The 111,667-nt window shown below is 34.8% G+C and overlaps 11 protein-coding genes across 12 annotated transcripts; 4 read left to right on the top strand and 7 right to left on the bottom strand.

Moving 5' to 3' along the window:
• Positions 1 to 27,909: 27,909 nt before the first annotated feature.
• On the bottom strand, positions 27,910 to 83,654 carry LOC105232244 (uncharacterized). 2 transcript variants are annotated; one of them, XM_049456659.1, is made up of 8 exons: positions 82,872 to 83,654; positions 36,001 to 36,396; positions 34,154 to 34,326; positions 33,055 to 33,171; positions 30,606 to 31,286; positions 29,168 to 29,490; positions 28,892 to 29,110; positions 27,910 to 28,826 (listed from the first exon to the last, which is right to left on the bottom strand). In XM_049456659.1, exons 2-8 carry the CDS (start codon positions 36,117 to 36,119, stop codon positions 28,428 to 28,430), a joined length of 2,031 nt encoding a protein of 676 aa, XP_049312616.1. In that variant the 5' UTR covers positions 36,120 to 36,396; positions 82,872 to 83,654; the 3' UTR covers positions 27,910 to 28,427. The 2 variants fall into 2 exon arrangements, with proteins under 2 accessions (XP_049312616.1, XP_049312617.1); XM_049456660.1 differs by having other exon boundaries at positions 27,911 to 28,823.
• A 537-nt stretch (positions 83,655 to 84,191) lies between these two features.
• Positions 84,192 to 85,450, top strand: LOC105232201 (uncharacterized). The gene is made up of 2 exons (XM_011213829.4): positions 84,192 to 84,989; positions 85,062 to 85,450. The coding sequence occupies exons 1-2, from the start codon at positions 84,507 to 84,509 to the stop codon at positions 85,284 to 85,286; spliced, it is 708 nt and encodes a 235-aa protein (XP_011212131.1). The 5' UTR covers positions 84,192 to 84,506; the 3' UTR covers positions 85,287 to 85,450.
• Positions 85,451 to 85,452: 2 nt separating this feature from the next.
• LOC105232200 (pyruvate dehydrogenase E1 component subunit alpha, mitochondrial) lies at positions 85,453 to 87,409 on the bottom strand. The gene is made up of 6 exons (XM_011213828.4): positions 87,146 to 87,409; positions 86,895 to 87,084; positions 86,624 to 86,826; positions 86,390 to 86,561; positions 86,010 to 86,332; positions 85,453 to 85,947 (listed from the first exon to the last, which is right to left on the bottom strand). The coding sequence occupies exons 1-6, from the start codon at positions 87,299 to 87,301 to the stop codon at positions 85,600 to 85,602; spliced, it is 1,392 nt and encodes a 463-aa protein (XP_011212130.2). The 5' UTR covers positions 87,302 to 87,409; the 3' UTR covers positions 85,453 to 85,599.
• Positions 87,410 to 87,542: 133 nt separating this feature from the next.
• Positions 87,543 to 90,636, bottom strand: LOC105232199 (pyruvate dehydrogenase E1 component subunit alpha type II, mitochondrial). The gene is made up of 6 exons (XM_011213827.4): positions 90,453 to 90,636; positions 90,168 to 90,236; positions 89,138 to 89,327; positions 88,863 to 89,065; positions 88,285 to 88,779; positions 87,543 to 88,221 (listed from the first exon to the last, which is right to left on the bottom strand). Exons 1-6 carry the CDS (start codon positions 90,510 to 90,512, stop codon positions 88,039 to 88,041), a joined length of 1,200 nt encoding a protein of 399 aa, XP_011212129.1. The 5' UTR covers positions 90,513 to 90,636; the 3' UTR covers positions 87,543 to 88,038.
• Positions 90,637 to 90,934: 298 nt separating this feature from the next.
• LOC105232198 (DNA-directed RNA polymerase III subunit RPC1) lies at positions 90,935 to 100,115 on the top strand. Its single transcript, XM_049456656.1, has 13 exons — positions 90,935 to 91,101; positions 91,161 to 91,290; positions 91,348 to 91,991; positions 92,061 to 93,145; positions 93,215 to 93,360; positions 96,956 to 97,373; positions 97,445 to 97,602; positions 97,670 to 97,947; positions 98,024 to 98,291; positions 98,388 to 98,528; positions 98,597 to 98,715; positions 98,780 to 99,287; positions 99,801 to 100,115. The coding sequence occupies exons 1-13, from the start codon at positions 91,058 to 91,060 to the stop codon at positions 99,993 to 99,995; spliced, it is 4,134 nt and encodes a 1,377-aa protein (XP_049312613.1). The 5' UTR covers positions 90,935 to 91,057; the 3' UTR covers positions 99,996 to 100,115.
• Positions 94,346 to 96,093, bottom strand: LOC105232197 (brachyurin). The gene is made up of 2 exons (XM_011213825.4): positions 95,803 to 96,093; positions 94,346 to 95,141 (listed from the first exon to the last, which is right to left on the bottom strand). The coding sequence occupies exons 1-2, from the start codon at positions 95,899 to 95,901 to the stop codon at positions 94,404 to 94,406; spliced, it is 837 nt and encodes a 278-aa protein (XP_011212127.1). The 5' UTR covers positions 95,902 to 96,093; the 3' UTR covers positions 94,346 to 94,403.
• An 82-nt stretch (positions 100,116 to 100,197) lies between the features above and the next one.
• Positions 100,198 to 102,351, bottom strand: LOC105232196 (E3 ubiquitin-protein ligase RMND5A). Its single transcript, XM_029552747.2, has 4 exons — positions 102,231 to 102,351; positions 101,646 to 102,124; positions 100,810 to 101,591; positions 100,198 to 100,722 (listed from the first exon to the last, which is right to left on the bottom strand). The coding sequence occupies exons 2-4, from the start codon at positions 101,902 to 101,904 to the stop codon at positions 100,450 to 100,452; spliced, it is 1,314 nt and encodes a 437-aa protein (XP_029408607.1). The 5' UTR covers positions 101,905 to 102,124; positions 102,231 to 102,351; the 3' UTR covers positions 100,198 to 100,449.
• Positions 102,352 to 102,570: 219 nt separating this feature from the next.
• On the top strand, positions 102,571 to 103,958 carry LOC105232195 (transcription initiation factor TFIID subunit 8). The gene is made up of 5 exons (XM_011213823.4): positions 102,571 to 102,817; positions 102,877 to 103,163; positions 103,223 to 103,370; positions 103,441 to 103,569; positions 103,633 to 103,958. The coding sequence occupies exons 1-5, from the start codon at positions 102,676 to 102,678 to the stop codon at positions 103,890 to 103,892; spliced, it is 966 nt and encodes a 321-aa protein (XP_011212125.1). The 5' UTR covers positions 102,571 to 102,675; the 3' UTR covers positions 103,893 to 103,958.
• Positions 103,959 to 104,044: 86 nt separating this feature from the next.
• LOC105232193 (exopolyphosphatase PRUNE1) lies at positions 104,045 to 108,113 on the top strand. Its single transcript, XM_011213820.4, has 2 exons — positions 104,045 to 104,223; positions 104,278 to 108,113. The coding sequence occupies exons 1-2, from the start codon at positions 104,179 to 104,181 to the stop codon at positions 105,361 to 105,363; spliced, it is 1,131 nt and encodes a 376-aa protein (XP_011212122.2). The 5' UTR covers positions 104,045 to 104,178; the 3' UTR covers positions 105,364 to 108,113.
• LOC105232194 (60S ribosomal export protein NMD3) lies at positions 105,377 to 107,005 on the bottom strand. The gene has a single exon (XM_011213821.4). The coding sequence runs from the start codon at positions 107,003 to 107,005 to the stop codon at positions 105,452 to 105,454; it is 1,554 nt and encodes a 517-aa protein (XP_011212123.1). The 3' UTR covers positions 105,377 to 105,451.
• LOC105232192 (protein NipSnap) lies at positions 107,759 to 110,441 on the bottom strand. The gene is made up of 7 exons (XM_011213819.4): positions 110,163 to 110,441; positions 109,338 to 109,409; positions 109,062 to 109,241; positions 108,790 to 108,958; positions 108,603 to 108,727; positions 108,404 to 108,546; positions 107,759 to 108,339 (listed from the first exon to the last, which is right to left on the bottom strand). The coding sequence occupies exons 2-7, from the start codon at positions 109,385 to 109,387 to the stop codon at positions 108,191 to 108,193; spliced, it is 816 nt and encodes a 271-aa protein (XP_011212121.2). The 5' UTR covers positions 109,388 to 109,409; positions 110,163 to 110,441; the 3' UTR covers positions 107,759 to 108,190.
• Positions 110,442 to 111,667: the final 1,226 nt, after the last annotated feature.

Genomic DNA, 111,667 nt, shown 5'->3' with positions numbered 1-111,667 from the left:
GAGTCAGGAAACCAGAATAAATGGATCGTAAAAATTCAGCAAATATGTGTAGGACTTAGACTAGCTACTTTTGGGCAGAGTGTCCTATGTTAGGTTGTGACACATACCTGCAGAAAAGTCATAGAAATATTAACAAAGCAGATAGTAGCATTCAATTCCTATAAACAAAATCACTAAACCAGAATTTGTAGATACTACAGAGACGCTATAGAGTATTTGATGATAAAAGCTAATCTTATTGAATTTTTTTCGCAGCCAACTTCACAATTAATTCCATTATATATTATTCCATTATATATTATTATTTGAATAGCTGATGTAGTAAGGCTTATTTGCCATAATTAGTTTGTAAAATTTCCTTCCGGCAATTTTGGTATTGAGGATGCACAAAATCCTAGAGAGACTCTCGAATAACAACTCCAGTGATTGCTGAAGGAGTAAATTTGTGTAATGCGACGATACGTAAGCACATGAAGCGCCTAGGAATAATTTAGAAGCTTGACACATGAGCTCCTCATGTTCTTACAGAACGATCTTTGCTTCTTTACATTAACAACTGCGTTTTCTTATCAAACGTCAAAGAAGTGTTTCATTTTTGAGCGCATTGTTACTGGGATCATAAGCAGATTGTTGACAAGAATCATGGTCTAAAAAGGATGAACCGCTCAAACCACTTCGAAGGCCAATAGTTACCAAGAACAGTTGTCTGTTTAATGGGATTCTAAAAGGATCACTTACTTTGATTACGATAAGTTCTGTAGTGTGTTGTGCTCAGATGAAAAAATGGGTGATGCGCTCAAACCTAAGAGGCCAGAATTGATCAAAAGGAACAAAATAATCCGATACCTGTTTTTGTTGTTTTTGTAGCGGTAGAATTTTTCGAGGTTGACAGTCCTTGGTCGGTTAAAAAATCAGGGTCCGTTTTTCTTAGCTTCCTTATATTTGGTGGACCAGCAGAGCGTTCTGAGAACAAAGGGTAATTTCGTCTCAGTATAGCCTTACTCGACTGTTAAGCGCTATATTTAATCCAATACTCGTATGTCTTATTATCACAAAAAGTTGCGTCTATAATTATTATTGCAACGCTAAAGGAAGTTCTGCTCGAAAGGACTGAATACGCCTCGACCAGAGTTATTTTATAGCAATTGCGAAGTTTTAGATTTGCTGTATGTATCTGGTTAGCGTCAGATTGGTGGACTATTTCACAAGTCAACAAAAACTTCTTGTTTTCCCTCAATTTAAGGATATTGTCGAATTGTAAATACTCGGTTACTTCTCAGTCACAATTAAGATAGCTGTTCAACAGGCCTTTTGGTGGTGGTCCCTGCCCATTCCATTACATTTTAACTGGCGAATGAAATTTATTAAAGAACGGCACATCGTGAGACGTATTCATAAACAGAACGAAAAACTATTATGCATATATAAGTCTGACTTTATTCAAGTTGTGTAGTTACGCCTGCCATTGAAACTGTCTGTTGACAAAAATTCAAATGAAATCTATAACACCATTGCGAAGCTGAAAAATATTCATTTGAATATTAATATTACAAATCGCTACACACCACATAATATATACAAAAATATTATGAACCGTATGAGAATTACCAATCAATTACTAGTAGAGAACGAAATTTGATTGAATTAAATTTTTCGTCCATAAAATATTTGATATTAATTAATTTAATCAAAAAATCCATTTGTTAGTTTTGTTGTCTTTATTTTATTTTATTTAAAGCTCTTTCTACACTCCACCGTTAACAAGTGCCATGCCGCTGTGAGTGGCCGCAAATTAATTGACATCACTCATACGCAATGGCGTTCCGCCTCCATGTAATTGTTATCAAAACCAAGTTGAAATGGATTAAAAGCAAAAAGAAACGCACACAGACAGTTAAAAAAGTATTACCACAAAACAACCACAACAATTTCCGTTGAAACTCAATTAACTGTTTGTATGCGCGACCCAAGCAACAACAACAACAGTAGCAACAAAACATTGTCCGCTACTAACAAAATGGCCATCAGAAGAGCAAAAATAACAATAATAACAGAAAGCTGTTACTAACAAAGTGGTTATCAGCAGCGACATTGGCAACAACAAAAAACAAAAACAACAACTTTAGCGGCACTCACAGTCTGTTGTGGCGACCAAAGCTGCGCGCAAATTAATTATCCTTTTTTTAACAGTGTCGTTGACATTCTGCTGCTCTTATGCAAGCGAGTGTAAGAAGTCTGATGTTTTTAGCGTGGCGACCAAAGCATTTTCGAAGAGCGCTTATTAAATACAAATACAGATAAGGGCAAATGTATAAAAGTTTCATAAGTATTTTGCCTGTGTTTTTCGCGAACAAAAAGTTGCATGCAACGAAAGTATTGGAATTCAGAGGGTCAAGTAAATGCGTAGAAGAACAAGCATAAGTCGAGAGCTTACATGCGCCCAAGAAATGGTCAAGAGTCACTAACAGCATGAAAGTCGTTTCAAATGGAGATATATGAAGAAGGGATGCTTTGAAGAGTTAGGGTGATGAAGCTGGATAGTAACAGCAAAAGAAAACGAATTAATGAGTTGACGACGAGAGAAAAAAGAAAAACAAAAATAAGAGATATTTTTAAGCAAAAGTTTTCAAAAATCAAGATGCATGCCTAGATATTGGCTAACATATAAGTGGGCGAGAATACAAGATTTTGAAAAACAAATCAGTTGCAACGAAGGCTTTGAAAGCTTAATTTCAGTAGTTGAGAGCGTGACCGAACCCCGAAGCTTCCTCATATCAGAACCACATTCAGCCCATAATTCACAAGTTGGGAACGAAGTGTTTCAAGCTTACGGCTATATAGAAAAAATACATTTTATCACCATACTCGTACACGATAAATACTTTTAATGCGCTACTCTAAGAATATGCTGGAATTCTTATCTTGTTTTTATTTGCCCCATTTCCTTCTATGATCTTTTACTCTACCTTGCCTTTAAACTATCTCTCTTTCTTCTTAGATGTCTAGTTGTTGTTGTAGGGACAGAAATTTGTTTTTATCTTCTCCATTTCCTTCTGTGATTTTTTACTCTACATTTCCTTTTAACCCTCTCTCTTTCTTCTTAGATGTTTTGTGGCTTTAGTAGTGACAAAACAGTCCTGAAGTAGTTTGTTGGAATGCTGGAGATTTTACAGTTCTTGATTGCATATAAATCTGGGTCCATTCTGTTAATCTTAAATCCAGCTATCACGGGAACGGGTCTTCTTAGGCATCCTTCTCTCCGCGCTCTCACTTTTTGTATTTTTTGTCTCTGCCTCTCTCTTTTTAATCTCCTGTCTTTATTTGGATTTGTATTTTGCTCTCTGAATCTCTTTATAACTCTCTCACTCTCTTCGCGCTAAGTATTTTTCTCTCTGTTTATATTTTTTTTTCTCTCACTTTCTTTTTTTATATTTTTCTCTCTGATCTCTTTTTAACTCTCTCTCTCTCCCTTAAGTATTTTTCTCTCTGCTTATATTTTTTACACACTCTCTCTCTCTCTCTCTTTCTCTCTTTCTATCTGTATCTTTTTCTCCCCGTTTTTCTTATCAATTTTTTGTTCCTCTTATGAAATCCATAAATGAGAACGAGCTCACTATAAGAGCTTCTGATTTTTACGTTTTGAGACAAAAATACAGACGTAATACGTCAGTACGGATGTTAGCTTTCGCATCATTTTTCTGTTCTCTGCATGAGAGGTGCATACTGACCATGAACTCGATCTCGGCATCAGCTGACCGTTTGATTTTGTAAGTTTTATGTATAGAAGTCGGAAAAGTGCTTTCAGCTCGAATAAGAGAGGACTTTCAATGCTTTTCTTTTTCTAAATAAGGAGTCCTTGAGTTAAGTATACCATATTACGGTAGAAAAAATATTTTCGAACCGTTCTACAGATATTAACAAATATAGTTAAGCGTTACAGAAGATCGTCAGACAAAATTTTAAATGAAGAATAACGCCCTAGTAAGAGTAAATGAGTTGAGAGAGCTAAAAATTTGTGTTGTTGGCGCAAACAAACCGTTTATAGTATAAATGCTGTCAACTGTAAATAATTAACAGTTTCTAGAAAATTATTTTCACACTTTTTCATACCTTTTTTAATCTTAAATTTCATTTTTTTATTCCTAAAATAGCAACTACAACAAAATCATTTAAATTGGCTGCTAAATAAAAGTACAAAAATAATTAGTTTTTAATTCTTAAATAAATAAATTAATTAAAATCATACTATACAACTGAAGCTTTAATTTTTTTACCAATATCAAATCGCTTTTTTGGTTTCTTGTAAATCCCAAAATAATTAAAATTAACGCTGTTAGCTCATGCTGAATATTAACAATTTTCGCTTTAATAATTTAAATTATGCTCCAGAGAATTTTGTATTTTATTTAATTTTTTCCATGACATCATAAAGCAACATTTAATTATAACATTTTTTTTGCTTCCCTGGCATGCACAACTTTTGACATTTTTAATTGATCACTCATACGCACTGACAGCCAATCAGTTTTCATAAATATTCATTTAATTTGATTTCATATATTCAATAGCATAATTGCTGTTATTATTATTTTTTTTTTAGAATAAACGTTAATTGCTTTTGTATCACAATATATTTGGCTATTACACGTATTTATTTCCGAGGATTATATTATAATTAATGACTCCTGTTTTTGTGGCATGCTCTGTTGACACCTTTTGATTTTATAAGTATAAGCACTTTTTGTGTTTTTTGTCTCTGCCTCTCTTTTTAATTTCATGTCTTCATTTACCTCTTAGTATGACGAGCCTTAGTTCGACGGAACCTTTGATCAATCAGATCAGGCAGATGGATAAGTTAGGTCACAGGGCTGATCCTCGCATCAAAGGTTACGCAATACCCTACAGGCTGGGAACGCAGATGATTTGTGATACCTAATAGGATAAAATGGATAGAAAAAACGATGAATACTTTTGGTGCGCTTTTCTAAGAATATGCTGGAATTCTTATCTTGTTTTTATTTGCCCCATTTCTTCCTATGATCTTTTTCTCTACCTAGCCTTTAAACTATCTCTCTTTCTTCTTAGATGTCTAGTTGTTGTTGTAGGGACAGAACATTGTTTTATTTTCTCCATTTCCTGCTGTGATCTTTTTCTCCACCCTTCCTTTCAACTCTCTCTCTTTCTTCTTAGATGTCTTGTGGTTTTAGTAGTGACAAAATATTCCTGAAGTAATTTGGAGGAATGCTGGAGATTTTACAGTTCTTGACTGGTTATAAATCCAGGTTCATTCTGGTAATCTTAGATCCGACTATCGCGGGAACGTGTCTTCTGAGATATCCTTCTCTCCACCTGTCTTTTGAGCGCTCTCACTTTTTCTATTTTTGTCTCTGCCTCTCTTTTTAATTTCTTGTCTTTATTTGGATTTGTATTTTGCTCTCTGAATCTGAAATTTTTTTCCAATAGAAAACACATAGACTTTATGTATACTAAATCTAGAGACGTTTTACTTCGCGATTCCTAAACAAAATGCGAATAACTCTACCTAACTTTTTCAACGCATTAAATTATATAAGTGTCTGAAATATTAAGGTGGTTCCACCAAAGCTTTTTTACTATAAATAATACCTTAAGACTCGTAATTGAAAGTAGAGAGGGTAGTAGGTTTGTAGCCATAGCATCACTTCTGACTTACTCATCTAAAATATATAGGCTATTAGAGTCGATAGTCATAGAATGACATCTAAAACAGAAAAAAAAGTTTCGGCTATGAAGAGTTTCAAGGCTAGAATTATTTAAAGTCAAGTTTAAAATGAACTCTGATTTCTTCAAACTCGCGAAAGTCTTCGAAATCCAAGATATCTTTAGGAGATCAGCTCAAAGCTCATACTTCTACTGTTTGGCAAGAATGTTTGAAGTAAACTCAACAAGAGACATCAGGCTAGTTTTCTCACTGCTCTAACTGACAGCTAATGAAATAAAGTCACATATGACATTTATTGACCTAACCTCACGAGGAGGGTCTAATTCATATAATAAGGTAAGAGTTATAGTACCTAATTGCCCCAAGCAAAGAAGTCACATTTACGACGAACTCCGTCCAAACTTAATTTCTACAGCCAAAACTCCATGTATATTGATCGCTTTACGGAGAGGGTTCAGAACAACGCAGAAATACCTTACCTTAACGTTATACTCGTAATATATAAGTGGCGTGACGTCGACGACAAGTTGCGCCGAAAGCTAACTACCGTAGCCAAAGCCTGTAAAGCGGCTAATACCATTCAAAACTCATACTGCCGTCCATACTTTATCCTCTTGCCATGCCTTTAAGGAACATCACTGTCCTCGTTCTTGAAGCAATGTCTGCATGAGATCTCTCAATTTGCTCTTGTGGCCTTGCACACAGTAAAAGTAAAGTGGCTTGCTTCTGGCAACACTTTCCACTGCTGATTGTTTGCCAAGTCACTTTTGGCCGATATGCGATACGAGGTTACTGCCTTAATTACGAGATAGATAGCTATACGTATAGACATTCATTAGAAAAATGTTCATAAATCTACAATGTCTCGCGACTTTGAGTACGTCATGCCGAAATTGATGAATTATCGCTTTTAAAATGAGTACGACTTTTCGTCGTTTTTATTTATTTTTGTATATACTCCCTACGTTTGGCATGCTAATAAATTGGAAATCCCTTAATAAAGACCATCCGCAGACTGATGATTATCAGTCTCAGCTCATTTGACATAATGCAAAGCTACATAGATTGAAGCTAAAAGTGAAAGTAAGCTGTTGTCGTTCTCTCGCTTGTAGCCTCGCAACGAAAACTCTGCTTAAAGGCAATCGAAAGTATGTACTCTCAAATGATAATGATACTACCACAAGCTGCTGGCAATCACATTAGCCAGCCACCACCGCTCTGCCGTCCAAAGCTTCACTTGTCCGGCTAGGCTGCTGTACGCCTCCGCCGACAATTAATAATTTTTCAAGCGTGCAATCAAACAGATAAGTTGAAAAGTTACTCAAGATACGAGCGATACGAGCTGCCAAGCAATGAGGCGCATTAATCTTTTTGATGATGAATTCGTACGGACAAGTTGCTGGCCAGAACATACTTGGCAAATATTTGCAGAACAAAGTGCGCTTCACTACACAAAGGGGGCGAGAGGAATTGTGCCATTTAGGTGTATAATTTGAAAATGAGCAGCCGCACTCACAGCTAAGTTGACTCAAAGGTAGGAGTACTCTCCCGCTCTGCCATATACCTACAACCTCTGATCGCCCAGTCTGCACTTCATTTCCATAAGGCCAGCAAAGTTGAGATAATAAAAATTTGTCTGTAACTTTTACTAATGCACTTAATTTACAATAATCGGCGAAAATGACGAGGCAATCAAAAGTAGCTTTTGTTCAGCTCGAAAAGTGTGGGTAATTAATCAAAAAGTAAATATGAATTTGTTCGTTAGAGTATCTTTTTCGTTAAAAAGCAGAGCAATGATGCATTGGTGGTCGCCGCAGTAACAGCATTAAGGAAATTAAGTGCAGGATTAGCTGTAATATGTACATGTTAACCTGCGTTGGATAGTCAGCAAAGCTTCCGAAGTAAAACGTAAAGAAAATCATTGAAGCGCACGAAATTACTCTTACTTACTACTAATACAAATGTGATCTAAACGAGTTTCAGTAGTATCTCGTTAGGCACTTCTCCGCTGAAAAAATAAATTTATGACCGGTTTGGCGCTATGTACGTCCCTCAACTATCGTTCTTGCTTGGTATATTCTCAAAGACTGCGAAATGTGTTACTTTTCGGTTACGCATTCAAATTCGAAAAACGAGAGACCAAACAATAGTGACCTGTTAAAGATGTGCCCAGTTAACGATTTTTTAATGTGTTACCGTTGCCGAAAATAATATTTAAGACTGCGACCTCTGTTACCGAACAAACTTGTTAAGCATAGAAGGCTATCAACTCAATGGAAGAGAAGCTTTCAAAATCCAAGCTCAACAGCTTATTATTTTATTGTTCATATCATTATCATTCTGAAGTGGACTAACAGGTTCACATATCCGGATTAAATCCGCCTAATTCCTTTCATGCTAAATCCAAAATTATCTGTGTGCAGACTTTTTGATCCAATGTCTGTCAGACACGTCAAAACTCCGCACAAGCAATTTACAATATACTTCGTCTTTCGTTTGGTTTTAATGTGAAATTGTCAGCATTCGGTGGTTTGTTTGTATGCATTCTCTTAATTACGCTTATAACAGTTCCTTCCTGAAAACATGATTTTCTGTCGTTGTGTCTGTTTATCAACTGTGTCAAATCTGTGACTTTTAAACTGTTTCCACCTTAGCGCTTGCTCTAAACTACACGAATTTCTTTTGAATGTTTTTTGAACCCAAACTTTGTTTCTTCCGTCTCAACGTATGACTATTTTTAAAACTTATAAAAGGCCTTAAGGAAGCTTTTGTTCAGAGCCAGGTCGGGCACTGGTCAAGAGTTCGTTTCAACTGAACCTGTATAGCCAAAAATATAGCGAAGTTCATTGAATACCTTCCAAAGTTTTGACGAGACGGAGATGAAAACAATATTAGCCTGCCCGCCATTTCGGTAAGATGTCAATCTTGCCTACTGTGGTGCTATTGATACAGAATGCTAGTCTCACCAGCCCTTTATCACAACTGATCCATTCCGAGTTTCTAGTACACTATAAACAGAATCTTCCTGGCCTCGATTCTGAGGGGGTCTTGCCCAAGGTTTTCGTCGACGTCTGTGCACTTTAGGTGCTGGTCGCTGTGTGAGCCCACGTCACTTTGTAGCCTCCATCGCGGGGGTACATTCGCCTTGGGAATTGTGGACACTTATTTAAAGCCGACATCTGTTCACGGCTTCGCCAGTTCATCATCGAGCTCGTGAGGTATATTGAGCCAAGCCCTTCTCTTCTATAGCTCTTGGTCGAAGGCTGCGTATAGTTGCGGCTAACTTATTTAGCATAGGCCGTCCATTATCTGTCAACTGTGTAGTAGCCTGAACTCTGCCTTACCCATAGGATGGATGGATAGGATGGGATGGGATCAGGGCAGTGAAATATAGTATTCTTGTATTGATGTTTTTTTTTTTTTTTGTAAAGAAAGCAAGTGCTGCTAAATTTCCCAAGATCTCTGTGAACTAAAGTCGAAGGTCGTCGCAAAACTTCTGCAATTCAAAAAATTCGGATGTTACAGTAAACTACGAATCCAATTATATCTGACTCTGTACATGTTTCCCGCTTGAACTTACCAGAAATATCACCCAACTCGGACTGTTTATAAATCTGTTAGAAGAAAGGAACACACTATCAGGTCAAAAGACCGGATTTAAATAATTAGTTTAGGACTTCATGGTGCCAACATCCAACGGCAAACTGCTGCTGAATCGTAACAAAATCGGTTAATTTCTCAAGATGGCTGGATGGGAGGATACTCGAAATCCAAATGTGGTTCACTTACGACCAAATGAAAACGGTCGTGATTGAATCACGTCAAGCTTGCCCAAATGGTGGGTTGGGAGGAAAGGATCTAGTCTGAGCTGCTACCCAACGGGCAAACGCTTAGTTCGAATCTTGACTGTGAAAAATTGGACCGCCTAAAGACTAACGCCCAGAAGCTGCCAGCTGTAGTCAATAGTAGAGAAATTAGCTTCGATCGGACTATCACAATTTTTTCACTAAAGGAACAAAGATCTCATCGAGAGTGGCACTACGAAGATACAGAACTGTTCTGTGTGTATCAATTTTACGGCAGCTGAATATTTTATCTTCAATATTTTTGCACTTCCTCTGGCCTCGCATTAGTGAGGCGACGCTTTAAAGTACTCTATCAAAGCCAGCAATTCACCTTCATTTTTCCTTAACAAGAGAAAAGTTTACCAAAAAGGTACATAACCCTCATTAATTTTCATTTTTAATTACATACTTAAGGCCTTCGATGTATGTTATTTCTTTTGCGCATCCCCTCTTCTTGAATGCCGGCGCCTAAAGTGAATTAAATTTCCAATAATTTTCCACTCATTTCAGTATACAAAATTGTAATTTTTTCTCTTACGCTCCTTTACGCTCACCAAAAAAGCAAAGAAATTGCAACGGCAAAGCGTACAGGCAACAAAGGATATTGCGGCAAAAGAAGACACGAAAAATTTGCAACAAAAGCGGGGAAATGCAGCGCCGAAGAGGAAATCAATCGCAACGAATGCAGATTGCTTCGGGGACTTTGCCAAACGAGCAGAGGGAAATTGAATCAAACGCAAAGATGGGTTGGCGCTACGCAGCGCCGACAGCTGATACTCTGGCGTAGGCAAATACCGCAGCGCTACAGCTGCAGCGACCACAATAATGTGCAAGCGGGGAAAAATGCAAACGGCAGCTGTGTCCGTTGTGACAGCTTGATGGCGCTGGGACTTTGCGGTGATTAGCGGGAAACCCAGTCTCACTCTTTGCGCTGCTTCCTTTTAACCGATTGCTAAAATGCGGGCTTTGAAGGGAAAAATTCACGTTGATTGAATATAAAAATGCAGCGTTATTCTTTGATACCTGCGAATATGCTAGCGTCCCAATTTTATTAAGTTTATTATTCATTAACAATCAGCTGATGGATCATTTGAAAGCATTCATCCTCTAAATATCTTGTAATATATTTTGAGCTTGACTTTAAAGTTACATTAGTGATTAAAACTTCACTCTTCGCTCGATGTAAACTCATCGATCTTCCTACGACTACTTTTTTTATCACGCTAGGCCTTAAGTTAAAGCTTTAGCCATATCTTTGGCATCGGAACTGTGCTTTTTGTATAAACTGACTGTTCGATCTAAAATCTCTATAGGCTACAACGAACTTATGCAATTGTTCTAAGTGAGGAACTGATGTCCTCAGCATTTATCCAGTTTTACTTGACAAAAACATCTTTTACCAAGGATTCAGTAACCGTCAGTGCATAACTAGTCCCTTTAAAATGATCTTACAGATCCACCTTACCGGATTTATAGCCATCCAAGTTCTGTTACCTCAATTAAACAGTCGTCGCACTCGCAACTTGGCTCCCACGCCACTGTTGACAGTCATAACTTCGAAGTTCAGCATTAAGACCAACAACAACGTCAGCCTCGAATAAATCTTGCAAAGAGGTGCTACTTCAGACTGAGTAGGCAGTTGAAAAGTAAAGTCCTCTCTCGACGAACAAAGACCAAGTTCTACAAGTCACTCATCATCCCCGCCTGCTATATGGTGCAGAGGCATGGACGATGACAAGATCTGATGAGCCTGCGTACGAGTTCTAGAGAGAAAGGTTCTGCGGAAGACTTATGGTACGACGAGTACCCCAGTCGATGGATCGTTAAGCTGTACGAGATATACGACGACATGGTCATAGTTCAGCGAATTAAGAGACTGCAGCTGCGCTGGCTAGGTCAAGTTGTCTGAATGAATAAAAATACACCAGCTCTGAGAGTATTCGACGCAGTACCCGCCGGAGGAAGCAGAGGAAGAGGAAAACCTCTACTCCGTTGAAAAAAACAGGTGGAGAAGGACCTGCCTTCACTTGTAATCTCAGATACCCGCTTTAGCCGGAGGAAACAAAGGAAGAGTAAGACTTCTACTCCGTTGGAAAGAAAAGTGGCGAAGGACCTGCCTTCACTTGTAATCTCAGATACCCGCTTTATTAGTTGTTCCAATTTTACCCGTTTTTTTCAATCCCATGTCCTTTATAAAACTAGCGAAACCTTCTACCATCTTGTATAGAGCTCCAAATAATTCATTAACCACAAATTGTGGAAACTTCGCAGACCTGAGAGTACTTTAGAAAGTAAATAATTGATTTTTAAGAATCCGCACAGCTGTTGGCGGACTCCAATCCGAGTTCAACCTCTAATTGTTTAGTTATTAAGTTAGAACATACTTCTTATCTCTTGAACTTTATTGGTATAATGGATGGACCTGGAGGTCCACTAACAGAAGGTAGAAATTGTATGAATTTGTATAACCGAAAGAAGTACCCTTTTCTGCAGCCCAGTCCTATGCGTATGGTCCATCTTTGGGAATTTTCTTGAGTTTTAGGTAAAACTGAGATTGTTCTAGATCGTAAATCATGGCCTTGGGCATCGCAAAAGTTTCCATAATCTCAGCCAACTCTAACCACAGCTCATAGGAGGTGGAAGTAGCCTGTAAATTTCATACCCAAACGATCTATTACAATTTGGTCCTGCTTTTAGAGATTACGTTCATACCGATGCCCTGATATCTAAATTTTCATGAATCTCAGCTTGTTACCCATTTATCATTGCAATTATCAAGCGAACTGAGAAATATTCAATGTTCAGACTGTAGCTCCTACATCCATCGTCCCCTTGGAGACTTCTTAACTCTAGCATTCATTGGAAGGTTCTAGAAACATTACTGATTTATAGTTTTTTTATTTCGGAGAATTATGAAGGCATCGCAAAAAATTATTATCTCTTTTAAGTCTACACTGCAAACCCGTGCTTAAAGCATCCTTTGTAGCCGCGCGGCAGCCAGCAAACTCAGACGCCGCGACCACTTTTCGCTCTTAAAGTGGCAAAGAGGCAGCTTCGCTTCACTATTCATAAGCACCAATCACACTCACACTCACGCACACACACACACATACATCTGTCGGCAATCACCACATATGAGTTCTCTCAGCCTTTGTGCGCATTTACTCAAACCCTTACAAGCGCTGCAATTGCCGGGCTTTCGGACGCAGCTGGCATACGCACTTTTGCACTTACGATTTTTCGTGCAATTTTTTGTGTATTCCTTTTTTGCGCATTTTTTTGCCACACACTATTACGCTTCAACTAACTGCATTTTGCGCGCACAACCGCTGGCTGACCTTTGCGCGCCAACGCAGTGCGGCACTCGTGTAATATTTTATATTTAACATTTTTTCCGCATTTATAAAATTTCACTTTTTTCCATACTTTAAAATTTTTCTTTGACGTTTGATATTTTTGCACCACACACACACACACACGACGACCACGCTTATGCCACTTTGTCTGGCAGCGAAAAAAGCTTTTGGGCGCTTTATGCACTTTTACTGCTTTCCGCTCCATTTCTCATCCACACGTGCATACACACACACACACAAACGCTCAGTCAACCAATCAGTCAGTCACTCAGTCATGGTTGTCAGCTTTCGGAAAACTAATTGCTAGTTTAAATAGATTGTTGTGAAATTTTGCGGAACCAAAAGGAAAGAGGTCATTACGTTGTGCAAAAGAGGAGGGTGTAAAGAGAAAATGAACATTATCCTTTGGGGTATCAAACTTGTTAGACATACAAGCGAGTTAGCGCTAAATCACATACTAGCAAATAAAAAACAAATATGTTAAAAAAGTTCATAATTAAAAGTAAAGAATAATTTGCGATGATAAAATTTGGACAGGAAACACGATGAGTACTAAATTAATACCAACAAATTTCGTAGAAAATGAAAAAAAATGTGTACTTAAAAATACCAAGATTTAATAAAAATTAAAATTCTGATACTTGATTAAATGCTAAAAAATGTAGTACCTCAAATAGAAGCTATAAACAAAATGTTTACCGAAGCAGACCACTTTTAAAGAGTGATCCATTTCGAGGTTCCTTACTTTTTTAAAGAAAAAACTCAAAAAATTCAAATTTGATGGAGAATGTTTATGATGATTCCAAAGAACATTCTTTGGTATTTATTTTTTGAAGATTATCTATTTTAAATGATGACCGGGTCTATGTCTGAGATAGTCTATCCGTTGAGTCAAATTTTTGATGACTCGTTCGAGCATTTCTCCTTGTAACTGGCGAATGCCACGAGTAAGGTTCGGCCCCAAGGCCTGAATCGAAACGAGATTGCCCGCATTACAGACTTTACACATCTCCACAGAAAAAAGTCAAACGATATGATACCATACCATCTTGATAGCCAATTGGCCGGCCCAAAACGAAAAATTATGTGCTCACCGATGTGTTTTTTCAATAAATCAATTTTTTGATGCGATGTGTGGGAAATGGTGACATCTTGTTGAAACCAAATGTCGCCAAGATGGCCAGCTTCAATTTCAGGTATCAAATAGTCTTTCTCCCACTACGAATCCCACACCGAATTTACGCCACTGTAGTAAATGCCATAAGGACCTCCTCATCTTAGCCCTTATCCCGTTCATCGCACTTCTTGAACGGCGGTGATGTCAGCCTTTACTCTTGCGAGGACATCGAGCTCGACAGTGGCAGCTTTCCAATTAGGGGACTAGACATTCTAGGCGCATGCTCTCAAATCGAAATCCTTAAAACGTTTGCCTCATTCGAGGCTTGTTCTTTTCATTGGGGGTGTTTTTTGCGTAGCGGGTCCCAAACACAGCGCACCACCCTTGATAGGAATGTTTCGTCTTCTCACTTTAGTTCGCCTACAAACAAATGTTTTTTTTTGGCTACATAGAGGGTGGAGTCATATTTAAAAGAATCGTTTCTGGCTACTCCCAAGTGCATGGGGCTCAGAAAATTTTCTTCACTAGCACTTCTACACATGACTCCATCCTCCTTCAGTTTAAACATACTGAAAAAAAAAGACGTGAATAATTAATAAAAAAAGCTTTACTAATTTTTAGTACTCATATTATAGTGCTAACTTTTAAAGGCTTATCATGTGCACATAAAATGATTTAGTACCAGTTTACTGAAAAATTGTTGATCGATTTTATGTAATTATTTTATTTAGTTTTGTAAAAAGAATTAGCTTTTTTAGTACTGCTTGAACATAATTTTTAGTACCAATTTAGTACAACTTTTTAGTACTAATTTAGTACAGCTTTTAGTTTTTAAAAAAAATTAGCTATTTTTAGTATTACTTGGGTGTATTTTTTAGTACCAATTTAGTACTACTTTTTAGTACTAATTTAGTACAACTTTTTGGTACTAATTCAGTACAAATTTTTAGCCCCCTGTGTATTTTTTAATTTTTGTTTGTGCTAAAACAAACTTCTGCGGGTTTTTAGTAAACAGTTTAGTACCATTTTAGTTAAAATTTTTTTTTTATGTTTTTGATTGCTTTAATAATTCTTTTTTTTTTGTTCAGAAATGACACTGATTTGTTAGCACTAACGTGGTACAACTTTTTAGTACACGTTTTATCTGTTATACACTATATATGCGGCTACATTTTTCATTTTTTAGTGAAAATGTAAATTTTTGTTATAAAGAATATTATGTCAACATGCTCTACCAAGCATTAAAAGCCACTTACCAGCATTTTAAACCGTCGAATAGATACATACATATACATATGTAATATTAAAGTATTAAAAAACGAATACCAAAATATTATTTTAAGCGATTATGTAAGTGTAACAGAAAAACCTAAAAGCATTTAAGCGCAAAAAACTAAGTTAATCTGACTTTTGTTAGCAGAAAAAAATTATTTAAAAAACCTATAAAAATATAGCAGTGTAATACTTTCGAGCAGCACTCATACGCCCTGTTGAACAATGTAAATGCACCAAAAAAGTATGCAAAACGTTTGATGCGCTAAGTTTACGCAATCTAGAATATACATTAAAATACTGAAAGTGGTTGCAATGAGAAAATACGTTTATTTTTTCTCTTAAAAAATACTGCTAATCTGTTGCTTTGTGCGCGTGCACTATTAGTTTTGCGATTTTTTGGACTGATATTGCTTTTTAGTCCAAAAAAAAAATTGTAAAACTAATAGCGAACGCACTGAAAGCAAACACTGACATGCGCGTGAGCTAAGATAACGAAAATTAAATTTTTTTAGAAGCAGAGAATTTAGATCCAAGTTGTGCCGCGTGGCAATGTGATTTTTGGGGTAAAACGCTATTAATCTTTTTGCCATCATATGAGAGGCATATTGACTTTTCATCACCAAAGTTTTCTTCTAAGTCATTAAATCACTTATTTTCTAATGGCAGAAGTCAAGTTCATTCCTCATAATGTTTGAAAAACACCAAAGTTGTGAACTCTGCCACTTTTGAAGCTCTTTGTAAGTTTCTATAGCGTTGGAATCACTTCCATGAGAGGCCTAAACCAACATTGAAATTGAACCGAATTTTGCAATTTTCACTGTGAATGCAAAATATTATGCTACCAGAATATTTAGTATACATTTTGCTGTTCCAATCTATGTTTTTCCTAAAAACCATATACATACATCATACGCCAAGGCGGCCAGGCGAAAAAGCCTAAAATTCACAGCGCTTGCATATTAAGTTCAGGCTTTACCTGCGCGTACAATTACATTGCAACTCGAAATCTGTGCAAAATCTGTCGAAAGTGCGCACTTTATAACCGCGCGGTGCCGTATATCACTCATACGCCTAGTGACCCGAATTTGGCGTGTGCGCGCAAACACATAAAAACAAAAAAACATCTAAATTACTAAATATACAGTTTGTGTGTGCTTTTCACTTTCACATTAAATGCAATGCGTTGCACATAAAGCAAACAGACAGCAGCAACACACCCACAGTGGTAACTAAATATTACGCATACGCCATGGCACACAGCACACAGCAAATGTGACTGCATAAGCGAGCAACATGTTCTTACAGCACAATTTAAATGCCAACCCGCGCTTTAAATTATTTATATGCGGTTCCATGCTAGAACAACAACAACAACAACTATACAATAACAGCAGTTGCAGCAGCATTTGCAATTGTTGCCAGATTTTTGCGGTGCAGCTGCCGCGGAAAAACTTCAGCAGTTATGCATGCGCGCACCACTTTGCGCTTCCGGTCGAACAACAGGCGCGTATAAACACATATATATGTATATTTATATGTATATGAATATATGTACATATATGTATGTATATATAAATATACGTATATTGTATATATATATGCCCCTCGTATGCATATGTGCATGTCATAGCACTTTCAGCAAATAATAATTCAAGCAAACAACCAACCACACAGACACAAGACATGGCTGTAGACTGCGCGGCTAGACAAGGCGTGCGGGCGGGCGTGCGACGTCCAACAAATATAACCTACGCATTCATATGTGTAAAGCACAGCATAGTTTTGCGTGTGTTTGTTTGTGTGCGCGGGCGTTGCTAGACCGTTTGCCAGCGCACGTGTCATTTATAAGCGTTGGCACGCGCAAATGCCAAACAATAGTGGCTGGCGCTACACTTTAGTTGCACATAATTTTCATTTTTTGTTGTTGTAATTTTTTCATATACATATGTATACATTTATGTGCATTGTATCATTGCCCCCTTTTTTTAGTTTTTTTCCTCCACACTACTTGCTGCTGCGACAACGCAGCCAAACTAGCTGGCAGCATAGCAATTGCAAACAACGTTAATTATTCGTACGTGTTATTGCGCTGGCCGTGCGTGCGCGTGTGTGCGTGGTAGTGGCAACAGACTGAGTGGCTGCTGAGTTGAGTTTTCAGCGTGTATGGTGCGGCTGGACCCAGCAAATAAATCATGTTATGTTCCCATTACTTTTTTGGACTAAATAAAAATTTAAATTATTTTCATGAAATTTTTTTTAGCGCTTGTTGGTGCACTAGATGTCTCTAGGAAGGAAAGAAATGTTGAATTCGGTTGCACCGAAACTATAATGTCTTTCACATATGCCAAAAAATCCATATAAAAACTTAATTTATTTTTTTTTACAGGTAAGTTTGTATGATAGCTATATGCTATAGTATTTCGATCTCAACAATTTATTTGTAGATTGTACCATTACTTTGTACAATAATTCATGCCAAATTTCGTGAAGATATCATATCAGATAACAAAGTTTTCTATACAAACATTTGATTCCGGTCGTTCAGTTCGTATGGCAGCTATATGTTATAGTTGTCCGATCTAAACTATATTTTTTACATTATTGCTTTATACAAGAATGTTTTCCAAATTTCGTCAAGATATCTCTTGAAATAAAAAAGTTTTCCATACAGGACATGATTTTGAACGTTCAGTTTCTATGGCGACTATATGATATAGTGGTCCGATGTTCGGCAAAATTTTGTTGTATCTGTGGTAATGTATAAAAATAACTATTTTTGTTTTTCTGTAATTTATTTTTCTCTATAACTGTTTTTTGTATTTTACTGCATTTCATCTTCGACGGAACCGCTTTTGTTGCTCTCTCGGCTTATCAGTCTGAAAGTGAACATTTTTTGTATGGTATATGCCCAATATAGAAAAAATGGTTGATAAATGATATTTTACTTTTAAAAATAATTTTACTTTCAAAAATAATTTTACTTTTTCTCTGTGGAGATAGCTTGTTCTTTCTTTACCTTCTTAGTTAGGCCGCTAGGTGGCGCAGAGTCTGCGGAATGTGGAAAACGTTGCATATAGAGCCAAAATAAATTTTTATTTACAGCTTTAGCCAACGAATTTCAATATAAAAAATAATCGTCGGTTGGCGCTAGTAGAACTATCGATCGATCTTTTTTTTCATATGGCACTTTACGGGAAAAAAACTACTAATTTTTTTCTTAACATTTTTTTTCCTCATATAAAAATATGAAATGAATTATTTTATTATAATTATTTTATTGTTACAAACATTCACTACTAACAAAGAAATTCTGAAATTTTTGGAAAAAAATATTTTAAACTCGGCCATTGCGAAGCCATTTCCGGTAACCTCTCGGAAAAAAGATGCACTCGCGTTAGCGGTACAACTCCTTACAGTATCATGTAAACTGAAAAAAAAACAAGTTTTAGCTAAAACCTTAACTTAGAACTTGGACGAAGGAAAAAATCTGAAAATTTGGCTTTTGGAAGACTTTTTACAAAAATAATGAAAATTTCAGTGAAAATTTCGCGACTTTTTTTGCAAATAGTTGTAATGGAAAAAGATTCATGAAGATCGGATCTAGTTCTCAAGAAATCTTACAACCGACTTCAAAAACACAGTTTCGAGAAAAACGCGTTGAAAGAAGGCGCACTTAGTCCAGCTCGCCTCGAGCCTCCGAAACTATTACTCATTTTAAGCAATTCTTATTACTTAATTATTCCGCTAGATGCCGCAAAACTCACAGTTTTCTAAGAGAAAGGTATTTTTAGCAGAATCTTATCAATTGCTGTAAGAATAAGACTCATTCTACTTGGAAATTCCAGTTTAGAGGGAGGATGAAGCTGATATCATCTATACTGTAAATATAGAATGAAGTAGTCCAGCTGTTGTAAAGAATCCAAGTAAGACAGACTACAACTTTTCAAATCCAATAACCAAGCAAGTCTATTGTTATTATTATCACAGTAAGCCTTGTCCTGCTTGGCGAATCATTGCATCAAAGCTTCTAAAATTCATTAAGATCTTGAAGGGATCAGGTCCTCTCGTATCTCTTCAATCAATTTAGAAACCATCGAGCTGATATTTCATGCTATTCATTCAATAGAAAAAGGAGAAGAGCTGAAAGCAACCTACCTCACTTGCAAAATGGTCATCGATGGCATGAAGTCGGCCCTTGGCATCTTCCACTGGGTGCTCGCCACTATAAACCTTTTCGCAATTATGCATATGCAAGAGTTTAAGTGGCACATGTTTTGTTTTTGTCTGTATTGACAGTAAATTATGTTCAACACCAAAACAAACAGGACATGCAAACGTCCGCTAGACTGCACAGACGGATAGACAACAGCAAAACAGCGCTGACAAACAGTGGAGACGCGCATAAAGCAGACGCAAATAGCAGGAGAATATGTGCTTGCGGGGCGACGCTGAATCAGCTATACCTAGTCTTCGACTGCTGCCGCAGCAGCGTTGCATTTGCACAGCATTCAGTCAACCAATGCATCCATATAACGTTCATACTTTCATTGATTTACACTTACTGCCTGGCGTTGCGCTGCAGCACCGGCATAAATAAGGATTTTCATTTTCATTCTCGTTGCAATATTGATGATTTACTATTTATGCATGGCTAGCCAGTCGAACGATTGCATACGTGACTGCAAACAAGCAAAATAATGTGCGAGATATGCTTATGTATCGAACATACTTGTGAGCGCGCTGCGTATCTGTGCGCATTACATTATACAAAGGATAACAAGGATAACATAAATTCACGCATTAATAGTGTATGCTAATGCCTGGCGAGGTGGAGAAATTATATTTATGTTGGTGCTGTTGTTGTAACTGTTGAATTGAAGTGAAATTGTAATTTGTTCACGGATCACTCATACGCCATGGTGCGCTTGCAAGCTGTGTAGGCCTAATAAATAGAGAAGGCCTAAAATAACGCTTACATAAATAGTACCTTATTTTTTAAGTAGAAAATATGCTTTTGTGGTTATTATATAATTTTTCATATATTTTTATATCATAATTATACCCTGAACAGGGTATATTAAGTTTGTCACGATATTTGTAACACCCAGAAGGAAGCGTCGGAGGCTCTATAAAGTATATATATAAATGATCAGTATGTTGAGCTGAGTCGATTTAGCCATGTCCATCTGTCTATCCGTCCGTCTGTCTCTCGGTCTGTCTGTCTGTATATATACGAACTAGTCCCTCAGTTTTTAAGATATCCTTTTGAAATTTTGCAAACGTCATTTTCTCTTCAAGAAGCTACTCATTTGTCAGAACAGCCGATATTGGACCACTATAACATATAGCTGCCATACAAACTGAGCGATCGGAGTCAAGGGCTTGTATGGAAAACTTTCGCATTTGGCGTGCTATCTTCACGAAATTTGGTATAGATTATTTTCTAAGGCAACAATGTAATTTCCGAAGAAATTGTTCAGATCGGATTACTATAGCATATAGCTGCCATACAAACTGAACACATAGTTACTAACAGAAATGCACCTGTGAAGGGTATTTAGCTTCGTTGCAACCGAAGTTAACGTTTTTTCTTGTTTCTTCCTTTATTTTACATTTTTATTGGAATTTTCTAAAGTCTTCTACTGTAATGTTACTCATACGCCGTGTTTATTATCGCGTGTTGCGGTTTATTGCAGTAGTTTGCAAAACCTTTTTTTGAACTTTGAAGCACCTCAGGCTGGTATAATTCCAATAAAACAAAAAAATTCATAAAATTAGCTTGAAATGGATTAGAGTTTATTAGAGGTTTAAGAACAGTTTCTCAGTTATTTAGTATTTATTTCACTTCACTACATACATAAGTCTTACAAACGCTTTAAAAATGCTTCATTGAATTAAATAACTAAAAAAATCACTGTTTCTTGAATATAAATCGTATTAAATTTTAAAGAAATTTAAAAATAATTTTGGTTTGCCATTTTCGGTAGTAAATTCTCTGCTACCTGCCACTAACTGCAAGGCATATCCGTATTTTTCAACATAGTATATCCGTTATGCCCGTATATACTTGTACACATTTATATACATATGTACAACTATATTTCGGTGGTGCAATATTTCTCATTTTTTCTTGCACTTTCAATTTTGCCAATGCTCTGCAACCTTGTGGCTACATTGGCCAACTCAGTTCAATTGAGTTCGATAGTATTAGTTTTGCGTCAAAGCGTAGTGATGACTGGCAAGTGATAACAGTGGGTATGTAATTATGTTAGTATTCGTGTATGTATGTGAGCAGGTTACATGGCTGGGTCGAGGCCAAATATGAGTTTTGTGTGCCAACGAGCGATTTATGAGCTAATGGTGCAAAAAAAACAAATAGAGTTAAATTCCAGCAAGTTAAGTGAAAGCACAAAACTAAACTAAAAGCAAAAAAATTAAAAAAAAAAATCGACAAAAAGTGAAAAACTATTAAATATTTTAAACTGAAAAACATTGAAATAAAATCTTTCTACAGCCATCAGCACTTCATACTCACTGCGCCGTACTGTGCTCTTTCAAATATAAATCTCACTTCACTACTTTTTCACATTTTTTCAAGGAATTATATCATGCTAGAAAATCTTAGTGGTCAGCTGCATATTTTTTTTGTTAATTTCTCAACTCTGCTATCAGCGAAAAATTGTAAATTCTTCTCCTATTTCCTTTCGACCGGCATCATGCAAATCTTCTATGTTTTGTTAGAATGATTTTTTAGGAAAACATCCAATAGCTTTGAGCTCTGTTGGATATACCAACTGAGCAGATATTGATTTTGTGTAGTGCGAATATTTAGATAGCAGTGAGCAAGCAAAAACGTGTGAAAAATCGGGTGGAGATGGTGTGGGAAAATATGATTATATGGGAAATAAAGTGAAATGAAGCTTTTAAACTAAAAATTTTATTTTTTAATTTTTTTAATGAAATTGACCGTTATTTATTTTATAACAATTTCTTCTTAAGCTCCGATATAAAGTTTTATTTTTTTTTATAAAATTTATTAAAAAAAAAAATCATTATAATTAAATTTTCCTTTTATTTCCAGCCTAAACCGCTTTGTGAAATAATAACACCACAGTGCCAAAAAATAATAAAAAAATAAAGGTATGTAGCCACCTATAGCAAGTATTTAAATAAAAAAATTAATGATATTCAGTAGCATTGCCAGCCAATTAAAGAATTATGATAATGATGTCAAACTAAAGTGATACAAAAATTTAAATATTTTCATAAGGGTTGCCACTTGTTAATATTTTTTTAATCAACTACATTGATAACGAATGGAATGGTTACAATGAAAAAATTGTTCTATGAAAATATTAAAGTAAAGAGGTTGACAAAAATTTATAGTTGAATGTCCTTCGGAAGTGTTGCCATATGCCTGAAATTTTTAATGCTATAAAAATGCTAAATTATCTTACAATATAAATATCAGTTTAAATTAGTTTGACAAAGCTTGCAATGGCATATTAGTTTGCAGAGAGTTGCCACGTGTTTACAATTTACTGCGTAATATTTAAATCAACTGCATTGATAACGAACGAAATTGTTGCAATGAAAAATATTTCTATGAAAACTTTACTTACAAAATTTTATAGTTGAAAGCACTTTTAGGAAGTGTTGCCATATGCCTAAAAATTTTAATGCTATAAAAATGTTAAATTATCTTACAATATAAATATCAGTTAAAATCGAATTATAAAAGCTTGCAATGGCATATTAGTTTAAAGAGAGTTGCCACTTGTTTACAAATTTTTACTCAATTAAGTTGATGACAAAAATGAAATATTGCTACGGGTATCAAATTAAATAGTCACAAAATGACCAACACTTGAAAGCTGAACATAAAATGTAAAGGGTTGCCATATAATTTTTATAATAAGTTATAAATAAAAAGTATTGCAGTATGACCACTAAACTAAGAAGATTTAAAAAGGTTTATAGTTGAAAACTTTTTTAGAAGGTTTTGGCTGAAAATTTTTTGAGAAGGTGTTGCCATTTTTTGAAAATTTTATTTTACTTTTTTGTTATGTACATATGTATATATTTTTTTAACAGTTTTTTTTTTGCTTTTTTGCTGTAATCTTATTTTTTTAATTTCATATTTTTTTTATTTTTTTTTTTTAATTATTTCTTTTTAATTTTTTTTTATTTTTTTCTTATGCACTTTCTTTTCTAACAGTTACCATTTAGCCCTAGAAATGGTTTATTAGTTTCTTTTCTAAATTCTATTATTTTTTACTTCAGTTCTAATATTTCTAATATTCTCTATTGCATTTTCTTCAGAAAATTAAAATTTCTAGACTTTAAAATGTTCACGTTTCTTGTTGGCATTGAAATCAAAATTTTTCGCAATGCTTAAATCATTTCCCCAAATGCCCGAACACGTCTGCAACTACTTAAAAATTATTACCCATTCTGCAGCACTAAAAATCGTCGCAAACTATTTGGCATTGACTTCGACTTTTCGACTTTACTGCTGTCTCGCATAAACAGGAATATATGGTACTTGCTCTATATTTCTTTAGCATTTGCACATTTATCAAATAACTGTACTCGTCTTTATTTCTTTTGCATTACATACATACATACATATGTACGTACGAATATATATTTTTCCATTTACTTTTTATGCGCATTTAAAATTTTTACGCTGCATAAATTCTAATTGGTTGCCCTTAACGATCCGCTTTACAGCCCGGCAGCACTTACCGCCGCCTGTTTGCCCCTCACCTTCGGCACTATTAATAAGCAAATGAAAAAATCGTAGTGAGAGCACCGCACTCTCGCTCTCCTGCCACGTCGCAGCATATCTAGAAGTCATAAAAAACTAAAAGCTGTGCAAAATTTTATTGCATTACACTTAAAAAATATGTTTCGCCAAGCTTAATTGCATACGTCAGTTTGATGGGGGGGCGCCCTGCGGCGAAGTGGTTTTAAGGTTATGTAAAAATGTAATAGAGACCGTGAAAAAATAGCATGAAAAATAAGTGGAAGGAGCGAATGGGCAAAGCAAGCAAATCACGGTTGTAAAGATAATGAGAAGACTAAATAATAATTGTATGGCATTTATGGCCATAAAATATGGTGAATAAAAAAGTGGATTTATTTTTAATGACTACAAATTTGCAGAATACGCAAATTGTGCAAAATTCATAGCAAGAGTTGGTTTGGATATCAAAAATGTAGTAGTTTGAATCGCAAGACAAGAGTAAAGTATTCTCTAATATATAACTTAAGTATTTTAGTATAAAATTTTAGAATTTAGTACCTTGAAAAGCTTTGCAGCAGTTAAACTGAAACTGAAAGCTCTGAAAGGAGTTTGCTTGAGATTCAGTATAGGTTACAAAAGTTATAATTTTGGCTAGCAATTTATTCATTGAATCACAGTAAAACTCACCAAACGTGAGAAACTCTTTGAAAGCTCGATGAAAGCTTGCTTAGACTACAGCTATATTCGTACGAATTTCGATACGAATTGACTAAGAAGTTGTGCATAAAATCACAGAAAAACTCACCAAATGTGAGAAAGTGGAAGAGTGTTCCCTCCATACCTCCAGTACGCTCAGAACATCAGCCACTATATCACCACTTTGGGTCTTTCAGGAGTTTTCTCCGGTCTTGAAACCTTCTGCTAGTCGCCGCAACTTTTCGTAGAATTTTCGAGCATTGCCCTGTCGGCCAGTTTCTCAAGCTTTTCATGCTCTCGCATTTCGGCCCCTTTCTATTTTTGTCTGCAAATGCGTCTCGCTTTTCTCTTCAACTCACGGTATCTATCCCATCCTGCACGTGTAGTGATCGATTGAAACATTGTATGGTAGACTGACTGGTATCTCTCGACTGCGACACGACAGTTCTCATCGTACCAGTTATTCTTTCGACCTTTACGAAAACCAATGGTTTCGCTTACAGCTGATGTAGGAGTTTGCTACCAAATTTTATTTTCGCTGCTTATTATTTGAGTTTATTTCGACTCAAATTGAGATAACATTTTCCACACCCAACTGCATAAGGAACTAGGGACAGCATAATAGTTAATGGAATTGTGTAACAGTATTTTCTCGCTCATTTGATATATTTTTTTTCTTGCCTGACATTCAGGTTCATTGTCCGCTTTACCACCTTCGTCTTAAGCATGTCGACTGTCAACCTCGTCAGCTACACGTGGCTTTCGTTTAATGAAGCATTTCATTTTTACAGTTTTCGAGCATTTGAGGAAATCTGCTTGTTGTGGCGGCAATGGCACGTAACACAGACCACATTTACGATACGCCAGCTGTTTGTTGTTTTTGCTTATTTTGCATTACTGAAACTGTTTTATTGACCTAAATTTATTTGTAGGTCGCATAGATTGAAGATATATTTTTTCACATATTAAGTTATATGATAGTTTTAAAAGTACACGGTAGGCCAAAATATATATTTTTTGATGATATAGTAAATAGCCCCAAAAGTTTAAAACCAAGACACATAGAAATTCCCTTTCAAGTCGACAATCAGATCCTAAAGCATGCTTAATAGCTCTCATATTTTCTTAAGATCTGGTGAATGAGTAAGTTCGGAAAAAGCTTTGAACCCATCCAAAGCTATCATGATGGTTAACTGTATAGTAAACAGCCTTTATAAGGAACTCTACAATCTACAGTGTCATAACCTTGAATTATTTACAAAAATTTTCGACTTTAAAAAGTTCGAAACTTCCCTCACGTTTTCTTAAACCTCTAAAGTATAAATGTAAAGATATACATTATGTATAGCGTTCCTTATCCCACTGAATGACTGACATTGAGGCAGCCCCAAAAGTACTATAGTTCGAACCTTTCTGTCAGTAATAAAGTGTTTGATAAATGTAAGGTTCTCAGCTACATTACAAAGCCTTTCATCTTACACTCGATGTCATGTTTAAAAATCACCTCTTAATTCGATGAAACTTTCTTCCCAGCGAGTATTCTTTTGAGATCTGTAAACTGAAAGTAAACGCTCGGAGTCAGATCTGGAGAATACGGTAGATGCGGAAACAATTCGAAGCTTTGAAGATTTGAGAGCAGGAAATAACAGGAAGTAATCGCTGGGGGCCAGATTTGGAAAATACGGCGGAAATAGAAACATTTCGAAGCCCAATTCATGGATTTTGCCATCGCTTTCACGGCCATGCTGCCATTTTTAGTTGATAGTTCTTTCTTTTTCAAGGTGGTAGTCAAAAAAAATTCCACTCGCATGCCAACCGACTATTGCGTTTTTCAATGCTTTGTAGCTGGTTCATCGTACGCAGTCTGCTTGGATGACTCGATTAGACTTCGGAGTAAAACGAATCCATTGCAACATATCGATGCAAAAACTCGTGTTTAATACGCTTGAATATCTCTAAAAACTTCTCCGAATTACCAACTCGTCGTTCTTTTTAGTCAAAAGTGAGCTCGTACAGCAACCACTTTGCATAGAGCTTTCTCGTACCTAAATATGCGTGAATGACATGATGTACGAGTATATATTTAGTTGATATCTTTAAAGTCTCTGCTATCTTGAACAACTTCCTTTTACTGTCATCCAAAATTATTCTGTGGACTTTTTTGAGGTTTTCTTGGGTAACCTCTTTTGGCGTCCAATGCGTTCACCGGCTTCGGTGCTCATTTCATTACGTCTATACTAAGTATACCAATCCTTGAAGCTTGACGCCTTTTGAAGGTTGGGACTAACTGATAATCCTAAGGACTTAATTCTAAAGGGTAATCCATTTCGTGGTTCCCTACTTTTTTAAAGAAAAAGCACATAAATTTCAATTTTAATGGGAAATGTTTCTTATCATTCGAAAGAACATTCCTTGGCTTTTATTTTTTGAAGATTATCTTTTTCAAACGTTGAAATGTCCAACCGTTGAGTCCAATTTCCGTTGACTCCAAGGCCTGAATCGAACCGCGATTGTCCGCATAGACTTAGGATTTTACATATCCCCACAGGAAAAAGTCTAACAGTGTGATATCACATGATCTTAGTGAAAAATCGACCGGCCCAAAACGTAAAATTATCTGCTCACCGAAGTGTTCTCTCAATAAATCCATTGATTGATGCGATGTGTGGGAAGTGGCGCCGTTATGTTGAAACCAAATGTCGCCTAGATCACGAGCTCCAATTTCAGGTATCACATAGTCGGTTATCGCCCCACAAGGTACACCAAACCATTGCTTTTTCTGCATGAAATGGCAGCTCTTGAATCTTTTCAGGTTGCTCTTTGTTCCAAAAGCGGCAAATTTGCCTGTTTACATACTCATTGAGCTAGAATTGGGTTTCATAGCTGAACAAAATTTCGCTCGAAAACGTCGGATCTTCTTGAAACTTTTCAAGAGAACATAAAATGAAGAGATGTCGCTTGAGACGGTCGAACAGCGTCACTTTCAATTTTTGTAAACATTTTTCGTACAAATTTCAATAGTTCAATTCTGGATAGGGTTCTGGAAATGAAAATAATAACAATATACTCGTTTTTCTCTCCCCTTTCCTCAACGCTCTCTCGAATTCAGTAACAAGTTCCATTTAATTATATTTAGATAATTATCTTTATGTTACTGTTATTTATTACAAATAGTTAATTTCTTAATTAAAATACGTTTATAATGATAAAAATGTATAATTTTTACAATTATATTATGCTTGAAAATAATTAAAATTATAATTATGTATTTGACTCATTCGCTTATAAATGTAATTAATTACAAGTAATCGCTTAACTTAAATACAATACTTAATTAGCGCGAAATATAACTGCACAAAGATTATATATTTGCGTAACTGTAAATCTGTGTCCATATGTATGTGTGTGTATGTATAGCGTCACTTATGCACTTAACAAACTTAATTAAATGGCGCGCGTCAAACAATTTGCTTAATTAACTCGTTTAATTAATAAATATGCCACTAACTAATTTAAATTACATTAAAATTAACAAATTCAATTTGCGCAAACGTAGCACACATCAACAACAACAATAATTAACACACAATTTCAACTAAATAGAATACAGTAGGCATTCGTACGACACGAAGCAACACGAGGTCATGCACATTTGAGGCTCTCCGCTCTCTTTCTTCTCTCTTTTGCATCACTTGACGACTATCGACGCGGCTGTCGGTCGATAGCGACGACTGCCATTCACCGAATGCGTGCCATGCGTGCTCGTGTAAAGGCTCGTGCTGGCAGTCGCGTGACGTGCATGTGCACGATACTTATAGCCCGTTATGAGTTCGCGTACCGTTTTGCGATATTTATCCGAGAGTACGCAATACAAGAAAAAATTCGCAGCCGCATTGATGTCAGCGAGAAAATTGAAAATATTACCAATAATCGCTTGCAGATTGTTATCGATATCGACATTCTCCGAAACGATTAAGTAAATCGCCCACGGCAGTTGACAAATGATGAAGAGCAACACGACCGCGATCAGCGTAACGGTGATGCGGTTCTCCTGCGAAACGGATGACGCGTGTGATTTGCGCTGCTGCTGGCGTTTTGAGAGTACAGGATATTAAAGACCTTAGCTTGAATTTCAATATAACTGTTACTTACCCCTTTGCCGCTCATGCGTGAGCGTCGTATACTATTCGCATTCGTCATTTCGCCGCGTAAATTCTTCGAACGTCGCACCAACATTATGAGGAAGCAATTGAAGGTGCCCAACAGGCATAACGGTATTAAAACGAACACGAACAAGGTGAAAAAGTACCAGAGGCGTGTATAGAGCGCATTCTCGCCCAAGCTCGATTGACTGTGCTGATAGTAGATGACCTAAATTTCAACAGAAATTTAATCTCAAATTATATTGACACAATTTTTGGCACTTACTTCTTCGCAATAATCCGTTATGTTAAAGAAAACCGTTTCGGCATCTTGTGTTCCATGTGTCGACTGCACGTTAGCGGCCCAACCACCAGCGCCGGTTAATTTTTCAAATCCCGGCCCTTGCTCTGCTATTCTATCTACATCTTTCATAGTCTGTTCACCTTCGTCTGCGTTTTCTGTAGTCGGCGTTGCTGCACGCACTAAGAATTCTGTATCCAATAGCAGATCGGCGCGACTATCCAGTAAGTAGTAGCTTGACATAATTCGGGGAATGTGTGTTTCAACCGCCGCTGAAAGTGCTCTCTTCACAACCGAACCTCGGGAGACTAAGCGGAAAATGTAACTAAATTAATAGAAGTGTCTTAAACGAAACTGGATTAGATCAGCTGGAACTGAGTTTTCGGAAACGCAGAACTTCCAAAACCTAAGTGTATTCGTACATATGTCGAAATAATTTTAGTGGGCAAATAGTTCAATGTTTGATTAGCATGGCTGGCGATATCTTAGAATCGGAAGTCGATTTCTCGAAGGCTAGAAATCTTTAACTAAACGCCCAGCTATCCATCGTAGCTTCTAAAATATTTAGGAAATCAAAACCTTTTGGACCAGTTAGTGAGAAAGATGCCTTAGACCCCGAAAAACTGTATAATGGATCGACAAAACATCTAACTGAAATCGGGCTGAATACCATATATTCTCTAACTTGTGTTTACCTCAAGCCGAACTACCGAAATTGATTCCGGATTTTAAGATTGAGATTTCTAGTAGAGCAAATATATACCGTGTATATTACTCGAAAGAAGGAACTATAAGCCTTTACCGAAAATGCAAGTTAATTGAGCCCCATGTTGAAATGGCGTAAACCGAAGTATTCGGTACACCGAATTTCAGTTTTTTCACTTTCTGGACGGCTTTAATTCCTTGGCTATTTAGAAATCACAAAGAAATGGGTAAAGTTAGTAAGTCTCAGCCCAGCTTTGCAGAGAAGGATCTTATAAATTTACAGAGTAACAGACGTATTTGTTAGCTTTATGAAAAACAGGGAATCTTTTTGGCAGTTTGTAGACTCAAGTTTAAGAACGTGTTTCACTGGTTTAAAAGAACTGCTGTTTCTACATAAAGCCAACTCGCACATTCAGTCCTCCACACAAGCTACAACATGCGGTTCTAAAGTTGAAACCCCTTAATATAGCTTTAATTTATAGTACAACTACTTCACTCTGTACCCTTTAGTATCTTGGGTGTTCCACATGTCCCTACTCTCAATTTACTACCCAATCGTTGTCGGGCATTCAAGCGTAAAAAACTCACTTTAAGCTCTCGTTGCAACCTTTCCGTAAGCAATCGTCTCACAACACATTTATACACTTTACACCCAACTACCTCACCAACCGAACGAGGCATGCCTTACGCTCAGTCCCAAAGTGCCCATATTACTCACCTTTCATTTGTGCGTCCTTCGTTGTGACTGCTGATGTTGCTGCTGCTAGCGCGAACCATTCATGCGTTGCCGGCAATGGCGCTGCAGTTGTTAGTGCGATTGGTAAAGGTGTAGCTAAAGAACGTGTCAAAGGTGCCGGTGTGGTGCTGCCTGTGGTGGGTGCTGCCTTGTTCAGCTCTACTGTACGTTTCAATCTACGCAATATTACATCCGGTTTAGACCTCCACGCGTTACTCTCCGTGTCGCCTACATTACTACCGCCACTACTGCTGGCCAAATTGTCCTTTTTGCTCACTACGGCCCCAATTGCTGAGTCTACAGCCTGTGTTTGCAAGTGATGAGCTGTGTGCTCTGTGCGTTCATCCGCAGCCGCCTGACCGCTGCCTTCGAAATCGATATGTGGCGTTGTCGTTGCTGCCGATTTTGGCAGCGGCATATAGTGCTGCAACGGTAAATGTAGTGCGTCGTTTTGTTTTTTCATACGTCCTACTTTTTCTTCTTGCCGTTGTTGTTGTTGCACACTTTCGTTGTAATTCAGTTGTAGCAAAGAGAGTCGCTCTGACGCGTTCGCTTGCGTTATATTACACGCAACGCCATGGATATCAATTGATTTCTTAGTGATGCGATACTGATGTTCGAAAGCTGTCGAAATTGTTGAGAAGAGGCAGAAGAGTGCGACTCCTTGATTTTTGTCGAGTTAGGTGCATGTGTTGTTTTTGTTTTGTTGTTTATTATTGTTGGAATGCAGCATGTTTTGTACGTGTCGTGTGCATGTGGGAGTAAAGAAAACACGAAGGTATGTCAAAAGGTAAGCGTGTGAAAAATACATGGAAATTTCGGTATTCAAGTGTCAAGCGACCAACAACAAATGCGGGTCAAATTGCGGGCACTCTGACAGCACCGTATTACACTTGCAAGTAAAGAGTAGTTGCAAATTGAGTAGAGCAAGCATATTGGCTCGCATATTTCGTGTTGCATTAATTTCGGTACCCCCTGTTATTTGTTGTAGGCGCTTCGCACAGTTTTACCGACATATAATATGCGTAAATACATGTACGTAATCCATATGAGTTGCAAATTTAGTGATGTGCGAAATACAAATTTTAGTTATCGATAACATAAATAATAGATTTTGTAAAAATAGTCAATATTAAAAAAATTATTTATTATTTTAATTCTACTGCAACTTTAGTAATCAGTGATTTGTTGGAAATATAGATTTAGTTATCGATAACATAAAAATCTAATTTGAAAATCATCAATATTAAAAAATTAAATTATGATTTTTAAAATCCGTTACAACTGTAGTATTAAACATTTTATTTGTAATATAAATTTAGTTATCGATAACAAAAATTATCGAATTTAAAAATCATCGATATTAAAAGAATTAATTTGCTATTTTTAAATTCCTTTACAACTTTATTAATGTGCGATATATAAGCGTGTATTTATCGATAACACAAATAATCGATTTGAAAAACAGCCAATAATAAAACAATAATTTGTGCTTTGTAATTACTAATTTAGTATTAATCGACATATTAAGATTTCAAATTTAGTTATCGATAACATTAAAAACCAAAATTGAAAATATTCAATATTAAAAAATTAAATTAAATCAATAACTATATGTAATTTGAAAATATCAATACAATTAGCGATATTTTTTAAATATACATAAATGTATGTCTCGTTAACAAAAATAATCGGTTTGGAAGAAATAGTCAATAATAAAAAAAAATAATCTGTGATTTGTAATTACTAATTTAGTATTAATCGATATATTAAGATTTAAAATTTAGTTATCGATAACATTAAAAAATTGAAAATAATCAATATTAAAAAATTAAGGTATAACTTTTAAATCCGTTACAACTTTAATATCGATAACATAAATGGTCGAATTTAAAAGTCATCGATATTAAAAAAAATTAATTTACTATTTTTAAATTCCCTCACAACATAAGAGATGTACAATGTTCTTTTAAAATAAATGTCTTTTTCAATGCAGGAATTTGATTTTAATCGATAATTTATCAAAAATAAATTAATCAAAGTAAACGATCGGCAATTAATTTAAATATTAGTATATAGGGCTTAATTTTTCTTTACTAATCGATAAACAAAAATCGATTATTGATTTTAATTCAATATAAATTATTATTTATTTTCACAGCAGAAAATCAGTTCTTCATTCCAAACATAATTTCTAAAATACTTTCATCAGTTATCGATAAATAGATAAACAAAAATCGATTGTTGATATTAATTCCTATAAATCATTAATTATTTTCACAACAGAGCATTTAGTTCTCAATCTAAAACATAAATTTCCAAAATATTTTGCTTCAGTTATCGATAAATCGTTACAATTGCTCATCACCAACAAATGCACATCACTAGTTCGTTGAATAACGAATTCCCAAACACGTTCGTTCCAACTCACCTGTAATGACTTTCTTTGCCAACGATTCCGTGCAGAATGTCTGTCGTTTAAGCGGGTAACGTATCGCAATAAATCGTTCGATCGTAAAACACACAGCTATGTAAATGGAAATGTACGCTGCAACAACAACACGCACCGCATAGTAAAATTGACAGTTGATACGCCATGCAATGCCGAAGGACCCAGATGATATGGTAGAAAGGAGTGAGAGAAACGAAGAGAAAAGTACATATTAAGTTATTAAGACACAGGCGTGTGAAACGTGCGTTAACGGCGTTAAAGGAGAGAGTGCGTAAAACAAAAGCAAATGAGTGCATAGCTCAAATTGGTTTTCGGCGCCTCAATCAATTCACTTGTAGTACAACTGAAATGAACAATATGCAACGCTGCGTTGGTAAGCCTCACAGGCATTTGCCTTAATGTAGACACTGTAACTGAACGCTAATTGAATTGCAATACTTTTCAGAAAAAAATTTACGCTTAATTACGTTACTTTAAATAGAATTTTATCGCATACGAAGTCATTTCGGCTCATTCGTTAAGTGAATAAACTGATAAAATGTCGCTTAGTGCCGTTACAGACTGTCGTATAAGCGTCTAGTTACTAAACTAGTTATCAAAGTGATTTCTTCTTCTTCCTACTATGATTATCTGAGCTCCTAGGCTCTTTTGTGAGGGCATAAAAGTCTTCAAATTCACTTTATTGCGGCAGATACTCAGTCTCTAGGCGTTCTGCTATGCTACTAGGTATCACAAACTCAGTCAATAGTCAGCTATCAGTTGTAGAACTATATATTGTACTACATACTTGTATATTTCTTGTCATCTGGCGCTGCTATAGTATTTCTTGGCTTATAGTCTGCATTATTCTGTATTATACTTCACTCGGCTTCCTAAACCAAATTTCTGTTTTCCAAAGCTAGCTCCACTTTATTCTGCCACATTTTGTTAAAAACCAGCTTTTATTTGACAGCTGTCACTTGTCAATTAAAACAAATACCAACCGCTCCATAGAAAAACACGGCGTCCCCTCTCTCTCCGTTCCTCACTATCTTAAATGCATTTCAAATTTCTATACGCGAATTCCAAAAGCACTTACCACAGGCATCACAAAGCCAAACCACATAACCATAACATTTCCAAAAGATTTCCACATTCCGCTGCACATAGTCGTAGTGTTGTAGTGATAGGAGCAATGCCATGGTGAGATAAATAATATCGGTGATGGCGAGCGCGGTGAGATAAATATTTGTTGTGCAACGCATGCGTTTTCTAAAATTTTGAATATAATTGAAAAACAAAAAAAAAATTAACAAATATAAATATTTAGATCTGAGAATTAACTTAGTATAAATCATTAAATAATAAATTTAAAAAGTGAAAAAAAGTTTTTTTTGGTTTGTCGGTCATACAAATCGTTACCTAAAATACAAATAAACGTAACATCACTTTTCATGAGTTTACAAAAATTCTAATAAAATTTAAAAAAAAATTAAATTTTAATTTAATTAATTAAGAATAATTAATATTAATTTTTAATTTAATTAATTAACTAACGTAACTAATTTCTAATAAAATTTAAAAAAAATTAAATTAAAATTTAATATTAATTATTCTTAATTAATTTTGCATAAAAAATATTTTCGACAAACTAAATTTTTTAAAATTATTTTTAATTAATTAGTTTTGAATTTTTCTAATTAATTTGAAAATTAAAATTTTTTAAATTAATATTTTTTTTAATTTTTTTTGATTAATTAAATTAAAATTTAATATTAATTATTCTTAATTTAAATTAAAATTTAATTCAAATTTTATATTAATTATTCTTAATTAATTAAAAATAATAATTAATTTAAAAAATTTTAATTTTCAAAAAAAAAATTTTCAAATTAAATAATAAGAAAAGTTCAAAATTAATTAATTAAAAATAATTTTAAAAAATTTAGTGTGTGGAAAATATTTTTTCGATTTTTATGCAAAACTTAGTAATTGAACTTATTTCGAAAATAAATATTGACTTTTTGCAAAGTTTTCCGTTTTAAAATTATAAAATTATTTCTATTTTAAAATTTTAATTACAAAAATTGTTTTCCTGTATGTTGTTATTTAATTTTTCTAATATTTAGAAAAACGTTTTCAGCCAAAAAAAATGCATTTAACTAAAAAAAATATTTAAAAAATGTCGAAATTTTAAATTCTATACCATTTCTCAAATAATATATTACACAGCTTAAAAATAATAATAATTTGTAATTTTCAAAAAAATTTAATAAATGATTTTATTTTTCAAATATGAAAAATGTTTTGAGTAGAGGAATTCAGTTTATTGACAAAAATATTCAAAAAGATTAAAATTTTTGATATACATACATATATATTACATTATATTAATTTGTAATTACAATTTTGAAAAATCAAAAAAATTTGAATAATATTCATTTGTTTTTTTTTTTACTTTTACAAATATTTCGAAAAAACCGTTTTGAGTAGAAGAAAAATAAAGCATAACTATTTCGAAATTAAGAATTTTAATTTTTTTTAACATTTATTTGTATGCATTTTAATGTTATTCTGCAATAACTCATTTCAAATTTCATTACAAATTTAACATTTTTTTTTATTTAATCGTTAATTTTTTTCAATTTATAATTTTTTTTTCAAAATTTTTTTTACTTTTCTTTTAATTCTTTTATTTTAAATTTCAGTGAAGTGTCATGTGTCAGTAAAAAAATAAAAACTTCGGCAACTATTTGAATTAACAGCAACAAAGAAAGTTTTACGTCAACAAAATATTACTATACCCTCCAACAATATTTTACGTACAACAACAACAAGCACCACAAAACTACACCATTCGAACGGTAAGTGCGTTTTTCCAGTATTATTACTACAATAATTATTTTTACAAAACCGCTACTCAATGTTGATGCTCGTTGCACTTACCTGGTCAGCACATAAATGCTCACGGAGTTGCCCAACAATCCAACTACAAACACGCATGGCACCAATATGCGTTGCACCACATGACGCACTGCGGCCACATCCGCGGAGCTGAACATCATTGCGATTCAAAATATTTGTGTGTTCCATAAAATGTTGCGTGCGTGTTTGATTTGTGTTGTAGCGCGTGTGTTTGTTGTGTGGTGGATGAGTGCGTTCTTTTTTAAAATTCTAATTTATTAGTGGTGATTCACATATATTTTGTAAAAATTCCCCGAGAACAGATGTTGACTTCTAAATATTTATAAAAGTGTATATATATGTTGCTGCAACATGTTGCTAAGGCACTTGTTGATTTATCGTGGTGTTCTGCTCGAAGATATGATTGTTTTAAGAGAGCTGAAAAGAGAGAAAGTGGATTTTGAATATCTGTTTTTTTGTTTATTTTAATTTTTTCAATTCATCAAAAAATGTAAAATTAAAAGTGTCTGTATTTTTCAGTTCGATCTCTAAGGTAGTTAGGAATTGATTTTTTTTTTTATGAAGAACAAGAATAGAGTTTTTCATTACTCAGTTATTTTATTTTCCAAATTAAAACCCATAAATCACATCATGTGATCAAATAAAATCCCATGCTATATCACGTCATCAAATCACATCACATCACACATCGCATGTAATATCATGAAACTTTAAAAATAACAGATTCCATATTAGTCTTGTCTTGTCACATCACATGATATATCACAACATCACATCACTACGCATTCGACATCTTGAGACATTTTTAATTCAAAGATTATCTTGAGATTTAAGATTATGTTACATTACTCATAAGTTCTATCATGTATGGTATATTGCTTATATGACATCACGCGATGTAAAATCGAGTTTTTATGGGAGAAACAACTAGTTTAGATAATAATAAGAAGCCGTGATTATAAGATTTGTCGATAAAAGACCATAGATATATAGCGTCATATCGTATAATATCGATGAAATGACCAAAGATTAATAGTTGCACATCATATGATGTCCATCACATGACCAAAAATCAAATACTGAAATCACAATAGCAACAACAACAAATGATGTACACTAATTAAATTTATTTAAAATTTATTTTTTTTTTCGTGAGCATACATCAATCACACCTTCAAAATCACTTGTCACTCTCACGCCACAAACGCAATGTTAAAATTTTTGACGCTGCATCTCAGTTGAATCAGTCGACATTTATGTGCATTCTATCTATTAATTGTTTCAATTCAACGCATTTATTTATTAAATTTCACATATGTATGTCATTTCCCCCTTTTTGTCACTTTTGCTAATTTCAGTTAAAACCATCTGAACTCTTTTCTTATAAATTTATTATTAGACCGCTTTCTTTGTATTATTTTTTAGTTTTTCTTTTCTTTTTTTATTTTTTATATTATGTTGATTTTTCAATAAAAAAATTTATTTTATTTTTAATTGTTTTCGATTATTATTTATTTATTATTTGCTTGTTTTTTTTTTATTTTTGAACTTTTATTTGTTAATTTTTTTGTTTAATTTTTTTTTAATTCTTTTAATTTATTTTTTTTTTTTTAATTTTTTTGTATATTAATTATTTAATTTTTTTTTTATTTTTTTCCAATTTCTATTTTTTTTTTAATTTTTATTTCTTAATTTTTTTTTTGTTTAATTTTTTTTTAATTTTTTAATTTACTTTTTTTTCAATTTTTTTGTGTATTAATTTTTGATTTTTTTTTTGTTTATTTTTTTCAATTTCTATTTTTATTTTTGAATTTTTATTTCTTAATTTTTTTTTAATTTTTTTTTAAATTTTTTTAATTTATTAATTTTTTTTAATTTTTTAATTTATTTTTTTTTTTAATTTATTTTTTTTTTGTATATTAATTTTTGACTTTTTTTATTATTTTTTTTTTATTTCTATATTTATTTTGATTTTTGTTTTTATAAAATCGTGTTTACACACTCTGACAAACTTTGGCGCTTGCAAAATCACTAGGCATACATAAACAAAAAACCAAATACCTCGAATTCACAAATGTTTGAAAAATTTTTTCTTGAGCACATATTTTTCCAGCTGAATTATAGCAAAATAAGCGCATCGATTTAAATTGTTGCTTGACACAAATTGTCGAAAATTAATCAACTCGCCAGTTTTATTTACTTTTTGTCTATTTTTGATTTTTCGATTTCTTTTAATATTATTTTTAGATTTCTTTCCAAATCATTTTTGAATTTCTTTCTTAATTATTTTTAAATTTCTTTTTTAATTATTTTTAAATGGTTTTCATATGTACATTCATACAATTATATATTCAAATCACAAAAATTATGAAATTTATTTACATTTTTTATCATTGTTTACAAACTCGATAAATTTTGAGCAAATTTAGAACGGAAATCGAATATTTGTTTGTATGTTTTATATTATAAACTTGGAAATGTTCATATGTATATACATATAAGTAAATGAATATACATATACTCGTATTTATTTTGTTTGTTTATTTGCTTGCAAAATTATTTTCGCATTTGCTTGGTGTATTTGTTTGTTTAGAAAAAAGAATTCAGAATTAGTTTGCTGTAAATTTTATGTAAATAATTTTTGTGTAAACAAATATTTATTATTTTTTTTTAATTTTAATTCTTTTGAAAATTGTACAAGTGTTGAAATACTGTGTTTTGTGAATGAGTTCCCATTTTCGCTTTTTAGAAAGTTTTTCGTTCAAATTTTCGGCAATGCCATTTAATATATTATATATCTTCTAATTCAAAAATATTTTATATATTTTTAATACTAAAATTTTATCAAAAATAAATTAGAAACACTGCTTAATATTTTTTTTTGAATTTTTTAGATTTTTTATTCAAATTTGTTATTTCCAAAGCACCAATAAATATAGTTTTCCAAACACCGCCCATACTTTGTCCGAATACTAACTAAATTTCTGTCGACAAGCATGAACTTTCCTTCGAATTTCCATTCAATTATGTCCATATAAAGAAATCATACTTTTGGTATTAGTGTTAACGAATTTTAGATATTTCAAAACCCCTTAAGCATACCTTTAGGATAGATGCAAAACATTGTACTCCTAATACCTTATATAAAACCTCCCACGCTTAGTCCGAATACTAATTAAATTTATTTTATTTTTCAAAATTAACCTACAAATCAATTTTTCCCAAAAACCTAGTACGATCACAAATTTAAGTGCAACACCCTTACCAATTTCTGAACATGTATAGCATACTTTTACGGCTAGTGTATAGGAATTTTAGATATTGGAACGTTATTGCCCCTGGCCATACTTTTATAATTGATTCAAGTAGTATACCTTTAGGATTGTTTCTTTCACAAGTATTATATAAAATGCATGCCTTTTTTTAATAAAATTTCCTAAAACACCCAAATCAACTTTTCCCCAAAACTCCCTACAAGTACATCCACAACCTTGAGTGCACACCAATTTACCAATTTCTGAACACGTATAGCCTACTTTAAGGGCTAGTGCCATACTTTTATAATTGATTCAAGTGGCATACCTTTAGGATTGATTTTTTCACATTTCATGCACCATTTAGAGTGCTATAAAAATAAATGCCAGGTGAGATAGTTTTCGATTCTTCGGGTTAGATTACATACATAATTCAACACTGATCTTTTAAGAGTAAAGTAATTCAACTAGGTCTAGGAATATTTTCGAGGGACGCCACAATTTCTTTAAGGGGTCAGTAGGGTAATCTTTTTTCAAAATGTTTTTTTTTTGCATTTTATGTTCCCTTATACCCTTAGAATTAATGTAGAAACCCACCCCCATTGCAAGGTTTCAAAAAAGGCCCAAAAATAATAATACCGCTCGAGATTCGGAGCGCTCGGAATGCGGAAACTTTAAACGCCTTTTTCTTAAAACACACTTTTTTAAACTGGCGGACATGATTCCGGTCGAGCTACTCAACCGAGACAAAACGCCTGGCTATCGTCCATATTAAATTAATAATTTTTTATAATTTATTGACAATGTTATGACAAAATTTATGTAAAAAAAATTAAGAAAAATTAAAAAAAAAACTTTTCACATTTTTTCCTGATTCTAATGGGGACGATAACCATTCACGTATGGGTTTTTGTACTTCAAATGAGCCAAACATTAGAAATCGTGTCCGCTAGTGAAAAAACGTATCTCATTCACCCAGCCATTTCTCCGACAGATGTCATCAAAAAATTCCGAAAAAATTTGTTTATACACTCTACGATATACCTCATGATATGTGAAAAAAGTTCTATTGTAGAATAAAAATTTCTATGAAAAAAAATGTCAATAAACAGGCCAGATTACCCTACTGACCCCTTAATCTACTTGACTCAACGATTCCTCATATATGAAATTCCAAACAGCTGTGATAGATATTGAGAGATCCTTCAAAATAGTAAGAAACAAGCGAAAATACATAAAGCAACAACACCCTTAGATAGCCCAGCTTCATTCTGAATTAAGAACCTCATCTCTCTTGTCTCTTGTATGAGTGAAATCTAAAGGAATTATGAGCTGATGAGAGTCGTAGTCATTGTGAATAATTCCCAGACAGAAGAAGCAAAGGTTTTAATTTTTAGTTTTAGGAAGCAGCTTGAAATGAGTTTGGTTTTTTTCTGGTTTGGTTTGGTTTCGGATTTAGTTCGATTCACGAATTTTTGGTTTCAATTTAATACCGATTTGCCTTTAGCTTTTATCTGGATCTAGGTAATCGTTTGAGACTAATTTTGTATATTGTTTGGTTATTCGTGTTTGGATCTTTTGTTAGTTATGTTTTAAGATGTGGAACTAAGATTTTTATTCCGGCTTTGGTTTTCTAAATATACATATACTATACGTATCATGTACATCTTTTTAGAAAATGTATTATTTCACATTTTTTTTATTTTGACTGGAAAAATTTGAGTTTTCATATTTCGTTCAAAATTAACGAAACGGAACTGAAAAATCATTTTCTCTATTATTTTTACCCAACCACTACAGCATCAACACTCGTAAAAAATTCTGACACTAATTGGTGCATTTTGCCAGCGATATTTTTTTACAATTTCAACTCACTCACTGACGGTACCACCGACTCACTGTAGCAACATTTGAGCCGCGCAGTCACAACTACAATTACAACCGCAGACCAAAAACCACATCCACAATACATACTCGTACACACTCATGCAAAAAGTCATGTGAAACTACACAACTCGCTGTTGCATAATATATATGGCAACTCTGCTCATGCATACCATACACTTTTACTATATGTGTATATTCACAGCGGGTTGAGCGCCTGGGCATATGCAACATAACAAACAATTGTTTCTAATAAATTTTTGTTAAAAGTTATGAGCATTGCCATACAAAAGCGCTAAAAACAACATTGTTGCCAGCGAGTTGTAGAAGTGTTGCAAATATTGCCAGTATCGCCGTTGTTGTTGTTGTTATGGATTTTAGGGTTGCCACGCTTTACACGGAATGCTGAAGGTGTGAAAGCTTTCAGATTTTGTATTTGTTTACTGCGCACACACACACAACCATACATAATTGCAACGCCAAAACCGCATGAAATTTTGTCAAATTTCGTTATGTCATTCAGCGCTCAGCGCACCCCGCCGCAGCCGCCACCTGCCACATTGTTGCGCCACTGTTTTCATAAATACTGACAGTTTATTTTATAGTTGCGGTATTTTCTGATTACACAAGCTTAATGTAAAGCACACAAACACATGCAAATGTACATGTAAACAAATTTGATGTAAGCGAGGGCATAAGCGTGCCACTGGGTGCGTGAGTTGCGAGATAAAGTATGGCTGAAAGTTTTGAAAACTTTTCCGAGTGTTTTGCCAATGATGCGGTGACTAAAATTATGAATCTTTGACAATAGTTTTGCTTGAAATAGTATACAAAGTAGCTGAAAATCACAAATTTCTGTGAACACAACATTTTGATATAGAAAAAATGTCAAATAAGTTACAGTTAGCTTATCATGTCATATTCAAAGCTCAGAAAAAATATTGTATTTCTATAGAAAAAAATTTAAAAATTTAGAAAACAAAAATTTTAAATAAAATTACCAAAAAAACTTAACTAAATTATTTAAAAATTTAGAAAAAAATTAAACTGTAAAAATTTAACTAAATATGTGAAAAATAATAAAAAATCTATTTCAAAAATGAAACAGAAAATTAAAAAAAAATATAAAAATATTAAAAAAATGACTGACTTAATTAGTGAATATTCACAATATAAAAAAATTAAAAAAATATAAAAATATTAAAAAAATAACTGACTTAATTAGTGAATATTCACAATATAAAATATTAAAAAAAAAATAAATAATTGAAAAATTTAGCTGAATTAGTAATAATTAAAATTTAAACTATTTAAAATTTAGAAAACCAACTTGAAAAAATCAACAAATTAAAATTTGAAATGAAAGTAAATATTTTAAAAATTAATTAACTAAATTAATAAGTATTTGTAAAACACAATTTTATAATTAAAAAAATTAAAAACTAAAAAAAAATAAAATAAATAAAATTATTCAATTAAAAGTTGAACTAAATCAAAGAAAATTTATAATTTTTTTTTTTTAATTAAGATATAAAAAATCTTTAATTATACATAAAAATTAACTCAATAAAATTTTAACTAAATTAGTGAAAATTTGTTAAAATATCAGTTTCAAAATAAAAAAAAGCTAGAAAATAAAAAAAAACTAGAAAATAAAAAAATGTAAATATTTTATAGTTAATTAATATTATTTGAAAAATAAGTTAATGAAAAATATAGCTGCACTAGAAAGAATTAAATTTTGAAAAATTTGAAATTTAGAAAAACATTTCAAAAAAATTAAAAAATTACAAATTTAATAAAATTAAAATAAAATAATATATAATAAATAAAATAAATATTTCTGGAAAGAATTTAAAATTTGAAAAAAAATTTGAATTGGTTTCCAAAAATTAACCAAATAAAACTTGAACTAAATAAATCTTTAATTATCTAAAAAAAAATTAGCTACCAAAATTAGTGAAAATTTGTTAAAATATCAGTTTCAAGATAAAAAAAAATTAAATATTTTATAATTAATATAATTTGAAAAATAAATTAATAAAAAATGTAGCTGCATTAGAAAAAATTAAATTTTGAAAAATTTTAAATTTAGAAAAACATTTCAAAAAAATTAAAAAATTAAAATTTTAACAAAATTAGTAAATATTTCTGAAAAGAATTTAAAATTTTAAAATTTGAATTGGTTACCAAAAATTAACCAAATAAAACTTGAACTAAAAAATCTGTAATTATCTAAAAAAAAAAAAATAACTGCCAAAATTAGTGAAAATTTATTAAAATATTATTTTTTAAATAAAAAAATTAGAAAATTAAAATTTCAAATAATTAAAAAAAAATTATACTAATTATTTAGTATTTAGAAAAGGAAAATATTTAAATTATAAAAATTATAAAAAATTAATTTTACTTGTGGGATGCCTGTCAAATCAAGTTCTTACATACATATCGCTCATTTGCTGCAAGATCGGCATAAGTCAAAAAATCGATTCGCCAGATTTAAAGTTTTCAACTTACTACAACCTTACACGGTGACTCCAACCTTCTTCTCAAGCGGAGCATATAAGAGGTATTCATATGAATTTTTCACTCAACATGATATAACGAACAATTCTGCAGCATTAACTCAAAATCACGTTTTTTGAATTATGCCGGTCTTGCAGCAAATGAGCGATATATGTACATTAGGGTGTGTCATTCTGAGGCAACCTTTTTTTTCAACTGAAAAACAGGCTAATGTTTAAGGAGAGAATTTGCCCGCTTTAAATAATGATTACCAGGTTTTATATATGTAGCAAAAGTTGTACGGATCATATTTTGAAATAGCTCTGTGAGTTTTGAAAGTTTTCAAAACCAAAGCAAATAAGAATGGAATCTGTGTTCCACAGCCGAAAAGATGAGAAGGAAGGATGAAGGATAATTGATAATCCAAATAACAGAAGCGTAGAATATAAAACGTTCGTTGACACGGATAACCAGATAATAACTGCTGATCTTTAGAACTTAAAAAAAAAGTCTCTCGAGGTGTTTTTTATTCTCTCTCACGTTCTCAGTAATACCCAGCTTTACCTGATTTCCGAAATAATTTTCCAAAAAAAATAATACCTTCGAGCTTTTCGAGGTGTTTTCAATTCTCTGCCACTCTCTCAGATGTCTGCTTTTATCGAAATTGCGCGCTCTCAGCGTGAAAAGAAAGGAGAAGCGATACCAGAATAGAGAAAGTCCAGTAGGATATATAATTTGTATATAATTGGCTTTACAGACTCATGTGTCAATGGTTATCAAATCCAACAAATATACTCAAATTCAGCGAGGAATATTTGAAGCAGTAGTGTCATTGCTCTAATGAATCATAAGGTTGACTTATATCAAGGTTAAGGAAGTTTGGTTTATGTATTTATAGTAAGGCTTCCAAGAGTAACCAGCTGCAGCCACAACAATATGTGGCCCACCGCCAAGATTTCGCTCTTCAAATGTTTTTTTTTTTTCTTGAAATTTGACTACATAATAGAATAAACGCTGGGTTGAGAGACAGCATCAGTGAAATAGAGCGAATTCGCACAAATAAATAATGGCGTGTTTACATTGGCGTGTGTGCATTATGATAATATGCGTTCAACTGTCAACTATCATGTCAAGTTGTGCAAAATGCCAATTACTTGTGCTTCAATATTTGTTTAGTCGTACTTTTGTGTGCTTTTCTAACACATACATATATTTGTGCATGTGTATATATGTATATGCGTTTATAATGTTGATATTGCAAAATGATGTTTCATCGAAATTGCGTGCACATTCATTATACTTAACCAGCAAGGTCTCCTCAAACCTCTTACTTGAACACACATATACAGACCCTTACTGCTAATTAATCAACGGCAACCATATGTACATATGTTATGTGTTCTTTAAGGAACTTTACATATAACATATGAGGATTCGCAAGGAATTTCGTAATGAGCCATCAATTACACTGCGCGACAAAATTTGGCTTAATTAAATGAGTTAAAGCATTAAAGGTCTGTGGTCGTTTTCTTGTTCATTTTAGAGTTTTTTTATGTAGAATGCAAAATTCCAGTTATGCATGCATGTGGAACCCCCCCTAAGCTCCCAAAAAATATAGTTTTCCATAAGATTTTGGAAGGGCTGCAAAACCCCCCTGGAGCCGAACGCAATTATCCCACTCGTTGAAAGGACCATCCTTTGGTTTGAAAATGTCAACAAGATCCGAAAAGCTGGGTAATAGATTAAGAGCAAACACATTGGATGAAGCGCCAAGTATTGCAACTTGGATCCAACTTCAAGTGCTGGCTTCAGGACTTGAGTCCCAAGAAGCTGCATCAAATAGACAAGTTATAAATAGTCTCCGAAATATAGTGGTGATACTGTAATTTATAGGAACGAGTCTAAACGTTACGGTGCACAGGGTTTTGCCGGAAAGTAATAGGAATGATGCGCACACGGACTGTATTCGGTAGAGGGCGTTCCTAGCCAAGCCGAAAATGCAGCGTTCTATATGAAACTCTATAAATCTGCGACAGAGACATTTCATATGATTAGCAAGAAGTGGTACCTGGCCTTTTTGGAGGGCCGGGAAGAGGTCGCTGATGGAGACCGGAAGAATGAGCAAATCCAAAGTGAAATTGTCATTGTCGTTTTTGACATCAAAGGCATCATCTGCCATGAATTTGTTCCCCCTGGACAAACCGTCAAAGCCTTCCGTGACGCATTCAATGCTTGAAAATCGTGCTGGCAGCGCTGCATCGGCGCTGAAGGGGACTTTGTGAAAGTTTTTAAAGAACTTTAACGATTGCTTCAATATTTTTTTTAAATCGATTCAGTCCTATTACCTTTCGGACGAACGAAGAGCTTAACAGTAGTTTGGTGGTAGTTCAAAAGTTATCATTGTTCCTGAACCAAGGTTTTCTTGATGAGACTGATAAAAAAAAATTTGTGGACAATAATTAAAAAAAAAATGAACGATCTGCCAAGAATATGTTTGTCACCGTTATTCGAGTAACCGCTTTTACATAACCTCACTTTACAGCATGAGCTCAGCCAAATTAATTTTTAACGACCACACAGTGTTATTTCCAGTGTTTTTGATCAATTCAAATGACATGAAAGTGATTGTGCTTAGCTCAAGACTTGTTATATATACCAACAGTTAAATGTATTCGCCATATGTGTAGCTAAATGTACTGTTAGTTTACACAGCGCATAAATAAATACGAATATAAATGACATTTGGCTTAATGACAAATGCGCGAGCGCCTGACAGCGACAACTGACGCATGTCATACCGTTGTGGTTAGCCTTGTTTTAGTTGTTGCTTTTAAGAACTGTCATAGGTTTGTTGGTATTTAGATATTTGTTTCAATTGTATGGTACAGCCGCTGGAGATTTATGTCTTTGTGTCTTAGTGTCTTACATTTTTCATCGCCAATTCATCGCGCCAATTAAGGAAGAATTTAATTAGTGGATCTTCTGCACTGCGAGTGTAAAGGATAGCTCTAAATACCTTGGCGAAAGTTATTATGCATATGTTGCAATGGCAAAAAATTTCATTTCACTTGATACAAGTGGGTCACTTGGTGTCGTAAAATGAAATTGAAGTGTTTAAGGCACTTAAAGATGCAATATGCGAATGTATTAAACGTTAAAGGTTAATATGGTATATTATAGCGGGATATGAGTTCATGCCCAGTTGGAAAGATTGGTCAAAGGAAAACTAATGGTTAGTGGATAGAGGACTTTTGCAGCTCGACACAGAGTTTTGGGCTCGATTCAAACTCTCACACAAACTCCTTATAAGCAAGCAAACGCCTTGTAACCAGGCTTCGAAGGGATATCACGCTACGGGTTTGCTTGCTTGTAAGGAGTTTTTGAGTGAAGAAAATTGAGCCTAAAACTCTGTTTCGAGCTACAGATTACTCTATCCACTAACCATTAGTTTTCACACGTTTGAACACAATCAGTTACGATTAGTCGTCTAAAATTGAAATAGAACCCTGGACTATGTTTGCTATTGCCTATCACTCAAGCCGGTGTTGAGTTTCCTACTGAACATTGATTATAATCTTGAAGCTTGGGAAGTTCGTAGCTCAGTAAGAAATACTCTGTACTGGCAATGAAGGTGATGTTTATAGAAGAGACATCGGCAGGTGATCGTTTTCATACCACCAGACCAGTTTGGACCGATTACCACTCACTTGGATTAGAGGATCGCTTTCATGAAACCAAACCAGTTTGGACCGATCGGTGCTGGTAATTGGATGATTCGCCACTAAAATGTTGAAGCCGCGAGTAATTTTTACAGACTCTGTGACGGGATGTTCTTTAAGACATATCTTTGATTATCTTTGTGACAAAGCGGTGGTTCGACTTTCTACATTTCTGTGGATATCCAGGGTTAAAGAAACTGAACTATCAATAAAATCGGCATTAATGGAACTAACATACTGTATCGCTACGGCCAGAGTTATTACTTTGAATTTGAGAGACACTGATGGACTGCTCTGGTTTCTGTGAATGACTGGAGACCTAACCGTTTTTCCTCTTGAGAATACCTAAGGACTAAAGTATGGCGAGTTCTCTAGCTGTAATTCTAGAGACATTTTATGACTACTCTTCTTGAGTATGACATTAAGACATTGTTTAGAAAATACGCTCTCTTATTGGTCTACGAACTTTTTACCGCATATGCTTCGTGTTTGGAGAAGACCAAATGGTAATAACTACAAGTATCTACCGATACTAAAGTCGCTTACTATTACAGTGAATTGAGTCGATTATGACACTGTGATTATCAGTTTCTAACTCTGCCCGCGGCATGATCCAAATCTTTACTTTTACAAGACTTCATCGAGTTAAAACCCCAAAAATTCTTTTTTCTTTTATACCATTCTCATGCGATGTCCTGTTATCTCCACAGAGACTCGTCTTGAAACAGTATCCTCTGCGGCCTCTTATTAAACTTCTAAATGTGTTACACATACAAAAGTCAGTTAAATGCGCCACTTTGCTCTCTGTCGGACAAATATAATAAAAACTTTGATGGCAGAACAACAGAAAGCTACACAAATTGTGCGGTTTATGAATGCCAGCCAACGTTCTTTGCGCCCTTTGTTGCCGGTTTGCTGTCGGCAGCTCGTTGTTTCTTGATTGTTGACTGTTGGCTGTTGCTGTTGAATTAGACAAACACGTATGTATGTATGTCCCACACACTAGCACATAACAAAGGACTACACTAACAACAATAACAGAAGTGCGCAGCGATACTAAAAGTCGAAATGTACAACAACAATACAAAAACAATACAGCAGTAAGCCAAATACATATACACTTAACTATATATGTGATCTAACCAAGCTAAGAAGCATATAAGCAGGCGCATAAAATAACAAAAGTAAAGTAAGTCACATATTGTTTGTGACCAAAGTGAGGAAAGTGTAGACACACATGCAGACATATAACGCACCGCAGCTGCGGCATCCTGGGAGTGTGTCGGCAAAGCATTGTTCTTGCTTGCTTTTGATTTTCATTTTCTTGCCAGAAAGTATGCAACATTTTATGGTGAAATAATGGCGCATGTAACGGGAATTGGCACAGGACATATGTGTTAGACAAATAAGTATGGGTGAACACAAAAGGGCGCCAAAGGATTAACCAGCAATATATGTTACTCTTATGTGGTGTGCTTTTGGGCGCAGAACGAAAGCTCTTAAAGAAACGTCGAAAGGGGAAGCAGGCAAAAGAATAAGAAAACGTTACTTGCTTGGTTAATAAAGTACAGTGCAAATACGAAATTTTATAAATTCAAAAAAGAAATATATTATATGAAGGGGAATCATAAGCAGCTCTATTAAGCTTCTCAGTCTTTCAACGGTCCAATAATGTTCGAACCAGAAAGTAATTTTTATAAATTCACACTTTTTGCTTTTTATAATATTGAAACGTTTATAAGAATGTACTTGTCTTTCATGTTAGCTCTAGGATCGGTAGATCTATAAACGACGATTTCGGCAAAGACGACTTTATCGCCACGATCTTTCAAACTACATTCCCTAGCCTATCCTATTTTTCTTCAAATCGCTCTTCTTTTTCAAATATCTATTTCAAATCGGACTTCTTTCCAAATCGGAGAAAGACTACATTTCTTTAAAGCAGTCATAAACGTTCTTTATTTTGGTCCTTTGCTATAGAGGGTGGAGTTCAGTTGTTAGGTCCAAGAGGTATAGTCATCCTTTAGGAAGCCTGCGCTTGACGCGAATTTTAACAGCCTCTGTGGCTTCACTATCGATACCTCCGGCAGTGTATTATACCGTGGGGACCCCAGATGCTTATAATGTAGTCTTGCCAAGGCAAGACAAGTGCAAAAACGATACAGCAGTCACCTTTAAGATTTGCAATCCACATTTTAGCTCATTTTACAGCATTTATAACTCCCTTAAACTACTGTTAGCCAACCACTATAGCTCTCAGCTGTGCTGACACGCATTTCAACAGCACGTCAACTAGGCTGAGCGAATTTTCGAAAACTGAGGTGTTGACAAATGCGCGCATCTAATCAGCCACTTGAGGCACAAAATCCCAACATATGTTGCAGCAACGGTAATAGCAACAACAGCAACAAATCAGCGCATGACAAGAACAACTATGTGGCGAAGATGAGCAACCACAAACAGCTGATGCAGCTGGTGCAGCCTAGCATACACTTGTCAGCTGCGAGTAATGCGAATATCCACTTATGCACGTTGGAGCGAACGTGTTGCGTGCTTTTAGGCGCTTAGCTAATACTTTACATACGCTTGAAGGGTACTCACACACAACAAACTCATCGTTGCGCAACAACAAACACTCGCCCAACTGTGCATGCGTGTCTCAATTAATCAACGCACAAAATTTGTTGCAAATACGCAGCCACCTGCCTGCTCTGCGCGCCCTCCTCGCTCCACCATCGCTTATTGATGCATTGGAGGCACCGTGTTTAATGCAAAATTATGGTGCTGCACATATGCGGTGCTTAGTTGAGCGCTGTGCGCGCGTTGATATGCGTGTGCCACACATCAATGCAAAGTTTGTTGCACCATTGCCAAAGTACTGTTGAAGTATGTGAAAATTATGCTGACTAAGTGGGTGTGAATGTGTGTGCGAATTAATTTTCAGAACTAATTTGGCAGCAACTGCAGAAAGTGTGTTGGCATGGGTGAAGTTGAAAAATGGCAGACAGCTGTTGCAAGTGCAAATGCATAAGCTGTAAGCAGGTGACCTTGCTTCAAATTAATTGTGGAAGATTACGCGTGAGCTATGTGGTGGGGTTCAAATTAATGAGAAATTCGTGTATGAAATTCGCTAAGAAAATCATAAAATATAGATAAAATATATTTTTTGAAGCTAGCAAATACGGCGTAGCATCCAGACCTTTTTAAAAGCTCAACAAGTTTAAAAAAAAGTGGTTTTTAAACTGGATATACTTCTGAAAGCTTAACAAAGCTCAGCAAGTTTCAGAATTTAAGCTTTTAAACTGGCAAAGATATTAAAAAACGCTTAAAAAAAAGCTTTAGGACTCTTACTCCCATATCAAATTTGTCAAAAGCTTAAATTTCAAAGCTTAAAGCTTCACAGCAACAAATTTTTTAAAGTACGCAAAACTTTACATTCAAAACTTTTTAAAAGCTCAACAAATTAAAAAAAAAAAGCTTTTAATCTGGAGATATTGTAGAAAACAAAAAAAGTTCAGCAAATTTTGAAAGAAAAAGCTTTTAATGTTGATAGGATATTTAAGAAAGCTTAAGATTTTACTTTTTTCACTTCACTTAGCTGGTATTTCCTCAATTCTAGGGGCCGTTAATTTCATTACAATTAATATACGATCAACAGGAATTTCAATTGACCGAATACCTCTCGTTTGAGCAGTTGTATTAACAGCTCATATCGAATTTGCCAAAAGTCGCACCAATCTTTAAGCTTCACGCAACAAATTTGTGAAGTAAGCAACATCCAAAAACTTCAACAAGTTTTAAAAAAGCGATCCTTAAACTGTAGATCCCCAGAAAGCTTAGAAAAGCGTAATAATTTTTGAAGAAAAAGCTTTTAAAATTGGAAGGATATTTAAGAAAGCTTCACACTTTTTACTCACATATCGAAATTGCCAAAATTCTAACTAGCTTCAAGCTTCACTCCTTAATGATTTTTGAAAAAAAGCTCTTTTCTACTATTCTCTATCAATTCATTAAATACAATGAACTGCCTTTATGACTTATTCATATATTATTATTTTAAGCATAATTATATTATGTATATTATTCTCTTAAGCATTTAGAGCTTTTGAAGGCGCAAACTTTTGCTTGTTTAGTAAGTATTCAGAAGGAAAGCTTGTAAAATTTTACTTCGAAAATTTTTAGTTGTTACATATTGTAAAAAAAGCTCTTGGAAAGCTCAAAGCTTTTGATGCATTATGTTTTTTAGGAATTTTTCGAAAGCTTTCACTTGTTACTTATTTTGAAAAAGCTTTTAGAAAGCTCAAAGCTTTTGATATTTTCTTAAATTTTTTTATGAAGTGAATATTATTTAATAAATTTAAATTCTTTTAAAATTTTACAGCGAAAACTCTTTTTAATGATTTTGAAAAAAGCTCATCGCAACTTGCGTTTAGAAATTCAATATACTATCTTTTTTATTTATTTTTTATTATTTTTACAGCCTTTACTTAAGCTCTTAAAGCTTTTGCTAAGCTCGAAGATCTGGCTCATTTTTTATTAGTTTTATCTTTCATTCAGTATGAAAGCTTTCAGTAGTTTATATCTACAACTTTCACTTCTCACTGATTTTGAAAACAGCTTTTATTTTACCTTTTTTCATAATTTTATTATTTAATAAATATAAATTCCCTTAAAAGTGTACATCGAAAACTTTCTGTTATTAACGATTTTGGAAAAAGCTCATATAAAGTTTGTTTACTAATCCATTATTTTATTATATGTATAATTCTTTTTGATTTATTTTTTTTTTTTGACTATCGGTTTTTAAGCTTTTAAAACTTTGGAAAGCTCAAATATTCCTTTTTTTATATTTTTTGACAGTTGTTTATTTTATTCCATAAGAAAGCTTAAAGAAGCTTACTTAAAACACTTTCACGTGGTTATGATTTTGAAAAAAGCTTACCCAAAAGCTCAAAGCTTTTACTTCCTTTTCATTTTTTTAGAATTTGAACTTCGAATGAACATGAATGCTTTTAACAATTCTTTGAAACTTTTTGAAAGCTCAAAGCTTTTACATTTTTATTATTTTTTTTTAAGTACTTAAAACACTTTCACTTGTTAATGATTTTGAAAAAAGCTTGCCGAAAAGCTCAAAGCTTTTACTTCATATTCATTTATTAGAATTTTATCTTTGAATAAATATGAATGGTTTTAAAAATTCTTCAAAGCGTTTACTTTCTATTTTTTTAGTATTTTATCCTTTATGAAATATGAAAGCTCCCAAAAGCTTACATAAAAACTTACACTTTTTAATGATTTTGAAAAAAGCCTATTATCAACTTGCGTTTATTCATTCATTAAATATTTACTCATTTTTGTTATTTCATTATCGTTTTTCCTTCAGTTTTCGATTCAAGTTCACAAGCTTTTTAAGCTATCACTTTCAGCATTACTGCTTATTCGCAATCCATTATGAAAGTGATTGCATTCCAAAAGTACTCGGGTATTGCACTACAATAGTTTAGCAATGTCACAAAATCAGGCCAACGAAGAAATGCAAAATATTTGTACTACATATTTAGATATGGAAAATTTTCCAAATAAACTTACAGCAAACAAAATCAAAATCTCCATCGAAAGAATGCCGAACAGGCCAAACCGTATTGAGTTGAAATCGAATTTCCAGTGCAAAAACAAATATTAGCGGAGAGCGGCAGCAAAGCAATGTCAAAAGTTGTTTGTAAATACACACATTTACATAAATAATTTTATGTGTGTGCGTGAGTGTGTGTAGAAGTTGTTATCAAATCACATTTGCACGTTTCCCAGAAAAATATGCAACAATTTATGTGAGTGTATGTGTGCAAACACACCGCATAAGCAAACAAACTGCATAAACGCACACCAACCCACACACACACTCGCACGTCGAGAGTTGAAAACAAATTTGCTTGCATGCTCAGGTGCCCATTGGCATACACACACACGTGCAGCATCGAACTTGCATACATTGACAAGTACTAACTATGGCGTATGCAAATATAACTGTACCTGTGCTGAAGTACTTGCAAGGCTGTAAAGCGAGTGTCACCAATTTTCGAAAATTACATGCTACATGCCACACAAGAGCAGCACGGCGGTAACAGCAAACTATGCATGTGGCATGTGGCAGTATGGTATATTAAATGCACCATCATTTGCTGCTTATGTGTATGTAAATGTGTATGTTTGTACGTGGGTGTCAAGTAAAATGGTAAGCCAACTCTTCGTGCGTGCATTTCGAGTAAGCTGAGGTCAGATGGTACGTGGGAAATGTCACATATAAGCTATATTTTTAACTGAATATCTGTGCAGTTAGATAACCGGTTACATGCAACCATTTGAGTACTCGGTTACTTACTTTCCAGACTTTCTTTGATCCCATGACCAAGTAATCACCGTCCATTGGTTTAGTATGAAATAAGCCCATTGTATAATTTATGTTATAGCTATTTCATTCGATTACCATGATTGTTTTATAATTCTCAATCGATTTATGAAATAAATTATTGAAATAAATCGTTTCTTGGACTGAGCTACTTGTATTAATCCGAAGTTTAAGGAGCAAGTTTGGCCTCTAGGTCCTCTTAGAAGTCGACATATATCTCTAGTTCACTATTTCTCAAAATTTTTTAACGATTACGCGGCTTTCTTTCAAAACATATTCATATATAGGCCGGCAAGCAAAGTAAAAAAGCATACCATATACTTTATGATCCCAAATACCTTCATACCAATATCGGTTCATATAAAAATCTAACATTTTGGACGAGTAACAGAGTTTTTATAATTCAGATAAATTCAGAAAATGTTATAGGTAATACCTCGTATACGTTTACAGCAATATCGGTTCATATAAAATTATAAGACTTTTGACGAGTAACCGGTTTTTTATGATTCAGATTAATTCGGAAAATGTTATAGGTAATACCTCGTATACGTTTACAGCAATATCGGTTCATATAAAAAGATAAGACTTTTGGCGAGTAACCGGTTTTTTAAATTTTGTTCCAAAAATTTTTCAAAAATTCGAAAGAATAACTAATAATTATTGTTTATTCTACAAGTAATCGGTTCTTTTATTTCTCTAATCAGAGTAAAACCCCCATATGTCGGTAAAAAAAATGCAATTTTCATTCTCTGAAATTCTTATCCTATTTATTTAAAAGTTGCTTATTTACAAATGTTTATTTACAGAAAGTTTTAAATAGTGTAGAAGTTACAAAAATAATAATAATTTATTATTATAATAATATATCATTTGACAAGTAACCGGTTCTTTTATTTTTTTAATCAGCGTAAAACTCCAAATTTCAGTAAAAAAAAGTTAAATCGTAATATACCAAATTCTTTGAAATCTTTTCCTTTATTTTTATTAGTAGCCGCTGCAAATAAAAACCGAATATTTTTGCGAGTAACCGGATTTTTTTCAGTTTCCGAAAATGTTCCAAACTTTATAAGTCACATAAATAACTAACAATAATTGATTATTTGCCAAGTCCGTCGTTTATCTAAACTGACTAAACCTCAAAATCTCAGCAAAGACATAAACGTCTATTACCAAACTGTTTGAAATCTTATCCACACACACATTTATGAGTACATACACACAAATATATGTAACTGTTACATATGAACATGTATTTGTATTCCCAATAATTCTTAAATATTAGCATCTCCTGTATTCTGATTCCTTTTTTTCAAATTTTGTTTTGCATTTCTGTTTACTTTTTGCTGCATTTTTTATAACACTATTTTGTTTTCTTTTATTGCTCGTAAAATGCCAGAAAATTTCATTTTCCGCACATTACGGCATTACAAATGCAAACGGCAGAAATGACAGGATAGAAATCATGTACATGTCCTGACAGCAAAATGTGCAAAAACGCATTAAGGAAACTGAAACGTGTACCCTCGCGTATGTACGAGTATGCGGGTGTTAGTTCCGCTACGTGTGTGTGCATTCGTTTATATGTATATGTGCAGTTAGTATGTTGACAGCTAGGAAAGATTATTTAAATTTGAAAAACCGCTGTTTGTATGATTTTCTTTCAACAAAGTAAGCGATCAAGCGCTGCTGAAATGAGATAACGGTTAGCTCGAGGTACGAAGCATAGTCGGCAAATGGATTAGAGAGGAAACACATTAGAATTTTAATTTTAAAACCTCGGAATTTTATGAAAAATTTCAATAAACATAAAAGTTTCTCAAAAATGTCAATGGTATTTCAAATGCTTTGAAGCTTTTAAAGAGCTTTTAAAATTATATTAAAATAATTAAAATATAAAAATACACTTCTTCTGAGAAAGCTTCTATAAATTGTTATTTGTTAAATAATATCGAAATAGTCATTGAGCTTTTAAAGAGCTTTCGTTTGTACACAACAAATTGTTTAAAAAAATATGTATAAATAAAAAAATATACAAATATAAGCTTCTTGCTTGTAACAACTTAATCGAAGCTAAGTTTAAGCTTACTTAGCACCTAAAAAAGCTTTCCATTAATTTTATAGCAAGTCAAAAAGTATAAAAACCAATATTCCGTATTATTAATTGGTTATAAATACCTGGAATTCCGATATTTTAAACTTTCGTTAAAAGCTTTCTCAAATTAGAGAAAGCATTATTGATATACTTATAACTTAAATAAAAAGGAAATACAGACATTTTATGAAAGTTTCGCTTTTCAGTGATACAACTTTAATCTCGTATTTAATGAACTTATGAAAATTAAAGCTTTTCGGGTTGTATGCAAGCTCTTTTGAAATTCTTTGTATGCAATATACTCAATAGAAATATAGAGGACTTACATAATAAAGATATTCAGAGAATTTTATTAATCCAGTATAGTAGTATAAGCTTGACATGTTTTGAAACAATTTTCTTAAAGAAATAAATAAAATATAAGTCCGCAACATTAAAACCTTTCTCAGTGATTTCAGTTTTGAAAAAATATAATTAAATATTTTTCTTTTTAAAACTTTTTTAATTCATGAAAGCTCCTAAAAAGCTCATGCGAAAGCTCCAAGGTTTTTATCATAAAAATTCACTCTTACTTAGGCTTTTTCTAGTTAATAATGTCTAAAAGCTTTCAAAAGCGAAACATCTGGCGAAAGCTTGGTATTTTCACTCATAAGCACGCTAGATAGTGCAAGCTTGCACCTCTTTATTTGCTTTTCAGAACTTTTTTTAAACAAATTTTAAAAATATCAAGAAAAAATCGCATTTCTTAATTCATGAAAGATTTTAAAAATTGAAGGCACTTATGAAAGCTTGAAATATATATTCATAACCCCACAGTCTACTTTATATATAATAATTATTATATCGATAAAATATTTCATGGAAGCTCCTAAAAGCTTAAAAGCTCTTGCGAAAGCTCCAATATTTTTATCATAAAAAATCACTGTTACTAAAGCATTTTCTAGTAAATAACTCCTAAAAGCTCTTAAAAAGTGAAAGCTCTTGCGGAAACTTGGTATTTTTACGCATAAGCATACAACATAATACATAATATGTTTATAATAAATTTTCAACCCTTTCCAAGCTTTTTTAAATTTATTGTTTATTCTACTATAAGCTTGCGTCATTTAATTGCTTTTCACTACTTTTTTCAAAGCTAATTTCAATAATATCCAGAAAAATTTGTAAAAGCTACATAATTCATGAAAGTTTTTAGAAGTGAAAGCTCTTATGAAAGCTTCAAATATATATTCATAACTTCACAACCGATTTTATTTACATACAATATATTTAGTTTATCAATAAAATGCACGGTCATTAGAGCTTTTCCAAGCTTCATACTTTATGAAAGCTCTAGTTAGAGCTTTAATTATCTATTCATAACCGCACAACCTATTTTATGTATAATACTCTTTTTTTAATTACTTTTCACAACTTTTTTCAAAGCTAATTTTAATAATATCCAGAAAAATTCGCAAGCATTAAAATTTGTCAAAGCTTCATAATTCATGAAAGTTTTTAGAAGTGAAAGCTCTTATGAAAGCTTCAAATATATATTCATAACTTCACAACCGATTTTATTTACTTACAATATATTTATTTATCAATAAAAATGCACTGTCATTAGAGCCTTTCCTAGCTTCGTAGTTCATGAAAGCTCTTGTTAAAGCTTTAATTATCTATTCATAACCGCACAACCTATTTTATGTATAGTACGCTTTGTTTATATTAGAATATTATAAAATATAAAATGCGCTGCCTTTTAAGCTCTTTCTAGCTTCATACTTCATGAAAGCTCCTGAAAAGTGAAAGTTTTTGTGAAATTTTTTAATCATAACTACCAGTTTAGTTCAGAATTAATGTATTTTCGTTTATTCTAAAGCGTTTTCCAATTCTTATTTATTGAAATAGCTATAAGTACTAAGTATTTGAGTTTCTTTAATTATTTTTCAGCACTTCATTCAAAAATTGTTATTATATCGCATAAAAATTCACTATCATTACAAAAAGAATGCATGGAATTTTATGGTTAAAATTGCATATAAAAATGTGCAATAACAATAACATTCAATGAACGGCAGGTGCGAACTAACGGTAAAGTGCGCGCTCGCACATTGAAATTTATGAGAAATATTTTTAAAATATTCTCATCGTCGATGTATAAAAATGTAAAAGTAAAGAGTATGCACCGGCAATGCAAAAACTGTAAATGTACGTATATTTGTACTATGCACTGGGAACTATCAACACTGTGTGTCCATATATATATACATATATACATACATACATATGTATAACAGTATATTGTGTTTGTTCAAAAATGTGTGCAAACGAGTATTGATTTCATTTATTTAGTTTTATTTGGGTAAACAACGTGTTACATACATACATACCCCCAGTTAGCAGCTTTAATTGAAAATCTCACACTGACAAACAAGGGTTAACGATTTGTTTACCAATAAAAATGCTGCTTGCAGTTATTAAATCGGGTGCGTGGCGCACTAAATATACATACATACATACATATTTATACGACTCTAGCATATACAATATTATTACTGTTTGTTATTGTAATTTGCAGTTACTGCGGCGCAGGTGCTCATAATAAAATTGCGCGCAAAAAGCTTTTCAAAATATTTTTATAATATTTAAAATTGTTAGATAAAATGCTTGTTTGGATTTTCAGCGGCATAATAATGGGCTTCTTAGAGGCCGTAAATTTATTTTAATTGCACTTATCAAATGAGCTTTCTAACATACGTACGAGGAAGTCAGTACGTTAATGGAATTTTTGGCAGCTTTTATGAATAGCTGGATACAATTTTGCATGCGCAATGAATTTCACCTCTAAACGGTGGTTATTAAACCGAAAATGGCTAACAATTTTTCTTCACTAATATAGTATAATGACCAATGTAAAAGCATTTGCATCTACTTATAGTAAAACTACGTGCACATGTAATATAAAAGCTTTTTTTTTAGTCGCTCTTTTTCGAAAAAATTAAGGAATTTTGGAACCAATCGTGCTTTCACTTTTATTAGGCCCAAATGATTTTTCAAAATGGTTTTCACTGATGCTTTCGATATTCCAACGACGTCAGTAAGATCTCTGACTGTTAATAGTCGATGCTTAGGCAGCTATTCCTTTATTTCATTCACGAAATCATCACCAGTGATTCATCGTCAACGCTTGCTTGACCCTCTTTGAATAATTTGTACCAACCAAAAACACTTGCACGCGACAAAAAATTATCATCGAAAGCCTTTTCCAACATTCTAAATGTTTCGGTACCAGAAATTTGATTCCACACAAAAAATTTAATGGAACTACTTTATTGAATAATTTCACTCTTCGTAAAAATCGCCGGTTGCACTTTATGTACTTCAGAACGACAAGAGTAAACTACACACTAATGATTATTTTGATGTGACATGAGGCACAGATGTCACTGACCGTCATCCTAGAAAAAAATATGGATTTTCGCAAAATTAAATTTAAAAAATCTTACTATTTTTTGCCCACATATTGCAACAAAAAGTTTTCCATACAAGGTTTTGATATCGATCGATCTATTTGTAAGCCAACTATGCCCCACAGTGGTCTCTTTGGTTTCTTTGTTTTTATTCTATTATATAAATTTTTGCTTTATTAAATAAAATGTTGTTTTTTCGCTGAAATACTATACGTATATAATTATTTGTTTTTTTTTTGGTAATTATTTTATTGTAATTTTTATTATTTTGATTTATTACGAGTATTATGCATTAAAGCCGTAATATTATATTTTCATAAAGTAATTAGTATCTTAGAGTGAAGTGTTTGTACAGCTGCGAATATCTAGCAATTTATTTACCATTTTTTAAAAGTAACCGGTTCACAAAAAAACCGAATCATTTTATACAAGTAACCGGTACACAAAAACCAGAACCTTTGTATGGCTTAAACGCCGCATGATAATTCAAAATATTTAAAAATTTTCAGTGAGTAACCGGTTTTTTATGTCGCCCATGTGAGTAATTTCCAGAAGTTTGAGATTAATACGTACATACATATGTATGTATGTATATAAACAACACAACATAATATTAGTTAAATAATCCGTTGTTAACGATATATTCAATTAAAATTTTATAATGTATGTATGAGCGTTATTTGCCACATTCACAGGAAACACGATACAAATTGATATTTTAATTACCTTATTTTTTTGTATTTTTGTATATAACATTTTTTTTTATTATCAATATTTTATTATTTATTTTTATTGATTTTTCTTTACATTTTTATTGCATTTTTTCATTTTTTTTTTGTTTATTTTATTTCTCGCATTCCACCTCACATTAAATTTTATCTTCAATATATTTATAAATTCATCACGCTTTAAAATATATAATATAGCACTGACAATATTCCACACATCACTTCCTTGTTTTATATTACTTTAAACTTGTTTTCAATTTGCTCCACTTTTCGTTAGTCACATTCGTTCAGCATGACCGTGAAAGTCCGTTCGGCTGTCTCTCAGCGCTTCTGTGTGCAAACAATACGCCGCATTACACTTAAAGTAATTATCCGCTGCCAACCAGCTGGTTCTTCTGCTTTGACAATTTACTAATTGTTGCTTGATATTTTCGATTTCCATTTGTTGCTTTGCGATTATCTTTGGTTCATTTGCTATAAATATACACAAAAATATATAAATATATACATGTATTATATATATTATATATGTATATGTAGCATGTAGCATTTCTGCTTGCTTTCACCACTTTCACGCCTTTACCAGACGCGCTTGGTCGCTTTCTTCATTCCATTAATCCTTTCTCATTAGTACTAAGCATTACGTATACGCCGTGTACTACCACTAAAGCGCCCTGTCAGCTTATATTATTTTCTCTACAATCGCCCAGCACACACGCGCAGTGTTATCGGCCATCATTAGCAACCTACTGCGTTCTACAACAACAACAAAAACAATGACAACACAAATTTTACCCACTCCGCTAAATACTTGAAACTATTTGCGTCGCTGCCAGAGACATCGCTGTACGTCCGCCAGCAGTTGTTGTTAATTCCACCGCTTAATTAATAAAAATATTTGTCTGTCGGATAAATTTTGATTCGATTTATCGTGCGGTGTTGGCTCAATTTCGTTACATCACACGCACAAACACACGCACAAGCACACGCTCACGAGGCAAAATATATATTAACATCAATGTTTATCCTGCTCAAAGCCTGCATTTATTGATTTGCGTTTTGGCGAACTGGCGCTTTGTCAACTCGATGCCCGTGCTATTAATAAATTTAATTAATCAGCAACAGGAAAATTGACAAATTTTAATTACAGTGGTGGTATTTTCCGTTTACGGTTTGTAATTTTGATCATTTTCACACCTGATGGCATGTTTCTGAAATTATTTTCATTTTACTGAAGTTGACAAATGTAAGTACAGGGTGTAAAACCAGACTTGCCACATTTTTGCGTGAAGCTTTCAAGAATTATTCCTACACTTGTATATGTAGGTAAAAATTACTAAAAATATTAAATAATGAGCCCCAAAGATCGATCTGAGCATGTAGAGTATAATCACGACATTTCTTAAATATAACTAAATCTCAAAGGCTTTGAACAATAAACCAAATGAGCTTTAAGGGAATTATTGTGATAGCTTGAAGTAATTTTTTCCACTCTACAAAGTCGATATATACTATATGGTTTCGATACCGATAAGTTTTCTACTCGACAATATCTGATTTATTCCATCCAAGCAAAGAATATGGAGATCGTGGTCTTTTACTCGAAGGTCTGCGACTTGTCTTCCCCAAATTAATCTGCAAAGTCTATTTCTGATTGAACAAACTTAAGATCCCATAAAGATCAAAATTCGGCAAATACATCTGTATAGAATCAGCATAAAGTCCCACAGATCCCACATCGAGAAAGAGTTTTTCTCATACAATAGAACCAATCGAGTATCAACAAAATCACCAGATTCACCAAAAATATGGTGGTACAAAAAGTATGCTCATTGAGGAGTGTATATATCGAAGTTTATTCTGGGAAAGTGGATCTCCAACGCCAATAGAATATCAATAGACTTCACATTTGTCAGTCTGTATTCTCAACATGACTTTACGGTCAGTGGTCCAATCAATAACACCTGAAACCAGGACCACAGGAACCTCTTCCAATTCAAAAATAGACCACTACTTCTCTTTTCAAAACGCAAAAGAGAAAAACAAAAAGCACCAGAGGTTCACCTTCACTTCTTCATGGAACTTTTTATTGTTTTAAATTTGCATAGACTCATCCATAGCAGTTCACTATCCCTTCTAAGAACGCAGTTGCCTAAGTTCTTTGACTAAAGTGTTTATTATAAAATCGTTTCAGATGTCTGTTCTAGTTTTTAAGAATTGTATCTTAAAGGCCTGAGTAAAATTTTATGAATATCTGTTGAGTAGTTCTCGAGAAATCTTGCCAACCGACTTCAAAAACACAGATTCGAAAAAACGCGTTTAAAGTCAGCGTACTTAGCAAAACTAGCCTCGAGCGCACAAGTTCACAAGGTTATATCTCCGAAACTATTACTCGGACCAGCTTGAAAATTTAGAACAATATTCTAGAGGTGTTGTAGAAATTAATAAGACAATAAAAATAAAAAAATCGATGTCTTGAAACCCCTTAACCCATGTAACCCCTTAAAACAGTCTTGGTTTGATTTCTAAAATAAACGATCCTACAGGTTCTGTTAGCAACCTGTTTCTTACTAAGCAGTGTAATTTTTATTAGCTTCTTTTATTAAATCATACACCAGTGGAACTTCTTTGGGTTCCTATGAAATGAAGGCTCTATTAGAATAAGTGTTCTAGGACTGTTCTCAAAAAAGGCAATAATAATAGCCAATCAATTTCCGCTGTAACAAAACACACTTTTTCAACAAACTTTGACAACTAAAAATGGAAATATTTTAAAACGTAATTTATTAATGCTTTTGTTTCCTTTATTTCTTTTGTTTTTGCGCATATGTTTATGTTTTTGAAAATATGACTCATTATGGTTGAGTAAACTTTTGAAATCCATCACCAAAAATATGACAAAAAATTTGACAAAGTGTCTTTAAGAGCAAACTAAATCAGAACATTAAATCCACAAAAAAAAAATCAAGAACACAACAACAAATTTAAACGTCAAACTAAAGGGTGTGAAGAGGCATATAGACCACAGCAACAAAAAGTTGGCAAAAACGAATAGCAAAAAAAGTAAAACCAAAATGTCAAAACTATGCGCCAGCTCTAGCAAAAAAACACAAGTCACTTAGCGCAAAGAGTGAAAGAAAAGCAGAAAATCTTTGGCATTGCCGGCTGCCAGCTGACCAATAAAGCACAAAAGCAATGACCAACAAAGAATAGAACATTAATTACCGTAACATAATGGGTGCACGAAAGCAAGGGAATTAAGTAGAGCAAAAACAGCAGCAATAAAAACAAGAACAAACGCAAAATTTACCAAAAAATTTTAAGAGAAAAAAAGAAAAGTTTTAAGCAAATTACAAAATAAAAATTAAATTTAAGTATGCAAAGGAGGAAGCATGCGAAAAACACATAGGCACAAGATATATAGTAATAAAGTAGGTTAGGTTAGGTTAGTTTGGTCCTTTCCGGTATTAGTGGAGTTCACTTGCTAAGTCTAAGAGTCATCGTTTAGGATGATGTCGATACCTCTTCCAGTGTATCATACTGTGGGGACCCCAGATGCTTATAACGTAGTCTTGCCAATGCGAGACAAGAGCACAAGAGATGCTCCATTGTTTCCTGGCTCCCTGCTTATGCATTACCTGCAGTCTTCTCGATCTGTCAGCCCATCTTGCGCGCGTGTGTCGCCAACAGACATTGACCAGTTAGTATTCCCGTCATTTTCCTATAGTCTCTTCTATCGAGTGCCAAAAGGATTTTGTGTACTTCCGATCTACCGTTTTGCACATAACTTTTGCAGTTTTACACTCAGCTGGCTCGTTCTATGGGGTTGTAAATTTCTTTACCAAGCTTCTGTCGAGATCGTCGTATAGACAATGCATGGGTTTCCCAACGTTGCTCACGTTTTCGGATATTAGCCGTACACTATTCTTGGCAATCTCGCCCACTATTTCATTGCCCTCGAAGCTTTTTTGGCCTGCCACAAAGTAGGAGTGAAGTACTTCCTCCAACACTTTCCACTACTGCCTTACTTCCCATGACACTTCTTGCCGATTTGCGAAACGAGGTTACTGCCTTGATTGCTGCTTGACTGTCTACTTAGATGCTGACTCTGGAATTGCCTGCAGGTGAATTAGAAGCCTGCTTGGCGGCTTTCGCAATAGCAAAGACCTCAGATTGAAATATACTACAGTGTTCCAGCAACTTAAAAGGTTGTCTTATACATAACTCTGGACAGTATATTCCCGCATCAGCCATCTTTTCCTGTGTTTACTTTGAACTTTCTTTCCCAGTTTAAAAGTGGGGTCATGTAGTCGTTGTTTGCCTAACGCCCATTACCCACCGAGCTATGCCGAAAAGTTCTATATGTAAATTCTCCTACGGCCAGTAGTTGTCCCGTTGATTTTGCTGCGCAGTTTTCAGCGAAGAGGTCTATAGGTGGCAGGTTTAGTACCAATTGAGAAACGGCCGTTGGAGGTGTGCTTAAAGCTCCCGTTATGCACAGCTCAGCAAACCTCTGGACCCTTTCCATTGTCTTCCGGTTAATAGGTATGGAACAACAACATAAATAAAAAAAAAAAACAAGCGCAACGAAAAATGCGCTTAATGAAGGCGTTGACGTAATAAATGTGTAATTTTCAGTAACTCATGCGCATAATTATTATTCGAAAAAAAATTAAAAATCTCATTATAAATACAAATGCCTGCAAATTATGATATTTTATTTTCCAAACCCAAAATCGTATGTTTCCCTCATCTCCTTTTTAATTTATTGCTTTTAGAGCTATTTTTAAATAAATTATGATGCCTTACAATGATGCTCAACAATGCTAACATTAGCGCAGCGTGCGAGCAACAACAAAGTCACATACAAAATCGCCCACTCAAAGTTTTGCCCGCACGCTGTCAGCGCGTAAATGTCAAAATCGTTTCAAAATTTGTGAGTTTATCAAATTTGAAGTGTGAATTGTTTACGAACAGGTGAATATAGTGCTTGTGTATTTATAAGTAGACAGTGGTGGCCAAAGAAATAAGTCTAACCTGCGAAAACGTGTATGTTTTCTTTTCAAATAGTGCTTTACACTTTAGGAGTTCTCAAAGGAGACCAAAATTCAGCTAGCCTAGAGTTATACCACCCATCAAAAGTGCACTCCTTGTGACATAAAATAGTATTAAAAGATATTTATTTTGATTTTAACGTTCGGTTTACAACTATATGCTATAGTGGCCCGATCTGAAAACTATGTACGAAGATTATACTTGTAGTGTTGTCTTGGATAATAGTCCTTGGCAAATTTTGTGAAGACAACATGTGAAAATAAACAAATTTTCTATAAAAGACCTTGATTTTGATCGGTCAGTTTACATGCCAGCGATATGCTTTAGGGTTCGATGCCAGCGGATCTGGCAAAGCTTCTTGGCTATAAAAAAATGTGTACAAAAATTCAGATCTGTATCCAAAAAACCTGAGACAGTAGTTCGACAACTGAGCAGCTTCTTGGACAGAAAAAGTTCGTCGAGCATGCTTTCATCCGACCATGTTCTACAAAGAAGCTGATGCATGCTCCGTATCAGTACTTCGCCGGCAATCCATCGGCTCCCGCCTCTTTGTTGTTTTCAGACGACTAATTTCTATTCGGACTTCTTCATGGCGGAGCAATGAAACGTTCGCTTCATCGTCATCGGTTGGTAATCGGGATCACCATCTCCTACTGTTATGATTTCATTGCCATTCATCAGGCTTGAGAAGGGTTCCCTCCATATTTTCAGTATACTCTGGCTATCAGTCACTAGATCACTTCGGTCTTGAAACCGTCTGTTAATCGTCACATCTTTTCATAGAATTTTCGAGTACACCTGCCGTCCAGCTTGTCAAGCTCATCGTACTCACACATTTCGGCTTCTCTCTGGTGTAAGTCAATGTTAGGACCTCGGATCGTACGTTCGTCTAAAACACTAAAGACGTGTCTTCCGTCTATCACAACATAATCGATCTTTGGCTTGGTAACTTTTCGATCCGGAGACAGCCAGGTAGTTTGATGAATTTTTCTATGCTGAAATGTAGTACTATAACCATATTTCGGGCCCCGGCGAAGTCGATCAGCCTCAACCCATTTGGAGATGTTTCATCATGGAAGCTGAACTTACCGACCGTTGTGCCAAAGTACCTTCTATGCCCAATCTGACATTAAAGTCGCAAAGCACGATTTTAACATCGTGACAGCTCTCATAGGTGCGCACAAGCGCTCATCGAAGATATCTTTGGTCACATCTTCCTTCTCTTCTGTCGGGGCGTGAGCGCAAAGCTTTGATGCGGATTGTGGCTAGACGTTCATTCACCGGAATGAATACCAGGACTCGGCCACGGAGTTTCTCTCCTAACACGAATACCACACCGAGTTTGCGATCCTTTATATGGCCAATGTATGTCACAAGGATCTACAAGCCCTAGTCCCTGTCCCGTCCATCGCTTTTCTTGGACGGCGGTGATGTCAGGTTTTACTCTAACGAGGATATCAACCACCTTCCTAATTAAGGGACCGTGCATTCCAGGTGCATACCCTTAAACCATAATCCTTAAAACGTTTGTAGTGGTCGTCATCAAAGGGGGCTGTTTTCCTCTTTTCATTGGGGGTGTTTGGAAAGAATGTTTATCCTTCAAATAAATGTTTTATGGCTACCCAGAGGATACTTGGTCTAAGACCGGAAGTCGTGAGCTGCTTGAGCCATATGTAAGGGAATCGTTTCTGGCCACTTTCAAGTGAATGGCGCTCAGAGAGCTTTCCTCACTCTCATGACACATGACTCCGTTCTCCACGAATCCTCCATTAATCGTGAAATATATTAGAGGTCTCGTTAAAATGCTCACAGTTTCAGGTGTGATTTTCTTTACATCGTATCAAAAATAGCTCCATAGCACAGTTAAACCATATACCTTCTAGAATCATATTCCTCAATCTGGAACATTGTCTAATGCCTCCCTTAAGTTTTTTACCTTAGTTAATGCTTATATCAGTTTTTTTATATCCCAGTTAGGTTTGTAATACTATAACAACTATTTCTCTTCTACTTCTTATGCTTGCATTTATGTGCTGTGATGTCATTCAACTGTTGAAGGAGGAAAATATACCGTTTTGCTCATTCCCTGTTATACTCTTCACACCTTAAATAATTGTTTATAATTGTTACGGCAATAATATTTTCCGTTTTGCATTTGTAACGTAAACTAATGTCATTTCTCTTTGCAATAAACAACAACAAAGCATCCAAAAACAACACATATTGGCATTTCTGCTAGAGTTACTCAAATTTGCTTATGACTCAGTTCATAATTCAAATCTACGAAATACGAATAATATTTTTCACACATTTGTACGCTGACGAGGAGTATACATATGTACTCCTACTGTAAATAAACTAAGTACATAATTTCGGAAAATGTTACGTTATTTATTTTTAGCCGCAATTCGCACAGATGCCTCAAGCATTCAAATTCCCAAAAATATGTACTTAAAATCCCAAATACGTAAATAAAAGTACTAAACCGAAAGAAAAAAGGAAAACGAGGAGAAATATTAAAAATATTATAGAAGAAAATGCACGTTGTGTGTTCGAGTGACAAAAGGAGGAAAAATGGTTGTCGCCAGCTGTGCGCGAGTGCTGAAAAATTATTAATAATAATTTTTTATGTGTTAAATAAAAACGCGCAAATATATATGTAAACTCAAAAGTCACTAAACCACATAAAAGAGATAAATTATAATTTATAATAAAAGCATATGTATGTATGATCTTATGATTAGAAGAAAGCGCGACTGAAATCTTCATATATTTTGTTTTCGTAAGACGAAACGAGTACTCGTATATCTAATAAAATGTTTGAATTTATTAATCGGTTTCGATTTTAACATAGCGGAGTTTCACACCACGCGTTAGTTCGACACTTAACCGAAGTGTAAGCCGAAACTCTCGCATATAGTATCTCAAGGAAATATCTAAGCAAATAGAGAATCCTAGAAATCCTTGTAGGATTTTATAATACATTCAGACCAAAGAAACCTCCTAGGAAAGGAGTATAAAATCTGGCATATCAACTACTTCAGAACTAAATATTTTTTTGAAAGATCTCTATAAGCTTAATTTGCTGAGATTCTGTTTTTTGAGTAGCAAACGAAGATGTAAATCTGATCTATCAGCTATTCCAGAAAAATTTCATCCTCTCTTCTGAAGATAGTTTCAAACCCCGTAGACTTTATATTTTCAGCTCCGTTTTTTTCTTTATTTTATCATAATTTCATTTCTTCCTCTTCTTTACTGGCTACATAAGCGGTTATAGCTGAGTTAACAACAGCGCGCCTGTCGTATAGCAGGACAGGAATATTGAGGTTCTAGTAGAGAGCGGTGTCTACGCCAGTAAAGAAGAAGAAGAGTAGAGTTTGGTCTTTGTTCGTTTAGAGAGGACTTTACTTTTCAATTGCCAACTCAGTCCAAACTAGCAAATATTGGCAAGAGTAATTCTGCGTTGGATATTAAGGGTGATATTGTTGTTGATATTGGTTCCAAGATACACAAAATTGTCTACAATTTCAAAGTTATGGCTGTCAACGGTGACCTCGAAATTTCAACATAGTCTTGTCAGAAATAGTGCTATAATACTCAACTGGAACTGATACTATAGACTTTGAATGTTCCTTCTAATAATAAAACAATTGAAGTTCAAGCGACAAATGTCATCAGTGATTGAGTTTGATGGATGCTCCCCTTAGTAACAAAAGCTACATACTTAGTCTGACCGAAGACTTAAATCTAGTACCATGGGGAACAGTTAGCCCTTGGAGTTCGCTCCAATCTGCTCAATGGGTGGGGCCCTTGGGGAGATTTGTGGTCGCACTGCGGCCGTATGCCGGACCCACAGCATGGCAGAGGTTTGAGGTTGGCCTCGAACTCTGACCACCTGACTAATTGGAACCAAATAGGTTCAGGTATTGAAAGTGTGACTGTAGAATTCCCCACTTTGTGGGATTACGAAGACAAGAATACTAGTTATGATTATTATGCGAGGGTATTTCTAAAATAAAGAAAACTCTGACGAAATGCCAAGGGTAACAGCACTGAAAACCCCACCACTTACGGTTTAGATTACGGAAACATTCTCTCCCATGAAAGAATAATAGTTATCATTATTCAAAGCTCAGATTAGGCATGTTGCCAAATACTTTGATATCACTCTTGGGAGTCATTCTCTCGAGCGTATATTTGAGATACTGACGAAGTCCTAAAAGTCATGCGACGAGGCGGGTTTAACACTGTAGAACTCAGCACTTTGTGGAGAGAAGATTGTTATTACTTTTGCCTGCTATCGCCAAAAAAATTAGTACTTATAATACAGAGATCGACTAGGGCATACTAGAACAGAGCTCTGCACGTTGAGACTTAATTATGCATTATGAATTCAAGGTCAACACGCAGAAAAATTATAAACATCTGCCCCACTTTGAAATTTTTGTTTGATTGCTTTTTTAAGATTTCACAAATATGCTCTAGGGGAATGTTGTTGTTTTCAACTGTAAGACAACATTGCCACGCCATCAGTCAATCGCTTTCCGCCTTGCAAATGTGACACGATTAGTTTGACTTCTAACGCCTTGAATTTAGTCGTTCACCGCACAGCAATGACAACAACAACAGTAACACACAACAACCAGCCGTGTCCGCCAAATAGCCCACTTAAAAATCTGTGCCATTAGTGGCACACTTTAAAACAACTTGCCACCGTCCGTCCGTGCTCACCGCTTGCCGTTTACGTTTTTACGTTTTTTTTCTTCAGTTTTGTTCTTGTTATTGGTGTTTCTCCTGTTTTTAATTTGCAATACATTTGACTTCTGCAGCACTTGCAGGCAGGCGATATCAACGCCCTCGGAGAGCACGGTAAAGAGCACAGCAAGCGGGTAATGAACGCCGTGCAGCCGTGCGAGCGAGCGCCCTGCTGTCAGCACCTTCAACTCAGTCAGTGTCGGACATTTAAATACTAGCGCTGGCGAGTGCTCACTGATTTTGTTTTTTTTTCCTATTTTAATTTATTTTGTTCTTTTTGTTTGCGCCTCTGGCTCAGCTCAAAGTTACTGGTCCACTTTAGAATTGACATAAATAAGAGACATATAACCGTACATTATTTTATTTACTGTTTCACCACGCCTCCTTTATGCGCACTTGTAATAGTAGATGGCATAAGTGTGTACGTGTCAGTGAGCGTATTTTTCCATTTGTCTTTATTAACCTTATATTTGTTGAGATTTCTCTGCGCCTCTGCCTCATCCGCGACCTCCGATGACGAAAAATCGGAAACACTTGAAATTCAGTGTGAAAAATATTCCACGTTGCACGTTTGATGACAACAAGATCCGTTGACGACATGTCACTTTGCTGGGAACTAGGTAAACATCTGTTTATGCATGTGTGTACGTGTGCAGGTATAAGTATAAAAGCGTATTTTGTTTATTTTGGATTTAAGTTTTGGGTTTCACATTTGTTGAAAAGAATCGTTCTACAACGCGGCTTCTAATACTGCGAAGTTTATGTACAATTCAAGTTAAATAAAAAAAATGGTTTAATTATAAAATTTGGCGCCAATTGGAGATTGCAAATGTAGCCAAGTCATTCGCTGCTTGTTCTTTCCAACGGAGTGAAAGTCTTCCTCTTCCTCTGCTTCCCCCAGTGGATACTGCGTCGAATACTCTCAGTATGCTCTGGACATCAATCACTAGATCATCTCTGGGGTTCCTCCGGTCTTGAAACATTTTGTTAATCGCCGCATCTTTTAGTATGATTTTCGAGCATTACCCTTGTCAAGCTCTTCGTACTCACCATTTCAGCGTCTCTCTTTCTTGGTCTGTAAATGACTCTCCCATCCCTCTCTTGTTTATTCCATCCCGCACGTGTTGTGATCGATTGTAACGTTCTGAGGACTGTTTTCTCTCCACGCACTTCTCATTGCCTTGCCGTGTCGTGTCTTCCGTCTATCACAACAAGATCGATCTGGTTGGTGGCTTGATCCAGAGACAGCCAGGTAGCTTGATGAATTTTCCTATGATAATTTGATGAATTTTCCTATTATAATTATCCTAAAATCTAGTAACTCAGATAGCCATATTTCGGACAACTTTGAGGTAGCTTCTTCATGGAAGCTGAATTTACCGACCGTCGTGCCAAAGGTACCTTCTTTGTCCACCCTGGCGTTAAAGTCGCCAAGCACGTGACGGGGGCAACTCTCATAGATGCGCTTCAAACACTCATAAAAGACATCTTTAGTCTCATCGTTCTTCTCTTCCGTCGTGGCATGGGCGCAAATCAGCGATACGTTGAGCCTTTTTCAGATCAAGGCAAAAAACATGACGGATCTCACACTTTTCACCAATAATAATAATCTCACACTTTTCACCAGGTAAAATATTGAAAATAGAAATAAAGCATCTACTTGTATAGCTAGATAGCCGTTATTTAATAACAGGAGATTTTATCTGGTTTCACAAAGAAATGGATGAAAATATCGAACAAAGAATTCATCTCAAAATTTGTATTTCTAACCAAATTTCGTGTTCGGAATCGTTGCGAATGTTGGTGATTCAGTTTTATCAAAAACACAAGCCTACGTGTGGTACAAAGCCTTCAAAGACGGTCGAGAGATCGTTGAAGAATTGCCTCGTTCTGGACGGCCTTCGACCTATTCTACAGATGGATATGGTGCTTGAAAATCGGCAAGCAAGTGTTGGAAAGATGGCAAGAGAGTTCGTCATCTCTCACGAGTCCATTCGAATGATTTCGGTGGATATTTTGGGTATGAAACTTGTTCTTGCTCAACTCGTCCTGATAAAGTTGAAATTTCTTTAAAAAAAAGTACCGTAAACAGATCTCTTTGGACATGCTTGAACCTGCGAATTCCGATCCCACATTCATGAAGAGAACATCGATGAAGATAGGGATTTATGAGTTTGCCATGCAAACAAGTCAACAATCATCGGATTGGAGCGAAAAAAACGAGCAGAAACCAAAAAAATCACACCAAAGCCGCTCAAAAATCAAGGTGATGGTCATTATTTTTTCGATATTTGGGGTTTAGTGCATCATTAATTTGTTCCAAAGGGAGAGACGGTCAATAATAAGTTCTATTTGGCCATATTGAGGTGAGAACATCTCTCAAAAACGGCCGGTATTGTAGAAGAACAATTCAAGGATTTTATACGATGATAATACACCATCGTATCGAGTCACGATTGTAACCTAATTTGCCAATAATAAATAAATATAATTGAATACCATCGATCAACCACCATATTTGCCAGATTTGGGTCCGTATGATTTTTTCTTGTTCCCTTAACTGAAATTGCCTCTCTGTGGAACCCGATTTCAGTCGATCGAAGAGATAAAACAGAATTCGCTGAAGGAGATGAGGCTATCCCAAAAAGTGCTTATGGAAAGTGTTTCGAGGACAGGAAAAATCGTTGACATACATACATTACATTTTATGTAAGTACTCTGAGGATGAGAAAATAAATATTTATGAAGAGATATTTTCGTTTTATTTACAATTTTCGGGTACTAAGTCGTGAAAAAATAAATATAAAAAACCCAAAAATTATCCAAATAACTCAATTAAGTTTAAGGAATTATAATGTAGAGCATTAAATATCATACGTATAATTTTTTTAATAAAATTTTAACACTATGAATTTTCATCAGTGCTAAACGCATTTACGTGACACTGTATCGTTTGTTTACATTTAAATGCGCATGTGTTTGTGCTAAATACGAATTTCGTTTCGAAAAAGGTATCTAAAAATAATACTAAATATGTGACTCAAGGCGAAACAGCGAATACAGAAGAAAAATGTCATATGTAGTTCACAAATTTGCTTGTGACAAATCCAAAAAAAAAAAATAAAATAAAAAAAATAAAAAGAAGAGAGAAGAATGCAAAAAACTGCTACAAATTGACCATAACATGAGCAATTGCTGTAAACAAATGAGCTTGAAATGTGTTCTTAAAATTGATTACACCGTTATTTCTAATACTTATTTCAACTTTTAATTGCAATCATTATTTCTTGTCTATTTAATCTGCATATTAAATCTCATATAATATATTATATCTTATGCAAACTCACATACATACATATAAGTATGTATACACAGTTGTTATTTTGTATGCAATTTATTAGCCTGCAGCGTGTAGTCAATAAATTCATTTACGGTGTTTTTGTTTAGACACAAAAGAAAACTTCTAAAAATTACAAACTGAACTATCTAAGAAAATTTTACGCAGTAATTTTATACAGTCATCGCATAAATCTCTCGCTGAATAGACAGTTATTAACGATTCTCAAAAAGTGGGTCTGATTTAAATCAGATTCTCAATAGCGAGAACAATATGCAATACTTTAATCGAAGTCGGTCTTCATTTCGTCGCTCTCTGCATATATTAGTGGATTTCAGTATTCAAAAAACCACGAATATGACGTGTTATCGGAACGAACTGCATGGAAAAGAGTCCAAAGAAATTTGTCTCTTGAAAGTAAAATGTTATCAAGAAATGCGTCAATACTAAGATTTTGTAGAGAGAAGAATATCAAAAGTTTCACCAGAACCTGCCTCTAAAGCTTGTTAGGCCAAGCACAAACCAGAAACCAGACCTTGTAACTGATAGCCAGGACAGTAGCTCTACTAAATAATAATAAAGTCATACAATTATACAAATTGTCTGATGAGTCAGTTAATTTAAACGAGATGTTACTGATATATAACTCTTGCCAACAGGTACTACTTCGGACTGAGTAGGCAACTGAGAAGTAAAGTCCTCTCTCGACAAACAATGACCAAATTCTACAAGTCACTCAACATCCGCGTCCTGCTATATGGTGCAAAGGCATGGACGAAGACAACATCTGATGAGTCCACCTTACAAGTTTTCAAGATAGAGGTTCTGCGGAAGATTTATGGTCCTTCGCGCATTGACAACGACAGACGATGGATTTATGAACTGTACGAGATATGCTTTAATGTTATAGTTCAGCGAATTAAGAAACAGCGCCTACGCTGGCTAAGTCAAGTCGTCCGATTGTTGAAAACACTCCAGCTCTGAGAATATACGACGCAGTACCCGCCAGGGTAACAGAGGAGCAAAAAGATCTCCACTTCGTTGGAAAGACCAGGTGGAAAAGAACTTGACTACAATTGGAATCTCCAATGGGTACCAAACACGAAAAGGAGGACGACTGACGTACTGTTGTAAACTCGACTATAACCGCATAAGCGGTGCCTACGCAATTAAAGAAGAAGATTATAAACTAAAAAAAAACACCTGAAGTGTGTCATATGACTTCCCCAAATCTCAAAAGTCAAAAAGAAAGAAACCTTAAAGACTCCATATAAGCCTCTTAGATCGTTACCGCGCTAAGAAGATAATATAAGGATCGAAACAAGTAGACTTATAAATACTTCTAAAACACATTGTTGTGAGAATAAGCTAAGGAACATTAATGAAGTAAAAGAATAAACTAAAAAGATTAGATCGGAGAAAACAAACATATGCTGGTATATAAATCTATATATACATCCGATTCAGATTGATGAGGAAATAAGCTCGGGATACGCTTACGAACTAGTGGAGAGGACCAAATAAGTTGGATTGGAGTAAAACCACTGGACGTCTAAACTTCAGTTGAAAAACTTGAGATTGAACAAAACTCATAGAGCGCTAACAAAGTGATAAAAGGCTTTAAACCTCGATTGGAGAAATGAAAAGTTTGGTGGTCTAACATTCCAGTTAAACAGCAAGAAGTTAGTCCTTAGAAAGAGCGTTCCTACATGTTTGAAAATAAAAAGTTGTCTAATACCCGAGTTATGCCGAAACATTGAACAGATGGAGAGGAAATAAGTTCATAGAAAGCAAAAAGAGTGGAAGCAAGGTTCAAGCACATTAGAATAGAAGAAAAAGAAACCTTGGTTGCAAAATATGCGATATAGTCTAACAAGTAGTACAGATTGAGGAATAAATAAACTCAGGGAGTGGTAACGAGATAGAACAAGGATCCAAACAACTATGGATCGGAGGAAAATAATATTTTGATCACCTAATTTCCGAGTTAAGCGGATATTTATAACAAATGAGTGAAAAAAACTGTGGAGAAGTAACAAGGTAAAGGTTTAGTTAAAGGGAAACTTGAAGTTTACAAGTTCTTAGTTATACTGATACATAGAAAATATTGTTGGGGATATAAGTAGCTCAAGAAAAAATGGTGAAAAGTGATCTAATGACGGATCCAAAGAAGGATAGATCAATTTAAGGAAAGAATAAGCTGAGGAAGCACCACAAAGTTAATTATGCTGCATTATTTAGAACAGATCGCGAGTTCCAGTAACGACATTCAATGATTTTTATTTGAAATTTTCAAAATTTGCTTGAAATAAACATAATTGATAAAATCTAAAAGTCAATGATATGAATTCGTTTAAAAAGGAATGTAGAAATAGAATGTGGAAGTCGATAAAAATTTTTATAGAATAATTTCGTATAATTTCCGATCGGAATAGCAAAAAATATCAATAATGGATTAGACAAAATGTACTTGATGCGGTGCAAACGAACATATACGAAGATGTTAATAGTATATACATAGAGACATATTTATATGCCTGACAGACATGCACACATATACACGAGTATATAAGGCATCACCTGCCAATACGAATAAATCAAGAGCTGTCTGTATATTTTGGTTTTTCGTTGGCATTCACTAGTCGCCAGCCATGAATGCGAGCAACCCATAAAAGATCCAAGATAAAGTCATGCATACAAACATTCACATGTATATATACATAAGTACATGTATGCATACATATATACAATGTTTAAGTTTGAGACATGTGTGTCGCAATCTCGCACTCGTACCTCAACCAGCTAAGGCCGTTATGCCTTGACAGATTAGGCTGCTGCTGCGTCGCCACTGCTTCTAAGCTTGCATAGATCCACCTAGTATTGTATATAGATTTTTTACACGGACACGCCACATCACATGCGGTTTCAGCACCCGAACCGTAATTATTCAATTTAAAAGCGTGCTCATACATTTACTCCGCTTCTGTCTTGTATATATGTATGTATGTATGTATCTATAGAAAACGCACAACAATAGCAAGTCGTTTGTATTTAATTGAAATGGATACAACAGTAGCAACGCTATGCCATGGAGAGGTTCAGACATAAAAACTTGTGAAAAAGAGTAATAAAAGAATAATTAGGCGACTTTTGTGTGCTCATAAAAACTATTTGAATAGTTAAATTGTGTACATACATGAGACAAAAATATTTATATGTATATTAATATACATGCGCTTTCAGTGACATAATACTTTCTTTCACTTCTGTGCCAGAGCGGTCCGATAAGTACTTAACCTCATCGCCTGATAATGCCACAAGTTTGAATTGCATTCTTTTAGTCTACTGCTGTCAAATATTTAGTCAAAACGGACTCGTGGGTTTCTTTAGACAACGTGGAGAAGTAAGATTTATCCGAAATATGGAGCCTCTAGTACACACTAAAGACTAAAAAATCAGTCGAATCTGGAGTTTACCCCGCGAACTTGCTTCGTAGAAGATTAAGGCTCTTCTATCAACCAGGAACCTGCTGTACAGCATTTTCTGAGATTCAGAAGCATGATCTACATCGCTTACCTGGAAAATGGTCACTACTGATATATCCACCGATACTCCAGATTTGATTCCGTGCACGTTCGGCACTTAAAGATGTCACTCGCCGAGCAGCAATTTTAATCGAATGAGCACATTATTGGCGCTACGGAAACCTCCTTTTCAGACTTCCAGAAAACGGATATTTCAGGTTTGGTATTAAAAGAAGGCTATGTAAAGAAAATCGATAGTTCTTGTACTTATCAGACCGTCTTCGTATATATAAACAGAACGTATCCACGCGTTCCATCAGCAATTGTTGTGTTTGTTTGCGCATTGCACATTAAGCAATCGCTAATCGCTTGTGTTATGCCCAGCCCCTCTTCCTAAAGCGTCTCTACCCCACGCCACACTTGGCAATAATCCAATCGAATTGTTGCCGTATAAGTTGCCCACAATTGCGGTCAAATATACTTGATCTCTGTGCGATGGCTTGTGGATAATAGCATTTTGCATTAGATATTGACGAGCCACGCTAAAAAAGTCGTAAAAATTTAGAAAATAACGGAAAACAGCATGCATGTGACTGCGCTGGAGTGTGATTAAAAAACTGCGTCGAATAAAATGCGTCAAACCGAATCATTTAACTTGCTTCTATATTGAAATGTGAATCCTACAAAAACGTCGCGTTCTGAAATCACCACAAGTCGGGTTTTCCTAACCTTTGAAGGAATGATGTCTCTACTTTCAAATTTTTTATACACTTCTTTTCGAATTTATTCGAGAAGTTTGGTTTTTTGTTTTGATGTGAACCTAAATAGAGTTTTAAAAGTTTCGAGCTACCAGCTACAATTGTTCAGATTTTATAGCAAGCCCTTTCGTGGCAGAAATGCACATAGACCTCTTGATTAATACAAGTTGGAAGCTTTATTATTTTGGTAGATTTTGACATAAGTAGTTCATAAAGGAAGCTTTTACAAACTAACATCGTATATTTTTGACTTCATACCTGATCACCTAGATCATGGAGTCGTCAAAAGGAACTCTGGCTGCTCCTTTTCTGACCATATACCGATGAGGGAGCTATGGGTGGGAAGAAGACGTTGGTGGAAAGAACCAGTGAGTTTATTTACGGATGGATCAAAGCTTGAGGAGAAGGTTGGTGGAGAGGTTTACTGTCAGGAGGTCTCTATCAACTCCATACTCAGACTTCCTGACTATTGCAGTGTCTTCCAAGCCGATGTTGCAGCCATTAAGGCAGCAGTTGGGCATCCTCCTTCAGAGAAGCGACCATTCACTCATATAGCAGAGCGGCGATAATAGCATTGAACTCATTTACAGTGCGTTCAGCGATGGGCAAGGAGTGCCTAACTCTGCTATCAATAGCATCGAGTATCCTTGTGATAAGACTGGTATAGGTACCGAGCCATAACGGAATCGCAGGAAATTATAAAGCTGAGAAGCTAGCAAAGAAAGTAGTATAGCTTTCATCAGCTATTAGTAGAATGGGAGCGGGTCGGTACTCAAGTATCCTCTTGTGTTGTCCTACTGTATAGCTGGGCTTCACGGAAGCTTGGCTGTCGCTTGCGCTGTCACAAAAGCCTTTTTGGCTCCAGATTGATCGTAGGAGATCTAGTGATCTCTTTGCTCTCAGTAAGGCTAGCCGCTCCCTAGTTGTGTAGGGCTTTTAACAGGCCATTGCTCTATTAGCGTCCATCGTATATTCTTCTGAGAAAGCGGATTCTCACCACCATCTTCTTGATGTCTAAACTTATTTCCGTCGCATGTTAGATCTTGCTATTTTAAGGCCATATATCTCTTACTAAATCGGAAACTTAACTCTCACTGATTAATCTGTACGAATAACCTCGAGTACTCCCAACCGATCTGTTACGCTTTATTCACAACTAGTTTATGATTGTAAAGCCACTCTTAAAATACACTCAAAATATTTTGTAAATATCAAAAAAGTTTGTGCACCTCTTACTCTAATGAATTTCATGTTAAATTGTTTCCGGTGTGAGTATTTGCATAAAACTTGAATGTTTACCGGCGGTGTTTTTGTTGTTTTTATCGTTATTTTTAGTATATTGTTTTCCTTGACGATCTATAAAGTGTTTGAGGTTTGAACAATGTACATATGTATTATTCAAATACCCGCACAGGGTAACACTTGTACTTTCTTCTTTTGCAAATTTTCATTGTTGCATTTTCTTCTTCTAATTTCGATATGCTATTGGCTTGAATATCAAGTATTATTGTGCGAACTCCAAGCTTTATAACTTTTTAATATTAACTCAGTTTGGCTCTCTCTATATAAAGTGTATTCATCGAATAGTCTGCGGATTGTATTGCTGAAGTTTGAAGTTTTTTAAGTTTATCGCTTAAAATGTAGCCCAGGCGTTTAGTTTTGAGGCCAGGTATAACTTCTTCTTCTTCTTTACTGGCGTAGACACCGCTTACGCGATTATAGCCGAGTCAACAACAGCGCGCCAGTCGTTTCTTCTCTTCGCTACGTGGCACCAATTGGATATTCCAAGCGAGGCCAGGTCCTTCTCCACTTGGTCCTTCCAACGGAGTGGAGGTCTTCCTCTTCCTCTGCTTCCCGCGGCGAGTACTGCGTCGAATACTTTCAGAGCTAGAGTGTTTTCATCCATCCGGCCAACATGACCTAGCCAGCGTAGCCGCTGTCTTTTAATTCGCTGAACTATGTCAATGTCGTCGTATATCTCGTACAGCTCATCGTTCCATCGAATGCGATATTCGCCGTGGCCAACGCGCAAAGGACCATAAATCTTTTGCAGAACTTTTCTCTCGAAAACTTGTAACGCCGACTCATCGGTTGTTGTCATCGTCACTTAGAGATAAATAATTTTTAAAAAATCTAGTTATATCGATATAATCAGCTGATAAAATAGGCAAACTTATGCAGACACTGAGCTTGAAATGTCAACGTATTGGAAGATGGTCGAAATCTCCCAATTCTAAAATTTGTGAGAGGGGTTTCATCACTTAAACGTACCATTGGTAGCTGCTCAACCAGCAACAACTCTATATGAGTGCTATCTTACCGATCTCTTGATCAGCTTCATAGCCTTTTATAAGAAATTTGAGCCGATAATATATAGATTTTGAATTGTAAGGTTAGATCTTCTGAGCATATGAAACCATTAGACGATATTAATGTTGGTTTGGTTAAGTCTTCTAAACAAATAGAAGCGCTCTGACACTTCCGGGTGCTTGGTAGTAGAGACACGGAACGCATCCCTTCAAAAATATGAGACATGTTTGCTTTCTGTTGATGTTTTGAATTGAAGTCCACTTGCGAAAAGATTAGTCAGCAAAATTTTGTTTTTCACATAGCTGGTTCCCTACAGGCCAACTGCCTGTTAAAGGACTGGTTAATTACCCAAAAACGCTATCAGAAATTTATGTTAAAGGCGGATTGACAAACCTAACCAAAACTCTTGTGTACATGTGATAGTTCATCCATAGAATTTCTTTCGCATAGGATTTCTTTTCGCATTTGCATTTCTAAATGAGTTGCATGGTGAGTGGGCATGTGTTAGTTTCCACGCAAATTTTTTCAATATATTGGAGTTTAGGTAATCACGCGTGACTTGCTCAATTGTTCATTAAGCATAGAAGGGGAAAAACGTTTTTATTTAAACGCTTGTAAATAATTCTTTATAGCCTTTTTCGCAGCACTTTACTTTTGAAGCGCAAACAAAAATATAAATTTCCAAAGAATGTCTTAAAAATGTTAATTGTTAATTAAAAAAACACTAGCTGCCTACTTTCTAGGCTTTAAGTTCATTTAAGTTTATATTGCAGAAAGGTTGGCAACATAGATACTTTCATATAAAAGATACATTTGGCTAATCGCCAAGCAATTAATTCTTGATTTATATGTAGTTTATGTATTTTCTTTTGAAGTGTGCATAAAACAACGAAGTATGTAAACATTTTATTTATTTACATATTTATTTATATATTACATGTACTTCTATCTATCTGCACTATATTGTATAGTTTTCCAGCAAAACTACGCGATTTTCTTTTGCTAAAAGCGCCAACTATTATCTGTCAGCATTTTCCGGCAATTGAAATGGAACGTTAAAACGATCAGATATTCATAGAAACACATTTATTTATAGTATATAAATTTGTAGCAAACTATGAGCATGTGTGCGTTTTAGCTAAATATTTGACTTAATTAACAGTCGAAAATATTTATATTGCATTTATAAATTTAAAAGGATGAAAAACGTCTTATGACTGGCGCCTACAGTCGATTGATTTATCGGCAGAGCGATAAATTTTTGTACGCACATGTCTCTATTTATTTGTATAAATAATACTGTGCTTTGAAAGATTGTTTTCTATTTGAAAAGTTAAAATCATTTGGCATTTTTTTTCGTGCTCTAGCATGTTAATTCAAACATTTTGAAAACAAATTTTTAAATGCCATTAATATGCATATTTTATGGCTGCTTTGTACAATTGAAATTACTAGTAATTTATGTGCGCATTTATTAGGCAACGTCATGTGAATGCATTTTCCCGCGTGCCTAGTTGCCGACGAATGCAGCGTACGCTTTTGTTTAAATGCCCACAAGTGATCCATATTCTTGGAAAATCCTTGTCCTCAGGTATAATTTATTGCACAGCTCAAGTGTCTAAACAAATTGTGCTCTGGCAATATTTGCGTTGCATTGAAGAAATATGAAAATATTACTATTTGGATTGAATTTACTATATATTTTTGTGACTCATACAGCAATAGGACGGCAAGTGCACCCGTATTAAACCATTAAAACGGGCATTGCGCAATTTTGAGATATTTTTTTTCTGCACATAACTGCTAACGCGGAGTGTGGAAAGTGCGTGGCCAACATTTTTTTAGGGCATGCATTCAATTTCTGAATATACAAATTTAAATTGATAGAAATCAACTGAACGGATGACGTTGTTTACAAGAAAAATTGTTCATATAAATATCGTAAAATTTATTGGCGCATAGAGTTGCGTGTGTATCGAAAAATTTTACTCATTTGTAAACATAATAATTTGTGCTAAGTAAATATTCAGTGTTTTAATTAGATTTGTAAGATGATTTGTTTTTGACTAGACTAAAGCGTAAAGTAAATGGATTTATTAGTTATCCAAATTTATTTCAAAATAAGGTCATCTCTACATATTCGTCTACAAATGGTTTTATGTTGCTTCTATTTGATCTTCAGTCAGTTTTTCACCTCAAGTTTAAATGAATCGTTTAATGTTAAAACAAAAACTTTTAAAGTGCAGTTATATAGTATGAAAAATTAAAAGTCACAAAAAATAAATTATATTTGGATTTTTTTGGATTTTCTACAAATTACATATTTTAAACCAGACTTGCTTTTTTCTAAATAAATATATAACAGTTTTGAAAACAAAAAGCAAAAAGTTCAAAAACAAGACAAAACCGTAACAAATTGGCCACCGAGACGGAAAATCTTTACAAATTAAAAATTAAAAAAAAAAGAATTTACAAAAAAATGCACTTTTTCTGACTTGCAAGTGGATATACATACATAACTGCTTAATCGATTAAAATGTAGTTGTTTTTGTGTGTGCCTGTTCTGCTTTCGTTTTGCAAAATCCCGGAAAGAATTTATTTAATTTCAGAAATATTTCACATAAAATGGTAAGATTTAACATCGGAAATGGAGCTAATAATTCAGAGTAAATGCTAATATTTTTTTCAAGTCTGCTTTATTTATCTACATAAATTCTATAAAGCTTACAAATTGCCAAATTAAAGTTCATGTCAAAAAACGTTAAGATTTAGTACAAATGGTAGATATTATTTTTTTTGCTCCTTTTTCCTAATTTTATTTCATTCTCTAAATTTTTTTTTATTTTTATTACTAAACCCTTTCAGCCCCAAAGGACTTTTTAAATGATGTCAAACATATATAGAAGTTGCTTCTAAGCAACATTGGGGCTAAAAGGGTTAATCATGATCATGAAGTTGATCTATAAGATGTGTATTTTAAAGAAGTTTTTGTGTATTTGACTTTTTAAACGATGTCAAACATAAATAGAAGTTGCTTATAAGCAACTTCGGGGCTGAAAGGGTTAAGTAATAATTTTAATTTAATAAAAGTAGTTTAAAAATTTACTTACTAATACATCCACTTTCTATGAAACTGTTATTGGTGTTTTTAAGAATTTATAAATTTTAACGAAGAAATTATTTATTTCTTTATTTCATTAATTTTTTGCATATTATTTTTTCAAACATCACACCGTATTTTTAGATGTTAATACGCTTCCCCATGTGTGCAATAAAAAACGGTATTTGTAATTAATATATCGATAAATTTTGATTTCGAATATAAAATATATATTTGAAATGATTTTGGCACTTTTCATCAAATATCAATCAGTAAATAAAACAAGTTTCAGAAATTATATTTTGTGACACACACGTATAGATATGTACACACAGATACACTCGCACGTTACACCCACTCAAATGACATTGGCTGATGTCGCCAAGAACTTAGCGGTCAAAAAAATTTATAACACCACATACAATTTTAATAATAAAACCATAGCACCGACACCACTAAAGGCACAACTAATGTCATATGAAAATAATATTTAACTTTCCAATAATAACACACAGGCGCCACTATTTTGATTGCCAATTCATAATAGTATTCAAACACTCGACAAGTAATTTTCACACGCGAAATTAGAAAAATATTAAAAACACGACACGCGTCACACAAAAAGCTTAAATATTTTCTAGTTTACTCTACATAAATATATATGATTTTAGTTAATTTATTCAAGACGAATAATTTTTGAAAATACCGAATTTGAAATACTTTTATCGAACGTTATACTCGGCGAAGCGGTTAAAGACTGAGCTGATATCCGTGGAAAGAACTAAAAGCGAGCGCGATCCAATTGAAGTGACTGCTAGCCAAAAGCAGCTGAGAGCAACAAAAACTAACGAGCTCATACGAATGTATGGGAGAGCGCATTGATCGGCGGTGATGTCGCTGATGTGCAAGGTGATTTCTTGTGAAGATGTGTTTTAAATATACAAAAATATGTTAATTCTTCAATGTGCACATGTGTTTATATACTAAGTTTGTATATGCATATATTTATGAAGATAAGAATAACAAGATAACTATGTACACATTTGTGAACACTTTTGAATTTCAGTCTTCTTGTGAGAACCCAAGCTCTTTTTGGATCCTATCCTATATATTCCTCCAATTCTTCTTATAACTGTATTTTAGAATTTTTTTCTGTATGCTTAAATTTAACTGAGAATTTTTCTATTTCCGCTTCCGCGCTCACGAGTAAGCTGTGAATTAAAAAATTCACAATAAGTGACAGTACCGATTTCTGTTTTTGTTTTCTTTTGTTATGTGCTTCTATTTTTCCTTGTATCACTTGTGATGGAGAGAGATATTGTTACTAATTTGGTTTCGCTTTTTATCGAAGATAAATTAGGGGTAATTTGCAAAGCTGTTCCTAATTCAAAACTATTAAAAAAAATTAAGGAAAATATATTTGATATTTCAATTACATTTAAAGTAAACAAGTGAAGGATATTAATGTGTATATCGATTATTTAGTTTTCTTTTACATCGCTAGTAAAGAAGTATACAAAACAACGAAAGTGATAATATCAATGAACATACGTAATAAAATTGTTATAAACATTTCTCCAACAAAATTTCACAACTATATTGCGTAGCTTTTAGTGTAGTTTATTAGTAAAGTTTAATCTTAAAAATGGCCACAAAATATGCTATGCTGGCACGGACATCACGTTTACAGTCGGTTGCATCGACTGAGGAGCTTGAAGAAGCTACAACAGAACTGCAGAATTTCACAGTTGCTGCTGGCACACTCATAAAAGTTGCATCAGAACAATCAGCTCCTACGGACGACTTACAAGTGTTTGTTTATGATCCAGTCCTCCGTGAACCCAACACAACGCGCAAATATCAATGCGCGCAAGATAGTTTATTGCCCGTGTCTGATGATTTGTGGCCATTTATCGTGAGCATACCAGAACCAAACCGTCGCTTGCAACTTGTACAAGATAGCAGTCGTTGTAACTGGTTATATACCGCAATGCCAGGTGATGTGGTTAGTGTGCCGGCTCGCTACTTTGATCGTGATGATTTTAGGCTTTTTGAGTGCATTATTTGTTATATTGGTCCAGTACCGGAAATACATCCAGTTGGTTATTTCTTTGGCTTGGAATTACTGGTTAGTTAACAGAAAATTCTAGATTACGTATATGCTGTTATATTTGTATATGCATACGATTTCCTATTTCAGGATGATGTTCAATCTCCACAAACAGCTGATATATCTTTTACAAGGAAATATTTCGAATGTGATGCGGATGCGGCAATATTTATTACAGCTGATCGCATTTTACCGACACCATTACCCCAAGATGAAGAAATCGAAAGTGCAAATGAAGCGCCAGAAAGTAGCTGGTCTTTAACTAATTTTATACAAAATACCGTAGATAGTATTCGTGCATCGCTGCCGTTATAGGTGCTAGCATTAAATTAATAACTGATAAGATGATATTTGGAGGAGATATTTCATGAAATTTCGTCATTTTTTTCATAAAGAATTCCATACTATATTTAATTTTAAATATAAATATAATAATTACTTATTTCGTAAATACATACATACATATACATATACATGAATATTTTGAATTTTACAGTTAAAAATTTATTTGAAATCATTACATAAATAGTGCATATATATGAAAGTAGAATTTTATAATTTATTTAATGCCTCAAAAGAAATTTATAACCATTTTTATTTCCTTTCTACTGTTTCTCGCTACTTGCAATTATTTCTTCTCGGGCTTGTCATCCGATTTTGATTTCTGATTGGATTTTTTACCTTTTTCCACGTCTTTTATCGCTTCCATCTGCGCCTCCCACTCCTTTATTTCGAATGGTATATCTTTAGGCTCCAATTTGGTGTCCGGTGTAAATGATTTCAACTTAATATGATCTTTTTCAAGTGTCTTGCCCGCATGGAAATGTTTATGTCGATTCCCGATCGTATCACGTATACCCACTTCCTTATTATCCATATATACATCTGCCCACAGTTCTTCCTTTTTTACTTCATTGGATTTCTTAGCCTTTTCAGCTGCTTCATCGATGCTCTTCCGAATGTCCTCATCTATTTTCTAAACAGCATACAAAAAATTATACATACATACATATGTATGTAAAGCTTTAATAATATTACTTTGCACTGATCCTCGGTTAATAAGCCTTGCGAGATAGTTATTTCTTTGAAATAACTTATAGGATCACGTTTGCTACGCACTTCCGCAACCTCATCGCGTGAACGGTAACTTGTCCCTGGATCCGACATTGAATGACCGAAATATCGATATGTATGCGCTTCTATGATAATTGGTCCTTCTTTTTGTACAAAGCCAATAGCGAACTCTGCAGCATTATGCATTGCCAAAATATTCATACCATCAACGTAAATACCAGGCAATGGCACACCACGTGTGTAATATTCAATCGAGCAGGAAGAACGATGCATTTTTGTGCCCATACCTATAGCAAGTCAACAGGAAACTGCAGACATTTAAATTTTTACTATTTACCACTTACCGTATTCATTATTTTCGCAAACAAAAATTACCGGCAAACGCCAAAGACACGCTATATTATATGCTTCAAATATTTGTCCTTGATTGGCGGCACCATCTCCGTACAAAGCCACACAAACATTGCCTTTCGCCTCATTTTTTAATGCAAGACCAATTCCAGCGCCCAAAGGCACCTATTACATTGTAAAATAGTATATAATAAATGCTAATGCCATAAAGATTTTTTCCTACTTGCCTGTGCACCCACAATGCCATTACCACCGTAGAATCTTTTATTGTACATATGCATGGAACCGCCTTTACCCCGCTGACAGCCCGCCTCACGTCCAGCCAATTCGGCGAGTATTTCCATGGGCTTAAGGCCCATCAAATAGCACCAACCATGGCAACGGTATGCCGTAATAAGGTGATCCGTGGGACGCATTGCAGCATGTATGCCTATTAAGTGCAGCAATTCCTAAGGTTTTCTTAAATTCTTAAACTGCATTCAACTATTATACACCTACCCACACAAACGGCTTCCTGTCCAGAATAGAGGTGGCAAAAACCGCGCACGAGTTTAGCCTTATACATAGCATTCGCAACAGTTTCCAAACGCCGTATGGTAGCCATTTGTTTATATATGCGTTCTGCTTGTTCCTTATTTATAGTTATGGTTTTAGATGGAAATGTTTCCAAGCGAATGCATTTGAATGTCTTAAATAGTATTTTATAATCAATGAATATAAAAAAACACTTTGTTTTTTATGCTACGTACATCGGGGATCTCGATAGTTGCCTCGCTGGCATAGTTGTGGTGCGGTGATTCCCTTTGCTCTTCGTATTCTTTGTAGAACCAACGAAATAGTCGCAAATCATACGACCAATTCTTGAACGATTGTCTGACTCTTGCACGCACAACGGCAGCCAACATGTTCAAAGCGGAAGTAATTGTTTTAATAATATTTGTACTAATATTTTTTTTTTACAAATATTTGTGCACATTAACGCAAAAGTTTACAAATAAATGTAAACATAAATTGGAATTTTTCAGATTTTTCAAAATAGGCCGAAATTGCCAACAGATTTTTTTATTTATTGAATTTACCCTAATTTATGTAATGGGTGTGCGATAACCCTGTAATATAAAAACATATTTTCCTCTTTTGTACATATTTTTCACTTTTATTTCGTTAATTTTTTGCAACTTCAGTTAAACTCCTTGCCAATAATGCAAATTGCAACTTTTAAAACTATATTATTCATTTACAAACATATCCCCGCTTTAATGGACAGTTTTAATTAATATACAATGATATTTTTGGTATTTACAAAACCAAAATAAAAATAAATGTATATTAAGTATTTTAGCTATGTATGCATTGGATAATTTGAAATGTTACCATCAAAAAATATCGCAAATTATATATAAGTCTAACTAGAATATCTCGTTATTAAGTCATTGTGTAATGATAACGTTGATTTCACTAATTTAACGTGTGTGTAAATACCATTTTATGTTAGAGAATTGCATACGTTTGTCTTTTGTGAATAATATGTTTGAATTTCACTAGTGATTCGGCTAGACTTTTATCTTATGGCTACAAGCAGACGTTGTTTTGTTGCTTAAACTTCGTTTTACAATTTTTAGCTACTTCAAATGCTAATGGCTTAGTGATTGACGCCTTTGCGTTGGGAAATATGCGCAATGTTATAGCTGCTTAAACCACGTATCTTTGGTTCCAAATTGTTTGAGTAAACATCAGTCCACAGACCGGTTACAGGCAGTTCTTTGTCATTCTTAGCGACTTGTGTGGCTTCGTCGATTTCCTTGCGCACCTTAGTATCGATTTCCTATAAAGAAAAATTAAATTGAATATATCGTACAGTGTATTTTCGCAATTTGTTTACACCCACCTTAATCTCATCAGCAGACAAAAGTCCGTGCTCAATGCACAACTCCTTGAACGATGTGATGGGATCACGCTTTTGACGCACTTCTTGGATTTCCTCACGTGTACGGTAGCTTGTACCGGGATCAGACATAGAGTGGCCGGAATAACGATAAGTATTGGTTTCCAATACAATTGGACCAACCTTATTCACATATTCGATGGCAAATTCGGTGGCACTACGTACAGCTAAAATATCCATACCATCAACCCAGATACCGGGTACTACATCACCGCGTGTATAGTAGTCAGTGTTGCTGGAGCCACGTGCCGTACTGGTACCCATAGCGTAATTATTATTTTCGCAAACGAAAATTGCCGGTAATTTCCACAAAGCAGCCATGTTATAAGACTCAAACACCTGACCTTGATTGGCAGCACCATCACCGTAAAGTGATAGGCAGACGCCGCCATTGCCTTTGTACTGGCAGGCGAGTGCAACGCCCGTACCAAGTGGTACCTAATGGATACAATATTTTAAAAGAAAGAATTTAGAAATATAATTATACATATATCTAATTTAATTAAGTGTATTTGACATACCTGTGCACCCACAATGCCATTACCACCGAAGAAGTTTGGCGCATACATGTGCATAGAGCCACCTTTGCCCAAGGCACAGCCACTCTGGCGACCAGTCAACTCAGCTAACACACCCACTGGTGGGACACCCATTAAATAGGTCCAACCGTGCACACGGTAAGCAGATATTATATTATCCTGTTCACGCATGGCGGCTTTCATGCCTAAAATAAAAATAAAAATAAAAGCAAAATTTTTAATATTGAAAGTTACTAATATTTAAATTTTCTACTCACCTACGGCACACGCCTCCTGGCCAGAGTACAAGTGGCAGAAACCACGAATGATTTTCTCCTTGTACAAATTACCAGCGGCAGTTTCGATACGACGAATCGTCTGCATTTGGGTGTAATATTTGGTTGCATCCTCTTTGGTCAGTGTGACGGTTGATTCGGGGCCTTTATCGAGCCTATGCAGCTTAAATGGCTGCATGAAAATGAAATTTGTTGAATAAAAAGTTCAACTTCTGAATCCTATACTATTATAGTCATTGAAGCCAATTTAAGTGGTTGTGGCTGATAGATAAAATAATAAAACTACAACATTTTTAATGAGATTGTAGATTATAGTTACTAAAACTTCCGACACTCGAGCTGTGAAGTGCAATCAGCTGTTTTCTTTACGTCTAATTGCCGGTAAAAATAATAAAGCCAGTTAACAATTAGCGGGATTGTTGTTGATGAGACTAATTATCTTCAAAAACCACTTGAAGGTGTTGGTTTTTGCTTTTACATGTGTGTACATACTTATGTACATATATGTTTTAGCATTTTATAAGCTGCTGTGAAAATATCGCTGATAAGCGGCCGACGGCAAACCACGCGACAAATTAGAAATGTAAAAAAAGCATCCGATAACAGCGTCAGTTGACGTGAACATAGCATGTCATTAATATTAGATTTGCTTCTAAATACATATGTATATGCATTTTTTTATTGTTCCTTACTACTTATTACTTTAATGACCTTCAGTATATTGTACACGCAATAGTAAGGGTAAAAATATGTACGCACATTTTTTTATCAATACCTTTGCTTTCGAAAAAAAAATCGTATTAATTGTTTACATGGTTTTGCTAAATATTTGCAATTTAGCCACCTGACAATTCTTTTTCATTCTATTTCTACAAAAAAAAAAATATCTACTACAGCGCTGCCCCCACAATGTTGTGTCAAAAGATGTTATGTAACAACACATGAAAGAAGTGGGGTAAAGAAGATAGAAGCTTATGCTTTGAGCAGGGTAAAGTGAGGGTGATACACTTACGCGATGAACTTGTACGGTCGCCTCCGTTGCGTATTTGTTCGATTTTTGTACACCAGATTGGGCGGCATTCTGGAATAAACCGAAAAAGGATGAATAATTCCTGCACATGTTAAAATTTGTGGTTTTAGTTTTAGCTGCCAATGCCGCTGCTGCTGGCTGATGTTGTAAGCTGCAGCTAACCAAAGGAGCTACATGCTGTCGCTGAAGCAGGTTCAACATGCTCCAACCAACGAGACGACGGCCACATGAAGTTGTCGTCGTCACCAGCATTCTGCGGTTACATACTTTTTGCAATTGTTTCGCCACGACTGGCAATTCGCTGCATCTGGAAAGTGTACGCAACATTTTTTCACTTTATCAAATCGTAAATTATCGTAAATTTAATATAAAATATGACTTTTTTCCACAACTCGAAATCGCGTAACACCTCGACCAAAAAGAACGTCACGGAATACACGAATGTCAAATGCGAAAAAACTGATAAGTGAAATTGCTGCGCTGCTTCTTCCTTTGCAAAACTGTGAATAACCAAGCGTAATCACAAGTCAGGCCATGGTGTTCTTCATGTTTTATGTGCAAAAGGCATTTTTATATACCAAAATTGTAATATTTTAAGTAATTTTCGAAAAAGCTAGTTCTTGTAATTTTTATATCTATAACATTAAAAATAAATTTAAAAGAAGACCTTACTGTAGGCAAATTCGAACAGCTGTTGAATAGGCCCTTATTTTTTCCCCTTCAGGGATGCATACAACACTGCTTAATGTTTTGACATTTATCGTACGCAAAAACAATAGGCGGCATGCTGTGGATTTCATGAATTAATCGCGTATTTCAAACAATTTTTGTTTATAGTAAAATAACTACTCTTTGAAAACAATTCCAACAAAATGCCGAAAGAGCAATTTCGTGAAGCTGATGTGATCAAAAAAATGTATATAAGAACTTTGCCAATGTCAATACAATTAAGTAATATGTGTGTATATGTTCTAGCTCCCATGTGCAGTTTTGTATCAGCAGTCCCGAAGAAATACAACAGGAATCACATTTGCGCATTGTTTCCAAAAATCTGTACCAGGGACAACGCGAGCCGGTGCCCTATGGCGTGCTGGATAAACGTATGGTAAGAATTTATATTTGTTTTTAAAGTAATAAATTGGTTACAGAGACTTTTTTGTAGGGTGTGAGCTCGAAAGACGCCACCTGTGACACATGCGGCCAAGGCCTAAATGAATGTATCGGTCATTTCGGTTATTTGGATCTTGCCTTGCCAGTATTCCATATTGGACACTTCCGGTCGACAATATCAATCTTGCAAATGATTTGTAAAAGCTGCTCGCATGTTATGCTTCGTGAAGTCGATAAGCGTATATATGAGAAAAAATTACTTAATCCAAATCTATCATATTTAGCAAAGAAATCTTTGCATGGGCAAATATTAAACAAAGCAAAGAAACAGACGAAATGCCCTAATTGTGAAGCACCCAATGGCGGTGTAAAGAAAGGGCCAGGTTTATTAAAAATTCTGCATGATCCCTGTAAGGGGAAGAAACCGGACGCTTTAATGACCGATGCGCTAAATGAATTGCTGCAAGCAACTGAAAATAATCGCGAATTGCAACAAATGCTGACGTCATACAATCAAGTTGAGGAGCTTAATCCTTTAACCGTATTGGAATTATTCAAAACAATACCGAAAAACGATATACCACTTTTGGGTATGACTTCTGACGATGCCAGTCCGGCAAATTTGATCGTGACACGTGTTTTCGTGCCACCGGTATGCATACGTCCCTCTGTGCTGTCCGAGGTAAAAGCAGGCACGTAAGTAATCTAATATGGTAAATTAAAAAAAAAAAAATGTGTATACAAGTTTAATTAATTACTCTACAGCACCGAAGATGACTTGACCATGAAGCAAAGTGAAATTTTACTTATCAACGATGTTATACAGAAACATATGACGGGTGGTGGCAAAATTGAGCTCATTCAAGAAGATTGGGATTTTTTACAACTTCACGTTGCGCTATACTTTCACAGTGAAATTTCTGGTATTCCACTAAATATGGCACCCAAGAAGACCACACGCGGCATTGTTCAACGTTTGAAAGGCAAACAGGGCCGATTTCGCGGTAATCTCTCTGGCAAACGTGTGGACTTCTCCGGCCGTACCGTAATCTCACCAGATCCTAACCTCATGATACACCAAGTAGGTGTACCTGAGCGTGTTGCTAAAATACTTACCTATCCGGAACGTGTAAATCCCGCTAATATACAAAAAATGAAAGAGTTGGTGAAAAATGGCACACAGAAGCATCCGGGTGCCAATTATGTACAACAACGTGGCTCCACATTCAAAAAGTATCTTGCTTACGGCAATCGTGACAAAGTAGCGCACGACTTAAAGTGTGGTGACATAGTGGAAAGGCATTTATGCGATGGCGATATAGTGCTCTTCAATCGCCAACCATCACTACATAAAATGTCGATTATGTGTCACCAAGCTAAGGTGCAGCCACAACGTACATTCCGTTTCAACGAGTGTGCTTGTACGCCATATAACGCAGATTTCGACGGCGATGAAATGAATTTACACTTGCCACAAACGGAGGAGGCGCGTGCAGAGGCGCTAATACTAATGGGCAATAAATCGAATCTGATAACACCGAAAAATGGTGAAATACTCATTGCGGCAACACAAGATTTCATAACTGGTGGCTATTTGCTCACGCAAAAAGATGAATTTCTGACCAAGGAGCAAGCAATGCAATTAGCTGCATGCTTTCTAGCCGGACCCGATGCCAATATGCGCATCGATATGCCGCCACCGGCAATATTGAAGCCACGAAAACTCTGGACAGGCAAGCAAATATTCAGTCTACTATTACGTCCGAACAAAGAATGTCCGGTGATGGCGAATTTGATAACCAAAGGCCGTAATTATACATCTAACTATGATCTATGTATACGAGATTCGTGTAAGTTATTTGTAGTAATATCAATTATGTCTAATTTTAATATAAAATTTCGTTACACTGCTATTTTAGGGGTGATTATACGTAACTCGGAGCTAATTTGTGGTTCAATGGATAAAAGCACTTTGGGTTCAGGCACCAAAAACTGCATATTCTATGTTATACTCCGTGACTTTGGTGAACTATATGCTACCAAATGCATGTGGAGGTTGGCAAGAGTAAGTAAAATACTTTACCTTAACTAATATCAACTAAAATATCACTTAAAAATTTAATGATCATTTATTGATTTTTATTTTGTACTCCAGAAAATTTAAAGAAAATTTTCAAACCAAAATATCGAATTAAAAATTAAAATTATTATTTAAATTTAAATTAAAGGAAATTTTTAATCCAAAATTAAAAATTAAATGTTTAATACATAAAAATTTCACTTTTTAATATAAAAATTTCCCCTTTTTATTATAAAAATTTTTAGTTTATAAATATTTCAATTTTTGAATATATAAAAATATATTTTTTTAAACAGAACCATTCATCATTCTTTTAGCACTATAAAATTTATATAAATAACAAAATTCAAAAACTTCCACTTTCCTCTGACAATAATTGATTTTGTCATTAGTATGGCATATCTTTTCATATATATTTTGTTGTAGCCAATCATTATCAGTCTAATTACTCCTTAAGCTTGTGAAAGCATTCTTTTAATTTCCTATTGAAAACAAAAATGTTTTAAATGAAGAAATTAGTATTAACAATCAGAGGAGCGATTACAATTGCTTGCAAAAAACCCAACCGCTCACAACGCAATTTGTTCCAATCAGCTAAAATGAAATAAAAGTATCATATTATCGAAACTCAGTAAATCCCCAAAGACATTTATTTTTAATTTAGTAACACTGCTTGAGAAAAATATAACTTGAACACTACTGATTGGTTTACAATTATTTTCGTATCTTATCTTAATAAGAATTGAAGTACATACGAGAAATAATTACGAGATTAAAACCAATGTATATTTATGTGTAAAACCATCAATTGCCTGCAAAAACTAATATTTTTCTAAGAAAAACTCGAAACTATTTTATTTACAGAACTGGGTGTTTGCTTAACACATATACCTGATAATTTATGAGACAAAAATTCTTTACACCAACAATTTATTAATGTTCTAGGTTAGGTTTTTATAAAAAACAGAAATTAGTTTGAAAATCATAGCACAGTTTATTCCATTTATAACTCAAGCATAAGCCCGCAATCAATAACTATTGAAGTCAATACCCGTCACCTGTGAAATGTAACTCAGGAACGATGTTAAACGGGCATAACCAGATGGATACTTCATAGTGCACATATCTTCTGCCACAAATGAGTTTATACCGATCTGCATCCAGTTGCCATTCAAATCGCGTGTTATTAGCGGTCCACCAGAATCCCCACTACATATCGACATGTCAGTGCCATTTTCGCCTTGCGCGCATAGCGTTGAAGGTATCACTACGCTCGTGCCAAATACGTCGCCGCATTTACTATTATTGATAATCTGCACTTGTGCGTACAATAATAAGTTTGAGGATTCCAAATAATCATCGTCGGTGAAGCCGAAACCCGCAATTGTGGCTACTTGTCCAATAAAATTGAAATTCGCATAATCATTTGTCACCAATTGTATGGGTTGTATAGTTCTGCTGAATGTCAATGTTGTTGGTAGCTGAATTAATGATACATCATTATTTAGTGTCGAACTATCGTAATTCGGGTTTATATACAGCTGGGTTGCGGTCATATTTAAAGCGTTGGGATTATTAAGCAGCACAGTACCGAACATAATAAATACAGATGTTAGGCCATAAGTACAATGTCCCGCGGTGAGCACCCAATTTGCTGCGATAATTGAACCGCCACATAGCAAATCTTCGATTGGATCTTTTTTCAAAATTACTTGCCAGGGAAATTGACCAAGTGATGCCGGGCTACCCGATACAATGCGATTTTGCTGTTGACATAAAAAAAATACAAAATTAAGTCATACGTCACTAATGATTTAAACAAAAGATTTTAAAAAAATTTTAAATTTATACTTTATGATTAAAAAAAAAATCACACTATTATACATACATTAATTGTATTATTATATAAATGTTCATTCTGATCATATTTTTCCCAAATGAGTTTAAAACATATTTCCACCTAACTTTATTTGCATTAAAATACAAGAGAGCTGCAATCGGAAGTGAAATAGAAAATTTGAACTATCGCTTTAATTTTATTTCCGCATTGCCAACTGTGCAATTTATGAAATACAATATTAGAGTTTCAATGGAAACACACTTTCCTCTTTGCAAACATTGAGATATATGTGGAAAATTATTATTATTTTTTACTATTATTGGCATAAATACGTATTCAACCACGTCCAAAGTTATTAAAGTAAATATTGCGCGCTTCTGTAAAAATGTAAATTCAAGTGTTTGTAGTACGCTCGAATGCTGTGAAAATTTATTTCGTCCATACACTTTTTACACGGATAGATTTAAATTATTTTATTTAAAAAATCACACATTTTCATTATTAATCATATCCATTAAAAATCTTAACTACCAGTCCATTTTTATTTTAAATTCCACAAATTAAACTTTTAAATATTTCGAACTCACAATTTCACCCAAATCTGTCCGTGGCTCTATATAGGCCTGTGCAACCGCGAGTAGCATTATGCTCGTTAGGCACAGACATGCCAGAATTTCAACTCTCATTGTAATAAAATTTTCAGTAGAAACCACGGTAATTGGTTTTTAGTAGAAGCGACAATAATTGGCCACAACAACCAGCACTTTGCGAAATCACGACAAACTGCTCTGACGCGTCGACCGTTGCCAAGTTTTATAAACCGATTAATACTTTCGTACTCCAGTGATTAAGGCATACTATCTCTAAATGTTTCCCGCTACGGTTTTATATATGCATATCTACATTCACACATTCCTTGGTTTTTATCATAAGTTCTAAAAAATGAAAATTTTTGCCATGAGAAAGGCAATGCTATCTCTTTTGTACACTTTGTACTTTTTAATTGTTTAATTCATTCATCAAATATTGTTATTCAATATCTTATCGGCCCAACAGGTGCTGTGCTCTCTTAATTATAGTGTTTACGACATGTTTTGTCTTTGCTAAAAATTTAATGATAGCAACTATCAGCTGTTTACTAAATTTTGTGTAATTTCTGTACAAATCCGGGAAGCAATTTCAATCAATTTTAGTTATAATTGCTCTTGTATTTTTATGATACAAGCGTATATGTCTGCCTTTGTATACCAACGAGTTATCGCTGCTTTCTATTAGTATCGTCAGAATTTTATTTATAGAAATTCGATACTTCTTTAATTTTATAACGGTAATTGGGGTATTTGTTTGTTGTTTCAAGGAATTAACGGAAATTATGGATGTTCATACGTATATTTTTTCGTTATTGAGAGTTGATTTATAGACACTGCCTCATATCAAGTTACCCTCATAAAGAACCGTAAATAAGTTTTAGTTCCGACTTCTACGTGCTCCGAACTGGTTCTGGGCAGGCTCCACTATATTTGAATTAGAGTGCTAAGCCGACGCTTTTTTGTTGTTGTAACAGCAGAAAATAATCCTGAAATAATTTCAAGGTATGGTGCCGTGTTGACAATCCTTTATGATTCATAGTGTAGAGATTCCTACCGACAGACTTAACACGGCAGCTGTTCCTAATATTGTAGTTGGTGTGCTATACAGTCGAGTCTAAGTAATCAAGAACAAATTATTATATATTTGCAGATCGCTTCATATTTCATACAAAATCGTGGCTTCTCCTTCGGCATCAGCGATGTAACACCCAGCAATAAGTTGTTGGAGGAAAAACAAAAGCTATTAGAAAATGGCTATGCCAAATGCAATGAATACATTTTGGAAATGAAGAAAGGTACACTACAATGTCAACCAGGTTGTACACCGGAACAAACATTGGAGGCGGTAATGCTGCGTGAACTGTCTTCTATACGTGAACAGGCAGCTAAAGCTTGCTTCCGTGAGCTGCATCCCACTAATAGTGCACTTATTATGGCGCTGTCCGGTTCCAAGGGCTCCAACATCAATATATCACAGATGATTGCTTGCGTCGGCCAACAGGCTATCAATGGCAAGCGTGTGCCAAATGGATTTGAAAATCGTGCTCTGCCACATTTCGAAAAATTCTGTAAGTGCAATAATAAATTGATATTTTTTTAATTTTCTTACGTTAATTTTAAATAATTTTTTTCGAAATAGCCGCCATACCGGCAGCACGTGGTTTCGTACAAAATAGTTTCTACTCGGGTCTGACCCCTACGGAATTTTTCTTTCATACTATGGCTGGACGTGAGGGTTTGGTCGATACGGCTGTGAAAACGGCCGAGACTGGTTATTTGCAGCGTCGTTTGGTGAAGGTATTTTTTCCTATAAATATTAAGAGTTTTTGTTTATATATATAATAATTCCACCACATGTCACTAGTGCCTGGAAGATCTGGTTGTACACTACGATGGATCTGTACGTAATGCTATAGGTGAAATAGTTGAGTTGATATATGGTGGCGACGGCCTAGACCCCGTTTTCATGGAAGTCAAAAATAAACCTGTAGATTTGGTACGTCAACTAAATCATTTGCGCGCCACCGTGCCCGATCGTAAAAGCACACCGCAAGCCGCAGCGGATATTTCACCAGTAGTGCGTAAAATACTCACCGAGGATGAATTCACCATGAGTCGCAAAGATTTTCAAAGCGAAATTATGTAAGAAATCTAATATAATATATATGTACCATATGTGTGCGAAGATAGTAAAATTGTATTTGCTTTACAACAACAGCACATTTATCGAAAAAGTCGCGCAAAAAATCGCCAATGTACAAGCCAAATACCGACGTCACCCGAAATTGGCTAACGAAATTGAACGCCTGACTGAGGAACAAATTCGCACATTTATGCGTTGGGTCAATGACAAATACAATCGTGCTGTAACTGAACCTGGCACTGCTGTGGGCGCTGTTGCGGCGCAAAGTATTGGTGAGCCGGGCACACAGATGACATTGAAAACTTTCCATTTTGCTGGTGTCGCGTCGATGAACATTACACAGGTGTGTATGAAGAATGAGAAACCACAATAAATAGAAAATATTTAAAATAGCTTAAATCAATTTATAATAAAAATATACAATTTTTCTTATATACAGGGCGTGCCACGTATTGTCGAAATTATTAATGCTACAAAAACCATTTCAACGCCTATTATAACTGCTGAAATTGAGAATAACACCAGCATGGAGTTTGCGCGTAAAGTGAAGGCGCGCATTGAGAAGACTACGCTCGGCGAGGTAAGTCCCATGGCAGCAGTAACATTATATCAACTATATTCGTTATTTTAAATAACATTTCCATGCAGATTTCATCTTACATCGAGGAGGTCTACAGGCCAGATGACTGTTTCTTAGTTATACGCTTGGATTTAAACCGCATAAAGGTTTTAGGTTTAGAGATTAATGCCGAAACAGTCCGTTACTCGTAAGTAAACACAGTTAACCAACTAAATTATTGAATTTTAACCGCTACTTACGTTACATACCAGCATCTGTACATCGAAGCTGCGCATCAAACCGGCGTTAGTAGATGTTGTCGGCTCTTCAGTAATAACCGTACACATTGATACCTCCAAACATGGCGCCACACTCAACGCCGAACTGCAACGCCTCACCATATCCATACAAAATGTCGTCGTTGCTGGTTTGCCAAATATTTCACGCGCTGTCATCGCTATTGACGATGCACACACGCCGGCCACATATAAACTTTGTATTGAGGGCGCAGGCTTACGTGATGTTATGGCCACTTTTGGTGTTGTCGGCGCACACACCAAGAGCAACAATATCTGGGAAGTTTATAATACGTTGGGTATTGAGGCTGCGCGCACCACCATCATGACGGAAATCACGGATGTGATGGAAGGCCATGGCATGAGTGTTGATCATCGTCATATTATGCTGCTGGCCAGTCAGATGACGTCGCGCGGTGAAGTGTTGGGCATAACGCGACATGGTTTGGCCAAAATGCGTGAAAGTGTCTTCAATCTGGCTTCGGTAAGTGTTGAAAATAAATTATTTTATTTTTCTATTTGGAGTGAACCTGACCCTTCATCCACCTGTGATATTTTTTTCGAAAATAACCTAAAAAAGAACGATAGTTTTCTAACAAATGGCCCCAAAAACCTCTAAATTTCTATAATATCATGAAGGTTCTTATGACCTAACATTGAAAAATGTATTTCCCAGCAACAAATTTTGTGATCAATTTTATACCTGATACATCTAAATTTGCTGCATCCAATTACTTTGTTGTTGTTGTTGCTGCTGTAACGGTAGAAAACATTAGTGAAGTAATTCGGAAGAGTGCTGTCGATTGGACAATCCTTGATAGGATAAAACCCAGTATCCTAAAACAATAGCAAATCTCTTTCGATATCAAAACATCATCTGTTCATAACCCCGCCTTATAAAATTTCCCCAACTACCTCCATCCCCTTTTCATAATTTTGAAAATCATCGCTTAAACCACCGCCAAAATAACCCGTTACTTAAAAAATTGCCTTTCAGTTTGAAAAAACCGCCGATCATTTATTCGATGCCGCCTACTTTGGTCAAACGGATGCCGTGGATGGTGTCTCCGAGCGTATTATACTGGGCATGCCCGCCTCCATTGGTACCGGACTCTTTAAACTTATACACAATCATGAGGACACCGCATTGCCAGAAGTGGAACCGCCATTATTTCATGCTGTATCAGCGTGACCTCTGTGGTAAATGAACTATACCAAATCGGTGATATTTATGTATGTAATTTATTGCAAGAAAAACTGTCAGTTCTACGGATGTAGTGGACGAAACGCAAAATAAATTTCTGAAAAATAACTATACTAAGAAATAAGTAATTCTAACAAAATACTTAGCAACTGAAAGTCGTTTAATGGGTTTTCAAGTTTTTTCAATCTCAAAAAAAAAGTATATTTTTTTTACTTCATTAAAATACCGTAGTTACGATCACTTAAAAAACTAAATTTCATGTTCTCTGCCTTCGCAAGCGATTTGCAACAGTGCTCTGTTACTTATTTTACATTTCTACTATAACTACACAAACACAAACACATTTTCGTAGAATGGTTTAACGCTAAATATAATGAATTTAATTAATGATTTTGGGCGAAAATAAGCACATATGTGTAAATGTGTAATTAAACGCGTATTTTTAAAAGTAGATTCGTACAGCATCATCGGCATTCTGTTCAACGGGGCAGTAGGGACATTTGAGTATGTGACCATTACTAAGCTTATGCAATGCATCATTGGAGATAACATGGCCGCAAGTTAATTTCTTCGGCGGATTATCCTCCGTGGTCTGTTGACGTAATATGGGACAAGCGAAAATTGAGTGGTAACGGTACTCGGGATCAAGATCAATCTCGATTGGCAACTCATCGCGTGCATTCCAAATGCTTAAAACTTGACGTGACTGCATAACCTGAAATTGAGATATTAAAGCGCAATGTGTTGATTAATTTTTTTTATACAATGATATATAAATTGAAAATAAAATTTAAGTACTAACCTGCTTAATATTAAGCAATGCCGGCAACGCTGTACAACCCGCATTAATAACTACTGATAAAGCCGAATTTTTGCTAATACCCAAAGTGTGACACGCATCCTTCATGAAGACATATGATGCCTCCATCCACACTTGTGGCGAGATCAAATGCTTATACGGCGAATTATCTATGCCCATGGGCAAGTATATGAAGCAACCCATTAAGTTTGGTATTTCATGTTCGAAACGATCGATAAATTTGCCGAAATTCTTGCGTGCATATGCAATCGCCTCGGCTTGTGCACTAATGCCACGCGACATTATTTGCAGAAATGCTAAACGGTGTAATTTGAATTCGAGTGTTGAATTTTTGGCAATTAATTCCTCGGAATAGCGCGTTGCCCACTCTAATGCCGGTCCCAATTCCTGCTGTTGTATACCTTTCCAAATGCGATAAATCTCAGCAAAGCTACTCTCTGAATCAAACACTTCTTGTGCCATCTCTTCGGGCATGCCCGATTCCTTTATTAACAAACGTGCTACATCATCCATGCCTTGGCGGCAGTAATGCTTCGCCATTACTTTATTTAGCAACATCAGATTCTCTTCATCTTGTAGCGCATCAACACGCGTAGTAGCAGTGAAGTCCGATACGAAATTGCGATCAATTACTTTGCCTACTTTGGAGACGGCGCCGTGCAAATCACGATGCTCTGCTGATATTCGTTGCAACCTTTCGTTAGCTTTATGTAGTGTATCCAGCACATGTTTGACTTGACAGTCATTAAGGCGTGGTTTTGCGGCTATAATGAAAAATTTATTAATGCAAATGAAAGTAGTGATTGGTAGCAACTTACGTTCCATTTCAACTTGCATATCAGCTTCATCGGCCATTGGATCATCTACATCGGAGGGTGCATCTACTTGGGTACTTGTATTTATTGTACCAGACATTTCTTGTTCTGCCTTGTTTAGCACTTTCATCAACTCTTCCAACAGTGTAGCGACATCAGCGATTTCGGCTGCCGCATTTTCACGTATATCTTTCAATTTATAAATAACACGATCCAATTCCTTGCCTACTGCGTTCAAGGCTTCTACATCAGCGCTTTGCATTTTGAAGTTAACACTAGCAATGTGATGAATAATATTTATTTGTTTTACGTTGCGTTTTTTGCGTGTTGATTTCTAGGACAATATTCCAAAAACAAATATAACACAATTATTTTTCCTTTGTATTTGTTGTCTTTGTCTGCGTATTTGATGGTCTTATCTCTTCAACACTTCTGCAATACTTTATTTCGAGAGGATATTTGATGTTTCGTTGCTCTTTTTTCTTTTTAAAAAATATAGAAATATAAAACGAGTTCAAATATTAAAATGTTATCAACTAAATGGTATTTATATCATTGAAAATATTCGAAATTATTTGTTTTTCTTACGTGCTATTGGGTTTGCCTTTCTTTGCTGAAGAAGAATCGACTTATTTTCACATTTCTTGCTTTGATCTCTATTCGTTGTTATGCCAGACGTAAACTTTATTTCAAATTGTAGACCCCGTTTTCATGGAAGTAAAAAATTGTAATCTTTTTTTTTTTTGTTGAAATGCTATAAATAAAACGCCAAATTTTAATCAAACTAACAATATTTTAAATTTTTAATTTTAATGAAAGAATTTAAATAAAACAAAATCAGTTTAAGTTTGAACAAAATATTTTGTGTGCCAATTAATTACACATGAGTAGTTGGCAATACCAGCAAGTTTTCTATTGTTACTTGTGTCTGTAAAAAGAAGCAGAATATGTTAAAATAGTTTTGTAAACAAAAGTGCAATACTTCATCACAAGTTGAAGAAAATAGTAAGCTACTATAACTACATAGCTCAAAATGGATAAAGCCGATTCCACACAGTCATCCAATCCACGACGCAAAATCCTAAGCCTGGCGGTGTCACAAATTTTAATGGAAAAAGGTTTTGACACCGTTGACAAGGAGTGCCTGGAAACGCTTACTGAAATGCTACAAAGCTGTGAGTTTTTCAAAATTATTTACTATTTCTAAAGAATTAAAGCATTTTATCTATTTTAGTACTTGTGGAAGTGGGACAATCAGCACGAAGTTTCTGTGAGCTCTCTGGCCGCACCATACCTGTAATTGGTGATGTGATTGTAGCACTTGTCAACATGGGCATATCACTACAGGGTATTGAAGCTTTTGCTAAGCGTGATGGTCGTCAGATAATACCAATGCCATCACAAGCTTCGCAACAAAAGCAACTAAATCTACTACAAGCGGGCACAAAATCTTCACATCCACCTCATGTGCCCAACTATTTGCCTGCATTGCCCGACCCGCACGCATATGTGCGAACACCGGTAAATAAGTTCATATATTGTACCAAAAATTGGTTAAATTATTGTTTACACGTTTGTAGACGCATAAACAACCTGTGACAGAGTACGAAGCTATACGTGAAAAAGCAGCTAACCAAAAAAGAGATGTTGAAAAGGCTTTAACCAAGTTCCTGTCAAAAACATCTGAAACACACAGTCTTTTCGACAATGAGGACAATATGTTTCCCTGTGAGTAAAAGCACTAAAATCTATATGTGTCAAAATTTGAATGAAAATCGTATATAAACAAATATTATAGTAATTGCCTGCAAACCTGCATTCCCACCTTATCTGGCCGCATTGAATCCCACAGATCAAGTGTTTGATTTCGAAGAGTTGGAATATCACTACTTGGTGGCCAATCGTACGGAAGATGTGACATCCAAGGGTAAGCGCATTGCTGAAAAGTTAAATTTATTAATTCGGAGTTACACGCCGTGTTTTCTTTTAGATGACAATGACGAAAATGAAAGTGGTAACGAAGATGAGGGTGATGGGGAAATGAAAGCTGAGACAAAAAGTGAAAAAGATGTGAAGCCCGAAAATGACATCAAGCCTAATTCAACCACCAATAAAGCTATTTTAGAAAATCCAAACATAGATAATCCATATCTAAGAGCAGCAACACTACCTAAACGTGCTAAACCAGATCCCACACTGCTTGTCGCCGCTGCAACTGCTTCATCGACAAGTAGTGGTACGGGTAACTAACCCTTAATATTTATTTATTTAATACTTTGATAAAAGCATATAATTTAGTACAAACAACAAAAACAATTTCCTTTGCGATCTTTTTGTTTTCATATTTAAAATGACGCCGTCACATTTGGGTAAATGACAGCGTAGAAATTTCAATCAGCTGTTATTCCACCGGCTGGTGTTGTTTACAGTTACCGATTGCAACGAATTTGCGTACAAAAGAGTAAAAAAATTCATTTATCAAAGAATAGCTAGATATTTAGTGAAAAGTGAAGTTGTTTATTAAATTTTGCCCAATATGTTAAATTTTTTGAAACAAAGCCGCAGATTTGTGAATTCGGCAGTATGTATATTAATAATTTTATACAACCACATTGTAAAATGACTGCTTCATTAGGAGCCCGTTTGCATTGTTTTGGGCAATGAATCGTGCGATTTGGATTCCGCCGTGTGTGCAGTCACACTTGCTTACCATTATCAGCAACAAAAAGTCGCCAGTAGCCACACCACGCGTAATTTTCTGCCAGTCCTTAATATACCACGTCGCGATTATGCGCTTAAAACTGAAGTTAATTACGTTTTCCAACAACATGCAATTAGCGACGAGCACTTAACTTTTCGCGATGACCTACAAGAGGACTATTTAACACGCAGTGAGTTTATTTTGGTAGATCACCATGTTAGCCCTTTTGCTACGCGTTGCCTGGAAGTTTTTGATCATCGCACATTTGATGAGAAGGCACAGCTATCAAACGTTTGCAAATTACATATAGAATTGGTAGGTTCATGTGCAACGTTAATAGCAGAAGAAGTACTTAAGTCTATGTTAACCCCTGAAGCTAAAGATACAGACACTGAAACACTTTTTACTTTGCTGCGCAGCACTATAGTGTTAGATACAGTAAATTTCAGTGAGTCTGCTAATCGTGCTACACCGAAAGATTTTGAAATGTGTGCAAAACTTGAAGAATTGTTGAGTAAACTACCTAACAGCAAGCCTTTAACTGAGCGCACAAAATTATTCGACGCTCTAGTGGCGGCGCGTGCCGATATTAGCAGCTTAACATCAATGCAACTTTTACGGAAAGACTTAAAAATACTTTCAAACGGCGATGATAGTGTGAATATTGCTATACCAGGCTTTCCAATGTTAGTGCAACAATTCATAGAGAAACCAGATGCGGCAAATGCAGTTAAAGCTTTCGCAGAGGAGACAAATTCTGCCATTGTTACTTTAATGGGTATGTTAGTCGAAAATGGCACCGTGCAACGTGACATTGGTTTGATAGACTTCAAATGCAAAGAACTATGTCAATTGATAGAGAAAAAGCTTTTGCAATCCACTGAGCCAGCGCTTTGTTTACAGCATTATGAAAATTGCCATTTTCTCAACGGCAGCTTCTATAAAATGGGCAACATAAAAGCGACACGTAAGCATGTGTTACCGCTGGTGAAACAACTTTTAGATCAAACGCCAAAATAGTTTGGGAAACGGATTCAGGATTCACAAAATAATTTTCTTTATTACATACTCTATAAAAATTCATTTAAAATCTTAAACAACCAATTCTTCAAATCTCTTCGGCACCAGCACCTTCATCAGCATTATCTTCACCCATGGCATCATCTTCACAGTCCAAAGCAAGATCTTCCAACATTTCTGCCAGCGTAATATGTGGCACGCTATCGTTTGCGGCTTGCTTATCATTACTATCAACAGGCAGTGCTTTCTTAGCATCACGATAAATGTTAATCTGTTTACGGTAATCTACGTCCTCTTCCAAATCTTCAAGGAATTCATGGAAGTCATGTTTGCTGCGTTCATCTGTTGCCTCATCGGCTAAATGACGTAACTTCCAATTACGATTGTTCGAACGTGTTTGACGATCAGCGTAGCATTTACGTACCAGCAACACATCAGGGATTTGATCTGCAGACAAATTCTCGAATTCAGTGTTGTTCAAATTCGCTTCACCCAAATTGTAGCCCATTACATAATCGCCTACCTTCAGCAAATGACCAAGATGTGAACGTGTGTGGATCGTATTTTCATTTATGCCCAACTCGGAAGAACGCACCACCCAAATATCGCATAAGACGTGACGAAACGATACGTGTCCTGTGCCGGGTATATGTTTACGATCCTTATCCATGATGGGTTCAATATCCATAACAACATATTCCACCAATTGTTTCGGATCACACAGCGCTTCAAAAGGATTGCGGAAAAACATCTGTCCCGGCAACTCGGATATTTGCGCCGTCATGGGATCAATTAGATGTATACCGGTAGCAACTTTATACACCAAGCAAACTGGCGAAAGATTACCCAGCTGTTGACGCAACTTCTTTGACAGACAAACTGCACTATCCTTCGATAAGGGCGCTATTTCTACAGACCATGTGTATTTATAATTGAAATTGTTGCTATGTATGTCATGCGAAATCAAACGTTTGGACGTAGTCACCTTAACTGGCACCATATATTGCAAAAAGTCAACCATCTTCTTTGCATGATTGAAGTTCGCATAATAGAAATCCAAACCACCATGCAATGGCTTAATGCCCAACGTATTTTCGTGTGCCTTATGTTTCAAAATCAGCTGCTCCAAATAGTAAAACGTCTTTTTGTTTTCCGCGCGTTGTCGCACCTGCACCAAGCAATGCCAGAAATCTTTCGCCTCGGTACGATGACAATCATCACACATTTGATTCTGCACAGTGAATTCCACGATGAACACTTGTTGCAGCACGGTTCCTCCATTAATTTCACCATGTACTGTCAATTTGACTTTTATGCGTTTGGAATGTGGCTCTGTCCAGACGAAACCTGCATCGACTAACTTGACAGCTTTTAAACCTTTCAACTTTTTCAAACACAAAGCCAGCAGTTCGCGCGACTCCAATGCTGCAGATACCCACTCGCCGGGCGGCTGTAAATAGCGTTCACAGTTACGACAGAAATGTAATACTGCCTGTTTCGGTATATTTTCCGTGATGTCAATGTGATTACGTAGACAGGTTACACACATATTGGAAGGATTTGGTTCGATTGGCACACCACATTCGCAACACAAGATCATGGTAGTTTTTGTAGGCTGTGACGACGGTTCCATGTACTCCATGTTGCGATTTGTATTTAAATTTTAAGAAACGAAAACAAATGTAAGTAGTTAGAACTATGCGACGCTGTTACTTTAAAATAATTTTTATACGAGTTTTTTATGCGCAGTTCGCTAAAAACTTTTGTTTTGAGACACGTGCAGAAATGAAATGCACTCAGCTGGCAGTCAACATAAATGAAATTGACATACATGAAGCGTAGCCAACTAACATTGCAAAAGTGAATTGCTGATTATTGTGAAATATTGTGGTGCACAATAGATATTTTCATCATCTTATGTAAAATATAAAAATTCAATTGGAAAGTAAAGTAGCAAGCATATAAAGAAATATCATCAAATTTATTGGTTTGTTGTGTCAAATTAGTTTTTTTAATATAGCATGCAAGCAATTTCCAATAGCGATATTCCTTATTGCGCCATAAATTGACAGGTCGTTGTGGAATTGGCAATTTTTTATATTTGGATAGTTGGCAACTCGACATCCACGTCGCGGTGGTTGGCAACGCATGGCTGATTTAAATTAAAATATGTAAGTATGGCAACGCCGTGCCGGGCGCAAACACTTTCTGCACGGTTATGGGCGCCTAGTACATCGGCGACCTGCTGTAAACGAATTTTCGATTCTGATTTCGACCATTATACGGCGTACGCACGTACAATTTTTATGCGATTATGTGCGCAAATCTGAATGCAAATTAAGAGTTGGAACAATTTAAATAAAAATGCGTTATTTTTCTTAATAATATATTTGATTTTATAACAATTTCATAATTTTTGATTTTAGTGTAACAATTTCTTTTGCTTGGCAAATAAATATGCAATAAGTATTTATCACGAAATTCGGTACCAATTTCACTGAGAATTGAATTTTAAATTATTGTATTAAATTATATTAAAAAGCGCCAACACTGTACATGATGAAGAGATAATTGTTAAACTTTGAGCTTAATATATTAGCACATAAATTGAAAATTTTCGAAAATAAAAAGAAATGTATATGTGGAAGCATTACTGTAGTTGGCTTAAATATTGTGCGTTCACGCCTTCAACGATTATTTTATCAATTCATAGCATATATGTGTGGGTATAGCCAAAAACTCAATAGTTGTTTAAAAATAAATTAGTTGGAGGCACTAAAAAGTTTGCTATTTGTAACAATATTTACGGTTTATGCTTACGTTGGCTCTACTGTGATGGCGAGAACTCAGTAGGAGCTAAAATGCGTGTATGCATATCTTTTATAAGTGGCACAGTATAGGCGACACACTCGTCCCAACCGGGAGAGCGCCAGGCAGCTTCACGTGTCTCCTTGCGATCCAATAAGGACTTATAGCCTGTTTGTGGAATAATAATCTATATATTTTACATTTCTATATTAAAATAATACAGTATACATACACCAAATATGATGCACATTGTAAAGCCGGCCTACTTGTGAGAAGAAACCAGCAAAAGCTTCGTTGTTATGTTTGCGGAAGTTAATGGCACGCGCCCAATTGTTGCCCCATTCGATCATTGTGCCAGGTTTTAAACGATATGAGCTAGAAAGAGTGGCAAAAATTAGAATTTCACATTATTTATTATTTTACTAACTTACCGCATTTCGTAGATATGTTTGCCTGGACGAAATTCAATTTTAGGCCAATAACTAAATGCCAGTAGATATTGTAAATGACGTGAACGTAAGTACTTTATGCGCTCATTCATTAAACTCACGTACTCCTGCAAATGTGTAAAGAGTTCAGTATTTTTCACATAAAATATTTATATTTAGCTAAATTAACCTCATCATGCCACAAATCTTCCTTGGCGATATCGATCTTCTCAAAGCCGCCAGTGTATTTCCATAAATGCAAACACTGATCCATATCACCAACATGCACGGTCCATGATGCGACTAAATTGCATGACAAATTCGCTTTCTTATCATTCACCAGTTGTACTGAAATCTTGCTAAATTGTTTATAAATAAACAGTCATTCAAGTTTATATACATAAATATATATGTACGACAGTGAACGTTATTAAATTAAGTGATTGCACAAATTGTACTCACTAATTTTTCAAATAATCATCCATATAACCGGGACGTACATTGTGCGTATGCAAGGCATAAATGATTTCCTTATCACTAAGCATTCGACTGTGCGATTCTTTAGTTGGCTCAATTTTACGCACCAACAACTTGGAAAACCATGAGTCGGCTTCGTTGAGTGGTGCTGAGGTAGCTATGGCGCTATATAATGACAACAATTAGTACATTTTATTTATCTTCTATACCAATAAATTGTTAAGGTAGTAATAAATAACGTATTTAATTGAGTTCACTTACCGTACTGTTGTGTTGTTGACAACATTCGATAAATTCTTTAATTTAATCATTTTGCTTTTTGTTTGTTAAAATCTGCAATAAAAAAATAAAATTTTATCCATAAATAAATCAATAAAACAAAGTCTTTGAAAGTATAAACAACAAATTAAAGTGAAAAAGCAATCAATTGCGCTGCCGGTCTTGCTTCAGTTATATATTTTCTAATTTGCACCTCGATTCTCATAATCAGCGGCATAACAAATAAAATCGAAAAACCAAAAAAGATTATACATACATATATATGCATGTATGTATATAACAAATGTATGTACGTAATATCAGCACGTATGGCATCAAAAATTATCTGAGAAAAAAAAAACAAATAACATAGCGCTATATATGCTTACGTACGTACTTATGTAGATATGTATGTATATACTATAATACTGCTGATTTCTGACGATATTTGTTCGGGACGTGCAGTGCTTTTGTTGTACATCTCCTCCATTAGTCTATTTTTGTCCGTGCATAATATAGAAATTGTTTTAACAAATATGCACACATGTACATATGCCAAAACTAGTATAGGGTTTTGCCGATTTAAGCAAAATTGTATTTGTTGCTTTGTATTAACTCTATATTGGCAAAATTTTTGGCTTATCAGTAATCATGCAATCCATTGTCACTCGAAATGATACAACCAAATGCGCCGCAATTTCTCCAGAAAACAAAAAAAATAAAACATATTTGCTTTACCATACTCTTATGTAGTACTGTCCTTCTGTATATATGAATGTGTGTGCCGCAAATAAATTGTTTGGTATTCTTTGTATTAATTTCAATTACCTTTCTCCCTATTTAATGCCGTATATGCAGGAAAAGTCGTTGTGCGGTTACAGCACCAAACTGTGGCAATAGCGGCGATAGAGCTTAGAATTCACAGCAGTAGTAACTATAAAATTGTTTAAACTCAAAGCAAAGTACAAATAAACGACTAACTGAAAAAATTATGAAAATTAAACGACTGCATAAACTTCTACTATGAGCGCTCCACTTTTTCTGCTGCTGCTAAAAAATTCACCCTCGCTTTTAATTCTTTCTTCACTCTTGCTCCACCATTGACAACGGGGATAATTGATGACAGCTGTTTGGCGTTGCCAACCACATATTCGTGCCATTCTATCAAAAGTGACAGTTGAACATGTATGAGAGAAAGCAATGTTGGTGCTGCCAGCTACTGTAACTAAAATAAATTGCGTTTCTATTCAAATAATTAAGCACACGTATGTTTTAAGCCTATTGCCCGTTCCCACGATAGTCGGGTCTAAGTAGCCGAAAGGGACCCGAAATTTTAGCGTAGTTGCCATCTTGAACGCACCCCATGTCGGGACTCCGCAACTAGAACGAATCAAACACCTCAACATCGTATTCGAATTATATTACACAACAATATTCACCCCTATCATGCATTTCGATTACGTTCCCGCTCTACGCTCCGCGGGAGTCGAAATTAGGTATCGTGCGTTGCGATTGGATTGAAAGAAGAAGAGGAAGAGCTATAACTCTTTCGAAATCAGCTGTTTGCTTTGAAATATGTGAAACTGGAACATAACAAAGCAAAAATACACAAATTACTGCTGTTCAAAGAAAATAAATAAAAGTAAAATTTTTATATTGTTATTATTTTTATTAAACGTAACTATGGAATCTTTATCCGCGGCGATATTACTGGTTGAGGAGGAGAGCAGCGCATCTCAGAATGCTGGGGTGAGAATTGAAAGGAGAAGATTACGAGATATGTGCGATCCCTTCCAGATGAATGACGGGCTGTAAGTAATTGCACGTGAAAGTAGACATTTTTCTTACAATTTGTTTACTTATTTAGATTCAAAAAAACTTTCGTCTGAATAAGGACGCATTCAAGTATGTCCTAGATACGTTTGCGGAAGAAACGACGCCAAGAAAATTTGATGCTACCTCTTTCCAAAAAGCCTGCACATCTTCCTTAGGACGCTGGTGAAAACCGTTGGCTATTATATCCAGCTTACTCTCCATCATATCTGCTAATTTTCCATATAGCTCTGGTGTTGTTGTTTTTGACCTGAAAGCATATCAAAAAACATCACTAAAACTGGAAATATCGTGTGTTTTACAACTTTTAAATACAAGTTTTACTTACATTTTTAGAAAATTAAAAAAAAAATCACGCAAATAATAAAATTTTCACAGCAAAATAAAAACACAAAAAGTTCTCCGCCAACAAAATTGCAACTTAGCAAAACGGAGCTACGATCGAAATGCATGATAGGCTGAATTGTAAATTTCGAAGTTGAACTGAACGGGAACGGAAC

The sequence above is a fragment of the Bactrocera dorsalis genome, chromosome 4, assembly GCF_023373825.1.
Source record: "Bactrocera dorsalis isolate Fly_Bdor chromosome 4, ASM2337382v1, whole genome shotgun sequence".
NCBI lineage: Eukaryota > Metazoa > Arthropoda > Insecta > Diptera > Tephritidae > Bactrocera > Bactrocera dorsalis.
This window is presented reverse-complemented; position numbering and strand designations above follow the sequence as displayed.

What these genes read in the sequence shown, in the direction of transcription:
- LOC105232244 (XM_049456659.1), bottom strand. Translation starts at nt 36,119, where the DNA reads ATGATGTTCAGCTCCGCGGATGTGGCCGCAGTGCGTCATGTGGTGCAA. An exon ending in TAACGGATTATTGCGAAGAA is followed by an intron (nt 29,111 to 29,167) that starts GTAAGTGCCAAA and finishes GTTGAAATTTAG; the next exon opens with GTCATCTACTATCAGCACAG. An exon ending in CACGCATGAGCGGCAAAGGG is followed by an intron (nt 28,827 to 28,891) that starts GTAAGTAACAGT and finishes TCAAAACGCCAG; the next exon opens with CAGCAGCGCAAATCACACGC.
- LOC105232201 (XM_011213829.4), top strand. Translation starts at nt 84,507, where the DNA reads ATGGCCACAAAATATGCTATGCTGGCACGGACATCACGTTTACAGTCG. An exon ending in TCTTTGGCTTGGAATTACTG is followed by an intron (nt 84,990 to 85,061) that starts GTTAGTTAACAG and finishes TTCCTATTTCAG; the next exon opens with GATGATGTTCAATCTCCACA.
- LOC105232200 (XM_011213828.4), bottom strand. Translation starts at nt 87,301, where the DNA reads ATGTTGGCTGCCGTTGTGCGTGCAAGAGTCAGACAATCGTTCAAGAAT. An exon ending in ACAGGAAGCCGTTTGTGTGG is followed by an intron (nt 86,827 to 86,894) that starts GTAGGTGTATAA and finishes TGCACTTAATAG; the next exon opens with GCATACATGCTGCAATGCGT. An exon ending in TAACCGAGGATCAGTGCAAA is followed by an intron (nt 85,948 to 86,009) that starts GTAATATTATTA and finishes TATGCTGTTTAG; the next exon opens with AAAATAGATGAGGACATTCG.
- LOC105232199 (XM_011213827.4), bottom strand. Translation starts at nt 90,512, where the DNA reads ATGTTGCGTACACTTTCCAGATGCAGCGAATTGCCAGTCGTGGCGAAA. An exon ending in TGGCGAAACAATTGCAAAAA is followed by an intron (nt 90,237 to 90,452) that starts GTATGTAACCGC and finishes GGTTTATTCCAG; the next exon opens with AATGCCGCCCAATCTGGTGT. An exon ending in CGACCGTACAAGTTCATCGC is followed by an intron (nt 89,328 to 90,167) that starts GTAAGTGTATCA and finishes ATTTTCATGCAG; the next exon opens with CCATTTAAGCTGCATAGGCT.
- LOC105232198 (XM_049456656.1), top strand. Translation starts at nt 91,058, where the DNA reads ATGCCGAAAGAGCAATTTCGTGAAGCTGATGTGATCAAAAAAAT. An exon ending in TCCGAGGTAAAAGCAGGCAC is followed by an intron (nt 91,992 to 92,060) that starts GTAAGTAATCTA and finishes ATTACTCTACAG; the next exon opens with CACCGAAGATGACTTGACCA. An exon ending in CGTCGATGAACATTACACAG is followed by an intron (nt 98,292 to 98,387) that starts GTGTGTATGAAG and finishes TCTTATATACAG; the next exon opens with GGCGTGCCACGTATTGTCGA.
- LOC105232197 (XM_011213825.4), bottom strand. Translation starts at nt 95,901, where the DNA reads ATGAGAGTTGAAATTCTGGCATGTCTGTGCCTAACGAGCATAATGCTA. An exon ending in GGACAGATTTGGGTGAAATT is followed by an intron (nt 95,142 to 95,802) that starts GTGAGTTCGAAA and finishes TTATGTCAACAG; the next exon opens with CAAAATCGCATTGTATCGGG.
- LOC105232196 (XM_029552747.2), bottom strand. Translation starts at nt 101,904, where the DNA reads ATGCAAAGCGCTGATGTAGAAGCCTTGAACGCAGTAGGCAAGGAATTG. An exon ending in TATGCAAGTTGAAATGGAAC is followed by an intron (nt 101,592 to 101,645) that starts GTAAGTTGCTAC and finishes TTTTCATTATAG; the next exon opens with CCGCAAAACCACGCCTTAAT. An exon ending in CATTGCTTAATATTAAGCAG is followed by an intron (nt 100,723 to 100,809) that starts GTTAGTACTTAA and finishes TCTCAATTTCAG; the next exon opens with GTTATGCAGTCACGTCAAGT.
- LOC105232195 (XM_011213823.4), top strand. Translation starts at nt 102,676, where the DNA reads ATGGATAAAGCCGATTCCACACAGTCATCCAATCCACGACGCAAAATC. An exon ending in TACTGAAATGCTACAAAGCT is followed by an intron (nt 102,818 to 102,876) that starts GTGAGTTTTTCA and finishes TATCTATTTTAG; the next exon opens with TACTTGTGGAAGTGGGACAA. An exon ending in ACGCATATGTGCGAACACCG is followed by an intron (nt 103,164 to 103,222) that starts GTAAATAAGTTC and finishes ACACGTTTGTAG; the next exon opens with ACGCATAAACAACCTGTGAC.
- LOC105232193 (XM_011213820.4), top strand. Translation starts at nt 104,179, where the DNA reads ATGTTAAATTTTTTGAAACAAAGCCGCAGATTTGTGAATTCGGCA. An exon ending in GCAGATTTGTGAATTCGGCA is followed by an intron (nt 104,224 to 104,277) that starts GTATGTATATTA and finishes CTGCTTCATTAG; the next exon opens with GAGCCCGTTTGCATTGTTTT.
- LOC105232194 (XM_011213821.4), bottom strand. Translation starts at nt 107,005, where the DNA reads ATGGAGTACATGGAACCGTCGTCACAGCCTACAAAAACTACCATGATC.
- LOC105232192 (XM_011213819.4), bottom strand. Translation starts at nt 109,387, where the DNA reads ATGATTAAATTAAAGAATTTATCGAATGTTGTCAACAACACAACAGTA. An exon ending in GATGATTATTTGAAAAATTA is followed by an intron (nt 108,959 to 109,061) that starts GTGAGTACAATT and finishes TAAACAATTTAG; the next exon opens with CAAGATTTCAGTACAACTGG. An exon ending in CAATGTGCATCATATTTGGT is followed by an intron (nt 108,340 to 108,403) that starts GTATGTATACTG and finishes TTCCACAAACAG; the next exon opens with GCTATAAGTCCTTATTGGAT.